The 125,518-nt window shown below is 35.2% G+C and overlaps 1 pseudogene; it reads left to right on the forward strand.

The window, feature by feature from the left end:
- The first annotated feature begins 11,337 nt into the window (after nucleotides 1-11,337).
- Nucleotides 11,338-109,231, forward strand: LOC125357879 (annotated as a pseudogene).
- The last annotated feature ends 16,287 nt before the right edge of the window (nucleotides 109,232-125,518 follow it).

Below are 125,518 nucleotides of genomic sequence, written 5' to 3' on the forward strand. Positions count from 1 at the left end.
ACAAGTCCTATCATTTTGAGACCATGATATCCTTTTATATATAGCAATATTTCACTTGCTATCATTTTGTTAAGAATTTATAAATCAATGTGCATGACATACTCAGCTTAACTTTCTATACTTCTCATAACTTTGGTATTGTTACTAGGTCTTGCTGGACTCATAAAATGAGTTAAGAGAATATCTCCTTTCTGTATTCCAAAAAAGTTCATGTGAGTGTTATTATTTTTACTTATTAATTTATTCATTATCTATTACTAGTTATTTTGTCAATTTATGCTTTATATATCTATCCAGTTTTTAAATTTATTTTTGTTTTAATTAAAATTTTAATTTATTTTATTTAATATTTTATTTTAGTGGTAGTGGGTTTGAATTCGAAGCCTTCACCACTGAGCCACGCTTCTAGTCCATTTCCGTGGGGGTTATTATCTTTTGTATATGCACCAATATCAGGGCTTGAACTCTCGATTGTAGCTCAGCTTTTTTGCTCATAGTGATTGCCCTACCACTTGAGCTATGCCTCTAGTCCAGCTTTTGTGCTTGTTAACTGGAGATTGCCTTAGAATCTTTGCCTGGGCTGGCTTTGAACCTCAATCTTTTATCTTGGGTAAAGGCAGGGAGCAGTGGTTGAGTACTTGTCTAGTCTGTGAAAGGCCCTTGGGTTCTAAACACTGTAATAGGAAGAGATGGAGAGAGAGACAGAAGAAAGAAGGGGAAAGGAAGAGCAATGGGAGACAAGGGAGGAGATAGTTTCTTAATCAAATGTTTTCTCTACTAGCTTGATAATATCTTACTTTATTATTAAATATTACCCTTAATACTATAAGATGAATTCCTGTTTAATATTTTCAGAATTTCCAGACAATGTTAAAACTCTAGTTACTATTTTGTTTACTGTCTTTCACCTTCTGTGTTATGCTCACAAGAGGTTTCTCTTTTCTTTTATGCACTGTCTCGTGTGTGTGTATGTGTGTTTTGTGCATTGTTCTTTATTTCTTCCTTAACTTCCATGTTTCTTTTTGAAATTATTAACATTTTTATCATACAATTTCCATTGGTGTTTTTGTGTCACTTCTACTCTGATAATTTTCTTGGCATTTGCTTAATTAGAAAATTACCTTTGGTTTTGAAGAATGTTTTTAGTAAGGACAGAATTTTAGGTTGGTAAATTGGTAGTAATTTCCTCCTAGCAATTTAAAAGGTTCCATTGTCTCTCATGCACCATCACTTCTGTTAAGAAATCAGTAGAGAATCCTATTGTTGCTCTCTTGAAGTAAAAATGCTCTTTCCCCAACACTGAAGATTTACTCTTCATGTTTTAAATTATTGATTCAAATTATTGATTTCAAATTATTGATGTGTCTAGGCAAACTTTTCTTTATATTTACCCTAGATAGATCAGTGGCTCGATAACTTTTCTATCCATTTGGAAAGTGTTGAGTCATTATCAGTTTAAACATTACAATACTCTCTCTTTTCCTTTCATGGTTCTGCTTATATCTCTCATACTGTATGATGTTTACTATCTATCCTTTATTCATAATTTGACTTCAATATTTTGTACCTACCTATCAACATTCTATTTATCAATTTCCACTGATTTAATTTAGGCTTCTGTGCTTTTCAGTCTCAGATTATCCACATAGCATTTGTTTGTAAGCTATAATTCTTGAGTTCTTCAAAAATATTTTCATTCTAGTGTTATTTTAAAAAAAACATTATTTAGGAACTCTTAATATCTGATTCACTATGGGTCATCTTTTCTCCTTTTGGTTTTGCTTCATTTATTTTATTTTACCCTTGTATTAATTGTAAAAAATAACAGGTTTCATTATGACATTTTCACACATACATACAACATATATTGATCATATTCATCCCTATTCCTCTCTCTTATCTCCCTTTCTCCTTTCTTTCTCTTAGTACTCCTCTTTCTACTTTCCTATTTATCTCCTTGAAATTACACATAGCAGAAAACATGATATTTGCCTTTCTGAGTCTTTTTTAATGTGATGAACACCAGTTCCACCTACAAACGCATTGTGAATAGTGCTGTGATAAACATGGTATGCATATACTATATGTTGTCTTTGATTCCTTCGGTATATGCCCAAGATTGGTATTGCTAGATCATATAGTAGTTTTCTTTTTAATGCATATTTATGTATATTTGTGTGCATGTATGTGTATAGAAAATCTACTTATTTTTGTATGTTGATTTTGTATCCTGCTACTTTACTGAAATTAGGTTTTTAGATCTAATAGTCTTGTGATCTCTGGTGTCATTTAAAAGTCCATCTCACCTGCAAATAGGGATAATTTGACTTTGATCTTTCATATGTATATCCTTTTTGTTCCTTTTCCTTGTCTTATTACTCTAGTTAAGATTTCAAGATCTTATTTCTTGATATTCTTCGAAAGCTCTGAGAAAAGTGCTCCATTTACTGTGCATAAAATTATTTATGTGCTTTGAGGGAGTCGTTTTTAGGGAAAAAAATTACTCTATTACCCGAGAAGTAGGTGTAGAGAATATTGGCAGTTCACCTTAATCCAATAAAGAAGATAACTTGACTTGTAGATGTAGATTCTAGTCTCCATAAGCCTCAGATTCTATCTGACTCACCTTATCTCTTAGATCATATTCCTTTGACAGATACCTAACCTAACCTATAAAACAACTCTGAAATACCACCATCCAAAAGGAAATGGGTAGGTTTGACTTGGGGAAGTTGTATTTATTCCTAATGGTCAAAATTCCCTTTTCTAAGTTCTTATAAAAGTAACTTATAAAAGTAAAAAACAAGAGATTATAAACTAAAATTCAGTACTTAAAACAATTTTGGAATGATTCTTTCCTCTAGATTTTCAGTCTAGTCTGTATATTTTCTCCAAACACCAGAGATTCCAAAGCTTAATGCCGATGTAGTTTCTTAGACTTCCAAACAATAACCTTAGCTTTGAAAGTAATATATTTGAGACAAAAAAAAATGCCAATAATTAGTTGTTTTCTTTTAATCTGCATGCCTTATCTTGGGCTATTACAATCCCCATTACCCAATGCTAATTTTATTCTTTCCTCTTAATGAAGAAAAGAATTATTTATAGAATAATTCATTCTTTTGCTCTCTCCCTCTCTAAACAGAAGATCAAATCCCTTAACAAAACACTGAAATCCAAAAGCAAGTCTGTCCCTTTCACTTTCTTCTAGAAGCTTCTTCCACAATCAGGTCCTTACATGTCTCTCCTTATATCTTTATTTGTGATCATTTATTGCTTAAATTTAATCAAAGGTATGTCTATGAAATCACACTGCTGTTCTTTATATTTTCCTCTTGCTTTTTCCTGACAATTTTCTTATTTTAGCCATCAATTACTTATTAAGTTCCTATGTAGCACAGTAAAAGGTTTTAAAGGCTGGTTTTCAACATAAGCAATAAGCCAATTTCAACCCAATGTGATATATGTTATGTATAATTTTTAGTTTTATTTTGGAAGGCATTTCATTTTTCCTGCATAATCTTCTTTCTCAAAGATTATGTTCATCCTTATATTTACTCTGTAGTTCAATGATTTTTAAATCTGTCTGTAAGAAATCTATAATGACACTGTCCAAATAACTTTCTGTAATAATGGAAATGTTTAATAGGGAACCTACTAGCTAGCACAATCAAGAAACTGAATCTTTAATTTTTAAAATTTAAATTCAAGAATTCATGTTTAGGTAGGCAACTATAGGACAAGTAGATATAGGACACATATCTTATTATATTCAATATTAACCATTCCTGGTTATTTTAGCTATTGGATCAAATGATTATTTTCTTTAAGGGTTATAATTTTTTTGCCTGGGTGATGGTGCAGGTTATAATCCATCTACAATGGAGCCAAAAATAAAAGGATCATGGTTTGAAGCCAGGCCATGCAAAAGTTGTGAGACTGGCTGATAAACAAGCTGCAGGCAGTAGATACCTCTTTAATCTCAGCTAAGCAGGAGTAGAAGTAGGAAGATCACCATCTTAGGCTGCCCTAGGCAAAAGCACCCTCTCTCAATAACAAAATAAAATAGCAGAAGAGCTGAGAGTGTAGCTCAACTGAAAGGTTTGCACTTAGCTAGCAGAAGTGCAACAAGCCAAGCGCAGTCCCTAGTAATGTAAAAAAAAAAAAAAAAAGTATAATATTTTTCTTGCTAAGAAATCATTTCATGTTGATCAGAATTAGGGTCAAATAGTTATTTATCCTTCCATCTACTCAGAACACTGATTATTAATAAGGCAAACAAAAATTCATCAAAAATTTTGCTCTTAGTGGAATGAGAATGAGCTCAAGTGTTTGAACAGTTCACTCCACATGATCATTACATCTTGTGTTTAAACTATTTTTTAGGTTCCACATCAAGAATGCTAGATATATACAGTTCTGTGTTGGTATCTGTGGGGCATTAGTCTAGGATTCCTTGCAGAGGCACATATTCTTTAGGGAACATGGCACAGCATTTGCATATAACCCATCCATGCATTCCAGAATATTTAAAACCATCTGTAGGTTCCATATAATATCTAATATAAGGCAAATGACATGTGAAAAATTGTCATATGGAACTGTATACAGAATGACAAGAAGAAATTCTACACATGTTCAATACACTCATATTTTTCATTTCTAATATTTTTTAACTCTTTTTTTTTTCTTTTTGCCAGTCCTGGGGTTTGAACTCAGGGCCTGAGCACTGTCCCTGGCTTCTTTTTGCTCAAGGCTAGCACTCTGCCAACTTGAGTCACAGCGCCATTTCTGGCCTTTTCTACATATGTGGTGCTGAGGAATCGAACCTAGGGCTTCCTGTATACGAAGCAAGCACTCTTGCCACTAGGCCAAATTCCCAGCCCTCATTTCTAATATTTTTGGATGCATGGTTGGCTAAATCTATTGATACAGAACCCACAGACACAAAAAGCCAATTAAGTTATTTATTTGGTCCTATTTTTTACTTGCTGGTAACTAGTATTTGAATTCAAGGCCTCAAGCTTGCTTTGCTTGCTTGGCTAGTGTTCTACCACTTGAGCCATACCACCAGCCCAGCCTTTTCTGGTTATTTTGGAGATTAATTCAGGGGCTTTTTTGCCTGGGCTGGTTTCAAACCCTGATCCTCCAGATCTTAGCCTCCTGAGTAGCAAGGATTACAGGTGTGAGCACAGGTAGCTGGTCTTTCAGTTACTGGGTCCCTATTTTTATGCATACTTAGATGTTTTCTTTCATGTTCACATTCAAATTCTCCCCTCACTGACATTATCACCACTGATGAATGCTATGTCTACAATCAGGAATTGAGGAGATTGCAACCAATGACTAATTTTGATATTAATATGACTTTTAACTAATTATGAAAATGCCCATATTGCCAGTAGGTGCATAAATAATGTTAAGAATTTTATTTTTGTATGAAGCATTAATAACTCTTTCCAGACATTAAGATAAAGGATCAAGAAACTCAAAGAATACATATAAGGATTAGAGTTTTATAAAGTAAAAGATGTCCTATATTAAGAACTACAGAGAAGAAGAGTTGAAAGTTTCCATTGGTCTTTGGAAAAAACATAGAAAATATTATTCAGAGAATCAGATTATCTTATTTGAAAATGAGTGGGAGGTAGCAGAGAACACCATATGACCTCTCAGATACATTCCAAATGTGAATACTGAATAATAGGTTAGTTCAGTTGTACAGATGAAATAATTGATAGTCAAGTGCCATATTTATCGATTGCCCGTATAAAGACAAAACAGTTCAAGTTTTGGATTAAAACAGATGGACACTCTATAACATATATCTCTATGGTGGTCCTTAGCCTCAAAAATAAGTTAGCAGCTTCTCTCTATTTTTTTTTCTTGGCAATATTCAAGTGATTATAGGTGTCAGTCAATATTATTTAAGAATGCCTGCATTTATTATTTCCTTCCTTCCTTCCTTCCTTCCTTCCTTCCTTCCTTCCTTCCTTCCTTCCTTCCTTCCTTCCTCCCTCCTTCCGTCCCTCCCTACCCCCTTCCCTTTCCTTCTTTCTTTGCCAGCCCTGGGACTTGAACTCATTGGCTTGAGTGCTATCCCTGGGCCTCTTTGTGTTCAATCTAGCACTCTACCATTTGAGCTCCAGCCCCACTTCTGGCCTTTTCTGAGTAGTTGATTGGAGATAAGAGTCTCATGGACTTTTCTGCCTGGGCTGGCTTCAAACTGTGATCCTCAGATCTCAGCCTCCTGAGTAGGTAGGATTACAGGCATGTCCAAGAATGCCTTACTTTAAAAACTTTAATTCTACAAAGTTGAAGGCTCAAAATACGTAATTGGGAAATTATTCATACTATAAAGGAATCCTTTGCTTTTATAGTTTTTACCAAGAATAGGCTCCTTTGTGCACTTAAAATAGTATTTTAATTAATTTTTTTCAGAAGCCTTTTATGATACATAACAAGATAAACCTGTTTTAGGGATCAAAATGCCACCACTATTCAAAGGGTCATAGATAAACTGTTTTAAACATTATTATAACTTAAAATTGTCTAAGACTTTATAATGTTTAAAGACTTTGCCATATACTATTTCTTTTTTAAAGAAAAGTATCATGAGAACATGAATTGATACTAAGTTGTTTTCATAAATATAAATAGTGGTATTTTTTAAAGGGAGAAAGAAGGCTTGCCTATCATTTTATAATTTTTTAAAAAGTATCTTTTTTTTTTGCTAATTAGAGCAGCACAGCAAAGCACAGGCTTTTGCAGCTAGTACTACTTATATTAGAATCTTAGTTTTATTTACTTCAAACAAGCGCTTAACCTGCCTAATTTTCCTCATCTAAGCATTAGAAAGTCAGATTAAGTAAAAATAATACATAAAGCAATGCCTAGGGGAATGTGGCTTAGTGGTAGAGCGCTTGCCTAGCATGCATGAAGCCCTGGGTTAGATTCCTCAGTACCTCATAAGCAGAAAAAGGTAGAAGTGGTGCTGTGTGGCTCAAGTGGTAGAGTGCTATCCTTGAGCAAAAGCAGCTCAGGGACTGTGCCCAGGCCCTGAGGTTCAAGCCCCACGACTGGCAAAACAACAAACAAACAAATAAATAAATAAATAGCAAGCAATGTCTATTAATAATGTTAATATTGTTAGCAATTGTCAGTTTTCTTCTCATTTTACTAAAAGTTAATTTATAAAATAGGTAATTATATATGAGACAATGACTGGTCCAATATTACAATCCAGTCAGGGAGAGAAAGAGGTATAGGTGAAAATCTGTTTCAGAAGCAAATGAGACAGTGCAACCAAGGGAAACAGTTTGCTAGGGAAACGTAGAATTATACCTGTATCAGTTTAAATTTACCATGTTTAAACAATGTAGACATTTATACTAAGTTATCATAGGAAATTTTGCATTAGGAAGAATAGAAATACATACGAGACATGAGTGTTACAAAAGAAATGTAAAATTATATCTATAAAATAAGTAAAGTTTCATGGGAAATTGGCAGGGTATAAGGCACAGGAGGATGGAATCATGTGATTACATATGCAAATTATCTAATTTAGATTGAGCATATACTTTATAGAAACACAGGTAATAGATTGACCTACACAGTTTTTCCATTTAAATAAATCTAAATTCTGTTTCTAAGAAAGATTCTCATGAGTTTCCTCACAAATATGTGTTGTTAGTTAACAAATATAAACTACTTGTTAAAGTAACCCATCACTATTATATAAAAAAATAAAATTGTGTGCTCGATTTGAATTAATGCCATGTTTGTATTGCTAACAAACACCCATTTTAATTTTGTCTTAGTGTTCTTCATTAGACATTTAAATGGAGAATTGTTATTTGTAGGCCAACTGTATGCCAAATGTTTATATAAACTGTATGATCTTTTATGCCAATTTTATAGATAAGAAAGGCAAGGTGATAAAGTAATAGTTAATTCATGGTAGAAATAACATATAAATCAAGAGTCTTAAACTCAAATAAATATTCTATCCCCACTCCCCTCATGTTTTTCCAAATGTATCTGGCATGGAAATGTTATTTATGCTGGCATTTTCCAATTCATCCTTCTTTCCTCCCCTAAGGGAGTTCATGATTTGTAAGGTTCCACCAAGTATATTGAAATCACAGAAAAATAACAGTAATTTGCTTGACAACATTCTAACAGCTGTGCAGAGCCTGCAATAAGTACTCAATAAACATGTGGCTTATTAGATTTAAAAAATGAATCATTAAATATTGAAAATAATTTCCTGGCATGGAAAACAAACCAGCCAACATTCAAAATTAAAGTATGAAGTAATAAAAATGAGAACAACACTAAGGTTTTGGTATTTTATCCCTATCTTTTATGATTCCCCCAGATGACCGAACAAAAAGGGAGCCATATTTGCTCACTGTAAATATATGTTTAGTCTAGAGATTTGAAGGCTGTTGTTGTACAGTGGGGTTTGTAGGAACATCTCTTTCACCCTGTCAATTTTCATCTTGGAAGGGGTGAGATTAGGAAAGAGTTATACTGTACTTCCAAAAGCAAGGGTCTGTTTTCCTGCTTGTCATTCTCTCAACCCCCCAGAATAAATTGCCACTTCGAAAAAGGAAAGTCAAACACTTATGAAATATACTGCTAGCTAGAAAAAAAAGAATTGTTTTGCAAATAGTAGCACTATTAAAAGAGAGGATAGAGAATAGCATCAGTCATTTTATATTACATATAAGCAGTTTATTAAAGAATTAAATATTTATGGACTATAAAGCAATGCAGGCGATGAGTTGCAAACAGCTTGCTGAGAAGTACATTATAAAACAATGAGTCTGTCAGTGATTGATAAAGAATGGAGGGTGCAAATGCTTTATAAAATTCCTAAGTTCGCTATGAATTTCCAGAGTAGCAAAATAGGACACAGTAGCCAACAATGTCACACCAATTCAAGCTAGTGTATATGCCAAAAGCATTTGGTGAACAAAAAGTACTCTTTGATCCTTTCCTCTCTAAAAATGAATTCCCAAGCACAGATGCTGCAAGGGTTTTTTATAGATGCTCACTTCCAGGCTAATGTGTGTGAATCTAAATACCTACACAGCTTGTTTCCTTTTCTTTTTAAGGCTATATAAGACAAAGAAATCTCTCTTTCTTACAGAAGTAACTGACAAGATTACCTAATCCAATTCTTTTCGTTTATAGAGAGTAGATAGAATCCCCTCAGTTTAGAGAAAGAATGGACTATTTAAAGATGCCAAGTGATTAATTCAAGTCCACACAGCTAGTTAATAACAGAATTAAGATTAAAATGTCGGTTGTTTGGCTTCTATATGAGGACTCATTCTATAGTATCAACTTCTTTTCCCTAGTCCCTTTTTAAAAACTAGAATTCTTAGCTCTATTTATAAAATCATACCTCACTTAGAAATTGTGTTTTTTCTTGAGTAAAATTATATTTCAATCATATTTGGATAATGGTTTTATGACCAAAAAATGGTTTAAACAGACATGACTTTAATCTATATATTTTCTGAAAGAAAGAAGAGATGTAACCTCTCTAAAGTTTTTTTCTAGAGTTTGAGATAATAGGATGCCCTTAATGAAATGTTGGATCTGTCTTGAAGAAACTAATGATATTGCTTTATTTCAGGCACTAACTAGCTGAGAAAATGAGTTACTTTCATTCTCTATGAGAATGACTGGTCAGGACCTGAAGGTGTTCATAAATTTAAATGCCAGAGGAAGCAATTTTTCTTTGACTTTGTGAAAGTTATAAGCTTGCTTGTGTCCTGGATATACTAATTTGGAATTTTATCCCTTTCTATTTCTTATTTTCAAATCTAAACAGTCATTTGATTTGTACATAATTAAGCTTGAAGTGCTACTCACAAATTGGACAGAGACACACTGAACTAAATAATTATTAATTAAATCTTTTTTTTATTTATGCAACAGCTAAAGCACCAAGTTGTCAAATTACTGTTGCTTCTGCCTATTACCTCATTATTTTTTGGTTTCTATCTAAATTTGTGTGAACTTATACCCAACACACCATATCTATGAAATTACAAGAGATGGTTTCCTTTTGTTACACTAATTTACAGAGGCATGATTAATAAGTGGATACAGTTAATGTGCACATCTCAGTGAAGATTTGACATATAATCACCATTACCATGGCCAAACCACATTTTCATCACCTCCCAAAGTTTCCTCCCATCACCTTTATTATGATCTTATTTTTGTGTGGCAGTCCTGAAGCTTGAACTCTGGGCTTGAGTGCTGTCCCTGGGCTTTTGTGTTCAAGGCTGGTACTCTACCACTTGAACCATAGTTCCACTTCCAGCTTTTGGGTAGTTAATTTGGAGATGAGAGTCTACTGGACTTTTCCTGCCTGAGTTGGCTTTGAATTAAGATCCTCAGATCTCAGCCTACTGAGTAGCTAGGATTACAGGCATGAGCCACTGACACTCAGCTATTATTCTTTTTTCTATGGTATGAGCACTCACTAACATAATATCTACTCTTTTAGTACATTCTAAGTAATACTATGTTGTTGGCTACAGGCACTATGTGGTATGATAGAGCACCAACACCTATTTACCTAACATCACTAAACTGTGCACTTTTAAGCATCACTTCCTCATTTCCTCCCTTCCCACTTGGCATCTACCATTCTATCCTTCACTTCTATGAGCTCAATATTTTTAGATTCCATATATAAATTAGACACCACAATATTTATCTTTCTGTGGCTGGCATTTCACTTAGCATAATAAACACCAGCTTTCCACACTGTTGTAAATGGTAGGGCTGTTCTCATTTTTTTAACATTGAATAATATTCTGTTGCATGAATATGCCACAATTTCTTTATCACTTGATCATGTTGTCTTGCTTACATTCTTTCTTTTCTCCTCTCTCCAGTATTGGGGATTGTACTCAAGACTTTGTGATTGCTAGGCAAACACTCTTAACACTGGAGCCATGCTTCTAGTCTTGGTCCTTTAATAACAACCACATTAAGAGATATAAGATATTATTTAAAAATTCTTAAACAGGGATTTTACTATCCTCCTTTGTTTTCCTTTGCTGTACTCTTCTACTTTAGAATATTTTCATAAAAATCATACAAAGGACTGTGAGGGAAGCTGTGGTACCTGACTTTGTTGATCTCAAGGCCCAGCACTGTACAACAGTCGTGTTTACAGATTATTACAGTGACTTGAATGGGTACCAAGGCTTCACCAAAGAGGTACTTTTTGTTGTTGTTGTTTAAAAATAATTATACCAATTTTAAGAACATTCCCCATCTGTCCCCTCACACAAACAAACCATGGTGGTGTTGCCTTCAGAGGAGAAGTTTTGTGTCATTGACACGATGGAAGAACTTTCTAAGAATTGTAACTGCCAAGTATACCATTTATATTTAGGAGACTGTTAACCTATGCTAGATTGTCACCCCCACCCCTTTTCCTACAAAGGTTTACTGGTAAAACATGTCCTGGCTCGTAGCTGTCCTTCTAACCATACTATGGAAATGCAAGCACCCAATGTGAAATGGAGCACTTGCTGGGCACCACTGACACCATTCATATTTTACTTGTAGTCAAGTAGTCAGCATACCTAGACTTACCTTCTTGCATTGCCTAGATCATGTGTATATAATGAATGCTATATAATATACCTGGCCGGTCTGTTTTAATTTAATTGAATAAAGATACAAATACTTTTAAAAAAGATATTATTTCAGTGGGCATTACTGGATGTCCACAATGATTATCACTGTTGAGCATTATTTCATATATCTGGTAATTATTTGTATGTCTTCTTTAAAGAAATGTCTAAGTACTTTTCCCACTTTAAAATTGGGTGTTGTTTTTTTTTGCTATCTGTCAAGTTCCTTATAATTATCAATACATCCTTATACTTTTTGTCTCATCAATGTACTAGAACCTTTTAGCTAGATTCCATAACTACAACAAAGTTATTCTTATATATGAGTGGTTATAAAGAGTGGCATGATCCACAGGGGATGAAAACTTGAACTTATTCTGCCATCCTGCTAATATTGTATGCCTTAGATACTTTATACAGATTTAAAGGTTTCTTCATGAGAAAGAGCAACCTAACTATTTTTGGTATGTGACATTTTCTTATTTCTTTGTCTTTCATTAATACTGAAAAATAGTTGTTTTTACTTCAAAATGGGTACTTCCAGTATAATAAACATGAATGATATTGAAGATAAAGTAAGCACTTCATATTTCACTTAAATATAACTAAAATGGGTTTGGAAAGTTGTTGTGAATTACTATTTTTTCAAATACAAAGTTATTCTTTTATTAAGGTAAAATCACTATATAAAACAATAAAATCCACTGTTCCTTGAGATTTTCTTTCTCAAAATTTGCCTAAGATGTGAGGTATTTGGCCCGACACAGTGGTACATGCCTGTAATACCACCTACCTAGAAGGCAGAAGTCAGAGGGTAACAGTCTATGGTCAGCTGGCTCAGGCACAGGCATGAGACCCTACTTGAAACAAATAACAATAGCAAAAAGGAAGGGGAGTTTTGACTCAAGCCAGCAGACTTCTTGCCTAACAAACACAAGCCCTGAGTTCTCTCCCCAACCCTAAAAGATAGAGGATATTAATGAAATTAGTTTGCCATTATTATGTGTAAATGCATGTATATATGGTCATGTTATTTTAAATGACATAATTCCCAAATTAGTCGAATTGGTTAGATTAAGTAAAAATGTTAAACTTCAAAGCAAACTTCTGTCAGAAACAAATCTACAGGCTAAGGAAGAAAGAGTGACTATAGAAACAAAACTGAGAAACACATTATCTAAATAGGGTGAGTCAACCTTTAGAGGATAAAAAAATACATGTTAATGAGTGTTTTTTTCTTTTTGTGTGGTTACTGCTTAGTGAAGAGCTTAGTTCAGTGTACCAAACCAGCTAAAATTCTAAGAAAAAAATCTTGCGCCAATGGACAGACATACCATATAACCATGAACTTTAGTAGGTTGATATTTTAAGTGAATATCTGGAAACTTAAAAACATTACATTAAATGTCATTAAAATAAAAAAGACCAGTTGAGGAGATAGATTTGGGATAATTAGTATATCTCATCTACATAGCTGAGAAAAATGGAGTCTCTCCACAGAATAAACCCGAGTTTACAACATTTTTAAATTAGGGCAGCTCTTAAAGCTTGAAAGTGGTAAACACAGGTCTTATAAAATAAAATAAAACAAGATTACTTGATAAAACAAAATTTTCAGAAATTGTTACTGTGAGAGTAAAAAAAAAGCCAGGTGTGGTAGCACATGCATATAATTATATTTACTCAAGAGGTGGTAAGCAGGAGGATCGAAGTTCAAGGCCATTGTGGAAAAAAGTTAGCAAGACAATAAAAAGCTGGACATGGTGGCATGTGTCTATCATCCCAGCTACATGAGAAGTGTAAATGGGAGGCCTGCGTGTGATCCGGCCGGAGCAGGCATAAATGAGGTTATTCTAAAAGTAAAAAAAAAAAAAGAAAATAGGGCTGGAGATATGGTTCAAGTGGTAGAGTGCCTTCCAAGGACAGAGCTCTGAGTTCTACTCCAAACATCCCCACTGCCAACAAAAAATCCTAGTAATATATACACAAGTTGAAAAATTTTAAGTAATCTTCCCATGAGTAATTAAGCCTTTAGATTATAAAAATAAACTTTGAAAGTATCTTAATAAATAAAAGGATGCTAGAATCATGTCACTAAAGGAAGAGAAAAATATTTTCTTGATTGGTAACACATTTACTGAAAGTCAACATAAGTTAGTATCAATATGGCAACTGTATATTGTTATGCTATTTGCAGTCTTCATTTTCAATGGAGAAAATAAGCATAATTAATTAAGCCCATTTTATCAATATAGGATTTAACGAGAAAAAAAGGCTAACATTTTTTAACTCCAGGCGAAAATTGGGAAGGAATGAATTGTTTGTGACTCATAAGGTCTCTACCAATAGTCTTGTTTAAAAACACTAACTGTAGAAAGTAATAGCGAAGATTTGTTGCTATTTGGTACTTAAAAAACTAAGATTTGGTTTCTAAGCCATAAGTATAACTCATATGGGATTTCTTTTGCTGTTTGAGATGGGTGGTCTGTATCACTCTTCTGGCCCTGCCGCTGGCAGGGACAGCTAGGTTTAGAGCCCTGTACTAGGCAATGCCTGCTTAGTGTCGTAGCTTCTCTGCCAAGGCTGCCTCTATAACAAACAAGCACATACAAAAACAAGGTAAAGTAAAAGAAAAAGAATTGAATGAAGTCTAGGACAAAAGAGGGTGTGTATGTGAGAAGAACTTTATTAAGAAGAGGAGTATCTTGCCAGAGGCTGCTACTGCTCTCTCTCTCCAGAGTAAGTTCTTATATCTTTGTTTAAGTGCCTCTGATTCTAGGGGGTTCTTATATTCTGGGCTGTGCTCTGATTGGGTGCCCTTTTTATATAAGTAGGTGCTCGGAAGGGTGACACTTTATTTCTCAGGATCACAACATGCTCTTTTGTTGTTAATTCCTAATCAGGCCTCTTTTGCAAATCCTTTCCTCAGGGTGATGGAAAAGGCTGTATTAATCAGAAAGCGCTAAGGAGTAGAGGCAGGATGTTTTGAGACAATATCTCTTTTGCATCTGGTTTTAGCTTGCTAGCCAAGTCCAAGGGGTCCTTGGTCTTAACTAATCTACCCATTCACAATGAAAATTCATCTATGTGAAGTTCTAGGAAATTAACCTAAACAAGTGACAGGACTGAACAAAAGCTGTTTTGCCATGTTGGCCCAGGGTATAAGACTCATTTTCAAAGGAGATGTGTTAATGAAGACTGGAAATAAGTAGGCTTGGGAACCCATTTCTTGAGTCTTCAGAGTTTTCAACTCAGTACACAGACTAACACTGTAATCGAGGAGCTGTTATTCTGAGCTCTCAAAGCCAACTGTTAACAACTGGATAAGACAAAAGTCCATAGATAACTGAACACCATAGATTTTTTTCTTTGTTTTCTCCATTTTCCCCTTTGAGAAAAAGGCTGTAGTTGTTTGTTTGTCCCTGGGAAAAATTAGTTATCAGGATAAAGCTATTGTTTCAAAAGAATGACCACTAGTATCAAGTTTTCTTCTGTGAACTGAATGAGAGGGAGCTGTCTCATTCCCATAGGGGCTCAGAGCTATTGCTTTAAGGCAGGTAAGTCCCATGGACACATGTTAAGAAGGGACTAGCTGTGCTTTAGAGAGTTAATTCTCAGAAAAAGACATAGATCCTCAGGCAATGATGGCAAACAATGAGCAATGGGTTTCATGGGGTGAGTGTATCATCCAAAATGGCAGATGTGTAAAGTGAGTAGCAGCGTGAGATTGACTGTTTGTGGATGATGGTCTCGTGAAACTTTGTGTGATCTTTTACTTTAAACTATATTAAGTCTGTAAAGTATTCATGAAAAAAGAAATAATGTTTAACATAGGAGATTTCAAAGACTAAATTAATCACAGATAATGTATTATGAAGAAAAGTCTAACTTAAGGAATTTAAAGATGAAACAAAAATACTGTAACTGACATAATAGTAGCTATTACTTATTAAGAGGAAAATAAGCCTGTTTATATTATTTTATTGCTATTGTCATAGTTTGCCTAGTAATAGCTTCCTATAAATTTGTTCATGTCAGTTCTTTAAAAATCTCCAGTGAGGTTTTATCTCACTCAGGATAAAAGGCAGATTCTATGGAATTCAACCATAACAGACTACCTATAGTTTCAATGATCTCACCTACTACTGCTTTTTCTTACATACTCAACTCCTGTATACTGGACTTCTCAAGCGTACTAGGGCACAGCCCTACCTCAGATTTTTGCATATAACATGACTCATTCTTTCAGCCTTCTACCATAGTTTATAAAGAAATGAAAGGTGAAAAATCTTTCAATCATGATGACTGCAAGAGAAAAAGTATGGTTTAGAGTTCTTATTCCTCTTCTGGACTAAGAGAAAAAATAAGTATGGGGGCTAAAGTTGGGGCTCAAGAGAGCACCTGCCTAGGGAGCATAAGACCCTGAGTTCAATTTCAAAAAAATATGGCAAAACAAACAAAAAACACAAGGCTTTGGTGGCTGTAATTATAGTGTTTAGGAAGCTGGGATCTGAGGATCATGTTTTCAAAGTCAGGTTGAACAGAAGGAGTGAGAGACTCCATCACAAATTAGCTAAAAACCCCTTGATTGGAGTTATGGCTCAAGAGGTAGAGTGTTAGCCATGAGCTAAAAGTAAGTTTAGCAAGAGCATGTGGCCCTGAGCTCAAGCCCCATTACTAAAAAAAATGATATTAATAATAAGCATGAAGGAGTAGAATACAGTGAGAAGAGTTTGCTTCAAAGTGAACTCAAATGAAAAATCTAAAAAGGTTTCCAGGGAAAGGTTTATTAGAGAGGGAAAATACACTTAATTCAGGCTTAATTTCAGCTTTCTCAGAGTAAGAAGAAAAAAACATGCTTTTCATAAATGAAGTACCCAAAATTGCATTTTTATCATCTGTCAAAAAGAATGTTGCTATAAAAAGCATACAGGAATAATCGTCTAATATTTAATTTTAAAATGAAATAGGTAATACATGTTACCCTTAATTCATGGGGAAACACACAAACACACACACACAAAAGCATACATTTCTTAGAAATGTGGAAAAATCTAAGACTGTGTGTATTGTTGGCACTGACTGAGATTTTTCCAGTTTTTTTGGGAAGCATAGACCATAGGAAAGGATAAAAGACATTTATTTCTTCTATTCTACAAGCTCTTCAAAGGTTTACCTCCATCATCAAGCCAGGCTATTACAAAAGACTGCATCAGGCAACCTGCAGAAGATCGCCCTCTAGTGTTGCTGTGCCCATGAAATAGTCTTCTATCCATTTTCTTTTTCACGAATCACTGCTTATACCAAACCTTAGGGATTTTCTTTCTTTCTTGTTTGCTTGTTTGTTTTCTGGGAGCAGAAAGACAAGTGATGCCTTTAGACAATTTTAGTTTTTAATTTTAAGTATAATGGTCATATATAAAAGAAGGTTTAAATTACCTTTATGAGATGAGTTACATCCACTTAGAAAGTAATATATCTTTTGTTTAAAAGCTAGTTTTTAAAGAAAACAATTTGCATAAAGTGTTGGGATATTTCACAGAAAAATAAGTTTGTTCTATAAGGAAAAATGTTGACTGAGGCAGGATTATCACAAATTTAGGCCAATTTCTCAATCTCTGGAAATTTAGCTATTTAGGTTGACATCTTTATTTCTGTTAGCATGGTAAGATATTCTGTTCATCTTTGACCAAAAATCAAAAGATGATAACAAGAAAAACACACTCCTGGATCTAAAGCATATATTTAAATTCCAGGAAGAAAAAAAGCATTAACTAACAAAAGGCAACATTAAACAACATTAACATATCCCTTTAAATGCTGCTGAAATGGAACAGAAAGAAATTTAATAACCCCACAAACTATTACTTTATCTCACATATAATTTTTCCCTTATTTTAAGAAGTAGGGAGTCTTGCTTATGTTGCTTATGCAGGCCTCAAGTCTTAGGTTTCAGTGATTCTCCTGCATCAGCCTCCCAAGTAGCTTAGACTACAGTAACCTGTCACCATGTCTCACACAGTCTTCTCTAAAACAGTCTTTACATAATGAATTACAGGTACAGATAGAGTGGAAAATACTGTTTTCAAGAAGAATTAATAATCAAAGGTTAACAATCAAAAAAATTAATAAATGTATGTGCAGGATGTATATGTATGAATGCATATTTGTATATTTCTAATAATTCTGTTTAATAATTAAAGTGAAGATAAAAAACTTGGCCCAAAACATTGATAAATATAAGATCCCTGAAACTGTCTTCTGGTAAGGAAACCCAGAACACTTGTTAGAGAAAGTCTTAGAATAAATATATATGTTAGATTTTTCAAAGTTTTGTTTTTCTGTTTAGTGATTGGTGGCAGAGAGTATGTTAGTCTATACTGTGTACATTAGATAAGTTAAACATATACAATAAAAAGTACTAACCCAAAATATAAGCATTACAAATAGAAGGTATATTCTTCGAGCTTGGGACAATATTTAGAAATAAAATATTTGTGAAAGATAGCTCTGATTATCTAAATAAAACTTTTAGATTGTATCTAAATAGAACACAAGCTCTAGAAAATCCAGTACAACAAAGAAATGGGTAGAAAAAGGCTACAACATTTGAAGTAGAAAAGCCTCTGGGTTCTTTTTCTGTCCCTGGCTCTCACCACTGACCTTGCTAAAGTCAGCGTCTCTACCAAATAAGGGTAATAACTCTTGCCAGAAATCATACAGGAGTGTTGATAAGAGGAGGATTAGTGATACTGTATAAAGCTTAGGCAATTTTACTGTGCTGTGAACACTTTTGGAAAAGAGAATGCTCTTTTGCTGTCCCACAAAAGCTTAAAGGTGATAATAATGGATGTATAAAACAAAGTCAAATTCCACTTAATTTCCTCATTTCTGTTTATCTTGTTTCTTCCATGTACTATTTTTATTATTTGTTAATATTTTTATGAATTTCTAGTTCATCTTTTGTCGCCTTATTTGCTTTATTTTTATTTTTCTACTTATATGAAATAAGAACTTATTTTTGTCTTGAGTTTTTCCCTTCCTTCATTCTATTTATATGTGTAAATATTCCAGTTTTCCTTCTAATATTTATCTCTATGCTGTTAACAATAATAAAAGCATTATTATAACTGTTATTTAACATATGTGAAAGTGATTTGTAAACAAACTATAATCTCATTCCATATATTTACTCAAGTTACTCTCAATTAGAAAATTATTGATAGTTTATGTATCTTACATCTGAAGCCCTAAACAGGTAAAACATTTCAATGGTAGGAAAATTTTTTATTGAAAGAAGAAATAACCACTGGGCATAATAAACTAACAAAAAACTTCATTATAGTTTATTCATAGCTGTCCTAGTAAATAAAAGTACAGATATTTCAGACAAATTTCCAAGTTACAAAATATATATGTCTCAATTTATAGGATGAGATGTATTTATATTTTATAGAACTTCAAGGTTAAAATGTTTCACATTTTTATTTTTAACTATTACTGAGTAATAGTATTCACTTAATATATAAAATAAGGAAAATACTATTTCACTGTGGTCTTAGAATGATTAATTATGCCTTTATATTAGAACAAAGGCGATGTAAACATATGGTATTATTATTTTAATACAGGTAATTCATTGTAGTATGAAACAGCCTTATATAGACCAAACAATAATCACTTAACTGCATGAGATAAAATAGACTCCCACTGAAGAATGAAGGAATGTCTCTTTGTACTTCTAATTTGTTTTTAATAAATGATACATAACAAATGGCAACATTCTAATTTATCACAGTTTTGGATAGTGGTTGAATGGGGGATGGGAATGTATGAAGTCTAGCAGCTGTTTGCATAGTTGGTGAAACCTTCTGTGTTAAAGAGCATTATTCTTCAGGTCTGTGAATGTGTACACTCTCCTAAGGTCCTTTCAGGTAGGCATGAGTAACTGGAAGCACTCCATCTGCAGCACAGGGTTCTTGGTCCACATCTTTATAAACATCCAATTCATTTATTATTGGTTTTACACACACACACACACACACACACACACACACACACACACACTTCTACTGAAATTAATACATAGAGGATAGCACAGCCTCTTTTTCCTAACAAATGTGAGAAATATGTTGAGATCATAATTTTTTTCCCTTAAGGGTAAAATAAGAGAAACAACAACAAAAGCAGTACTTGAAAAACTGTTAGGTGTAAGTGAACTGAACACTTCAGGGGGGGAAGGGGGAGGGGGGTATGAGGGACAAGGTAACAAAGAGTACAAGAAATGTATCCAATGCCTAACGTATGAAACTGTAACCTCTCTGTACATCAGTTTTATAATAAAAAAAGAAAAATAATAATTTTTTTCCCTTTCAAATCTGTTATTTGGCTGCCAGACATTAAATTCTAAAAACCCAGCTTATGTATTTCTTTCATGGTATATTTTAATAAGCAGAAGACATGATGGTGTTTAAATTTGTCTTTAGGAATCCAGTAGCAATTTACTGTCATACCTAGATTCTCCTTACATGTAGCATTGTGTTGTAATTTTTTTAAATATTTTTACTCAACTAGTAAAAATAAAGGGATATACTATTTTTACAAAAAAATTAGCAAATATCTAACAGTGGTATTCTGCTTACTGGAGGAGGAATATTTGTGTTCATTTTAATATATCTCTTCTATATTTGCTGAAGAAGGTAGGTTTTATCACTTGATATAATTTTTTTAAATGCTAGCATGTGTTTGTTAAATGCTGCTTGTATGAACCATATCTGTTACTGCCTGTATGCATGGCTTTTGGCTTGCAAAGACAGACTCTAATGCCTAGCATTATCCTGTAATAATAGAAGTTGGAAGAGAAACAATTGTATCCTTTAAAAAAAAAAGGTAGAAATATACAAAGGCTGCAACCAACTATTTCATATAACCACAGATAACTCATTGTAAAAATATTTAAGGTTTACTTTCTATACAAAAATCTCCCTTTCTATATTGGATTACCCATGAGTGTCTTTGTTGTCACACAACATGCTTTCTCTCTGCTGAACATGTGGGGCAAATCTCTATTATAACTTGTTAGATTTTAGGAGATTTCACTTACTAATAATCAGCACAAATTCACCTTTTTCTCTATGTTCTTTATGAAACTATGCACAGATAAATAGAGCCAAAATGGAGCCTTTCACACATTTCTACAAAGCTATAGAACTGTCTATCATATAGTGGATAAACAATTGAATACACATAAAAATGCAGGTGTATTTTACCATATAAAATTTTTACATTGTAAAAAAGTGTTCGAACGGCCTTCTGCCTCAATACTCCACAGTATTCTTCATGTGTTCACATGAATACACATGTACAGCTCTATTTCTATAAAGTCAAATTCATCCAATGTTGCATAGTCTGGTTAGTATTTCTCTATCTTTTCCTTCTTTAAATGTGACTAGCTATTTACACCCTAACAATTCTGGTACAGAGCTGATTTAGCATTTTTATTGGAATGTGAAAGCTCTTAAAAGAAGAAAAAAAAATCTAATCAGGCTGAAGAAATAGAAAACTTGCTGAATTTTCTTTCCCCCCATAAGACCCCCCTGAATCCTATCAAAAGCACATCTTCCATTCATTGCTTCCCAGTGTCATTATGACAAGCGGCTACAAATCAATAGCAGAGGGAAAGGCAGGACCAGCCCGTACTCACCAAGTGATAAAGATTCACTCTCAGCCCCGATTTGCTAATAGCCCATAATAGCAGCCATTGGCGCCCTGCATTAAATCATACATTTCACTCTGCGTTTATTATGGGATTTTTAAAACTCCTCACCAAATTGGATTTTCTCGATGGTCTCTAATTTCCACATTTATCATTTAAAATTAAACTCCTCTGTGGAGGGGGACGAGAAGGAGAAGGTAGAGAGAGGCCAGACTGTACTATATTTTTCCTTTTCACCCCTCCCCTTTATGAAAACCCATAAATAATACTAGGTATCATAGCCATAAGCAGCAGGGTTGTTGTTATTGTTGGTTTTAAATATAACAAAAAAAGTCCAGAAATCAGACTGAAATGGTATACATATCCTGATTTGTAAATAAAGTTGATAATTCCAGAGAACAAAACATGCATATAAAGCAGGTTTTAAATGAAAGAAAACTAGCAAGAAAAAGTTCTCTGTAATGTTGCAATAAAAGTGAATTATAAAAATAAGTACAAGTTTGTAACATTATTTAAGTGCTTCTGGGAGAGGGAAAGGGCACTGGGCAAGTAATGCATTCTGGTTTATAAAAGTGCAACTGATCTTATTCCAATGCTCAGTGACAGATGAAAAGTAAAATTCTCTTAATTGGTTCTAGTCCTGAAACAGCTTGCTTACCTAACCCTATACTTTACTCAAAAAATTATTGTGAAGTTTCAGAGTCCTGTGACTAAAAGCTACCTCTTGGTTGCTGTAGCCAAAATAAATAAATAAATAAAAATCTTGGGCTGGGGATATAGCCTAGTGGCAAGAGTGCCTGCCTCGGATACACGAGGCCCTAGGTTCGATTCCCCAGCACCACATATACAGAAAATGGCCAGAAGCGGCGCTGTGGCTCAAGTGGCAGAGTGCTAGCCTTGAGCGGGAAGAAGCCAGGGACAGTGCTCAGGCCCTGAGTCCAAGGCCCAGGACTGGCCAAAAAAAAAAAAAAAAAAAAAAATCTTACATACCTCACAGATACCTCTGAAGCAGTGGAATGGAATGATCCCACTCTACTTAAATTATGGAAAATGTAAGTAAATGTTCTATGTTTTTAGATAAAATTATGCTGCTAATCTTTGGGAATAAAAGTGAAAAAGTAAACTTCAGCATATAATAAAAGAGTCTCTGGTTTCTCAAGGTTGCACAACTGATACGATGTGTGGCCAAACTCTAAGTGCTGGATTCTTGTGTCACAGGCACCTGCCCACATTATGCCAGTTGCCCACAAGACCCATGGGCTCCAAGGACATTGGTACATACATAAGGATGCTTGGAAAAGCTAAGCTTTAATGAAATGTCAAGTAGTCCCTTCCTTTGGGGGACTTCTTCAATAATAAAACCCATACCGGTATCATTTTTCCCTAAAGAAACAGAGGAACGACTTTATAAAGTGGGCATTTAAAGTGGAGTTAGAAACTTGTCATTTTATAATATCTTTAATTTTTATCCTTATTGGCCTCCTTCTGTTTTGGAATTTCTGTTGACAATTCTATGACATGTTTTAGTGAGATCCTTCAAAAATGTACAGCATGAATTTTCATTTTACAAATGCTTTTGTAATCAGTCATCAGACCAAGAAACAAAACAATTTACCAGTACCCCTAGCGCCCCCTCACCCCGTTCCTTTTTCAATCACTTCCAACTGTCAAAGGTATTCCTCTATTTTGCTTGTAACTTCATAGATTAATTCTACCTATTTTGAAACTTCATAGAGATGTCATCTAGTATTACCTTGTGTCTTCTTTTACTCAAAATCATGTAAGATTAATACATGTTGATACAGGTAGCTATGGCTCATTCCTACTCTGCTGTGGCCAGAAGACCAAATCTGGCCTATTGCTTGCTTTCTTTTACAGCTTATGAGCTAAAGAATTTCTTTCCTTTTTTTTTTAAGTCCAGGCTGGAACTTGTGATCCTCCTGCCTCATTCCACTCATTGATTACCAGAATGAGCCAGCATTTTTTCACATTTTTAAATGTAAAAAAAAAATCTTCAAGAAAATAAGATGATATTTCAATACATGTGAAAATTGTATATAATTCATACTTCAGTGCTCATAAGTAAAAACTGTCAAACTCTTTTTAGTATTGTTAATGGCTGTGTTTCATGCCACAACAAAAGAAGTCGAGCATCTGGGGTAGAAATCCCTGTCACAAAAAGAACCTACCATATTTGCACTCTGTCCTTTTATAGAAAATGGATCTTGGTTGCAAAGTGTTCTACTGTGTGAATGTACTACCATTTATTTGCCCATCCTACTGTCTCAAGTATTGAGCTATTACTATTCTATACTATGAACCTTTTACATGATGTCTTTGGCAGACATATACAAATAGAGGAATGGAACTCCTAAGCACAGGCAAGATATGTGCTTTGCTTTGTCATATCTATGTCTTCTATAATATGAGATGTATAACTTATTTGCTTTTTAAGGGGGGAGAATTATTTTGATGAATGCGAGTTCTTAATTTTAATGTGGATCAATGTGTCCATTTTTGCCTATGTATTTTTTCTGGTATGTTTAAGAAATGTGGCCTATCCCAAAGATATGAAAATTATACATTCATTTAGATTTTTCATTTATACAAATAGGTCATTTATGAGTAATAATTTCTTTCCAACAGTGCTTTTGATTTTTCTTGTATTATGGCTAAGGATCTCTATTAAGCACAATGCTTAACAGAAGTGTTGATCAGGGACATCTTTATCTTGATTTGAAAAAAAGTCTTTGGCAAGATGAGCTAACCAATTCCTCCCTTTGCTGCTTCAAGGTAGGTTTATTCTCTTTCCACCCCCTCACTATTAACATGGGAAATTATATTGATTTGAAAATGTTAAACCATCTGTGCATTTCTGGATATACTGCAGCTGATCACAATTTGTAATAGTTCCGATAAACTGATGGGATCAATTTTATTTTATTTTTATTTAGAACTTTTATATGTAATGTTTGTGCCAAAGACTAGTTCATGATTTTCTTTTTTTTTTTTTTAACAATATCGTTGCTTGTTTTGATACCACATTATTTTTAAAGGTCTCTAATGAAATAGTAAGAACTGCTTATGGAAAACAGGAAGTTTTTAGTGGAAACTAAAGATGCTGTATTTTGAAAATAATGGAATGGGGAGATCTGATGCTTAAAAATGTTTTTTCTTATTATACTTAAAGTTCCCTACATGATTTGCTATGCCCTAGTTCTCACGACTTCTATACAACCCTTTTTTCCCTCCTTTAAAAAAGTAACCCTGAACTGGTTGTACAAAGAAGTTACAATTTAATATAATCTTTTGTGCTTTTTGTGTATCTTTCAACTTTTTGAAGATTCTTCTAAGTTTTCCTCCATTTCTCTGCATGGTGAATTCAATAGTCTATGGTAAAGGCTTCTGTCAATAATTATGTTACTACTCCCTGTAAAAATAGATATTGTAGAATATAATAAAGAAATAGAAGATATCTTCTCTGCTCTGGATAGATTTACAATCCAGTAAGCTAAATCAGTGCTTTTAAATTTTTTTAATTCAGCTATGGAGTCACTTTTAATTAAATTTCTTCACTCAAGTTCATGAAGCTTTCAAACATGTCTTTCTATTAGAAGGGGGAAACAAGTTAATGAAAGAAAAAAATGGGAATAAAGAAACGCAGAAATAAGGTACAAAATAACTCACAGCCACACAAACAAATACAACCATTATTAGCATTTAAATCTTGTTGTAGACAATCTTTGATACGGTTCATCATCATATTTTCTTTATAGTAGGTACCTCCATAATTGATGTTTCTAAACACCTTCATCTATGTGTGACTTTTAATTTTATATAGGCTTTTCCAAAACATTTTAAAAGATAAACTCAGAAAAGCTTCTATAGTTTATGTCTTTACAAAACTATGAAGTACAAGATCAAGGAAATTAAATTCCAGTCTTTCTCAATGACATGGCTTAACTTATGCCTTCCAATTTAGAGAGCTACCATTATATTTCCTGATATGCCCCATAATATGTTAAATCATTGTAAGCAGTCTTCATCTCTTATGCACAATACATTGAGATGAGCGGAAATACTTCTAAATTTACTGTATGTTATTGAAATACAGGGTTTCCATCTCAAAATTGAATTGAGTTTGAGACCTGCCACCACTACTCATAGAACATATAATCTTAGTCATTTATACTCTCTGTATCTTAGTCCTTTGTATTTGAAAGGAAACAATAGTAATGACCTCATATAGTTGTGAGGATTACATAAGCCGATAGAAGTAAAGTACTTGAGGAACACAGAAAGCACTCAGAAAATGCAGCTTTGTATAGACAAAGTTGTTTTAAATATATTCAGGGAGCAGTTATACTTTCAGTTTTTACTCAAAGTTCTTTTGAGTTTTTCCCTACCAAAACCCCTCTTCTCTTCAATCCTGAAAACTGTATCTTTTTAAGACTATTTAGTTTATATTCACTGTTTTTTTGTCCACTGTTATATGTTCTGTATCTTATTCTTGAAATAATGTGAAAGTTCTCTGCTTTTAAAATGTGCTTTTAAAAGCTGACTCCTATTATGAAGGCCTCTATCTAAGTTAACTCCATTAGCTATAAGTAGATAAAAGCTGGAATGGAAGTAATGAAGAAAGGGAGCATATTAAACAGGTAGCATTGTCAGGATTTTCCCAGTTCTCTCTTTTGTTTGGCTGAACTAAAATTCATAGAGTATAGCTTCTATTTGTTCAATTAAGGGGGTCAATTAAGGAGCTGGCACTCAATAAATGTTTATTACTCTCAGTGATGCAATATAATATGGATGATATTAAAATGAACGAAATAAATCAGGCCAGAAGCAAGAAAGAATTTTAATAAAAAATCAAAATACATGCTTGAACACCTGATTGTTGTAACTTTGTTCTTTGCCTTTATAAGCCCTGTGTAATCACAGCTCGAGGCTTCCTCCTTAACCTCTGCTGTGTCGGTGGGTAGGATGAGGCCCGAGTTGCAGCTTGCTTAAATAAAGCCTTGCCTTGCTTGCAAAAAATCAAAAATCAAAATACAAACCCCAAAGAGTTGTTTTTGAGGTTGCAAGATTTTATGTCATGACAGGAGACTTGAGAGTTTATAGAATGAAAGTTTAAAATCTTAAAATGCAATCTTAAAAGCCTGAAGTCTTGCATATAAGACTATAACACTGTTGTCATTACACTTTAAGTACTAGACAGTATTTCTTTACAAAGTTACATGATTATTTTGTAATACGGTAGTTTTGTAAAACATCCAGCTATGATCAAGGTGATAGACGCAGGAAAAAGAAAGAGTTACATTGAGCATGGGATGTTTTAATTATGAGCTGAGTCCTTGCAATTTTTGAGAACCAGTTTTATGCAATCACACTTTCTGTGGACTCTATGTAGTGTCCTCACATTTTTAAAAACTGTTTAAGAATCTGAAACATCCTGTGGTTTATTGATTTTGTAACCACACACCGTGCCACTCACGTTCATCACTTGTTTCTTGTGACTACTGCCTCTTGAAGAGCATGAAAGGTAGAAAATGTGACACAACTGTCTCAAATTGGATGACTCACTTTAAATACTGAACAGGAACAAAAGCATCTTAAATGACCACTACAAACATTTTCTTTCCAAATGGAACTGATCTTTGAAACCTAGTTCAATTCCGTCAACAGGCAAATAATTACTAAGATGAACACTTTCAGAATATATTATGGATGCCAGCAGATTAGTTTTCTCTAATATGATAAAAAAAATTCCATCTCTTTAGTTCTTAGTGATCCCTGATCTTATTCAAATTTAGTTTTATCCAGCACCAATCAAGTCTCGCCTAGCCACATAGATTTTAATCCTTCATTATTTAACCCAAGTATTCTTATAAGGGAGATTATAAGTGAGATGTTATAAGGGGGATGTTTGTGGACAGAAAAGGAGGATGCAGTGTGAAGACAGAAGCCAAGACAGGAGTGATACCATTACAAACAAACAACTCATATGTTCTTCACTGGGGAAATTCTTTAAAAATAATTCTGTTGCATTTACACCATGTAATATCAGTTATCAATACAACAGGAAGGCCTACTTATATACATGAAAACCAAGATGAATTCCACAGAGGATGAGAGTAAAAACTAATCAAATAAAAATCTCCAAAGATTACATACTCTATGGTACAAAATATTCTTGTCATAAACATAACAAAATTATACAAATGAATAGATTAATAACTCCAGGGGTGAGGATGGTAGGAAGAGGTGAGAAGTAGGTATGATTATAGTAGGTATGATTAATGGATCCTAGATGGAAAGATTCTGCATCTCCACTCCATCAGTGCTGACATCTGGGTTGTGAGATGTGCAACAGGCTTTTGCAAGATGTTACAAAAAGGGGGGCTGGGGATATGGCCTAGTGGCAAGAGTGCTTGCCTTGTATACATGAAGCCCTGGGTTTAATTCCCCAGCACCACATATACAGAAAGCGGCCAGAAGTGGCGCTGTGGCTCAAGTGGCAGAGTGCTAGCCTTGAGCAAAAAGAAGCCAGGGACAGTGCTCAGGCCCTGAGTCCAAGCCTCAGGACTAGCACCCCCCCCCCAAAAAAAAAATTATAAAAAGGGTACACAAGAGTCTCTACAGATTATTTCTTAACTCCCTGTGAACCTACAAGAATCTTCAAAAAATAATTTTAAGAAATGGTCATCTGGGGTCACTGAGAGTAGAAATTTAGAAATAAAAATCAAGGCAGAAAGTAACTCTATCAACTTAAATATACAAATGCATCATAAAATAAAATTCAGTCTTTTAAAAAGTGACTACTTCTCTTTTGACAAACTATGTTATACTATACTTAAAGGTCCAATATCTTTGAAATATGCTTTCCTCCCTTCTCCTTTGTACTCTACTTATCCGAAAAAGTGGTTTTTGTTGTTGTTTTGTTTTGCTAGAGCTAGAGCTTATTGTTTTGTTGGTTAATTGCAGATGGACTCGCACAGATTTTTCTGCCCAGGCTTACTTCAAACTTCCTTCTTCAGGTCTTGTCTCTTGAGTAGCTAGGACTGTAAGTGTGAGCCACCAGTATCCAGCTATGCAATATTAAAAACAAAGCCATGAGGCATGCTGGATATCCTCAGAAAAACCTTTCAAATTCACTTCTGGTGGTTATTTCAATTTTCCCTGAGGAATTCTGTTAACTTTTATTTTCATATTGAATTAGAAGATTCCTTTGCCACCTTTTATCTCTTCACTTCCCTCAAAATTTCAGCCTGTTTTAAATGCCATAACCCCATCCCCATTTAAAGGAGTTGATATTTATTCCTTTATTTGCCTTGTTCAATCAGGTGCCTAGCTCACTTTAAAATAAAATCGAGGCAGGGTTGTACATGTTATCTAGGCCACCTTTGGATTCATGATTCCCCTTAGCCATCTGAGTAGCAGGAATTATAACCATGCGCCACTAAGCCCAGCATGTGTGCCTGCAGTTGTGCACACGCACCCCATGTACACACACTCCCCACACCCATATATTTATATGAATGTGTTCATCTCATATTGTTACTCATTACTACTCAAGGGCAGTTAATTGCTCTTCATATGCTTAGAACACTGTTTTTCAAAAGGAGCACAGACTTTTATGACAATTTTTCATCCATGGTTTTGAGTCACAATGTAAATGAGCCTTGTGGATCACAGCTAACAAGAAAAAAAAAAAGTATGTATGGTCTAATTACTATACCTGAAATTCAAGACCTATCATATTCGTTTACCTAAATATGCTCATTGTTCATTATTTGCTTCACAGCTCCACTGTCCCTCTCAAGTTGATCGACATGCCCTACCTAACAGCGTTTGTTTTCCCAACCATGTCTTTTTTTGCAGACATGTACCAGAGATTTCAGGAAGTATAAAATGAGAGAGAAGGACAGCAGAGGAAGCTGAAAACAAGTCTTGTAATTTTGCTAGGCAAAGGGAATGCCTTCTATGTGAAATGTTCTTTTATCACCCCAACAGAGAAAGTATTGTTCCCTTATCTGAAATCTTACCATACTTGCTCTCATTTCTGTTCTTATGGTGATTATGTAATGCCTTTTATTATAATGATTTGTTATCCTATAGTCCTTATTTTAATCTAATACCTTAAAACATTAGTATTGTACCTTATATCTTTTTCTTAATAAAACATTTAATGCTTTAAAAAAAAGTTAAGATAAGTTCAACTAGCTCCCAGCTTAAGAAATAAAACATTAAAGATAAGACCAAACTATCCTGTCACAGGGTTTTCTATCCCAGTCCTTCCCCTAGAAGAGGTAACCGTTACTCTAAATTGAATACATGCTTTTATTCTTTTTATTGCATATGTCTATCTCTGCATCTTAAACCATTTTGAGGACATCTTACTTCACATATTATAATATTTTGTTACTGATTTACTTTGCTTTACACTGCTTTATATTTGCTCGTGGTGTTGCAAATTTCACTTTGTTTACTAACTGACATTTATAACATTCTTTCATAGTAATCCTCACAGGATATTTATCATTTCTCTTGTTGACAAATAGCTTGTTTCCATATACTCAGTCTTCACACAAAAGTAAAAATGCCCTTGAAGAAAAAATATATGTGGATTCGATCTATAGAGCATAAGCACTTCAGTCTTTAGTCCATGATACTGAAATAATTTCCTAGTCTATGATTGCATTTTCATTGCTAATGCTTTCTTCCAACGAACAAAAAAATTTAACTTCTGGAAAAGTGACAGCTATATTAATTTCTTACAAGTTACAGTTTCATTTGTGTTTTCTAACTATACAGTAGTTTGGAAAACCTATTTTTCTGGGACATTGTCAATTGCAGCTAAATTTCAAATTTATTGGCATAAAGTCATGACAATGTTCTTTGAACTCAACATATATGTATATATGCACACATATATATGTATATTATAGACTTAGGTAGCATAAATCCCTTTTGGTATACTACAGACACATCTGCATTGGCAATACCAGGTATTTTTCTTGAGCCACACCCAAGTTGTGTGGCTAATGTGATTCTTTAGTCATATTAGCTCCTTATGTAACCTCAGTAGGGGAAAGATCACAATGGGTGGGTGAATAAGTCACTGTTGTCTCTTGTGATATTTCTACAGACTTGTTCCACTCACTGTACTATCAGAAGTTTAAAGTTATGATTTCCTACCAGGTAACAATATTTTATTTATAGCAATCCAGGGCCATGTGATTTACCCACCAAGTGTCAACTCAGCAATGGTATATTTGATAAATACAATTCACTTTCTAAAAGATAACTGCTATTATTATTGGCAACTTCAAGAAGCAGAAGGAATAAGTTTGTGGGAGTAGAGCTAGATAAACTATATTCTCTAACATTTTTAAATAATTCACTCTTAGTACTCTTTACATTACTATTTATGACTTCTTTTTCTGACTAGTTTTCTTTGTACTTGTCTATTAGTTTCTCAAAGAATGATTGTTGATACTTCTGTCAGGTCTTGCTCTTTATTTCCTTTGACCTTAAAATTTTCTGATACAATAATGATTTTATATTCACAAGCAATAAAAAAATAGCAGAAGACAGCCATTTGAGAGCATGAAGCTAATTGCCACTCAATCAGAGTTAATAGACTTTGTGACAATTTTCAAACTTCAGAGTCTTTCTTAGTTATGACAACATTTCCCAGTGCAGTTTCACATACCTAAGATGATTATAGGTAATGGACTCAGTATTTCTATAACAAAATTTGGGATACATCTGTTTAAACAAAGTTGAACAATTGTCTTCATCAAAATTCTCCTATTCATTAGTTACTGGGCTTAAAAAGTATTTTATACTTTTTTTTTTTTTGCTTGTTTAGTTTTTTGCCAGTCCTGGGCCTTGAACTCAGGGTCTGAGCACTGTCCCTGGCTTCTTTTTGCTCAAGGCTAGCACTCTACCACTTGAGCCACAGCGCCACTTCTGGCTTTTTCTGTTCATGTGGTACTGAGGGATCAAACCCAGGGCTTCATGTATACGAGGCAAGCACTCTTGCCACTAGGTCATATTCCCAGCCGCGGTAATTCTTAATTATCTGGTGCTATTATATTTTGTTTCATTTTTGATAATTTACCAACAATGATATAAAGCTCCCATTTAGACTTCAATATTATTGTCTGTCTTTGAAGTCCCTGAGAAACCTGATACAATGTCAAGAACTCAGTGGACATTTGATAAATATTCATTTGTGACAATCATGATGATCTCACACAGTGCTTTTGAAAGTGATTTTCAGAAATCATCAGCTATTCTTTGACACAGATTAAGAAACCTTCTCTCAGAAATGATAGCCTTTCAGTCACAGAAGCATCAAAAATAAAGTAAAATCAAGTGAGATGAAATCTTTTCTTTTTTAAGATAAGACCAGGTTTCCTACAACAGTTTTTGAAAAGTAGCTTGTGTAGAAACTCCAGTTAGTGACAAAAATTATATGCTGTTTAAAGAATTCTTCATATTCTGTCATATGCTCTAAGAAATTCAGACCTTTGGCTTTAAATATAGTAGTATCTAAGCATTGGTACAGACTGTAATTATATCAATACACATTCAGTGAACATTAGTACCAAAGACACAGATCTCCCACAATATGCTGATTAGCATTGCTAATGTGCATGCTATACAGTCATATAACTAGAGTTTTTACTCATGATGATATTGAGGTTAGAGGGTTAGAACACTTTCCATTTCAAAAGAAGGACAAATCCAGGTTACCATTATGGGAAAAAAAGGCAAATCATCTAGTTTAAACTGGTGAAAATATCAGGGTTTACTTTAATACAAACAACTTTTACTTTTATTTATGAAAATTAAGATAGACAATGAGTTCATTCTTTCTCAAGTAAAAGAGATACTAGGAAAGAAAAAAATAGCATACCTTCAATAGGCATCAGAGCAAAAGAATCTCTGTCATGTAAAACTACATTAGTGCAACCAGATTTTTCACCTCATTGTTCCCTTATGAGAGAATGTAGCTTGATTAGAGAAAAAAAACATAAAAATTCTCTCTTTTCCTAGAAATAGATATATGCAGAGGGACATGGGGATGTGGGGGGAAAAAAGAAGAAGAAAGGCAGTTAGTAACAAACTCTTGGTTATAATGGTTCTAAGAATCCACTTCCTTTGTGCAATTCTGTAGTGTTTCTACTTTATATTCCTTTTCATCCAAAATAATCTACAAAACCTTCTTATGTTTGGTGATCAGTAATTAGATAAGCTGTATAGTTACCTTCATTTTCAATGAAGAATAATTTGTTAGTTGATCAGTTATATTTGCAGATGAGTCCACTGTGTGACAAATTAGGTGTAAATACAATCAAAATTTAGAGACAAGCTATTTTATTCTGATGAGATTCACAACTGGAATGTATCATCCTCATCATGATATTTTGTAGTGGATAAAGATCTGTTATCACACGGCTTTAAAATAAGAAACTAGATCATATTTTTTTAACTCTTGTGATTATATTTGAATCTTAGATACAAGCCCTGAAATGAAAAGGCATTCTCATAAATCCTTGCATTGTATGGGAAAGTGTCAATTGCAGCTTTAAATAACATTCTTAGAGACAAAGGAAGCCCAAGTATCTGCTTTTTAGACAGGCTAGAAGCTATCTCTCTCTCTCTCTCTCTCTCTCTCTCTCTCTCTCTTTTGCTCTCTCTCTTTCTTTCTCCCTCCCTCTCCTTCTTCTTACCTCTCTTTAGAGAGTTATTTCTATTCTCATAATATGGTTAAGTTAGGATTAGCCAAGGAAAAAATTTCAAAGGATTTATCATTTAACACTTCAATGGAGTTACTAATAGGAATTATATTGAAGTAGGTCATGCCAAATCCACCTTCAAATTACAAGAGATCCTATATAAGTCAGAAAACATTTCAAATACAATAGCCACAAAACCAGCACAATTACCAGTGTATATAATATCGTATACTGAGAATCAAAAGATTTGAATTGGAAATCCAGATTTCTAGTTAAAATCTTCTTAATAACTAAGCTAATCACCTACAAAATAAGGAGATAGTGCATCTTATACAGGTTAATACAACTATGTTAGGAGAAAAATAAAAATTGTCTCCTAGCTCAAACCACACATTCCTGCTATTTCAGCCACAAAACGAAGGCTACAAAACATAAATTTAAGCTAAAGACATTAAGCAAAGGGAATTTCTTTATTCAATGGAATGCAAGAATAATTTCCAGTCTGGAATTCATGGAATCGATGTCTTCTACCTTTGGAAAACACTTTCTAAATGATTTGTACAGAAGACACTGTAAAGTACTGATTGATTCTAATGATAAAATCAGGAAGATTACGATCAAGCCTTTCTCACTGATATGTACATACAGGTCCTAAGTTAATTTGTTCAGGAAAAAGATCCTAGAGGAGGAAAGAAAGGAAAAAAAGTAATGAAGCCATGTTCTAAAGAGATAAAATATGTGATGCTCTTTTGAAAACATCTATTATGAACCAAGTATAAGATGGCAAGGCCCTTTCTGGCATTCTAACTACCCATCAAATGTTCTAAGTCTATGGTTCTTAAAGTATGGGAACTGTACAAGTACTTTCTCTTGTCTCAAGAAGTCACTTACTCATTTTTGGCTGACAACATTTCTGCTTGATATGTATTTCCAAGGCTTAACTTATTTCAGATATTGCATATGACACTAGTCTGAAAACTATAGTCAAGATGATAGTCTGCCCATCAGTTTACTAACATGAAATTACTTAAATATGTTCAGCCATTTATGATTAAATGTGTGCAGAAAAGAACGAAGTAGATAGAAAAAATGAATTTTCAAGGTTGAAAGTTAAAAAAAAATATTTCTATTGTTGACTTAAATGAGCTAAGTTTTATGGTTAAGCCTAGCTCCAAACTTGTGTTTGCGTATTTTAGAAAAAGAAGTAAAAAACCTTGTGTATTTTTGTGTGTGTGTGTGTGTGTGTGTCATGAATTACATTAGTCTTGCTACTAAAGATATTGTATCACTGGGCGCTGGTGGCTCATACCTGTAATCCCAGCTACTCCGGAGACTCTGATTTGAGGATTGTGGTTTGAAGCCAGCCTGGACAGGAAAGTCTGTGAGATTCTTATCTCCAATAAAACTACTCAGAAAAAGCCAGAAGTTGCACTGTAACTCAAGTGGCCTTGAGCACAAAGAGGCTCAATGGCAGTGACCAGGCCCTGAGTTCAAGCCCCAGGACTGGTGAAAAAAAAAAAAAGCTCCATCTAACAGGCTTCTATGGAGGTATGTGGTTCCATAAGAAATGAGAAAAGTGAATTTTTTTTTTTTTTTTGCTGCCTGTTCAACGGTGATTTTTTTTGTTATTGTTGCTTAAGTGTTTTACTTTTCTACTGTGGTAATAAGGTCTATCACCCAAATGCAAAAACAAAGCAACTAAATGAAATATTCAAGATAGCCCTTTATACTTCTGCCAGCAGTACTGTAATTAAGATTCCCTCCATCCCATGTTGTAGTCTGACAAGTTTGATTCCATTCTCTTAAATAAATACAAGCTACTAAATTTCTTATTGTTCCATCAAATCCATGACTTGCTTTTAATTACTGGACCTGATGAGTCCTCCTATTGACTGAAACTACACATATTTTCATTCATCAAACAATTCTCAGCAATGTCAAGGAGAAAACCCAGCTGGATACTTTTCTGCATTTAAAAATTATATGAAAAAGAATATAATACTGTGATAGAATTATATGTGTGATATGAATACAGATTTATTTTTTGTTGGTCATGGGGCTTGAACTCAGGGCCTGGGTGCTGTCCCTGAACTTTTTTTTTTTCTCTACCACTCTGAACCATTGCTCCACTTTCTTCCAGTTTTCTAGTGGTGAATTGGAGAAAAAAAGTCTTATGGGCTTTCCTGCCCAGGCTGGCCTAGAACCACAAACCCTCAGATCTCAGCCTCCAGAGTAGCTAAGGGCACAAACATAAGCCACTAGTGCCTGGCTGAATACAGATATTTTGTTACATATATATATATTTTTTTTCAATGAGATTACAGCTAAGATTTGGTCAGTTTCCTTGATTACATATCTCTAATGCCTTTCCCTTCCCTTCCCTTCCTTCCCTTCCTTTCCCTTCCCTTCCCTTCCCTTCCCATCCCTTCCCTTCCCTTCCCTTCCCTTCCCTTCCCTTCCCTTCCCTTCCCTTCCCTTCCCTTCCCTTCCCTTCCCTTCCCTTCCCTCCCTTCCTCCCTTCCTTTCTTTCCTTCCCACCCCTTCTCTTTTCTATTTTTTTAGGTACTAGAAACTGAACTCAAGTATTACACAGGCTCTACCACTTGAACCTCACATCCAGTCCTTTTGGTTTTGGTTTGTTAATCAGATAGGAACTCACATTGGCTTTGTCCAGGCCAACCTTGGACAATAATCTTTCTATCTCTGCCTCCTGAGTAGCTGGGATTACACATGCAAAGCACCAAGTCCAGCTATTTGTTTCAAAAATAATTTTTAGTAATAACCATATCAACTAATTTTTAAGTAAGCAGAATTTTGCACTAGTATAAAATGGACTTCAGAGAAAACTCACTAGCTATTTACAAAGGGTTCAATGTAACTTACTTTGGTAATGATAGGAAAAGTCTTGATCAACTAATAATTACTAGATAATATACATGCAATATACTCTGTGTCTGTCTTGAGAAAATAAGTTGACTTGTCTGAATTAGGATACATAATTCCGGTTAAGGTCAAGAGATAAGTGCATTTTTTTTCTTTTTGTAGAAGATATTATGAAATCAACTTGAAAGGACTCCATGAGACCTCATATCAACATTCCTTCCGTTCATGTTACCCAATAAATTCAATTTATCCTGTTTTGTTATTGTTTTTTCTAACATCTATGAGTAACTATCTCCCCCACCCCTGTCATTATCTCTCCTACATTCTAATGGGCACCAACATTATAGAGAAGTTAAAAGGTATAAGAATATTTATATGAGCTTGGCATTAGTGGCTCACTCCTGTAATCCTAGCTACTGAGGAGGCTAAGATCTGAAGATCATGGTTGGAAGCCAGCCTGAACAGGGAAATCCATAAGATTCTTATCTCCAATTAACCACTGGAAAAACCAGAAAATTTTTATGCCCTACTTGAACTCTGGGCTAAGAAAACACATGGCCAGATATTAAATCAAGTACATCTAGGTTTTTGGAGAAGAGATAAGAAGGATTAGAAATACTGACCAGAGGGCTAGAGATATTAGAGTAGGGATCAAAAGAAATGTTTAATATTATTTCCCAACATAAAAATTTTCTTTCAAGGAGAAAGACTTAAGACAACCCTGATCATATCTCTCATACACATGGCCCACTTCTGATCCATGATAAACACTTAAGTAACTTTTGTTTCAACAGACATTAAGAATGCGGGTAACAAACAGTACAAGAAGTATACCCAAAGCCTAACGTATGAAACTGTAACCTCTCTGTACACCAATTTGACAATAAAAGGATATTCTCTTATAAAAATAAAATAAAATTTTTGTAGACTACAAAAGAAAAGAATGCAAGTAATTGAACACAACTGCTTCTTTGTTACTTCATTTCAAAGCAGCTTTCCGCATTTTTCAGGTATGAATCACATAAGCAGATCCTAAATGGCACAGGTAATCTATTTGGCTCTCTAGGTGATCTCTTTAAGGCCTCTATTTCTTGGGTGTAGATGAATGGTGAAGCACCAGACTCCTTCCCCTCAGAGGTATGACTGGACATCCAGCAAACTGACAACTCTCTTAAAAAGAAAACCCCAAAACCACTTTCCTTCACGTATAGTCGCCCACTCCTTTTATATCCTGGACATGGTTGGACAGTTTAAGAATTGTGTATCTGGTTTCCTTCCTTCAGCTCATGTAGGAACTAAAGATCTTTTCATATTTCATCTTAAAATATGAAGTTCTAATTTAAAATCTCTCAAAAATGGTTCTGAAAATGCACCTAATTCAGAAGGTGAAGGGGGATAATTATTTTTCATCAAACATATTTTTCATCAAACATAAAATTATGGTTGAAGTAAAATCATTAAAGAAACAATATTTACTGCTATGGTTTTATTTGTCAACCAATTGCTCATCTTCATAACATGTAAGTAAAAACGTTTTGGTGATTTTCAGAGATGAAAGCTCAAATCCTAAGAAAAGAAACATGCTTCTCTCTGCCACAAACCACTAAACTTAGTTACACATGGGAATTTCCATAGACAACCTAGAAGTAAACAATAGTCAGAAGAAAGAAAAATGTCTGTCATTTGATAGTACTATTAGAGGGAACTTAGAATATGTTTCAAAGTAATTAATATGAAGAGGTAAAATAAAGATTTTCCTATCAAAGAAGATATTGGCTCTAGGTAAGTTCCAAATTAATTTACTGTACTTTTTTAAAAATGGGGAGTCAATTTAATACTTTATAATATAAACAAATTATACGAAATCGACTCTGTTGAATTTAAAATTCTGAGGAACTTTCACTAGGTCTTGATGAGAATCAAGCTTTAGCTTCCTAAGCATTTCATCAGAAATCTTATTATTTTAACAAGATTCTTTTCCATTTGTATGAACATTGCAGAAATATTAGCTATATTACTATGGAATGTTTTACTTATGATTTGATATTTTAGTATCAAATGGGCCTTCACTGGGCCTTTTCAACTTTTACTTATTGCTTTACCATTATCGTTTTGCTCTTTCTTTCTATCTTTCTTTCTTTTTTTTTTTTTTTGAGTCAGGGTCTTACTATTTATGCCCCTAACTGTTCTTGAATATGCAATCTCCCTGACTCACTTTTTCAAATGCTGGGATTACAGGCATGCACTATCACATCTGGCCATTATCTTTAAAAATTCTAATAATAATTTAAACTATATTTTATACCTAATTGAAATCTAGAAGAACCACTTTGTTCCACTTTGGTACATAGTGAACATGTTAAAACTAACAGGTAGCCATTCACCTGAAATTTCTGATGGAATTCAAACCTTTAACAATCAAGTGAATGCATATTTTTTCCACGAAGGATTTTTATTTCTGCCAGTCCTACTTTCTAATATTACTTTGTTTCTAGATTCACTTTCACAGGCTAGCCTTTGAAAAAATAATGACAGGTCAATATTTATCAACCATGTATCTGTCATTAAGTAGGAACTAAGCAAGTGATCAGTAGGCACACTCTTACTACAAGCTTTTATTATCTCTTTGAAAGGTACTGGAACCTTTTATGACTATCAGACCAGATAATTTCTTACAACCAGTACCCAATGAAAAGATGAAAGAACCTAGCATTGCTTCCTTTCCTTCTTCACTTCTCTTGTCTGTGTGTGTATTTGTGTATGTGTGCCTGACTATAAATGATTTATTTTTGCAACTTTGTGCCTGAATGGTTGTCATTCCACTTCCTATAATTCAACATATCCCCTTCCAAAAATAGATGCTTTGGTTAAAATCATTGTCTCTTTAGAATCTACATGCAAGCAAGCTTAGTTAATAAATTTTTTTAATGCATCCCAATACAAACTCCCATCTCAAGACCCTTTTATATGGAATACTACCATCATATTGGTTTAAAGAGAAAAGGAAATAACAACAAGGTCAGGTAGGATGGAGATAGGGGTAAAACAGTAATAAAAACTAATTATATAAAAATGCTAAAGATATAGCATCTGTTTTTTCTTAGCCTACTGAACTTGACAGTTCCAGATTCATGCCATTGTTCGTGCTTAAACAGATACAAGAAAGAAAAAGGGGGGAAATGTTTATGTGAGTTTATTAAATAGTACAGGGAAAATAAGAATCTTTATTACACTGGTAAAGAAAAAAGAAACTCAGTGAAATTTCTTTCCACAGATTTGCCTTTGTGATCCGCAAGGTGCTGTTCCCTGCTTACATTCCGTTACCCTGGCAACGCACTCCTGTAAAATAAAGATTATTAAAGCGCATATGATTATTTTGCTGCTGAGTGAATAAGACAAGCTGCTTCTGAAATGCCTTATCAGAGAAATTCAATTTTAGACCAAATTGTGTTTTTGCCTCCTTCTAGCTTTTTCCTCCCTCCCCCTACTTCAAATAAAACCATCATCTCTACAGTTACTACACAATGTTTTGTTACTCATTCACACTCTTAGTATTTGAAGCTTTCTTTTAATTTCATGAAGACCTTTTTCCCATTTTCATTATAGCTCCAGTTCTATTTTCTAGCTATCTATCATCTGCTTACAAATCAAAATTAGAAGGCAGTGTGCCTCTGCTTTGATTTTATTATATAGTAGTAATAGATATATTGGGTTCTGTTCCAAACATAAATGTAAATGTTATACATTGAGCATGTAATATTTCACAAAAGGATTATGTACAAAGCTAATGTTAGTCATGTATTATTATTTTAAAAGCTATATACCCCATTGTGCCAGTTATCCCTACCTTTAAGTTTAGTGTCTTGTGCCTTCCCATTTGATACTCCCCTATGGTAATGATACAGAGATGGGCAATTTTATAGAAACTTTGACAGCCAGTCACACTTTTGTTATCCAGTATTTCTGTCTTTGCTATTTTGTTATTGAAGTTATTGAAGACAAAGGTTTTTTGAGAGATTAGGAATGATTTAATACTAATATTTGTAAGGTTCTAAAGACACAGTAATGACAACTTTGCTAGAATTACCCAGTGGTTTTACTAGAAACTATATTGCTTAGCCTGTTTAGGGGCCCAAGAAAAAAATCAGTTAAAATTCATAACAGTAAACTTGCATTTTTATGCTGACTGTGTGGAAAGGTACCATTTAATTTTTTTTTCAATTTAAGAGTTCATTAACTTTGAAGTATAGGTGAAAGTAATGCAATTTGTTCAGAAAAAAAGGCAAGGTTCCAAGTGAGGCTTTGTAGATTTCTTATGTGTTTGTTAAAACTTAGGAGTGACATGGGTAGACAAGAACAGCCCTTTAGAAACCTTCCTCCTACACTGCCTTCTGAGAGTAGATGGTTGAGATGGATGACATCGCTTTTCCTGAGACTCGTTTATGGGGCATCTCCCCATCACTATGAAGCATGTAACTTGACACGGTCATGACTCACATACACACCATAGTGTGCAGTGCTTATATTCTAATAACACACAACTGGTAATTTTTCCTCTGCTAACATTCATTTTAAAGCCTAACCCAGTACCATATGCTAACTCTAATTGAGCAAGTAGGCCCCGGGCTTTTTATTTGGCTAAGGACAAATATCTGTTCATGAGTAAGAAATGACATCAATATTTACTAACAAATACTAGAAACTCTCATCACAAGCACAATAAGGCATCTGTCCTCCGATGAAGCAAACCAAACTTGTTATTGTACAATACATCTTTGGTATAATAACACCACCATGGAACTTCACTCCCAGTACTGTCCAGAAGGTGTCACCACAGCCTTATTGGCTTGAATAACTTGTGGACAAGTGCGGAGTAGAAAGCAAAGGAAGAAAAACAGACACAAAGAGAAAAAAAATCATCATACAGACAAAGGAAAACAAGACAACTATCAGGCAATCATATTTCCAAATAGGGAACTCCAAACATTTACCCTCTACTAAAACTGTAAATTTACTGTAGGAGAGAGTAGGCCTGCATCTGTGAGTAAGAGTAAAAAGTGGGAGATTCAGGGAAGGTGCTATGGGATGGAGTCATTCTGTGGAAAGTAAACAGAAGGTGATAAACAGGAAATATCCACGTACTGATCCTGATCCAAGCTTCTCACTTAAACCGGTTTACATCATTATCCCTTAGGTATATAAGCTGCACTGCATAAAATGAAACATTTTAAAAGAACAGCTCAGTAGAGTCACTAGGAAGAATAAAAATACATAAAACTCAAAGTCTTTTTATTAAGAAATTGTACAAATGATCTCCAAATTACTGCTACAGACAAAAGGAGGCTTCAAGGGACAAAAGTTGTTGCTGTAGTCCATCTTGCTTTATTGTGGTATCTTCACTCATGTACTAGCGGCTAAAGGCCATTGTCTTTATAGCACTACATCTTTTAATATCCATTCTTCCCCCACCCCATAGTTTAATTAAAAGACAATGAACCTTTTAAAGTAGTCAAATGGAAAATATAAAACTGCACCATTCTATCAAAGCTTAAGATATTACCGTTTTCAGAGCATGAGAAGAATTCAAAATAACATACATGGCATTTTAGTATACTTTGGTCCCTCTGTGCCATTTCTTTAATAATGTTCTTGGTTGGAATAACTATTTGAAACCAGAAAGTCAAATTCAACCTCAGACTGATAAATAAGAATCAATTTTTAAAAAAATCAAGAAAGACCAATGACTGATAAGAGTAATAAACTTGATTTTTAAAAATCAAGTAACGCCAGTGATCTCTAGATCACTGAAAATTCCATTAAAATTTTAATTTTTAAAATAATATAATTCTGAATTGCTACTATATATAATTTCCATAGGTCTAAAATTAGTAGTTTTTCTTATTAAAGAATTATTACTGAATATATTGTCAATTTTAAGGCATATGAGCTATTATAAGAGAAATATAGTGAAGTGTTATTGAAGATAAAAGTAGGCCTGAATGCTTAGCTTTCCTCCAACTCCACAACCTAAATCTATTAATTTTGGCAAAGGGCACTAAGGCAAATCCATGCCATTTGAAATGTTCCATGGGAGTCTTTAAGAGTGAAGGTCTTGTCTACTCTTTATGGACATTAAAATGCTTCATCCCAAGGACCCCTTTATAGCAAATTGCAAGCTGTTCTGTTTTATCTGCTTTGACAGGATGAAGGGCTGAGCTGGCCCTAGAGGCAAGGGATAGGGAGTCTGAGTAGTTCAAACTTGAGATTTCCAATAAACCATCTCCTACAATTAGAAGAAAGGAATGGAAGAGAGTCATTTCAGCAGATAGTTTCAACCCATTAAGACTTATGGTATTCCCCTCTACTTAACTGCATCACTGAAAGTTTAACTAAACTTGTGTTTCTCCTATGCTCTACTTCAAACTAGCACTAAATCTCTAACAATCCGAATACTAGAGCACTGGCACACATATGCCCTTCTTAGTCACCTGATTCTAATACTTGCCATCTTTATTCTTGGTTTCTTATAAACTCAAATCCTTTTCAGCACTCTTGGAAATCATTATTATTCTTTATCCCTAAGTCCAATTTTCTATAGCTTTTTAAAAATCTTCTTGGTCTATTGGTTTCTATAAAAGAAATACTTGCAAATTTCAGTTAGTTAATAAGTGATAGCAGGGATCTTCATTTATAGATGCTTACTATAGGAATCTTGCTTTAAAGAAACTTTCCAAAGACAACACTCAATTCATTAAATGTCAACTCTCTTTTATTTATCCTTCTAGAGTTGTTTGTCTAATATTTCTTGAAGTAAAACTTCAAATAGAGCCTGTTTTCAAAACATGATGGATGAAAACAATACATATAAAAAGTAATATATATATATAATGAAAACAATATATATATAAGTGGTAACTAAAAGCAAAAGATATAAAGAGGCTCACATACTTCCATGGGTTAGAAAGAGAAATGTACAACAGTATATCAAACAGGGGCTATTGGAATGTTTGATTCTGTAAGGAAACAGTAGTACCAGGTTGAGAAGGACTAACTAAACAGGTTTCAAACAAATAGGAAAGTGATGCACAGATGTAATTTGATAGTGAGTGGGAGCTTCTCCTCACCTAAAAGATGTTTCCATAGCTGAACCTGTAGAACACTTAAAATCACTGTATGCTGAACATCAAAGTGTCATGATAAAATCTGTATCTAGAAGGAGCCTTGAACATCAAGACACAGGCAAGTGGAGGATCTTCACAGGGAGGAATGAGCAAAGTCAAACAAAAAGATTCATAAAATTCTCCACCCAAAATTGGTGTGTAAATGAAAATTCACAGAAATCTAATCATAATAAAGGTATCTGGCAGAATCAACGGTCAGAAAATAAATGAATTCCATACAAAATTAGTTTTATTAAAACAATCTGACAAAGACTTTGAGAATAATTTCTGACAAAACAATAATTATTGTAAAAGAACAGGCCAATTCAGCAAAATTTAAAGTCAAAATATAGTCATTTAAGTTAAAGACTCATTTAGATAATTTCTGGACTGGTGCTTCTATATACACAACACTAAGGAATCAATTTTTTTAAGTCTACTAAGTGAGTTCATGCATGTTTTAGAATATGCGACCAATATGTAAAAAATCAACGATTTCTTTATACACTACCAATCCATATACAATTAGAAAATAAAGTTAAGTGATTAATTCCATCTATAATAGCATCAACAAGAACAAAACACCCAGGAATAAATGTAGCAATGGAAGCAGACTTATATATTCAAAGACTGTATACTAAAGACAGTTGAACAAAATTCAAAAAAATTAAAATATCTGAGTAAATGGAAAGAGATCCAAAAGTTTTCCAACAGACTAGGAGATTTGATACTAAGATTATAATACTTCTCAAATTGATTTTCAGTCAATTATAAAGCACAGATGCATTTTTGCTGAAATAGACAATCTGAATGAATAGAATAATCCTAAGAAAGACGAATAAAGTTCACCTTTCAGGATAGGCAAAATTAAGTAACTAGATAAAAGATCTAAATGTAAAACCTAAACTACAAAACACTAAGAAGAGAAGCAGGAGTAAATATTCTTTACCCTGGTTTAGACAATGACTTCTTAGATATACCAAATGCATAACAAATCAAGAAAAGTTTGACAAACTGGACGTTATCAAAATTTAAAACTTCTGAGACTGACTTGAACTTGAGATCCTCCTGCCTCAGTCTCTCCAGTACAAAAATTACAGACCCCTATGCCCTGCTAAAATAATAAACTTGTTCTCCAAAGGATATCATTAAGAAAGATGAAAGATAACTAACAAAGAGGAAGGAAAGATTTTCAAATAATGTATCTGATAAGGAACTTATATTAAAAACGAGTAAAGGACATATACCACTCAGTAATGAAAAGACTAAAACCCAATTTTAAAACTAAGGAAAGGACTTGATAGAAATTACTTCAAAGGAGACACAGAAATGCCAAAAGCATGTGAAAAGATGCTCATTATTCACTAAGAAAAAAAGATGAAATACCGATAGATACTAATATAAATAAGTCTCAACATCATGGCAAATGAAAGCATTGTATGTATGAAAGTATTGTATAATACATATACACAAAGGCTCAGAATAGCCAGCTCTATCAAGATAGAACATAGATCCACTGCTATGGTAGGCTGAAAGGCACAAAAAGTAGAAGAGAAAAATGGAGAGTTGCCATGGTATACATGGGAAGGCTTATGATGAAATTAAATTTTTCTAAAATTAGATTTAGATAATAGTTGTAAAAGCCCACAAAACTCCACCCTAGTAAATTTTATCTCAAAAAAATCTTTTAAAAATAGCTAGTGACTAGCATAAAAACTGCTATAACACTCTGAAAAAGTAATTTGGCAACATGTAATTGTTAAGCATATATATATATACCCAGAAATTTCACTCTTAGGTAGACAATGAGGTAAAAACCTGGGTGAACCAATGCAACCGTGATACTTATAAGACAATATGTTGGAAATTTCCTGTACAACTTTGGGGTGGGGACTGGGGAGGAGGGAAGGTGGGTGGAAAATGAGGGAGGAGGTAACAAGTTTGACAAGAAATGTACTCACTATCTTACATATGTAACTGTAACCCCTTGGTATATCACCTTGACAATTAAATTAAATATAAAAAAACCTTACACATGAGCACGAGACAAGGACAAAAATGTTCACGGTAGCACTATTTCAAATAGTAAGAAAAGAGACATTACCTAAGTGATTATGAAAAAATTAATGGGAAAGCAAGTAAGCTGAAACCTAATGCCTAACGTATGAAACTGTAACCTCTCTGTACATCAGTTTGATAATAAAAATTTGGGGAAAAAAAATGAAATATCACGGCTGGGACTATGGCCTAGTGTTAGCTTGCTTCGCATACATGAAGCCCTGGGTTCAATTCCCCAGCACCACATATATAGAAAAAGCTGAAAGTGGCTTAAGTGGTAGAGTGCTAGCCTTGAGCAAAAAGAAGCCAAGGACAGTGCTCTAGCCCTGAGTCCAAGCCCCATGACGGGCAAAAACAAAACAAAACAAAAAATGAAACATCACGTAAAATACATCAGTAAAAAGAAACTTCGCCAGCCATGTAGGGTCACATCTATAACCCCCACTATCCCAGCTACACAGAGGCTTCAGGTAGGAGGATTGAAGTCTGAGAGCAAAGTGTGAGACTCTATCTGAAAAAAAAAGGGGATGAGGTTAGTGTGTGTTTGAGTATTTAAGTGCCTACCTAGCAAGAAAAAGAAGAAAGAAGAGGAGAAAGAGGAGGAGGAGGAGGAAGAAATTAAATAAAGAAAGTAAAAACCCTCATGAATACAAGATGCTTAGGGCTGGGATGTAGATCAATAGGACAGAATTTGCCTACTTGCAAAGTATTGGGTTCCATTCCCAGCACTGCATAAAACAAAAGAAAAAGACACACATAGTATGATACTTTGTATTATTCAAAATACCACTTTGGGATACAGAAAGATATAATAATGTATATAATAATATAGTAAAATTTTATTAGAAATAAATTGACTAGCTGGGTGGCAGTGGCTCACGCCAATAATCCTAGCTACTCAGGAGGGTGAGATCTGAGATCATGGTTTGAAGCCAGCCTAAGCAGAAAAGTCCCTGTGAGACTCTTATCTCCAATGACCCATTCAAAAACAGGAAGTGGAGCTATGGCTTAAAGTGGCGAAACACTAGTCTTGAGCCAAAGAGCTCAGGATCAGCGCCCAGGTCCTGAGTTCAATCCCCATAAGCAAAAAAAAAAAAAAAAAAAAAAGAAAGAAAGAAAGGAAGGACAGAAAGCAAACAGGCAGGCAGTCAGGAAGGGAGGGAGTCCACTAACTTTAATGTAGTATTTCTATGAAGAAAGGCAATGGACATGATATGACATGAATTTTATCCATAATGCTACCATTGTTATTTAAAAATTATATAGAAATCATGTTGGATTTGTAAATTATTAGCCTATGCAATGGATATAACAGTATTGCTTATATCAGTCTCCATATTTTGTTTAGTATGTTTGAAATATTTATTTTAATACTCACATAAATGGCATATCCAACAAATTTAAATTTTTTTTCTAGATAGCAATCCTCCAAAGATTTTTCTGTTTTTCAATCAATAACATATCAAGGGCAAATAGTACTCACTTGAGTCAGCATCAGATTGCTACTAAAAGTCAAAGGATTCACTTAGACAAAGTGCTAAAAAAAAATTATTTTAAAGGCAAAATTACTATGCATGAATTCAAACGTTTTAAAAATCAGATGCTCTCTGGCCTTCCCACTAGTGTTGCCTGACAAGGTCACTGTTTCAAGAATCTAAAAATTATTCAGGAACGAGGAAGAACATTCAGTGGGATATTTTCCCTATGTTTCCTCAGTACAAATCACAGAAATGACAACTGTAATTAAATCGTTTTAAAAAATTACCTGTGAGTTTTAAGTCAGGATGAAAATTACTTCTAACCTTATGAACTTTAACATTGCACTGCACTAGAAGAAATTCTGCCAGTTTTCCTTTCTATCGATAAAGGATATGACAGCTAAATAAATAGGAAGTCTTCACTTCTGACCTTTTATAGAAATTCAAAAGAAGCAATTCTGTTTGTGACAATTTCACTTACTAGAGCTACAAATGAAGAAACTTTAATATTTAATATTTAAAACCAAATCATATATTTTCCAAAAGAGATGAGAAAGTACTATTTAAGCCATAAGCCACAGAAGTCAGCATTTTTTTAGGCTGAAGTACAGAAAATTAACTATCTACAACTATCATTACTATATAAGGGCTTTACTTTTCCAAAACTTAAGACTTCATTTTTTGATGATTGTAACACACAGATATTACCCTTACTGACTCTTTACCAAAGAAATAAAATGCGATAAGACAGTAAGAAATTTTGTATCATCACTTACAATTACTAAACCTTCACATACATTCCTATTGGGAGTAACAATCAGGAATCATCTTATGAACTAATTCTGCTCCCCAGACACTGTCCAATGGTTATTAGAATCCTTAGCAGAAGAACAGAGTTGGAGTAATATCAATACCAAACTTCAAACTCAATTACAAAGCTGTAGTAATAAAAACAGCTTGGTACTGGCAAATAATAAGCCTAAGGACCAATGGAATAGAATAGAAGACACAGAAGCAAAACCACAGATCTATGGCTACCTAATATTTGATAAGAGAGCCAAAAACACATGGTGGAAGAAAGATAGCCTCTTCAACAAATGGTACTGGCAGAATTGACTATACATATGCAGAAAACTGAAGCTAGATCTATTTATATATCACCTGGCACCAGAATCACTTCCAAATGGATGAAAGACCTCAACATAAGGCCAGATACCATTAAAGTATTACAAGAAAAGATAGGGCTCCTAAGTACAGGAAGAAACTTCCTAAGTAAAGATCCAGAATTACAACAAATCAAAGAAAAACTGGATAAATGAGATTGGATAAATGAGATTGCATCCAACTGAAGAGTTTCTACATGACATCCTAGCAAGACAAATAGAAACCCACAGAATGGGAGATCTTTACTAGCTATGCATCAGACAAGTGCCACATATCTAAAATATACTTAGAGCTCAAAAAATTAAGCCCACCAAAACAAACAAAGAAACAACAACAGGGCTGGGGATATGGCCTAGTGGCAAGAGAGCTTGCCTGGTATACATGAGGCCCTGGGTTCAATTCCCCAGCACCACATATACAGAAAACGGCCATATTCCCAGCCCCTTTCACTGTTTTTGATTGCCGTACTTTTTGTCTTGTATGTAACGTTTTGGGGAGGGTAAGGAGGAGAACTGAAATGGTGGGACAAAGGGTGAACTAATGCAGTAGTGATACTTGACACTGCTGAAAATGAACTATACAATCTATGGGGGAGAGGGATCGGGAGGGAAAAAACTGGAAGAAAAGGAAGGAAGAGGTGACATTATTCAAAAAGAAATGTACTCATTATCTGACTTATCTAACTGTAACTTCTCTGTACATCACCTGTACAATAAAAATAAATAAATAAAATGGTTATTAGGAAATCTGGGTTTGCAGAAGGGTGGCAGACTGATTAAGGAAGAGGAATGATGGTATGTGAGCCAAATATTTGCCAAATACTTTAACTCTATAATGGAGACAAGAGAAACTAAGCACATTTATCCACAGATAGATTTTAGAATATGAGGCTATTCCTGCCTAAGTGATTTAAATCAAATTCAAATAACAACTAACATGTATCAATGAAAAAAAATACATGATGTGATTTTAAAAAGAACTTTCAGTAGACAAATAGATCAATAAAGGATATAGAATCCAGGAAGTTTTGCTTGTTAGACCAACAACTTACAGAAAAAACTGACTATACTCAATCTATAAATCCAGTTTAAAGAGCGTAAGAGAATTTAACTAATCAAGTTTTAAAATTTCCATTAAAATATTAATATATCATATTAATAAATAAAAAGATTATATAATCCACAATCAGACTAAATAACAACATAAGAAATACAGTATCATAAATCCTAAGAAAAAGCAAGACTAATAAATATGTTTTTACCTGGACAAAATAATATTATTTTACATTATTAAAAACATAAGGAAGTGGTGCTGTGGCTCAAGTGGTAAAGTGCTATCTTTTGAGCTGAGGAGCTCAGGGATAGCACCCAGGCCCAGAATTCAAGCTCACAACCGACAAAAACAACAACAAAACACACACACACACGCACACACACACACAATTTAAGAAAGGGCTTTTTCCAACTGGAAGTAATTTAAGGAATTACTTAAGAAAGGGCTTTTTCCAACATGTAGTAATTGGTACTAAGGTTGATGGAAAAACAGGGAAAAAAATAAATAACTCAAAATATTTCATTTTGCCTATTCTGAACAGTTCATATAAATGTAATCATATACTATGTGGTCTTTTGTGACAGGATTTACTCACATTGAGCAATGTACCATTACTTAATTCCTTTTCTGTTTTTCTTTTTTTTTGTGTGTGCCAGTCTTGGGGCTTGAACTGAGGGCTTGAAAATTGTCCCTGGGCTTGCTTTCTCAAGGCTAGCATTCTACCACTTGGTCCACAGCTCCATTTCTATTTTTGGTGCTTAACTGAAAATAAGAGTCTCAGGGACTTTCCTGTCTGGTCTGGCTTTGAACTGTGATCCTCAGATCTCAGCCACCTGAGTAGCTAGGATTACAGGTATGGGTGCCCAACTACTTCACTCCTTTTTGCAGCTAAATAATATTTATGTGGCTCTGATTTTTCTGTTCATCAGTTGGTGGCTACCTTTTGGTGATTTTTACTCCTTTTTTAAATAAGATGTTTTATTAGGTTAAGTAATATAACTCTCAAATATTTTACAAAGCATTTCAAAGCACAGAACAAGCTGTTCCCACAACATCTATGAAGCAGCATTACTATGTTTTTATAGTTGTTGGAAATGAAGGAGAAATTATCTGTCCTGGTATCCAGCAATAAAATTTTAAAATAAGCACATGTCTTTAATGTCTGCAGATTTTAAAGCCTTGCAGGTAATTTAATGGTTGCATTCTGGGGTGTAGTTTAATGGGAGGCCTGAAAAAAAGAATGCTCCTTTGTCATGTGTAGATCATAATATATTCTTTAATTTAGAAATTACGTTAAAAGGTAGAGATACTTTACTATAGCAAAAACAATTCTTAATTTTAAAACTTCTGAAGTTCTCATAAGTTTGTTCCTACATTTATTAGAAAGTATTCACAAATTCATATTTATTGGAAGTTTCTTTCCTCCCTTTTCTTCCTAACCTCCATTTAAAAAAAAAAAAAAGAAAATCAGAGAGCTGGGGGACAGTAGATTGTTAGTAACAGAGTACTAATCTAACATATATAAAATTCTGGGTTCTGCCTCCAGCACCATGAAAAAGTGTGTTTTTGCTAGAGAACTGAGCAGACACCAAATCTTGTTTACCTTTTGAACTGTTTAACATAATATTTAGATACTTGGTAATTTGCTTTACGTAACTGATAAAATGGTGATGGATATTAACATTAATTCAACCACATATTTATATTGTCTGGGAATGTGTGGTTATAGTTCTGTGGGAGAAATAATACTGTCAGTGTTCACAAGCTTGTAAAAATAGTACAAGAGCTTAAAAATCTAAATAGTAAAATGCAAAATAAAAGAATCCAGAATTACTGAGACTACATAGACTCACTAAATTACCTTTAACAACTGAAACTTGTTTCCCAGATATTTCATCTTTCAATAATCTTCTATTGCAGATATGTACGTATTTAATAATGTGTGTTGTTGTTATTTGGGATAGAACCCAAGACCTCACACACGCTAGGCAAGCAATCTACCACTGAGCTGTAGTTTGATTAAGACGATTTTAAAGGGTTCAAAATCCATTACAGTACAAAATCAGAGACAAATAGGATCTGGAAATGAAACATAAAAAGGGAAGAGACTTATCATCAGTAATATTATAAAAGGAAACTTTTCACGTACATTTATATCCCAGTTTTACTGGGTCTTACTATTGGCACAAACTAGGTTTCCTCAGAGGAACCGAATGCAACCCTCTCCTCTCAATATACTGCCCAAGTGCCTAGAATGTACCCAGAAATAATAGCTGATTATGCTAGTTTCTACAAGTCTTAACACATTCTCAATTCCGTGTATACCCGTTTCTTACTTCTGGCCTCCCAGCATAATTCTACTATTTAATGACAATGAAAAATGCTATTTTGAACACTAATGTGTAAGTTTATATGTGAATATACTTTCATCATTCTGTGACTGTTTCTACCAGCCTATAATTCATCCTACCCATTCTAAGTATTTTGTCAGATCAAAATTCCTAATACGTTATTTTTTTCTCAAAAGTTGATTGCTCTCAGTGTTGACAGATTAAAGATTTTATACAAAGAGATACTCTCTACATAGTGATTTGATTTTCTACATTTTGTTCATTCAAATACTCTGTACTTTAGTATGTATATGCATTATCTGATGTCACTAATGGATCACTTCCCTTTTTTTCTGGCATTATATCATTATGGAAGGAAGAAATCCTAACTCAGAACTCTCCATGATGATGAGAATGTTCTCTCTATGCTGTCCAAAAGGATAGCTATTAGCCACAGTAGCTATTAAATATTTAAAACAGGGCTAGTGGCTATATATTAGACACTGTGGTCTTGGAAATCAATAAATTAGTTTTTTGATCTATAATATATATGTACATATATATCTCAATAAATAGCTATGTTCCTGTTTAAATTCTATGTAACTATTATTTCATTTATACTTTCCTATTATTATCATTCTGGTTCTCAGAAAAGTAAACAGCAATGAAGCCTATCCACAGAATACTCTAGTGAGAATCTTAGAAATCATAACAAAGAACTTAGTAAAAACCAAAGCAATACTCTTAAGCTAGCTACTTGTTCACTTCCAGGTATCAAACAAAAAGTTATTTTACCTTCCGGTACCTGGCACATTACACTTAAAGCAATTGTAACAGAATCAACCAAAAATTTTATATGGCTTGATAGTCACCTAAAGTTGTTCATAATGTTTCTGTAATTTTGAGTATGAGTCAAAGCCATCAAAATAAAATATATATCCACATAATGGAATATGTAGAAATAACAAAGAATAAAAAGTACTGATTCACAGTTCTTGGATGCACCTCACAAACACTGTGCTAAGCATAGGAAGATAGTCATAAAGACAACATATTATTTATAATTCCATTTATATAAAATGTTACAAATAAACAACTCCACACAGACAGAGGTTGCCTGATATCACTTAATTGAGGAAAATAGAGACTGATTGCTATTGGTTGTGGAGGTTTTTTGATGTTGTTTGTTTTTACTGTTGTCATGAAAACTGATTGTGGTAATGTTTAGAAAACTATAGGAAAGGGCTGGGAATATGGCCTAGTGGTGGAGTGCTTGCCTAACATGCATGAAGCCCTGAGTTTGATTCCTCAGCACCACATATGCAGAAAAAGCCAGAAGTGGCACTGTGACTCAAGAGGTAGAGTGCTAGCCTTGAGAAAAAAGAAGCCAGGGACAGTGTTCAGGCCCTGAGTTCAAGCCACCGAACGCCAAGAGAAACAAATAAACAAATAAAACCTATAGGAAAGTAATTTAAAACCTTAAAGTGCATGTATATGAAGTCTATCTCAGTAACTTTTTAAAACAGTAATCAAGGCAGGCACTCATAGCCCACACCTGTGATCCTACTTACTAGGCTGAGGAATAGAAAGATTGCAGTGCAAGGATAGCTCAGGCAGAAAAAAAAGTTTGTAGGATCCCTTTTATACCTATAGCTGTGACTGTTGTAAATTATGTTGGAAATTGAGATTAAGAGGATTGTGGCTCCAGGCCAACCAGGGTAGAGAAATCCATTAAAAAACAACAACAACAAAAAACCAAAACCAAACAAACAAAAAAACCCTCCACCTCAATGAAGGGAAGCTGGATGTGGTTGGTGGTATGGTTCTGTAACCCCCACAATGGAAAGCTTAAAATAAGGTGGTTTGCAGTCCAGGAGCCTGACCCAGAAGTAAGAGCCTATCTACAAACTAACCAGTGGAAAGCAGGATGGAGGGATGATTTAGGGGTAGAGCATAAGGTAAAGTTCAAACCTAGTACCATCATCACCAATAATAAGTAATGAATCAGTTTGTGTTCATAAAGGATTTCAAGAGCTAAATGTAAATTATCAATCTTTAGAATACACCTTTACTTTTAGACATAATTTTGACAAATATATTTCTAATGTATTTAAGGTTAAAGTAGAATAAAACTGTAGTTTTCAAAAGAATGTTTTTACACCAAAGAAATCTTTCCTGGAAACCAATAAAGCAAAAAGAATCTGGAGGGCTGGGAACATGGCCTAGTGGCAAGAGTGCTTGCCTTCTACACATGAAGCCCTGGGTTCAATTCCCCAGCACCACATATACAGAAAATGGCCAGAAGTGGTGCTGTAGGTCAAGTGGCAGAGTGCTAGCCTTGGACTCAGGGCCTGAGCACTGTCCCTGGCTTCTTTTTGCTGAGTCCAAGCCCCTGGACTGGCAAAAAAAAAAAGAATCTGGAGCTACACTAGTTGAAGCACAAGGACAGAACTCCTACTTCTACTCATACCCTGCACTTTCCTGGTATTTGACATCTACAAAAACTCTATGGAGTATGGAAAAATGAACATCCTGGAAGTTACAGCAAGAAGCAACACAGTAATTAGAAACAAACAAAACTGTTCAAGTCGCAATGTTTGCCAGCAGGCAGGCTAGGGGGCTACTATGTAATAGCTCAGAATTTTTATGTTATTTTTTATAGGAAGGTTTGAGTTCTGCTTATGTAAATTTAAATTTTGTTTTTGTAACTGGATTTAACACATGTTATTTAAGCTCAGTTTTTATTAGCTACAAAAGATTTCCAATACTATCTAAGTGCTTCTATTACATACCTGATAAGCATCTACAGCACCTACATTTCCCCTCACATATTTCACATTTCACACATTGCTTCTCACATATTTCCAAGTAGGCTATTAAGCACTTTGAGAACAGCAGTTCCTTTCTTTTTATAGAGACAATGTAAGGCATAATTTTAGAACGACATATTAAAATGTGTGTACAAACACACTGAATTATTTTCTTCAAATTTTTATTATCAAACTGATGTACAGAGAGGTTACAGTTTCATACGTTAGGCATTGGATACATTTCTTGTACAGTTTGTTACCTTGTCCCTCATACCCTCCCCATCTCCCCCTTTCCTTTTCCCCCCATGAGGTGTTCAGTTCACTCACACAAAACAGTTTTGCAAGTATTGCTTTTGTAGTTGTTTGTCTTTTTTTACCCTGTGTCTCTCAATTTTGGTATTCCCTTTCAATTTCCTAGTTCTAATACCAGTATACATGGTTTCCAATATACTCAGATAAGATTACAGAGATAGTGTAGGTACAACCACAGGAAGGTGATACAAGAACATCATCAATAATAGAAGCTACAGATACACATGGGATGTTGAAAGTAGTTACAACTGTGATGTAACAATCCTTTACATAACATGGAGTTCGTTTCACTTAGCATCATCTTATGTGATCATAAGGGTATAGCTATTGGGCTCTTGAAACACACTGAATTTTATAGGTATATAAATATGTAAATTTCATACATATGCAAAATTAAACACATTAAATTTTAGATACAAAAGATAATATATACATTTGCATAATATATATCTTGTGTAAATCCTAGTATATATCTTAATTTTTTTTGGTTTGCTGTTTTTATTTGAAAGGATCGTCTTTTTAAAGTATTTTACATTCATTTTGCTCAGTTAGGGAGAGAATACAATTACAGACAAAATTTTAGCCTAGATAATTTAAACATACAATTGACATAATGTTTTAATGCTGGGATGAAGTGCATACTTTCTATTTTTTTTTAAATTCAGTTATATTGCTTTGCTAAAAGTAAATAGTACCTCCAGGACACCATCTGGTAAAAATCTCTCTGTGGATTAACCCAGAAAAGGAAGTAAATGAATTTTTATATATTGCATAGTTGTGGTTGCAAAACTACAATAAAAATATGTTTTCAATGCGCTGGTATAAGTAAGAACTCGGCGTTCAGCTACCTCACAGGATTTGATCCAAAAGGCTCGGAATATTTAACAGCATATCTCATCAACAGGGAAAAAGGAGGGGTGTTTTCTTTTCTAGCATTCCTAGGACTTGGAAGAAAACATAGTAATAATCCAGGAAATTGAAGTCCATGAGCTGGAAAATATGAATTTTAGAAAGTACTCATTATAAAAATAGGCAGTTCTCTAATGACAGGACACAGTATGTCAGAGAAGCCTAACAGACAATGTAAGACAGCAGGATAAGACCTGTCAATTTATGTGTGCATCTCTGCTGATACAAAATGGTCAAATTAATTTTAACATTTTTTAGTTTTGTTTTGCTAATAATGTTTTGTTCAAGCCTTGATCTAGTCCAATGACTAGAGCAATGAAACTTCCCCCACCCCTCTAGGGATTTCATTCCAGAGACTAATAGATTTCACTGTCAGAAAACATTTCCCGGATTCAGTCTTAAATTTCCGTTCCTTAATTTCATCCCATTACTTAACTATAAAGCCTCTTATCCTACCTTTGAAAATGACTTTGACTTCCATGATGTATACATCTTTCAAATACTTGTAAAATGTTATTGTAACTAGACTCAAGTCAAAAATGCACAAACAATATACACTTTAATCTTTTCCTGTAAGTTAAACTCTGGAGCCTTCCAGTTTGAACACTAATCGGGTTGCTTATTTGAGTCATGCACATGCCACAAACTAGTATTCTTATTATGATCTTTTATCTTCCAGCTACACAATGCAAAGCTTTTGCATATACAGAATAAAATCTCATTGACTGATTTTACTACCATATTGTATTACAAGATCATGTATAATTTGCCACTGCTATCATCTCAAACAAAGTCTCCTGGTATTACTACTTTCCAAGTATGGTATAAGCTATCCAATTGAATAGCTGTGCTTCTGATTATTTTTCCCCAGATGTATTAGCTACATTTTTCCAGGTTGAATCACATTTCATTTCCTGCCCATATTTCTAACCACTTTAGGTCCCTTTTATCTGCCCTCACTGGTTTTGTCAACACCATCCAATTTACCATCATCTGTAAATTTAATTAACATGATGTGTATCCTCTCTTATAAATCATTAATGAAGTCTTTCTACAATGATTTATTTTTGAAAAACTCAAATGCTACTCAATGTTGCCAGTCTTGCTATAGTTTAGGAACATACCATTTTTTTTGGCACTTAATGATTTCATTATTTTAGGAGTGGCTATGGTGAACTAACAACAGAATCGTGTTCAGGGCCACTGCTTTCCTTTTTTGAATATTAGTGTGAAATTACCTTTATGATTGCTACTGTGTATAATAGCCCAGCTTTTACTAACAATTTCCAGCCCTTCTCCAATTGTTACTTTTTTCTCTCCAGGAATGTGTTCTTATATTACAGAAGCCTCCCAATAATGTTCTATACCCATCATATAAACTTGTCAAAGATATTTTGTTCCAAATTCTGCTGTGCAGTGAGTTCTTTAAATTTAATTTAAAGAGGCAATAGTCTGTTATGACTAATGAGTAAAGACTGAAGTAAAATTTAGAATGTTTTTATTTCAGGTATTCTGAAATTTCTGTTTGGATCAAGGCTTATATGAGCCGAACAAAATCTATTTTGTTCTTTTGGATTTGTAATTGTAACTTCTTTATTTGTTATTTAAATTTTTCTGTCATACTAAAGTGTTTTTAAAAATTTTTAGTTATCTTTAAGTAACTGTACAAAGGAAGGTGCCATTTAACAAAGCAGCTTATGAATGCAATGATCTTGATCAGTGTGTCACTCCCTTCAGCACTCTCACACCTCCAACCTATGCCTTTTTTTTTTTACTTTCTTAATTTTATGGTATATACAATGAATTCTCGACTGCATGGATCCCCTCTTCCCCTTCATTTGTCTACCCCACGCTCGTCGACTCCACCTCCCTTCTTGCATGCACCTATTTCCTGGTGCTGATTTTGCTAGGCTTTGACCTAGTCTTTCTAAAAGCTTATACTAGCTGAGCTCTCCATAGAGTCTATTATAATTCGGTTATTTCATTTATAATCACATGCATACCACTAAACAGTGTTTACTTACAGATTTATGGGTACATTCTACCTGCCATTGTTTTCCTTGGTCTGGCCTAGTTCACTTAATAAAATTTTTCCCAAGTCTTTCTATTTCCTTATGAATGGTACAATATTATTCTAATAGATCAGTAAAATTCCACTGTGTACACATACCATGTTTTCTTGATCCAGGCCTGGGTTCAGCCCCAGGATCAGAACATGCACACAAAAATAGGATCCTCAACCAGCTTGTGTGTGTGTGTGTGTGTGTGTGTGTGTGTGTGTGAGAGAGAGAGAGAGAGAGAGAGAGAGAGAGAGACAGAGACAGAGACAGAGACAGAGACAGAGACAGAGACAGAGACAGACAGACAGATGGGGGGGGAAGGCAAGAGTGAGTACTGGTACACAGTCTTGAACTCAGGGCCAGGGAGCTGTCCCTTAGCTTTTTGCTCAAGGCTAGCACTCTGCCACTTGAGCTATAGCTCCAGATCTGGCTTTTTGGTGTATAAGAATCTCACAGACCCTGAGTTTAAGCCCCAGGACAGGCACAAAACAATTAAAACAAAACAAAACACACAGGGTAAAAAAAGACAAACAACTACAAAAGCAATACTTGCAAAACAGTTTGGTGTAAGTGAACTGAACACCTGGGGGAGGGAAAGGGAAAGGGGGAGGAAGGAGGGGGGTATGAGGGACAAGGTAACAAACAGTACAAGAAATGTATCCAATGCCTAACGTATGAAACTGTAACCTCTCTGTACATCAGTTTGATAATAAAAATTTGAAAAAAAACAACAAAACACAACAACCTTATTTGTGAAAACTCAAACTGCAAATATTTTAAGGTTAGGAAACCAAAGGACAAATTGAAGGATATTATAAATGTACATGCATAACAGAACAGATGCAAATTTATCAAAGTTTTTATTATTTTTTTTTATTTTTTTTATTTTTGGCCAGTCGTGGGCCTTGGACTCAGGGCCTGAGCACTGTCCCTGGCTTCTTCCCGCTCAAGGCTAGCACTCTGCCACTTGAGCCACAGCGCCGCTTCTGGCCGTTTTCTGTATATGTGGTGCTGGGGAATCGAACCTAGGGCCTCGTGTATCCGAGGCTGGCACTCTTGCCACTAGGCTATATCCCCAGCCCCAAAGTTTTTATTGATTGAACATATTAAGAGTAAGAGTAGAACTCTTTTGGTAGATATAACATTCTGTGAAAATGAAAAGTATATAGTTTTCTCAGTTATTAAACTTGATTTACTGTTAAAATTGATCCATAGTGATATTATCTATTTGCTTTTTGAAAATGTCTTTTCACATAGACAAGTATTACCAAATACTAATATCAGACAAGAGCATATGATATTCTTATATACTGTTCAACAACTAGAAGGCATTTTTACAATTATATGAATTTTTTGTGATAACTGTCATTTAGCACTTCATTACATTGTACATTAATCAGTTCCCATAGAAGGTTAGGGAGAAGCTCCTCAATAACATAGTTAATTGATTTTTAAACATAGTTATTTCCTTCGTATTGAATCAAGATCTAAAAACTTCCTAGCCCTATAGTTTAACATTGGAAACTAGTCATTCCAAATTTTGGGGGGAAATGGAGATCCTATTTCTTGTTTTGCACAGATATGTACAAAATACACTGGAGTTTATCATGTAATCAACATTGGTTATTATTAGATGAATGATTCTAGTCTATCACATATAAATGTGATTTGCTATGGAATTAAAAAGCATCATTAGGACTTCAGAAAAAGCTTATTTACAAAGTCATTTTCTCTTTGATATAGTGGGTGAGGGAATTTCTTCCCATTAACAAAATACTTGTATAACTGTAAACACCCCCTGCTCATCACCTTTTCAATAAAGAAAAAAAATTAAACAAAAAATAAACAAAGAACAGTGTCAATTTGGCTAATGTGTTCAAAATAATATAACTATTTTAAAACTGTAAAGCCACTGAAATGCTGTGTGTAAAAGGAGGTCAGAATATTTAGGCTCCACTTCTGGCCAAAATTCACAGAACTAATGTTTTAAGTCCCTGAGAGCCTTGAAGTTCAGTGTCCTGGCTCACAATAAATGATAGATGCAAATATTTTCTACGAACTACCTGTTGATAATTAATAGAATGAATAACTATGATCTCTATCTACAGCTTTTGTAAATTTAGCCAACAGACACTTTCTGCTTTATATTTATCTTGACCAGTATCAATTTTAATATATCTTAGCAGATTCCATTTGAAGTTGTGCTAAATTAATGTTTTGGTTGTTGTTTAGTTTAATATGTTGTCTGTGCTTATTTCAGAGAGACCAGTAAAAGGTCAAACGATTTATCTTTCTTTTTTTGTTTAGCTTTGTTTTATAACTACTGAAATTATTCTCAAAGTCCTTAACTTTGCTAAGTTTAAACCTCAGTCTGTCATATGGTTACACTGTAGTTAGGATATATAAACCTAGAAAAAGCATTGTTCCCAAATAAACACCAAAGAATGAAACAACATATACATTTTAATTCTGCCTTGCGATATTCAGACCTGAAGCTACAGTGAACTAACCTGAAATTTAAAGACAGATGACTATCTCTGGGATGGGAAGTGAGCACTGACTCACTTGGGACAGAACACCAAGAGAATCTAAAGAAATGATTTAAAAGATTCCAGTTTATGTTTTGAACTAAAGGCTAGATGTAGAACCAGGACTGTTGTTTCTTCCTTGCTACCTGCTGCAGGCTAGTAAGCATCAAAGATGTGTACTCCAGGAGTGAGGGACAGAAAGAAACAATGGTTATATGCAAGGATACAAGGAACAACTAGCAACTAAAGCCTAAAGAGTAGCAGTGATAAAAACCAAACAAAACCAGACAGTATGGCAAACTATACCTAATCCAGAAACACAAGATAATGGTAGAAAATTTAAGAAAGCCAAGAAATAACAAAATATTGTATAAATTCAAACAGCCTAGCAGAAAAGACTGGCCTCATTTCCACGCATAAATGTTTCTTTTGTTTCTATAATCCAACATACAGTGTTTACCCTTCAATCAAAATTAACTAAACACACACAGAGGCAAGAAGGAAGAAAAGCCATGCAAAGTGTCTAACAGTAGAGAAAGCCGAAGAAACTTATAACTTACTATTTTCTCTATGAACTAACAAGCAGCCATCAACTAATAAGAAATAGAAACAAAGAAAGGAAGTAGAAATTTAACTGAAATATTCTGGAGCAGTGGTTCTCAAAATTTAGTATACATCAGAATAGATGCCCACTAAACAAGAGTCTGTAGAACAGTCTGGAGGCTTGGAATAATCGTTATCCCATTTAAAAAATTGTATAGACTATATAAACACGGAAATGCAACCCACAAGAGGCACCTACTTGCTGGGCGCCAGTGGCTCATGCCTGTAATCCTAGCTGAGGAGGAGGCTGATATCTGAGGATTGAGGTTCGAAGCCATCCCAGGCAAAAAAGCCCATGAGACTCTTATCTTCAATTAACTACCAGAAAACTACAAGTGGCACGGTGGCTCAACATGGCTCAACATGGTAAGTACTACTCTGGAGCTGAAGAGCTCCACCCAGGCACACAGTTCAAGCCTCACGACCAACAAAAGAAAGAAAGAAAAAAAAAAAAAGGCACCTACTCACAATACTATTTAGAGCAAGTAGTTTCTTCTTATGTTTTTGTGTCAGTTCTGGGACTTGAACTTGGACTCACATTGTCACTCGGATCTTTCCTTCCTTCCTTCCTTCCTTCCTTCCTTCCTTCCTTCCTTCCTTCCTTCCTTCCTTCCTCTCTTTTTTTTTTTTTTTTTTTTTTTTGCTCATAGTGGATGTCCTGCCACTTGAGCCAAGCCTTCAGTCCAGCTTTTTTGCTGGTTAATTGGAGATTAACAGCTATTCTGTGTAGACTGGCTTCAAACCATGATCCTCAGATCTCAGCCTCCTAAAAGCATGAGTCACCAGCACCCATTTTAGCTTCTTTTTTTCTTTTTTCTTTTTCTTTTTTGCCAGTTCTGGTGCTTGGTCTCAGGGCCTGAGCACTGTCCCTGGCTTCTTTTTGCTCAAGGTTAGCACTCTGCCACTTGAGCCACAGTGCCACTTCTGGCTGTTTTCTATATATGTGGTGCTGAGGAATTGAACCCAGGGCTTCATGTGTAGGAGGCAAGCACTCTTGCCACTAGGCCATATCCCCAGCCTCCATTTTAGTTTCTTTTTTTTTTTTTTTTTTTTGGCCAGTCCTGGGGTTTGGACTCAGGGCCTGAGCACTGTCCCTGGCTTCTTTTTGCTCAAGGCTAGCACACTGCCACTTTCGCCACAGCGCCACTTCTGGCCATTTTCTGTATATGTGGTGCTGGGGAATTGAACCCAGGGCCTCATGTATATGAGGCAGGCACTCTTGCCACTAGGCCATATCCCCAGCCCCCCATTTTAGTTTCTTAATACCATTATTTTCTATAAGAACAAGACACAGCTGAGCAAAGTATGCCTTATCTAGTCAAGAGCAAAAGGACAAAAATAACCCCAACAAACCATTTTCCTGTATTAATTTTTAAAGTCCAATTAACACTGTCATCTATGACCCTATGATCTTTCTTCTGTTATGTTTACCAAATATAAACTGCTGATTGGAAAAGAGGAGGAAAACTGGCAGATAAGCTCTGCCAGTGATAAAAGCTTTGACTCTGAGGACTGGTTAACAATAGCTAGTCACATAGCACAATGTATACTGCAAAAAAAATGGCTCTATTCCAAGGGCTTCCTTTAATCTAAATGACCAAATATAGCCTGGTGTTAGCGCTTATTTCATTGTACAAACACAGGCACCACAACTTGAAATATATCAAACAACATAAAAATCAGAAAGATTACAAGTTTGGAGAAAATAGCTTTCACTAAAATTGTTACATCTTCTCAACTATTTATCAGTCTGCATGGGTTCATAATTTAATTTGCAAAATAAAATCTTTCTATATTTGTGCAGTCTCTCATGGTCAGGTAGTTAAAGAGGAGAGCAAGGTTCTATAACCATATGCATTTCCTACTACTTATCTTGCCTGTAAATAAGTATACTAGCCAGGACTCTTCTGGTTAGAAGTGACCAAAACAACGTAGAACGACTTAAAAAAAAGAGGAATCACTGAAATGGCATGTGAGTATTTCAGTGAGAAACACAAACAGAACTAGGTCTGGTTCTTTAATAAATTTTATCTGTTTCCATGGCCCAACTTAATCTTTTTCTCACATAATGAAGAAAACACAAAGCTACTTAGAGCTAGGGAGCTGTACATCTAAAGATTCTTTCAGCCCCAAATCCAAAATTAAATGTCTACTCCTGGACCAAGCAAAGTAAATCAGTGAGAGAAGAATTATATCCATTGATGAAGTACACACTTGTACCTGATCTTACACATGAAAAGATCAAAATTCTAGAAAATGTATATTAGACACACCATATTACAGATGTTCATTATCATTCAAATTTTATTCCATAAATTCATATGCTAAAGTTATCAATGTGTCTATGTACTTTTTCTGAATTAGAAATAGTGACTATATGGGAGATAGAACTGATCTTGATTTGTTTTAGCAGTTAAGCTTCTGTAGGTAATATTATCATTTTTTTTAATATTCTAAACTGTTCCAAAAGAATTTAAGATATGGAAGAATATATTGACACCAGAACACAAATTCAGGTAAAATGAAAGAGAAAAAAAAAACAACAAATAATAAATGTATCTACAATGCAAGTATCCAATTCACTATAATAAATTACAAAACTCAGCTTTCCAGTAACTTCATCAGTAGTTATACAACTGATGAAGGGTATTAGGTAGTAAGACACTTAAAGCATAAAATCACGTGTATAAATGTATTCATATACTTCATACATAGTCAGAGAGGGATTTTTTGCTGGAAATCCTCATTTAGCCTACATACGTTTTTAGCTTCTACATTTTTTGAAACTTCTCTTCATTTATTAATGAGAAAGACAGAGTGATTTTGCTTGCAAGGTGATAAGGGGAAGAGTGGCCACTTAAGCTGTACTTTGTGATGATTTTGACCTGAGAAAAAGATGATAACTTTGGGGCTATCTAGGAGAATGGTCCAGGCAAAGGAAACAATAAGAATAAAGGCTAGAAAATGAATGAAGCATGACTGACATGTGAAAGGAAAAGCAAAGTGTATCTGAGATAGAATGAGTGTGGCATAAGAGAGAAGAGCTCTGACCATACTAAGCCACAATGGAGTCTGGCTGCTATTCTAAGTGTGATGAGAAACTACCGGAGGGTTTTCAGCAGAAACTGACGTGATATGACTGGTTATAAAAGGACACCTCTATCTGGTATATGAAGATAGACTTTTCATAAGTACAAGAAGTGAGGAGATAGTCCAGATAAAATACCAGAATACCTTGGATGAAGAGGGAGTTCTGGAGGAAAGAAGTGGTCACATGTAGGATATACTGTATAGGCAAATCTGTTAGGGCTTGACGTCTGATTGAATATGAAGTGAGAGGAGAATGGCAGTTGGAAGGTAGTCCCCTAAGAATAAGAGTGGTAAGATCAGTTAGCATGTACTCAACAGCAAGAGATAAAAGATCCTTGGAAGTGGCGCTGCGGCTCAAGTGGCAGAGTGCTAGCGAAGGAGGAGGAGGAGGAAGGAGGAGGAAGAAGAAAGAAGAAGAAGAAGAAGAAGAAGAAGAAGAAGAAGAAGAAGAAGAAGAAGAAGAAGAAGAAGAAGAAGAAGAAGAAGATCCTAAACCATAAAATAGAGAAATAAACACTGTGAAACCTGAAAATTGTTCACTTTATGTCTTAAACTGCTCATGTACAAAAACAGAACTTTTAGTCGCTGCAGAAAATGTTTCAGAGTTTTAAAAATATCTTTCAGGTCTGTGGAATTCCTTGTCAAGCTCTGGTGTTGCCTCTTCTTCAGGAGGCCTAAAATGAAATGGAATAATGGACATGCCAAATCTTCATGGTTTGTAAAACTAGAGACTTTCTAAGTAGGTCACATCTCTGACACTGACTCAGAGAAAAAAGAGACAAGTAGTGATATCAAGTAGTTGAGAAGGATTCATGAAATTTGTGTTTCCAAACTGGCTAATGATTACAGTCATCTTACAATATACAAATAGAGCCTTTGACTTGAAGGAGAGCTAGGAGAAAAGAGGGGTAAAGAAAGCCATGTATAAAGTGGAAGAAAAAATAAGTGTCAGTTAATAACTGTAGTTTCATCAGGATATTTTCCTAGGAATTTCATATCTCAAACAAAAGCTTGGAGAATTTGATTGAGACCTGTACTTCAAGAAATGTTAAAGGAAGTTCTTCATCCTAAGGAAAAATGCAAAGTACAAACTCAAACCTATCCACAGAATGGAGTGCATTGGACATGAAAAATGTGTGGGTAAATATAAAACACATTTTCTTTCATCTCTTGACTTTTTGTACAGTGTAATTGTAACACTATACATGTTACAGTGTAACTAATAGAAAACTATGTGGTAAAATAAAGAATAGGATGGATGATGTGGCATCATATTGTTTTACAAATGCTCAAAGGGGGGGGGGAATATCACCCTTTTGTGAAGTTATCTGCACTTGTGCATTCCCTGAAGTATTATTCACAATAGCCATGACAAGAAAACAACTGAAGAGACTGTGAACAGATGAATGGATAAAGTGTGTATGTTATTCAGCCCTTCTTTAAGGTTGAATAAATTTTATTTTTTAAATTATTATTTGCCTATACCAACTATACAAAATAGTAGGTTTCATTGTAGGGATTTTGCCATTTATAATATCTGGATGAACCTCAGAGTACATCTAGCCAAGTGAAATAAAAAACAGAATGAAAAAAATACCATTAAGACTATAGGATCTCCTTGATATTTGGGATCTAAAAATACATACATACAAAACAATAGAACAGAAAGTAGAGCAGTATGGTTACCAGCAGGGAGGGAGTAAGTGGGAAGATAGAGATTAGTGGTACAAAGCTGGAGTTGCGTAGGTTGAGAAAGAAAAGCAAAGGGATTACTGGGGAGGGAGGGAGAAGAGAGAGAAGGGAGAAAGAAAGGGAGGGAGAGAGAGAAATGGAGAACCAAAACCAATAATCATTTTGTGACTTAACTATGGACAAAAGATTTCCCAAAAGAAAGTGAATAGATCATTCTCAAGGTCCAAGATCACTTCCAAATATAGTCAAAAGGAAAAACAGACAGTACCTATTATGTGCTTTAATAGGAAGAAAATCAAATCCAATGAGAAAGAGCAAACAAAGCAAAACGAGCAAAGATATTAATGTGGTAAGGAAATAAATGTAATCTCTGCCTATAAAATTAGCTAAAAAAAGAAGAATTTATGTGTTTAAAATTTGAGTGATGAGGCAATACATATACTAGTTAAGCAGTCTCTGAAATCAAACTGACTGGATTTGAAGGTGAACCAAAAGTGTCTTTTAAGCTAAAATTAAAATCAATAACTTGATGAAAGAATAATGACATCTAAGAACTTTTTGTCTTTTTTCAACTGTCAACTTTAATAGATTAACAACAGAAGAATAATGGTGGGATTGAGAAAAGACAACTCTTAAGTTTCAGGTAAGTTGAACTTTTCTTTAAAACCTTAAGAAAAAGATATTAAGAAAAACAGTCTTAAGCCAGATGCTGGTGGTTCACACCTGTAATCCTAGTTATTGAGGAGGCTGATACCTGAGGATAGGGTTTGAATCCAGCCCCAGAAGAAAAGGCTATGAGACTCTTATTTCCAATTAACTACCAAAAAGCTAAGAAGTGAAGCTGTGGCTCAAGTGGTAGAGCAACAAAGCCCAAGGACAGTGTCCAGGCCCAGTACAGGAAAAAAGGAATACAGCCTTCACAGTGTTTAAAAAGTTTCTCATGGATGCCCAGTTTGGATATCTAACTAGAGAGCAAATATGCAGTGACATCGCAAAACTATTTATTTCTCTTAAAGTCTTCCTCTCCAAAACTGCTATCATTTGTTTGGAGTATGGCCAAATATTATTAAAATTGGATTATATTTTTAGCTATGTAATTATTTAAATGTTAATGCATAGATAGGCCTTCAGTTCTCCTTCCAACAGACAATATACTTCAGGCAATTTTCAATGCACTGTTTCTGTCTAAAATCATCTCCTCTTTATTTTTTTCACAACCCTTATAATTGAGTATCTGGATGATGACGGTACTCATTTCTGTACTCTCTATGTAACTGGTTTAATTGCAAACACCCTAGGCTTTTCTTGGGTTTGAAGAGATCCTACCTAGTAGATTCGCTTTGGCAAGAAATACCTTACATCGTTCTCCACAGGATCTCTCTTTGTGATTCATTTCTATTTTATTGCCAATAACTATCATTGCTATGACTTTAAGTTACTTTATTTTACTTGTACTTTATTTTTCTTGAGTTTCTTGAGTTTCGAGGAAGGATTATTGGAGTCAGATTAAGAATTAACAGCAAGTATTCAGTCAGCAAGTATGCTCTGGGAATTCCCACGTGCCTAGGCCTACTCCAGGCAGATCATGCTTCCGTTCACAACCCTCATCACTTATCACCTCATTCTGAGACATACACCTCTTTTCAATGTTCTATAAGTCCACCTTTCCACAATCTCTCTGATCTCTCTATTTCTCTTCAATTCTGCTTACCCTGGCCTTGTTATCTTGCTCTAAGAGGACAAGCATAGTCTCACTGTAGAATGTATGTTTATTATTCCTCTGCCTTAAAATAGCTGGTTGACCTGGTCTCTTGCTCTTTTGCCACAGAAAATGGTATGATTCATTATTTCATCTGTGTTAGAAAATGAGTGGGGAAAGGAAACAAAGACAAGAAAAAGAAACCCAATCTGGCTATGGTCCTAGCTACATAGGAGGCTAAGGCAGGAAGAGCACTTGGGTCCAACAGTTCAAGATCAACCTGGGCAAAAAGATGGCCATCTAGGAAAAGGAAAGAGAGGGAGATGAGGAGAGAAGAAGAGAGAGGGGAAAGTGAACAAAGTAGGTAAAGGAGGAAAGATAGGGTGAAAGGAGGAAGAAAAAAAGAAAAAGACGAGAAGAAAAAAGGGAGACTTGAAGAACATATCCGAATATAAGCTATAAATGAAGCCACATCGATCCTGGATTATAAGATCCCTAGAGTGCACCCACAAATATACATGTGAAAATAGCAAACAAATGGAAAACTGCCAAAGTCTTTATTTTTCTTCACAGCACTTTAAATTAAAAGATTATGTCTTACAGCTTTGTTTATTGACTATCCACCTCCATACACACATGCACATCTACACACAAGTAAAAGCTTCAAGAAGCAAGCCTTCCTGTTATCATTCGCACTGAGAGTACTCAATAAAGATTAGTGGAACTCAAAAAGAAACATAACGGCCAGAATCTCTACACTGATGGAAGTTACAAGAAAACTAACAGGTTTATGAATAATTGCTTTTAGGCAGCTATGAATGCTACAAGCAGGAAGAGTTGTACAGGTGATTAAAAAGTTGCCATGAGTATTATGCAAGCTGTATCCTGAGTACAGTGCATGTGGGAGAAATTTATTCTAGGTAAAAAGAACAAAAAAATGCAAGAATATTGGGGCAAGAGCAAGCTTTCTGTTCAAGAAGGCAGAGCCTGGAGTAGTAGAAATGGGGGGAGAGATAACCATCTGATCCCCATGGGCCTTGGAGGACTTGGTATCATCTCTGGATTTTAATCCAATTCCAGTTACAAGGTTTTGGAGAGTTTTATGTAGGAAAATGTATTTGTTTATTTAGCTTGTTTGTCTGTTTGTGCTGGGGTTTGAACTCAAGGATTCCAGCCTGAGGAATTTTGGTTTTTAAGGACACTTTGTGCATTACATGGGTTGTGAGAGTAAGCAGATAAGGAAAGGGGCTGCTGAAGCATAAGCAAGTGAGGATGAGACCTGGGACAGAAGTATGACAGAGAAGGCAAAGTAACTTTGTGGTATCTTTTGAAAATAAAGCAAATGGAAGCTGCTGATTGAACAGATGTGTTACACAAGAGAAGCAAAGATAGCCAGAGACTGAAGAGACTGGAGTGGAGGATGGCCACTTAGTTTCTGCCTGAACAACTTACCAAATGGTAGTTTCATTAATTGAGTTGAAGATGAGCAGTTATGGGGGAAGAGATATCATGAGTTTCATTCCGTACACTTATTGATCAGACCACTGTACTACACAGAAGTCACAAGTATCTGTTCTGAAGCACACTTAAGCCTTTGTCAGTTGCTAAATAGAATCAATAGTTTCACTGCTATCTGGATACTACTAGAGTCAACTTAGATGGAAACACAATAGTCTAAAGCACATGCTATTAGTTGTCTTCTCAATAGCCATTATCTCTCCTCCTTATTAAAATAATCCTGGTTTGCTTAGTTTGGTTAAGACAACTTGGCAACTAACTAAAGATACTTATACCTGCCTTTTGTTTAAAAAAAGTGCAGATAAAAATTCATATTTGAGTTACTTTCTATATATTTAAAAAAATCTCTAGAGCCCGGTGCTGGTAGCTAATGCTTTTAATCTTAGCTACTTGGAGGTTGAGAGAAGGATAGTAGTTTGAGGCAAGCCTAGATAAATGTATATACAGAGCTCCCCTGTAACCCAGCAACCCTGCTTTTTGGCACATACCCAAAGGATTACAAGCAAGACCACACTGAAGCTATCAGTACAACTATGTTCATCGCAGCACAATTTACTACTGCTAAAAAATCATACTAAGTGAAGTGAACCAGATCCAAAGAAACATATACTCTATGTTTTCCCTCATTGGTAATAATTAGTACATGTCAAGGATAGATCTAGCAGAAGATCACTAGCTCAATAGCTATGTACATATGAACACATAAGATGATTCTAAGTGAAATGCACTCCAAGTTATGGAAACAAGTGGTTTGTCATTATTGTTGTTATTTTCAACGTAACATGTGAAATTATGTCTTTTTCTTTTGTCTTTCTTCCCCATGGTTTTACCCCGATGTCACTGTAACTGATTTTGGTATCCTGGGTATTGTATATACATTTATCAGAGAGACAAGGGAAAGGGGGAGGACGGAGGGGGGTATGAGGGACGAGGTAACAAACAGTACAAGTAATGTATCCAATGCCTAACGTATGAAACTGTAACCTCTCTGTACATCAGTTTGATAATAAAATTTTGAAAAAAAAAAAAAAGGCAAACCAACCCAACAGCAAACAGCAATACTTACAAAAGAATATGCTTTAAGCCAACTGTACAACTGGGGGGGGGGGAGATGAGAGAAAAATGAGGGAGGAGATAACAAATTTGATAAGAAATGTACTTACTGCCTTACATATGAAACTGTAACCCTTCTATACATCACTTTGACAATAATTAATTTAAAAAAAGAATTCCAGTTTTGTCACCTCCATGACAAAATATACAAGGAAGTCACATCTTCCTAGTTATTTTTGTTTGACTCTCCCTAGTGTTTAAGTAATTCCCTGGGAAATAAGTGACAAGAGGACATAGGAAGGTGCATGAATTCTCTCAGGCCACTTGGGAATTACTAGGTGCAGAACTATTGGAAAGCACTAAACATGCCTCTATAGGCATGGCTTATTCTCTCAGAGTCGCTCTAGCACTAGAAAACATTCCATTGTTTAACATTATCTGCTGGATGTCGCTGTTTTTTAAAAAACTCGGACAAGGTAGAGAGTTTTAGGAGATGACACTCAAATGAGTATGTCCATCAAAGGAGCTACTATGTCTCTGAAAATAATAGAGAGCAGAAAGGCAATCAAAATTGTATCACCCTGATCATCTATAATCTTCTGAGACCATTTTTTAAACTGATAATGGCACTGCTTAAAAACTTAAAGAGTATGAATGAATGAGACATAGTATATAGAGGAGAAATAGAATAAGTAAATATTTCAGGAAGCATTGACTACATGTACCAACATGATGAGAAGACACGGGGTGAAAGATAAACATCCATCTTAAAATTTCAGCGCTTTGGTAGTTAAAATTGCAAGAGAAAAACAACATTGTTTTGCACTTTGAAACCTGTTTCTAATCAACTGAGCTACTCCTATGGGGTCAAATAAAAATGATTAGCTTATTAAAAGCATAGCTTTGCTATTTAATAAGCAAAAATGATTGAAAATTCTGCTCCAGATACTGATAATTTTAGTGTTTCTAGTTAAGCCTGTAAAATTGCATTCATTATTAGTGTCTAGATTCATTAACAATTCAATTTATAGATATTAATGCTTATAATGCATGCTTCGCTTGCCAAAACTTGAAGAGAAATTGTTTCAATTAGCTTTCATGGATCATGAATCCTACCGGCTGGGTATTTTTAGACAAAAGATACAAACACATCCCCAAGCAATGCTAATGCACAGCTGGGACTTGTGTGTAAGGTCACTTGAGCTAACAGTTTAAAAGGAAAATTAGTAAATGAGTTTTACTCAGATGAGCAAGACAGGACCAATCTTCTGTTTCCAACCAAATATTTGAAAGGCACATATGCACTTAAGAAAAATACAACAGAATATTTGCTTTTGAGATTTCTAAAAGACAAGACCATTAGATGGAAATTGGCAAGCCAAACTCAAGGAGCAATATTCAGCATGTAAGACTGTAGGAAATCTCAGTGAGAGACCTTAAACTATCCCTTTATAGAAAAGGGTATTTCTTACAAGTCAAGCTTAGTAAAAATAAATTCTGTCACTTGCATAAGGCCTGTGTCCCAGTAGTAGAACGCTAAAAATTAGATCAATGTCCCAAAAGATCCAAATGTCAATCAGATTTATAGACAACAACACACAACTCAAAGTTGATACTTATTTTTAGTAACAATGATCATTGCTTGGTAAAGAAGTTGTTTCTTTGGGGCATATAAATCTCATATAAATTTTGATGTAAACTGAGGACAGTGACTAACCTTTGCAAATTCATATTATATGATATTGTACTGTATCATATCTCTACCTCCATGTGGTCTCTGGCTGTTTGTACCTGGGCATTTACTAGAATATCAAAGAGAATGTAGTGGTTTCTCACATTATAACTAAGAGATATTTCATTTCTCTTCTCTGAAATGTTGATCAATATTACATACTGCAGAACAGTTTAATAACAGTCTTTGATTGTCCCAATAATTACAACTATGCTTCCTCTATGAAAGAACCTGAGAAGTGTTATGAAATCAGGCAAGGTTTAAGCAGACTGAAAGATTATGGAAAGCTAATACAACATTACTATAAATCTGAGCACATAAATATCATAAAAATACAATAGGGAGATGAAGAAGATGAAAAGCATAGAAACTCTTCAGAACTATTTAGGATAAAAAAGAACATGTAAAACATCCCTTCTAAAACTAAATTCAACTTTGAATTGAATCATATATTAGCCTGGAAGAAACATAAATATATGCCTACAAAAACATTCATTATTGTATTATTTTGCCTTAATAGTGGTGTAACATTTCCCAAACACAGCTGGGAGTTTATTATAAATCATCAATTGCTACACAGGCATTAAACAGACTAAAAATATTACAATTAAAATATAGGTTTCTGAAAAAGAAAAAAGAAACCTAGTTGCCTGAAAAGGTAATAAGCTAATCCATGTTATAAGAAACACAAAAATACAAGTGTTGGGGAAAAAAGTGAAAAATTCTGATTTTGATATACTAATCTGAAAAAAGTTCTAAAAAGACTGATTTTAAAAAAGAACCAGGCTAACAGCAATAAGTAAGTGGGACTCACCATAAAAATTCAGTCAGCCCATTTATTGAAATATCTGTATGCAAATGTATATATAAAACATTTCTCATAATGTCAAATTCATGATAAATTTTCTTTTAAAAACTACACCGTATTTTTAAACTAGTTATTTGATGTATTAGTGTACACACACACACACACACACACACACACACACACACACACACACAAAGGCAGGCACACAGCACACCTCAAGAGGAATAACAAGGACCCTGGCCACTGATGAAATCATTAGCAGGACCACATTACTATTCAAGTCCATAATTCATCCTTTAGCATTAGAGTCCATAGGGGCCTGGTTTGCTTTGCCACACTGAAAATAGGGAACAGCAGGGATCCCTGTTACAAGCAGCTCACTTCCCCATGCTATTATAAGATTTGTCCAATTTCTAAGTGCTCTGATTATTCTTTTGTTTCTCTGTGCCTAACCTATCACTTAAGGTCTTCTTCCCACTCAGCTCCTTCCATACCTCTACAATGGATGCAAAGGTCAGGAACACTCTCAGGAATAGCAGCATAGTCAGCAAAGGGTATGGTAAGGTAGCTGTGGTACTACTTTTGTGGTTTACAGAAGTCTCAGGCTACATTCTCAAAATGTAATCCAAAGATCTCAGATCTCTCAATGCTGAAAATTGTATTTTCATGTAATCTATATTACTTACAGAGCCCATTAAGTTTAAGTTATGAATCAACAGAAGATGTGTGGAGCCTGACAATATAGGACAATAAATACAACAAATACATGGGTGATCAGAAGTGCAAACTGACACATATTATTACAGAGCAATGTTGCAGATGGAAAAATGTAGAGATCTAGGGTTAACTAGATTTCATAATTTTGAGAAAGCACGTCTGAGATGGGGATAGAAAGTATTATTTCACTCATATGAGAAAATATTGCAAGTGCTTTCCCTACAAGGATTTCTAAGGAACAAAAATATGAATACTGATGTAGTGTTACACAGAGCAAATTATGTGAATATTACAACTTTATAAAGGCAGAGATAACATCTAACTAACTCACCAAGTATCCCCAGGACTGTTCTAAAATAATGTCTGATTTATAATATCCACTGAAATGTTTGTTGAATGATTAGATCAATTATTCCTCACAATAAGACCTAAGTTTCTCCCTATGGGAAACAATGGTTGTCTGTCATGATTAAGAGAAACCACGCAGTTATATACAACAATAAAAACAGTGGAAACTGAAACCAGGTAAGTGGATTATGTAAGGTATGTGGAGAAGAGTGAGGCTTTCCTGTAAATGCAAACTTCTTACAAAGTAAAGTTCATTCTTGGAATAAATTAAGTAAAGGGCTTAAATTGACATTTGATACATGCTAGTGAGATCAACCAGTATCTTCTGACTCTTTCTCAACAGCAACCACATGCTCAGAGAAACCAATAGTTTGTTTAGTGAAGGTGTAACCTGCTAATCAACAAATAGAGACTCCCAGGCCTTATCTATTTATTACTTGGAGCATGCATGAAACCTATGATGGGGATTCTAAAGCACTCAATCAGACACACTGTGGGGTGTAAGCGGTGTTACTCACCACGGAGTTAATTGAGAGACATGGACTATAGCATAGGTTTTCACACTTGTGTATTTTTTACAGAAGAGAAACAAAATAATCCAAACACAATTTTCATGATTTTGTGCAGTACTTAAGAAATACAGCTTTTTTAACCCACAAAAATCAATGTAACTGATGACCACTATGCTTCTTTTGGTTTCTTGGTGGATTCTGGCCATCTTTGCAGTTGCTATTGTTTCTGGTGGCAAAATGTTTATCCAACACATTTTTCTTCCCTTCACTCGGGTCACTGTTGCTCTTTGTGTATCACTGGCAACCCAAGCAATTTTCTCTCACATTCTTCCTTAAAGATCCCTTGTCCCCACCTTCAACCTCTCTTCTCCTCATTTATCCCATTACCATACATTTCCTCCATACACTCATCACAATCTGGAATTGTGTTGTTCAGTGGTTTGTACTCACCACCAGCCTCTCTCTACCTTTATTTTCCCCACAATAATTCTAGAGTCTAGGATATTTGGTACAAATATATTGTATTAGTCAGGGTATTTGGAATTTTTTTAAACTGTTTTTTGTCTTTTCTTTTTTGGTACTGGGGATCGAGCCCAGGATGTTGCACTTGCTAGACAAGCACTTTGCCAGTGAACTACATACCAGCCCTACTTAGACTATTTGAGAGATAAGTAACAGATAGCCATCCCAGGTAACTTAGCAGACAGGCTACCTAGTCAGAAACTGGAAGAAATAAAGGAAGCAATACAGAATCATCTGCTAAGGTAACCAATGTCTTTGGCTCCGGCTGTTTTTACAGCTTAACACTACCAAACTGAGGTCTTAGTGACAGAAATGCTCATGTCTCCAGAAAGCAGACATCGACACTCACTAAGGGAATAAAAAAGTCCTTCACATCACCAGAACACATTCACACTTGATCTGTTTGGCAGAGTTTAGGCCATATATCCCCTCAAAGAAGTTAGGGGGACAAGTATCATGCATTTTTTACTTTCTGCAGTGAGACATGAAGTTAGCCTTACATATGAGGGTTCTCATACAGAAGAGAAGGTTCAGCTGACAGGTGACCACAATAAAGGATTAATGGCTGTGTTCATATAGGCTCTTATAAAAAATATCTCCTGAATGAATAAATCTTAAAATATATATTTTAAAATACTATTAGAACAAGTTTTACATAAGTGCACGTATAGAAAATTTTTGAATATTTAGGTGCTTATCAATTACTACATATTCTAATTTTAGTTTCTTCCTTCCAGATTTGAATTTTAAAAAATCCATGCTGCCAAGCAGCTTGAACTTCTTTAGCCTTGCATGATGTGGGAGACAATGTGAAGAACTTTCCAGATTCCCTTTTAATGAGAGACTTTCTGTCCAGTTGCTAGGAGAGTGTTCTGTGTATAACTAACAATCTTTCTGCAATGGCTTCAGGCCCTTTCCCTGGATATCCTCCCTCCAACTACTTATTGGCATGGGAATTTAAAAATTTTACCCCCTTCTCCAACTCACATATCTCTATAGAGTCTATTAAGTTCTAGATTTCCCCAGAGGCTGGTGCATACTGGTATTTGGCCTGTACACAGCTTTGCTTCTATCCTTGCACACTCTTGTAGTCTTCTCCTGCTTTCCAAAAGTATTGACCACAACAACAGCTTTAATAAAAACAAAAACAAAAAAAACAAAAACAAACAACTGCAAGCTGGTTTCCATGAGTCAGTCTGGGAAAGTGTGTACCAACAAAGATTCAAGAAAGTAAGTATTTGGACAGGATTTGAACTAACTGTATCTGATGTGCTAGTATCTTGGAATGAAGAAGATACTTCACAAGGTATTCTGATTTTGTATATGTAATTGACATAAAAGTTCCAGGCATGGTGATTCATACCTAAACTCCTAGCGATTGGGAGATGGAGATTGAGAAGATCATGGTTTAAGGCCAGCCCAGGCAAGATGTTGCTGAAATTTCATCTCAATCAACAAACTGGATGTGGTGGTACACACCTATGATCCCAGTTACGTGGGAGGCACAGTTAAGAAGATCATGGACCAACGCTGGCCTATCCAAAATATAAGACCCTGTCTAAAAACTAAGACACTGAAAGGGCTGCAAGTGTGGCTCAACTGGTAGTATGCCTCCCTAGCAAGCACAAGGCCCTCAGATTAAGTCCCAGTACTGCCCGAGGTAAAAATGAAAACATTAAAGGCATGAACTCTTCTGAAACCACTTAGTGTTTAGTGCTTTTTAAATTTTACTTTGTATTTCCAGTAAACCCAGAGTGGGCAATTAAATTTGCAGAGTAACATGTAATGAAGTCATACAATTATGCAGAGGTAAGGACCTTTTTCTCTGTGAAAGGACATTTGGCTAACATCATGTGAGAGCCATACAAAATTATTAGTGTAGGCAGAGGAACATGGATACCTGATAAGAAGCATTTGTGTCTGTTCCAGCATGTACTAAATGATTTTGAGGGCCTTGTGTGGCTCTGTGAAAGGGTTATAATTTGAATTATTTCTCCCATTTACTTAAGAAACAGAAGAAACTCATGAGTGAGCCAGACCAAAAGAGGTATAGACTCTATGGTTTTCCTCATTGGTAATAATTAGTACTTGACTAGGATAGTCCTATCACAATAGCTATTCACATATGAACACATAAGATGATGCTAAGCAAAATAAACTCTAAGTTTTGGAAATAGTGGTTTATTATTGTTGTTATTTTTAACATACCATATGAAATCATGCCTTTTCCTTTTGTCTTTCTTCCCCATGGTTTTACCCCTGATGTCACTGTAACTGATTTTGGTACCCTGGGTATTTTATGTATGTTTATTGAAACTAGGGAAGGGAACACCAAAATGGAGAGATCAAGGGTAAAAGGCAACCCAATGCAACAGCAATACTTACAAGGCAGTATGCTGTAAACCAATTGTACAACTCAGGGGAGGGTGGGGAGGGAACTAGGGAGGAGGGAAGGTGGGAGAAATATGAGGGAGAAGATAACAAGTTTGATAAGAAATGTACTCACTGCCTTACATATGAAAGTGTAACCCCTCTGTACATTACTTTGACAATAAGTTAATTAAAAAAGAAACTCATGAAATATTGAATAAACAAAAAAGAGAAGTATCACCTAAAACTTCTAGATCTAATTACGTTCTACTCTTTCTATGACATTCTTTGTGCCCAAATCCTCAATTTCAAGAAAGTTGGAAATAAATTGAGGATATCTCATAACTACCATATTTATTATTATCATTTTCAGAGTACAGGAAAAAAGTGGCATTGAAAAATAGCTTATCTTGTTTAAATAGAAAAACTCTGGATTGACAAAAGCAGAAATTCTACACTCTACCTTCCTATTAACAGTTTCTCAATTATAGCCTTCAGAAAGACAAGCACCTAAACATCTTGTGCTGAAAAATTAGAGCTCATTATAGGTTAAAATCCCTCTATGAAGAAGCAGGTTTCATGTTGAGACCTGAAGATAGTAATAGGAAGCTATCCCATTATTAAGACATGCCCAACTATAGAAATAATATGGAGCTCCAAAAATAGTAATAGTTCTATTAAATCAATTCGTTTTGCGCCATTACTCAATTTTGTTGATCATTACACAAAATAAAGTTATTCCTGGCAATCCCAAAGCTAACACTGTAACTTTTATATTTTTGGAAGTTATAGGAAAGACCTTTTTTTTTTTACTAAAGAAAAAAGGTCCTGCTTATTTCTAATTCATATGCTCTATGTTTTACTGACTCAAAAAACTTTGATCCAAAGCCACCAACACTGAACTCATGGTTTCAAAGCTAGAGACTTGGGCCTGGGGCTTGAACTCAGGGCCTGGGCGTTGTCCCTGAGCTATTTTGCTCAAGGCTAGCACTCTACTACTTTCAGTCACAGCTCCACTATCAGTGTTCAGGAGCTTAATTGGAGATAAGAGTCTCAAGGCCTTTCTCGCCCTGGCTAGCTTTGAAGCCCAATCCTCAGATCGCAGCCTCCTGAGTACCTAGGATTACAGACAAGCCACCAGCACCAGCTAGAGACAACTTACTTTTTTTTTTTTTTTTTTTGCTAACCAGACAGCCTACCTGTCTGTAGGCACATTATCTTTGGTCTATAACCATGGCAACACTTAAAATACTAGAACAGGAACAACAAGAAGACCACAAAGTCCTCAATATCATTGTACTTGGGGGATTATTTAGGCACAAACAGTAATTTCCTGCACAATCCTATCTTTATGAACATGACAATGAAGAGCTTGTCATACTAGATAACAAAAAAGATAACGTCAGGTGCTCTCTACATGAAACACTTTGAAATAAGTGAGAAACAAAATGATGGAAAAAGTTATTTCATTCACACAGCAACCATAAAAAGCTGGAGTATATTAATATCAGACAAAAAAAGACTTTGAAACAAAAAGTATTTTTAAAGATGAAAAAAATAGGGGCTGGGAATGTGGCAGAGTACTTGCCTAGCATGCGTGAAGCCCTGAGTTCGATTTCTTAGCACCACATAAACAGAAAAAAAAAAGTCGAAAGTGGTGCTGTGGCTCAAGTGGTAGAGTGCTAGCCTTAAGCAAAGAGGCTAGGGTCAGTACTCAGGCCCTGAGTCAAATCTCCAGGTCTGGCAAAAAAAGAAAAAAAAAAAGATGAAAAAAACAATAATAGTTTTTTTTTTAAAAAAGCAAATTATCAGGATGATTTAACAATCATAAACCTATATGCTCCTAACTAAAAAACATAAAATGCAGGAAGTAAAACTGGAAAAAATAGAAAAAAGCAGGGAGTCAGTGACTCATGTCTGAAATCCTAGCTACTCAGGAGGCTGAGATCCGTAGACTGTGGTTCAAAGCCAGTCTGGGCAGGGAAGTCCATCAGACCTTTATCTCTAACTACCAAAAAGCCAGAAATATTGCCGTGGTTCAAAATAGTACAGCACTAGACTTGAGCACAAAAGCATAGGAATAGTGTTTAGGCCCTTGAATTCAAGTAGCAGTGCATGCACGCATGCACGCACGCACGCACACGCACACACACACACACATAAATAAAAGGGAAGAAAAGAAAAACTGAAAAATAATAGATCTTCAGTAGGTCACTTTTAGGAGTGAGACTTTTTAGGAGTGAGAAACTTTTAGGGAGAAAACTAACAAAGAAATAGAAGACTGAACAAAGGCATCAATGAGCCCTACCCAGCCAGCAACAGCAGGCTATACATTCCTTTCAACTACAAATGAAGTAGTTTTCTAGAAGGGGCTCTAATATATGTCATAATATATATAAGTCACTATAAATTTTAAATGACTGAAATCACATAGAGCATATTGAACTTAGAAACCAATAACAGAAGAAAGTTTAATAAGTCCATAAGTATTTGAAAAATAACATGCTTTAAAATAGCCAATTAATCAAAGATGAAATAACAGGAAATTAGAAAATCCTTTTAGATGAATGGAAATGAAAATAGAACACAGTAAAATTTATAGAATACAACAAAAGTAGTGCTTATATGAAAATTTATGGCTATGGTATCTATATTAAACAAGAAGAAAGAAATCAAATCAATAAGGCAAACTTACACAATAATTCAGTAGAAAAAAATTAAATCTAAAGCAAGCAGAAAAAATAAGGTTGGAGTAGAAATTAATAAAACTAATAGAAATAGATAGAGAACTGAAAAAACCAAGTTTCTTCTTTGAAAAGATAAACAAAATGGGCAAAGTTCTGGCTACAATGACGAAGGAGAGAAAATTTAAATTACTGAAAGCAGGAATAAAAGAGGACATATTACTATTGACCTTAAAGAAGGATTAGAAGAAAGTACTAAGAACAGTTTAGACCAACAAATTAAATAATCTGGAGAAAATGAAGAAATCCCTAAAAAGACTACTTCTAAGAGATAGAGGCAAATAGTGATAAATATGATAAAACCCAAAGAGATAACAAATTAAAAAAAAAACACAGACCAATATCTCTTACTAAAATAGATGCAGAAAATTAGCGACGAAATGGTAGAAAGACATAAACTACTTGTTTTCTTCTTTCCTCTGCTTCTTTTGACAGGACTGGGATTTGAACTCAGAGATTCACATTTGCTAGACAAGAAGTCTACCTTTTGAGCCATGTTCCCAATCCTTTATGCTTTTATTCTTCAGATAGGGTATAGTACTTTTTTTCCCAAGCCAGCCTTGAACCATCAACCTCTTACCCTAGGTAAGATTATAGCCATATGCTTCCATATCAGGGTTTTTTGTCATTGAGATAGGGTCTTTCTAACATTATTTATTTATTTATTTATTTACTTACTTACTTACTTATTTTTTGGCCAGTCCTGGGCCTTGGACTCAGGGCCTGAGTACTGTCCCTGGCTTCCTTTTTGCTAAAGGCTAGCACTCCGCCACTTGAGCCACAGCGCCACTTCTGGCCTTTTTCTGTATATGTGGTGCTGGGGAATCGAACCCAGGGCCTCATGTATACGAGGCAAGCTCTCTCGCCACTAGGCCATATCCCCAGCACCTCTAACATTTTTTAAACTTTAGTTTTTAAGTAGTTATACGACAAGTTTCAGTTGAAAAAGTCAGATTATGAATTCAATGCATCTTGATCAATGTCACCCTTCCCATTGTTCTCCCCTATTTTCTCCAATCCCATCTCTAATAGTTTTTTTAAACTTGGGCTGGCCTTGAACAACTGGGATTAAAGGTCTGAGCCATTGCGCCCAGCTTGTGTATGTGTGTGTTTGTTGCTTTTATTATTTACTTATGTTCAGGTTTTTTTCTTATTGTTGTTTTTCATATTGGTGAAGCAAGAGATAAAGCCATCTCCTTAAATGTTACTATGGCAATAGTAAACAAGAAGCCGTATAATTATGCCCATAGTTTGCCATAAGTTTTGAGAGAATGGAAGAAGAACACAAAGAAAAGCTTCCATACAATATTAGGGGTGTGACTGAGGTTAAAATCCAAAAATCGAAGCCAAGTAGCAGTTTTCCAGATTATGTGACTTTTCTCTCCAGCCACAGGGGCTAAAGGAAGAGAAGTTAAGTAAATGGAGGCAGGGAAGAAGTGAATGAGTTGTGTGTGTGCAAAAATTCATTGCACTTCAGCATATGAGAGGCCAAGTTCATCCCTAGTAAAACACACACACACACACACACACACCAGCAACAAATTTATTATGCCCTACTTCAGATATTTTACTTACCTGTTTATAAATTTTGTATTAATAGAAATGTTAATTTAAAATATTAAATATCTGATTTCTTTTTTTTGGCCGGTCCTGGGCCTTGGACTCAGGGCCTGAGCACTGTCCCTGGCTTCTTTTTGCTCAAGGCTAGCACTCTATCACTTGAGCCACAGCACTACTTCTGGCTTTTTCTGTATATGTGGTACTGAAGAATCGAACCCAGGGCTTCATGTATAGGACACAAGCACTCTTGCCACTAGGCTATATTCCCAGCCCCTAAATATCTGATTTCAAGCACTCAATCTCCTACCCCAAAATCAAAAGCAAAGAAAAAAAAATCCCCATCTCTGGAACACTTTCTATTTAAGTCACTAAATGATTGAAAATGAAAGCATATGAATAAAGCCTGAGAGAAGACATTTTCTTCTCGAAAATGTATATTCTTAATAGAGTAAATTACAGATCACCAAGTATAGTCTGATTTGGATAACAAGCACCAGTTCCCATATGAAAATTCTTATCGTTGGCTTTTGGGGTTTAATCTAAAAAGGACACAATTCTGTGCATGTTTGAGTAACCCTTTCCAACAAATTGATCCCACAGCAGCAGGGCTACAGGGAGTAGCTTTCAAGATTGAAGGAAAGCATAATGGGGGGGGGGGGGAATCTCAGTAAATATATCTTTTTGCTACATAGAACCTAGAATAGATTCCTTTAAAAAAAAAAAAACTTTGCCCTTTTCTCTTTACTTTTCCAAAAGTAATCTAAAAGTGCACTAGAGAACATCTGTAATTTACATAGAAGAGAGCAATACCAAAGGAATGTAGGTTCCACAGCTGTTAACCCAAGGGACATCTCAAAGCAGGAAAATATCTAAATAAAGTCTGAAAGGCAGAGGCTAGAGGGCAGCTATCTTCCAAGGCCAGGATATGGGGTAAGCACTGGAATTCAAATGTTTGACTTTCTACAAAGCATTCTTTTTTCTTTTCATATGGACTGATCAGAATAATTATTAATTCTTTCGCCAATTAAGATATGCCCAAAGAAGACTGACCTTTTGCCTGGCTACCACTTCCCATATAAACACTGGAAGGGTTTTCCTTGTTACTTTAACATTTGTCTTCTTTGCCTATACACGATTACATGTTAGTTAACAATGTTCAGAGTAGAGGCTTCCAAATAGGAATGATGCTATACAACTGTAATCCAGACCACAAGAGGGTGACACAATTAGCTTGTGAGTTCAAGATCAGCTTGGGCTATACAAAAAGACTCATTTTAAAATGGAACAAAATAAAACAAACTCTGCCCAAAACATCAACAATAAATTAACCCTCACAAACTCAAAGAACAAAATACAGAACCAGATTCCTTGATTTTTAAATCCTGCCTTGAGTAAGTAATGTAACATTAATAAGCTTCAGCTTTCTCATCTGTAAAATGGAGATACTATCTACTCTTAGAGTTGTTAAAATTAGACCATCAGTACATACCGGCATTGAGAAAGTATTTTAGATTCATTATTCAATATCATAAATCTTAGGTAATATTAAGTTCTTATCTTGGCAATTTTCAGCAAGCTCACCTGTACAGTACATAAAGTTTGCAGTGGTACCTAGTGTTAAATGGTGTGGTTACAACCTGTTAATATTTGATAGCTGGAAAAAGATCTCAAAATGTAGGCATGTCAAATTTGGAGGCCTATTAACAACACAGATAGAAAATGGTAATGACTCCATTGTAAAAACAGATAAATTCTGACATTATATGAAGGTTAGAGCTCAAGACACCGACTCCATTTTCCTTGACTAGCAGTCCTTTTACATAATGTATGTGTTTACTATGCTGACTGACTTAACTGTCTTTTGCAGAAAACATCAACATTCTGAAGACACAGCATCTGGAAGGATTAAGCACAACACCAGGGAATTAACACATACAATGAAGTAAAAATTCAGAAGGGAATAGAAAGATTATGCTCAAAATTTCTAAAACTAAAAAAAAAGTTGTAGTGAGTTTTCAGACTCTACTTCCTTTTTTTGTTAGACTAATATTCAACAGTCTCTTTGACTATCAAATGCTTTCCCATCCACCAACTAATCTTTTTCCACAGAGATTTTAAAAGTTATAAATAAAATACCCCAAATATTTTATTTTTCCCACAGATGAGAACATTAGAACACTGACATTTTAATCTGTTCTGTACAAGAGTGAGTTGTGTCAACATAGGGCTCCCAGCTATAACACTGAACAAACAAGTTTAATTAAAGACAGAGAAGAAACCACATGTGGAGTTAAGCCATTGAGATAAATGAAGAGTTGTCATTGTCTGAGTGAGTTCTCTGTAAAGAAATCTCTTTGGCAGTGTTAGTAGAAGAAAAAAAAGGCAAAACAAAGTAAAAGTGTGATGTTCTAAAGTAAAAGCATGGTGTTATAAAATGTCAATGTTCCCACTCACAACTAAGAAATAGTGTTTACGTAGTACTTGCCTCCAGAATTCAAACATCATAAAACAACTTTGGACATAAATAGATGCCTGCTAACCACATATAAGTGGTAGAAGATACAAGTGAACCACAAAATTGTAAAGAGCTAGAGTCATAGGTAAGAGTTTAGCAATAATGAATATTGCTTTTATTGATTTGTTCCCCCCCCCAAGAGTATTGGTTATATGATTTCCTCAGACTCTAACTTGAAGGCCAAATTAGCATTATCAGAATGCTATTTTCCAAGACTAAGCACAAATCTAATAATATTCTTTTAGTATCTTCTTTGCCTATCTCTACCTTTGTACTAGGAGTCTTTTCTACCAGAGAGATAGTAGTTTGGACACAATGAAAAGCAAGGATACAAATTACCACATTTCAACCTCAGCTATCAATTTTCTAGCTTAATAACTCTTGGGGAGGTCAGTTACATCATTGGAATTATTTCCCCCTCAATTGCAAAATAGAGAGAATTTTTTAAAAGTGCTATAGCTTGAATCAGATAATATAAAGTACCTAGTTCATGTATTTGTCCACATAACCAATGTCCCATAAATAGTATTAACTGTTTTAACATGGCATTTTGCTATGTTGCCTCAAACTCATGATATTTCTTCCTCAGCCTAAGTAGTGAGATTACAGGTGCACAAAGCCACACCCATGTTCTTAGGAACTTGTGCTTGCTAAGCAGGTACCCTTCCATCTGAGCCATGCTGCCAGCCCACAGGTCCTTAACTTTTGATGTTTAAAATACTACTTACTGTGCTTTATCATACTGTCTATAGTCAATATTACTTATGACAACTCATTTTACTCCTGTATAGTAATCTGTGTCATCTTAAAGAGAATGTTTAGACTTAGTATCCTTAGTACCTACTGGTCTGTTCATTCGTGTATATTTATATAACACCTTTGTTTCCCATACTAGGGACTGAACATAGGATTTGCACATGATTCATAAGCATGCAAATTACAAGGCCATAACTTCTTTTTTACAGCACAGAACAGAATGGCTTTCAGCATGAGTTCACATGTCAGAACTGCCTTCATTAATTGATTACATTTCATTCGTATCATTGATACTTAATAGCTGTGCAGCTTTTGGCATAACTTGTATCTTTGGAAAATGGAGATACAACATACTAAGCTCTTCTGAAGAGTAAATACATTAAATATGTGTACAGATATTATCATAATGCCCGGTCCAAATATGCCCCCCCAAACACTTGCTATTACCTAATAATATGTCTGCCAATGAGTATTATAAGCAATAAGTATGTCTGAATATATGATATAGATACAGAGAGAGAGGAAGCAGGGTAAATAATTGGTAAAGTTATAAATATGACAGCAATAACAGGAAAATGTATAAAGGAAAAAACCTGACAATATAAAAGTTACTGAGTTAGAATTAACATAAAGAATCCCATATGTATAGTTTTGACATAGGAGGGTAGGTAGGTAGATAGGAAAGAAGAAAGGGAGGGAGGGAGGACGGAAGGAAGGAAGGAAGGAAGGAAGGAAGGAAGGAAGGAAGGAAGGAAGGAAGGAAGGAAGGAAGGAAGGACAGACAAATGCACTCAAGCAAGCTGGCTACTAAAATACCCTAGGGTGCCAGACAGATATAATTTCCGAAGAACCCAGTATCATAGTAAGTTGAGGTTAAATAATATGGCTGTAATACAGAATGCAATGGGACAAAGGCAAATAAAACGAATTAAGAGATGATATAAAGTGAAACAGTCTGCGCCTAGTTGCAGGGGAAAGACAACTGGCAAAAAGAGCAGCAGCTCAAAATTGCTGTACTAGGTTAAACATGAAAACTAGCACATCAAAAGCAGGATAGTAACAAGAGGGATGAATTCCAAACAAACTGTCAAAGAATAACCATTTAGAACTGAGATTCGTTCACGCCAATATACACATATTGCCTATTATGTGTCAGACATTTGCCAGGTATCAGACATTTTAAAAATTGGAGAAAAATAAAGCAATCCCAATCATTAGGAATGTTTCTTTAAATTACAGAAATGGAATTCCAGGTTTTCCTTAATGTAATCTGTTTCACACTAGCTTTCAGAAGGAAGAAAATATTAAAGATGTTACCTAATAAACCATAAGCTGAAAACAGTTCTAACTTACCTGTTAAAGATCAGAAGAATAAGCCCTTTGGTGAGAAGTCTCAATATAGCAGCCAGAGGCTTATGAAGCCAATTTTGTGAAACAGTCTCTAAACACAAGTTGCATCAATAGTTCTTAATATATTTATATCTGAACAAGGGTTAGAATGCATGCTGTCAGCAAATGACATTTTTAGACTTAAGAAATAATAATGGATATCATTTATTGGATGTTCGCTTGATGTCAAACACTGTGCCTCACATGTTATCTCTAAAACAATCCTGAATGGATAATTATTAGTCTCTTTTTATTTTCATGAAAACCAAGGGTTCGAATATTAAACTACTTATCTTAGGATATCCATCCAGAATTCAAACTTAAGTCCATCAAGTGCTTACTTCCATGTTCTTATTAAATGTGTTTCAACAGATATAACACATTCAATGAAAGGCTTTCAGGAGGCCATCTGAATCAGGAAAAGAAGAGCCACTGAGACAAACATAGGCCAAGCCCATTCACACACTGTTCTTCCCAAGACACCTCTTCTACTCAGGATGAAATCTATGCCCTACTTTTCAACTGCTGAAATGCAAACTACCACAAACTTTAGTGATATAAAATAACACAAATGTATCACCATACAGTTTTTGAGGTCAAAGTCTGAAATGAGATCAAGGATCAGTAGAGTTTTCTTTAAAAAAAAAAAATCTAAAGCAGAATTTATCTCCTTTTTCTAGCCTCTAGAGGCCTTAACTATTGGTTTCTTCCTATGTCAATTTACTGGCAATGGTCATTTGGGTTTTATCTGTAGTTTAATCTTTGTGTAGTTCTCCAATTATGAGGAGCCAAGTGATTAAGTCCACTTGGATAATTCATCACAATCTCACCACTCAAGGCCTCTCAATCATATCTACAGCTCCTTCTGCTATGGGAGGTAATAGATTCTGGGGATGAGGACACAGACATGGGAAAGGGGATATTATTCTGCCTATCACAGTCTAAAAGATAGATGTTGGAACCATAAAATTAGCCTCCTTGTTCTGATTTTACGTATACAATGCTATGTCTGAAAATATTTTGGCTTGTCCTACAGCTTACTTACAGGGAGAGAATATGCTGTTTAGAGGATAGTGTCTAATCCTCTGGGCCAATATGTTTTAGATTACATTGAATAATATGTTTTCTGAGCTATACATTAGTATCTTATGAGTGCTGTCAGAATGAGTCAGAATTTCTTAATCCAAAAACTCCAAGACTCAGACAAAATCAATACTGAATCTAAGTTCAGGATCAGAGTCAGAGGTAAGGGAGGGGGCAGATTTAACAGGTCTATACCTATGATTAAAAAACACTAACCCACCCTTTGAGAATCATATTTAAGAAGTTATAAATAATGAGATATACCTAAGAATACAATTATTTCACTTTCTTTGATTTACAAGACTTGTGTTAACAAAAGGAACAGTGTTTTCTTATTATACTTGTGTAATCAATAAAAAAAATCTTGGGGCTGGGGATATGGCCTAGTGGCAAGAGTGCCTGCCTCATATACATGAGGCCCTGGGTTCGATTCCCCAGCACCACATATACAGAAAATGGCCAGAAGTGGCGCTGTGGCTCAAGTGGCAGAGTGCTAGCCTTGAGCAAAAAGAAGCCAGGGACAGTGCTCAGGCCCTGATTCCAAGGCCCAGGACTGGCAAAAAATAAAATAAAATAAATAAAATAAAAAAAATCTTGAAGTAGAAGGTCCTTGGAACGTAACAAGGAATTTCAAATCCACAACTTTAAAATTTGGGTCATACAGATTAAGATTAGTATTTGGCTAGGCCTGGGGCATTTAGTAGAGAAAAAAAATACAGAATGTATGCTAATGGATATGGAATTTCTTTGTGTGGTAATAAAAATATTCCAAAATAGACTGAACAGATTATGTGCACTGCATTGTATATTTTAAATGTGTAAATCTGTAAATGTGTAAATTATATCAACAAAGCCATTTAAAATGGGTCATGTAAGAATTGTAAAAGATCACACACCATCTTCAAAATAGAAAATCTGGGGTTGCAGGACTAATCTTTGTGCTTACAATGAATTCACCACTAAACCACAAGTCTACAATATTTGGTTTTATGTTTTATGAAATACTTACTCTTCTATACCTATATATGTAGAAAGAGCATGATGGCCCAAAAGACAACATCAATAAACATCAATAATCCACACTGTAAAGTACATAATTTCTTTGCTCTTAACTATGAATATACAAGTGGACTTATAGAACAAACATAACAAATTCAGTTCCTGATGCAAAATTATCTTTGCCAAGAAGTTTACATTACTGTTTTTCAGTATTCTGCAAAAAAAAAACAAACCTAGAAAATAATAATTCTGGCAGTTAAAACTGGAAATCCCTTGAATATTCACTTACAGAAGAGTTTAGAAAGCAATTTATAACATATTTGTAAGTTTGTCAAGATTTTGTTACTGCTGTTATTGTTGTCTTAATATACACAGAAATCCAAGTCTATATTCTGAGGATCTTTTCAGACAATTGAAAAGTGAATTTTCCAAGCAGGCAGCTATAACTCATTAGATCTGTCATGGACCATGAAAGCTACTTGCCAATACTGTCTAAAGACTATTACTCATTTCAATCTCACCAAAGAGGACAGACCTCTCTGTGACAAAACATTAGTGAAAAATACTGAGTTGGGGCTGTAAGAGGAACAGCTCAGCACACATGAATGGAAACTCAATAGAGAGACTAAAGCCAAGTGGAAGTGGCAGATTGATGTTCTAGCTTTCAGACTTCTACCCAGATTCCAAGGAGAGAGAGAGAGACAGAGACAGAGACAGAGAGACAGAGACAGAAAGACAGAGACAGAGAGAGAGACAGAGAGAGAGACAGAGAGAGAGACTGTTCAAGCAAAGTAGTTATTCAGAAAAATCCAGGTTAATTAGTTTAAGTCCTTAATTTGAAATCACACAGACAACTAAGGAAAATAAGCATTTAAAATTTTGTATAATTAAATTGAATATTAGTTAAGCAATAACAGTATATTAAAGATGAAAAATAATATAACTATCTAGTATAATTTGCACACGTATTAAGTAGTCTTGCTTTTTAGATACGATTTAAATCTAGGTAACTATAATAATGTTAGTGATCAGTTTAGATATAAGCACCAAGTTGCTAGGTATGTTGTTTCTTATCAAAATAGGTGCTAGCTACATAAGTATCTTTTAAGTTATGAAGATTTATAATACATTTAATACATATATAATACATATAATACATTTATAATATGTGAGTCTTTGTGACTACAGAAGCTTTGGGGTCAAGGAAATATGTCTTCTACACAACTGTCCTATGAATTTAATGTCTGAGAAAAGCAATAATATAAAATTCCTATTTGATGAAGATCATCCTATCTTCATAGTTTCTTCTCAACTTACCAAGCTAGATTCTTCAAGCTTAGTCTCAAGTTAGACACATACAGCAATAAAACAGATTTAATTATATTGGGTATATTATCTCATAGTATAATTTATAATAATGAAAATTATTTCTGTTCTAATGACTCAGAATAGTATGTAAAGTAATCCTGACAATCATGTTTTGTTCCAAAGAGATCAACCAAACCATAAGTCATATATATATATATATTTATATTACTTTTTAGTTGACACAAAGTAGTTTGTGAAAAATATGTAGAGTTGAGTATAATGACTCAGTAATACAGAACACTAAAAATATCTGATATGGATAACAGAGGTGGAACATGAGTTATACCAAGACACTTCCCAGAAGTATGTAAGAAAGACTGTGATAGAAGAAAAAGGAATGAAACCAGACATGAATTTCCAAATTTTTAACAGTGTTAAAAGTGTGTGTGTGTGTGTGTGTGTGTGTGTAATGCTGAGATCATTGTTACAAGTTTTTTAATAAACAGAAGTTTTAAAGCTATACTTAGTGAAAATTCTGTGATAACTTTTCATTTCTATAAAGAAGAGCTATTGCTTTAAGTTGAACTAATCAGCATTAGGAAGGGATTTTTTTCCTTTTATAGGTTAAGTGTTAGACCATGAGGCAAGAGACAAAACAAAACAAAGAAAAGGAAAAGATCTTTTAATACTGATTGTTCACTTGTGCTGTTTTATACATACCATGAAAATCTCAGTTACAATCATTAGCATAGGAGACTGAGACAAGTCTAAAGCTAAGTTTTGTGAAAAAGAAAGAAAGAAGGCAGACCCAATAATTCATGCCTGTAATTGTGGAAACTTGGGAGTCTAATTGGGAAGGTCACTGTTAAAGGCGGAAAAGTCCACAAGACTCAATCTCAGCAGAAGATGCTGTTTTCTGGCTATTCCCACAGTCCAGGTAAACAATCAGACAGGAAATGAGAACATGTCTCAAAAATAACTAGAAGTGTAGATGTGGCTCAGCAGTAGAGCACCTGCCTAGGAGCTTAAGACCTTGAGTTCAAATCCTAGTACTTCCAAAAAAAAAAAAAAGAGAGAGAGAGAGGGGAAAAAGGACAAACCTAAGAAAAACTTTTCATAGTTACTCCTTAAGTTTTTATTAGGTACCTAAATTATTCGAAGAGCAAACCCCAACTCTAACTGAACATCCAAAAAGCACAGAAAGTTATTCTGTTGGTCAATATTTGTTTCTGTTAGTACAACAATTTTAAATCTAATTCCCTAAACAGATCTTTCTTCAAATTATAATCCAAGAAAGTGTAAAATTAACTAAAAATCTGGAGAAAGAAAATAGGTTTGAGTATAAGATAAATCATGTAAAACTTCTATTTCTATAGGTCCAAACTCTGTTAAATTTGGCAATGTCATATGACCCTAATCTAAATAGTTTTTAGACAGTTGTCCATCTATGTGCTAGAAACGAGCAAACATAAAAATAAAAGCTTAAATGATACAAAAATACAAGTAAAAATTGTTCCAAAGGTAAGGACTAAATGCTCAAGTATAAAAAAGAATAAAGATAGTAGTAAGCTTTATAAAAAGGGGCAAAAGTCAGGCAGTTCCACAGGTTCCTGAAATCCTGGTTGGGATCGATAAATTGACTTTTGCTTCACCTTTTATGAAGAGGCTGTACTTAGCAAATCACTGTGTAAGCTGCCTCAATAACAGCATTCCTGCTATCAAGTTTACTTGCAATGATTCCAACAAAGAAATTAATTTCTTAGATGACAAGGAAAGGTTATCTAAAATGGGGAAAACACAGGAGACTGAGCTTTCTGCTAACAAAACAGACAAATATCAGCACAGGCACTAAATTCAGAGCTGCTTACAAGCAAGATTGGAATTTCCTCCAGCCTAAGTGTTACCAGTATTTTATACATACATACACATATACATATATATAACACATATGTATATATGTGTACAACCCACATGCATAGATCTTTCAAGAATTTCCTTATTTTAGTATTGAAAGTTCCCTAAAACTTAAATCTAGGCAAACTGGGATAATCAACCCTAATCTCCAGTACTGATCTATATTCATACATATCATCAACACTGCCCCCTCCCGCCCCCATACCATACAACAAATCCATCCGTATCCTGAGTACAAAGAAGGCTTATTTCCTTTTTTTTGCCAGTCCGGAGGCTTAAACTCTGGGTCTGGGCACAGACCTGAGCTTCTTTTGCACAAGGCAATAAGAGTTTCATAGATTTTCCTGCTCAGGCTGCTTAGAACCATGATCCTTAGATCTCAGCCTCCTGAGTAGCTAGGATTACAGGTGTGAGCCATCAGTGCCCAGCTCAAAGAATGTTTTTATAAGATATACATAATGAATTTATTAATTCTTCAGACAATTAATGTTACTATAAACTTGCCTAATAGTTATCCTAGTTTTATGACTAAATCAATAGAATATGTAACGGGCAGTTATCAAATCTGAAAATGTAGAAACTCATTTGTCACACATCATCAGGCCCACTTCTCCCTAAAAACACTCATGATTAAATCAAATTCATATCAGTAAGTTTCCTTATGGGAAATCTCTTTAAATTATTCCATTTTGCAAATATGAGAAAAATCTCTGAAATTTTCTGTAAGTTTGAATTTCAGCCTCACCAGTGCAAAACGATGTAATGCAACACTGGGAGAAACCTCAAATACTATCAACAACTATAAAAAAAAAAAAGTGTAAGTCAGAAGGTGAATTCAAGGCTTACAAGTCTGAAATAAAGCTAAAATTATAGCAACAATACATAAATAAATCTATAAAAGACCAGCAAAGTGTAAAAGAAATCTTCAGCATTGGCACACTATCTAGTATAATATGGTTTTCATAGACTTCTAATAAAAATATAATAAAAGGAAAAAAACAGTAGAAAGCCACATCTAACATATACCATTTAAGAGAACCAATTCCCAAGTGATTAGAAAAGATCTATCTCTGAATTTGGTAGGAAGGTATGATTCCAAAGTCCAAGGGGAAATTAAATCACAAAGTTTAAACAAAACAGCATGAACAAAATCAATATCTCACAAAATAAGAAGGAATAATTTACTTTTCAGCGTTCTCGTTACAAAAAGTTCTATTTTTAGATCAGATACTATACTTAAGATGCTACCATGTCTTTAAGTTCCATTTGATAAGGAAATACCTGTTTGGGTCTATGACTTCTAAGGTAAATAGGAGGGTTTTTGTTTAAGTTATAGTGCAGAATACAGCAGAGTAATCTCATGCCAAAATGGCATATTTCTGAGGGATGCAAAGGTATTCAATAAAAAGCTTTTAAAGGCATATTTTTAAACCTGCAGCAGGAAAGCTTTTCTGTGTCAAGACAGTAATTCTTTTAACAGCATTGATCAAAATGTCATTCTTTTATGAGTGTACAATACCTTTTAATGGCATACAACAAGCCATTAGGGTTATACACCTCTGTATAGCAGACAGCTTACTGGAAAAAAGGGAACACTGGCCAAGATACAGTCAGTAGGTTTTATGTTTCTAATCAGGACTCCCCTACTACCCCCCTACCATATGCTTCGTTCTGAAACTATCCAAAAATTAAGTGTAAGCTCTCCACATTTCTGTAACCTAGAAGTGCTTTCATGGAGACCTAGACTGTAAGGTTTAAAATTTATTAAATGTGTTATTACAGATATCATAGGATGGCCTTGCTATACCCTTGCATCTAGAACAAGAAATTATTTGTGAAGATTAGAAAAGAATGATGCTTTTATTCCCTTTCTGGGGAAAGAAGTGAATTTAAAAAGTGTTGTAAGATAACTTTTCATACTTATTTACGAAAAATATAAAGGTACGTTAAAGTCATACATTATTCTAACATAAAATATCTTTGTCACCTAATATTTATTATGTAATCTTTCATAAAAGAAAAATTCTAAAAATCATTTTTTAAAAAGTCTTGGTCTGTGACACATTCATATTTTAAGGAGAATAAATTCTGAGATTTAGAAAAACTTACAGAAACTCCTAACAAATTTCTAACAGTTCATCAAATTTCTAGTCATTCAGGAAATATGAAACTAAGGAGAAGAATAAAAGCAGAAGTGGAACTTTTACTGCTTTTCATGTTGTGCCTTTACTTATATTTACTTTTACTAAATAAAATTTAGGCACAAGTAAATTCCTAAAAGTGCAGAAATACCCCAGATAAGCTAATAGTCTAAGTCTCTTTGTTCTAAAAACTATTTAAGAGCTATAGTCTAAAAAAATTATATCAATTACAATACTGAACCAAAAGCAAAGCTCACTTGACAGACAATACTTTGAAAGGAGAGTTTTAAAAGCAGAGAAGTCTGTCTTCTTTTAAAGGTAAGACTCAGTGAATATGGCAGAAATTGGTGAATGTAAAAGAAAAACTCTGAGTGTTCATCCAAATTTTATAGTCAAACAGAAAGTTCAGTTTCCAAATACATATGAGGCCAGAGTATCTACAACAACTCCATCACTGAGATCAATTAAAAGTATAAGGTAAAATGCAAAAACATCTTGAAAGCACCCAAGAATTGATAGGAATAGTAAGAAATTACCAATCTAAAATCTTAAGTGAAAGTGCAATCTCAAATATAAATGCAATGCTAGCTCTGTTTTTGTCCTGAAAGATACATGGAGAGCCATCTTGACGAAAACTTTAGATTTAAGATCTTGTTTAGTATGAAGGACAGAAAGAAAAAAATCAAAACAAATATGCCCTGAAAAAAATCTAATAGATACTCTCTTCCATGAAGCTGGGACCTCAAAGGGTTATTACACTTTAACATGAAGGTGAGCCAAAAGCTTTGGCTAGAGGACTGTAAGGAAAGTTGCTGTGGCAATAAGCAAAATAAGAGAAAACGTAACACCAAGTTTTCTAACCACAACAGACAGACCACATCACCTACAAGGGTCAAAAAATAAATAGAAAGGCACGGTGTCTCAAGTCTGCAATCTTAGCTACTTGGGAAACAGAGGCAACAAGCCTGGACAAAAAGAAGTTCCAAGATGCCATAGCACAATGGCATGCACCTGTTATCCCAGCAAACGGGAAAACAGAAGAGCTGGGTACAGCAGTGCAATTCCTGTTATTCCCAGAAATGTGTGGAAGCACAAGTAGGAAGACTGTATACCAACTGGGCATGGGCATAAAGTAATCTTACTTCAGAAATAAACAAGGCAAAATAGGCCATAGGCATAGTTCAATTGCTTGAGTGCCCATGTAACAAATATAAGGTCCTAAGCTCAAACCCCACTACCATCAAAAGTAAATTACAAATAAAATAAATAAATATGAAATAAAATAAATAAATGCTCAGGCATCTCTTGTCTCTAATCTTAGCTATTCAGAGGGCTGAGATCTTAAGAATTACAGTTGGAGGCAAGCTTGGGTAGAAAACTTCTCAAGATTCTATTTCTAAAATAACAACACAAAACTACACTAAAGAAGTAGGTAACAAGGCCACCTCCAAGCAAAGCTGCTGCAGAGTCTTCCAGAGCAGATCACCCCTAAAGGAAGATAATGCGCTACATGACCATAAGGCTGCATCCTGGGGCAGGAGTCATCATTTCCTGGGAACCAGACTATTCCCCTCAAGTGATGACAGCACTGATAGATAACTTCTCTGGAACCTCTACTGAATCAGAGCTGAGATCATGATCAGCCAGACCACATTTTGCCTGGGACTGCTGAACTATGGTGTACTTGTCTCTCTGCTCCACTGTTTCTCCTATTTAACCCTAAAGCTCATATCTGTACCCCAAAGATGAGTGGGACTGCTAATTACCTGGTGTCTTCCCACCATATGCCCAAACCATGGAATAAATCCTTTTCTGTCCTTCACACAAAAACAGAAGTAGCTCAAATGGAAGAGCACCAACCGAGCAATCAAGCCAAGGAAGCTTGAGGCCCACAGTACTGAAAAGAAGATAACAAAACAATAACAACCATAGTGTTAGCAAACTGGTAGAGTTCCCAGGGACTAGAATATCCTGTTTTCTATACTGAAGATCAAACCCAAGGGTGGAGAGAATTTACTTCACTTATACAACTGGAGGCTGGGAAGTTGAACACAAAATGGAGCATATAGCATGGTAAAACAAAGCAAGTATGCTAACTCAAGTGTCTTTCTCTTCTTATAAAGCCACTAATACCTTGTAGAGGCCCCATCTTCACGAACATATTAATCCTAATTAGTTCCTAAAAATACCTTCAAGGATTATTAACATATGACTCTGAGGATTAGATTTCTAACATACAAAGTTTTTGTGGATACATTCAAATGATAGCAATATGTGAAACAGTTGTATGATGGGAACAGTTGTATGAAAGTAGCCAATACTGAAGAGACCAAGATTTCGAACAAAAGAAAAGTCCAGAGAGGTAACTTAACTGACATCATGGGTTTCTCTTAAGAATTTCCAGTTAGAAGGCAGAGAAGCTAAGTAGAGCTATTAGCAGTAACACAAAATAGAAATAAAAGGAAAGTTTGGGAAATAGCAGCAATAAAACCAGAGATATAAGAGTGAACCCGAGCTGTTTATCAGTCTGGATTAATTAATTGTTTCTACTCTACCTACCTGCCAAAAGAAAAGTAAATGTCATTGGCAAAAGCTAATAACATCTAGATCCTCAAAGTATAACATCCAAATGTCTGACTTCATCTGACCATTATAAGGCAAAACAGGAGGCAAAATTATACTAAGAGAAAGCAAACAAAAGAAACAACCACAAGAAACATAGGTATTAAAGTTATCACATCTACACTTCCTAAGATTTTGACTAATATGTTTAAGAAAATAATGACAAATACCTAAATTCAAATGTGTACTTTAATTGGATAAAAATAACTTTCATGATACACATTAACAGAACAATTAAGAGAAAACATTATACACTTCAAATACTTGTAATTAGTAAAATGAACACTAAGATCCATCAGGCATTCTTGGATTCTATGTCAAAAAAAAAAATAAACTAAAGAGGAAAAAGAAAACAGGGAAAGGTGAAATGCAGATTGATAAGCAACAGCAGTGGGGTTAAGTCCAAAACCTGCTACCTCAGAGCACTAGTTACTGTAGGATAAAAAGCAAGAAACTTGCAATTGTAAGATATGGAAGTGATCGTCTTGGGAGACTATTGTCATTCCAGGCAAGAGGACCGTGACTTAGAGAGATACCACTGATATGCTTGGTGGTAAAGAAAAGAAAATAAGAAATAAAAGTGAAAATAAAAAGTAAAGATAAAAGCAATACAGAAATAAAAGACAGTCACAAAATCAGGCACCAAACTAAGTTAAGATGATCAAACTCCACCACACATCATGGAAATGCTAATGAAACCACTACAATAATCTCCAAAAAGTAGGCAAAAAAGTTAAAAGACTGATCTACTGTTTGATTTCTGGGAGTTTAAACTTGAAAACTGTGTGGTATCATCCATGATAAAATAAACAATTCTTGCAAAAGCTTTGTCTTAGCAATTTCATTTCTGTCAAAAAGTCACATTGACAGTCTTCCTAGACATTTTTATATTTAGATAGTATTTCTCTCTCCCCTCTCTCCCTTTCCGTGTGTGTGTGTGTGTGTGTGTGTGTGTGTGTGTGTGTGTGTGTGTGTGAAGTCCTGAGGCCTGAACTCAGGGCCTCTGGCTCTCATCTGGTGCTCCCCATCTCTTAACTACAGGTATGTTGAGCCTACCAGGAATCAGAGGCAGGGATGCTTTTCCACAAGATAATCCATCCAACTCAAAGAAATTCACACTAAGACATATTAATCAAGATTTTATCAGTGGGTATAAAAGTGTGCCCCTGATTTTTGCTAAAATAATGTTAATTGGTTTTTATCAATGTTATGTTTTTGAAATTAGTATTAAAAGCCAACGGTACACTCCATCATCACAGTCCTTTTTGGTTTCCTTTTATTCTTGTTCTCAAAATTTCAGTTCTCTCAGTATTATTTTTTCTTTTAAAGCCTTCTAAATATAGTTACTGTCAGCCAACATATACAATACATACATGAAACATTTTGTTTGCCTACTGCTTGTTGTAGAGATATAAATTTATTTAATATACACTCTGTACCAAACATTAGATGGTTATTTTTTTTCTAAAAGCAGGATTTCATAAAACATTTATCCTTTGGAAAAGTTGACTGGCTTACCAACTTCTAGGAAGTAACCACTTAGTAATGTAGTTACTTGAATAAGGGCAAAAATAACACCAGATGAAACTATTTCAGATATTAATCTGACACTTATTCCCCAAGTCAGATCACAAGAAAAAGATTATATAAACATAAGAGACTTAACTACAACTATGAAACACATTTTAGACCTCATGTCCATGTAACTCAATCAGATAAACAGAACAAAATAGGTAGTAAGTTAAAATGATTAACCATACTTAGCTTTTGTTTAAAACTCACAGGTAATAAAAGTCAAACATATTTAAAAGCTCTCCCAAATATTTTCAGATTAGATACTTATTTAAAATGATCACAACACTGAGTAAAATGCCACAGATTCAAATGCATTTACTCTTTTCATTTGCTCCACTGTATAATTAAATTCAATAAAATAAAAGTATAATGAAATGTCTCCACAATGCAAGCAGGTCAAGCTCAAACAGCTTGACCTATATGCAGCTTGTCCGGCCAAGTCAAACTACCATTCACAAATCAATCCTCTTCTCTTCCCAAAACACTCTATACAAACCACTAAAGAGAAAAATAAAAATCTACTAATAATCAAAAGCCCCTGTTGCTCAAGAGACTCAAATGAGAAGATGGTCATTATTATTATATTGTGTATAGAACATTATGGAAGAAAATAAACATTTCTTTTAGTTATTCTATCAAAAGATATTCCTGAGTAAAAAGTTTCAGGTGGGATAGCATTATTATTAAATTTAAAAGTTTAAAAGTTAAAAATCATTATAGATCATACACTAATGAAATCTAACCACTTATTCACAGAGCCAGCATCTACCAAATTATAAGCTGGCATGATATGTTTGTATAGGAACTGAGATCTGTTGTTTCACAGAAAAGGACTATCTTCTACATCTCAGAGTATTAAGAATTGCATGACATTGCTTATAGAAAGAATACTGGACATGACTAAAATATTAGTGTAAAAACCTCTAAAATACTTATCCTCCATAAAAGCAATGAGAACACAGAAAAAAACAACTGTTAGAATTAACCTACTCATTAGTAAAAATTTAACCAAAACTTTTGCAATTTAAAATTTTTTTGAGTTGTTGTTTTGAACTTTGAATTCAAACTTCTGAACCGGGTTGTTTTATTCAACAACAACAACAAAAAAGGTGAATCTCTCTAAGAACAGTGAAAAAGTTCAAATTCTTTCAAAGTTCCAATCCAAGAGAAAAATCATTATTAAACTGGAAGACTCCACATGGACGGCTATCTTAACTGAACCAATACAAAGCTCACCAGTACAAAAAACATTTTATCTGAGATGATCTGTCAAAACATACTGGACAATAGTTGAATATAATTTTAAAACATAACTCTCAAAAGTCAACAATAGCATTAGAAACCCAATTAAAAGACAGGTAAAACATCTCAACAGATTCATCAAATAAGATAGATACACAGATGATAAGTAAAAGCATTAGAAGATGCTCAACATCCTTTATCACTAGAGAATTACAAATTAAAACTACAATGAGGTACTAGTACAAAGGCTGTCATTATACAAACAGTTTTGTGCACTGGTATTTACCCAATGAATTAAAAAAATTATTATCCACATAAAAACCAACACACAGATGCTTATAGCAGCTTTTGTAATTGCCAAAACTCAGAGGAAAGCAAGATGTCTTTCAGTTGGGCGAATGAATAAACTGTGATACATCACAATAATGGAATATTATTCAGTACTAATAAGAAATTAGTACCGTAACCCCTCTCTACATTACTTTGACAATAAAAAATGCAATGAAAAATTTTTAAAAAAGAAATTAGTTGTCCAAGCTAGATGAGAGACAGTAGCTACAAAATACTTGTACCTTCATAATATATAATTAAAGTGCCTACAATTAGTCTCCTACTACCCAGCAAGCATATTAAGTTCAGAATCTTACACAGTCCTTGTCAAACTATTTAATGCCTGAACTTCTATTTTCCTTACTTTCTTGGGATAGGGCGAATTGTTTTTTGAAGTATTGATTTTTTTAAAACTTTTGGTAACTCTATGATTTTATGGTATAGTTACAAAAATTGTACCCTTTAAGGACAGATATTACATCTTTATAATCCTTGATATAATAATGAGACCTGATACCAATAAATGTTTTTATTAGCTAGAAACTATTCATGTCTTGTTTTATTTCAGCTACATAATCTATTTTTCATTGTAACTGTCTTTAAACGGAGCTCCTATATCATATAAGAAAGATCTTACAGCTTTCCTCATACTCCACATCCTTATGTTTCCTCCCACTGAGGCCATTTGAGACTATTCAAAAATCTCCTAGAAGGCATTGATTTGACTTCTGAGAGGAGTACCACTTTGCAAATATGCATTAGTAAAATTGCTTCCAGGTCATTGTACTTTACATTTTTCCATGATATACTATTCTCAAGGGAAACCACAACTTTTAAAAAAGAAGTTGTATAGCCTGGTGCCTATGGCTCATACCTGTAATCCTAGCTTACTTAGGAGGCTGAGATATGAGGACTGCAGTTCAGGCAGGAAAGTCCACTGAACTCTTATTTCCAGTTAACTGGCAAAATAACAGAAGTGGAACTGTGGTTAACACAAAAATTCAGGGACAGTACCCAGGCCCTGAGTTTAAGCCTCAGGAACTGGTGCGCACCACATGCACGCGCGCGCACGCGCACACGCACACGCACACACAAACTAGTTTTATGATTTGTGTATGAAAATTAGTTCTTAATTGGTTTGTTTTCAATTCTACTTTTGTTACTGCTATTCCTTTGTAAGTGAAAGAATTAATCAAATATATTCAATTATTTACTACCATGTTTTTCATTTTGTATATATTCTACTTATTTTACTTCGTTTTATTTTTGTGCCAGACCTAGGGCTTGAGCACAAGGCCTGGGTGCTGTCCCTGAGCTTTTTCACTCAAGGCTAACACTCCATGGCTTGAGCTATAGTTCTACTTCCAGCATTTTGGTGGTTAATTGAAGATAAGAGTTTCATGGGCTTTTCTGCTTGGGCTGGCTTCAAACTGTGATCCTCATATCTCAGCCTCCTGAGTAGCTAGGATTCTAGGTGTGAGCCACTGGCACCCAGCTTGTATATATTCTCACATAAATTACTTAAAATATTCTTTAAGAAAAACTTTTGGGGGCTGGGGATGTGGCTTAGTGGTAGAGTGCTTGCCTAGCATGCACAAAACCCTGGATTCGATTCCTCAATACCACATAAACAGGAAAAGCCAGAAGAAGTGGGCACCGTGGCTCAAGTGGTAGAGTGCTAGCCTTGAGCAAAAAGAAGCCAGGGACAGTGCTCAGGCCCTGAGTCCCAAGCCCCAGGACTGGCAAAAAAAAATAAAAGAAAGAAAGAAAGAAAGTTTTGTATTATTGGCTTAAGAAATAAAGAAGTGAAAATAATAAAAAGTGAACTATTCAACTCATGGGTAGAGATGGGAGGAAGGGACTGGGAGTGAAGGAATGGAAGACTCTTTACAAAAGGAAATATACTCATTACCTGACTCATGTAATGTTAATCCCTCAGTACATCACCTTTATAATAACATAGTTTTAAAAAATAAAACAGTGTCAAGTGTAGTTGAAGTAATCTATGAATGTTCCTTAATATTCTTCTTCTCTTCCCCTTCCTCTCCTGGTCTTCTATAGGTACATGCAACTCCACAACTAATTACTAATGGAAACTGATGTTTATGGTTCCTACGTATTTTTACACTTTTACTAAATTATATAATGTTCTATATATTTTAAAACTTTAATTATGGATTTATGTTATAGATTCCTCTGCAACTTTTGGCTAAAACAATGTGAGATTCATCATGTTGATACATATGGCTTTACTTCATTATTTTAAAAGCTTCACTTTTTCATTTTCAGAATACACAACCTTTTATAATCATTCTTCAGAGAGACATTTATTTCCATGTTTTTGCAATTATGAACAATGTTTTTTAAGTACCCATTACTAGATTACAATTAGTGTTATTTTACTCTTTTATTAAAAAGCTTTATTGAAATAGAATTCATATATCAGAAATTTCATCCTTTCAAAGTGTATAATTCAGCAGCTTTTAGAGTATTTATAAAGGTTTGGAACCATCACAACTATCTAATTCCAGAGCATTTTCATTATCACAAAAAGAAATTTAATGCTTATTAGCAGTCACTTCTTATTCTCCACATCCCAATCCCTAATAACCATGAATCTACTTCTTTTCTTTATGGGATTTGTGCATTATGGGTATTTTACATAAATGGACTAACAGTCACTTTGTGACTGGTTTTTCACTTATTATAACATTTACAAAGTTCATCCATATTACAGTATGTACATTGATTTGTGGTAATAGTTTCATGAGTGTATACATATATTGAAACGAACCAAAGTATATACTTTAAATATATGCAATTTGGTGTAGGTCAATTGAACCTCAATAAGAGATTTTAATAAATATTTTACCAAAGATGTAAAAATAGCAAACAGATGTTGGTAGTAGGAGAGCAGTTTATGTTCTTAGATATTCAATCTTACATTACAGCTATTGTAATTCATGACACTACATATGTCCAGGGATGGAAAAAGGAGAAAGGCTAGAAAACAAAACAGAGGGAGATATTTGAAAACTAGATGGGAAAACATCAATTCAAAATGTCCTAGAACAGTGGTTGGCAGAACTGCTTCTGTAAAGGCCCAATGGGTAGTATTTGGGGGTTTGAAGCTTGTATAGTGTTACAAGGAATCAAGTCTGACACTGTAGCACAATAGCTGCCATGAGTAGGTAAGTAAGTAGATATGGCTGTATTCCATTTGAATTGCAATTATAAAAGCTGTAGACCAAATTTGGCCAAAGGATCGATCTCTCTTCTCTCTCTCTCTCTCTCTCTCTCTCTCTCTCTCTCTCTCTCTCTCTCTCTCTCTCTCTCTCTCTCTCTCTCTCTCTCTCATTGTTTTGCCAGTCCTGGGCCTTGGACTCAGGGCCTGAGCACTGTCCCTGCCTTCTTTTTTGCTCAAGGGTAGCACTCTGCCACTTGAGCCACAGCGCCACTTCTGGTTGTTTTCTATATACATGGTGCTGCGGAATTGAACCCAGGGCTTCATGTTGATGAGGCAATCACTCTTGCCACTAAGCCATATTCCCAGCCCAGGACATCATTCTTTAAATGAAAACAGAACAATGAAAAAAAATACTGAAAACCACTTCTCACATAATAAAAGCGTCAGCCATGTTTTCAAGGTAAAACAGTTGGTTTTAATTTTTAATTATTTCTACTTAAAATGACCAAGGAATATCCATATCTTAAAGTTGAGACTAAAACCTCTGAAACACACAAAATTTTGTCCACATGGTCATACTCTGGGGAAAATCTTCAAGGTCTTTTTCTAGTTCTTAAACAGGACTGTGATCTCCACCTACAAACTGAAGAAATTTAAGGAACTCTATTCTAAAAGCTGAAGATAAAGAGGCTCATATTGAATGTGAGAAAAGGTCTCTTGGATCTAAGTCCTTTCAATCTTTTGAGACATTTTTTTCTGAAAAGTTCCTGCTTTGGCTAGGTGGCTGGCTCCTGGTTGTTTGGATTTTAGTTACACCCTGTTCCTGTTATTAATTAAGCCCTGTCAGTACTAAAAAAAATTTTTTACCCTCTTCAAACTAGCCAGTCAAGAACATTGTAAATCTGAGCTCCTTCTATCTGAGCAGAGGGGTGGGGCCTGCTGCATTAGGGACAAAAAGAGAGTAGTTGGCCTCCTCCAATGCTGTGTGTTTTCACTGGTGGTTCACCCTTCTGTAGAAGTAAATTTTGCCTTGCCAAATTCCTTTCAAGTTGATGTTCTTAGTCCTACCCGACTCCTCAATATCCAGAGGCATATCTTAACACTGAATTATCAAATAAGAAAGGAAATAAGAGGATTTTCATAGTCACAGAGGGGTGTAAGGAAAGCTACCTATTTATACTGTAAATTTCCTTTGAAGTTCCAAATTATAATGGATATTAAATGTCCTAGCGTGTCTATGTCTAACATAATAGACGTAAAAGCTAAAGATTTGGCGAAGAGGGGTTTCAATCAGTGTTTATACTTGGAACAATTGCCACAGATATTGATTGAACAGATATTGATTTTAGCCTTTTCAAAGTCTGAACAATATTCATAATATCAATGTGAGATATATGCACCAACAAGGTCTAGGAGTAAAATAATGTTTTCAGTAGAAATCCATCAATAACTTACATTTTTGTAGCACTGCACAAGGCCCTTTGCACTTGCTTTCCGTGTGGCCTTCACTAGTTCACATGACTTTTACTACTTCCCTCTCGGGAGGAGAAGGACAAATAGCAGCATCCTTCCTTGATAAGGAACATTCTGGATTCAAGTCATGGGGTTGTTGGGAGCCATTTTTCCACACTGTAAAATGCACGTAGAAAGTTTCGGATACGTTGGTGACAGAATGTGGACATCGTTATTGAAATGGTCAGTGGGGAGTACAACGTATTTTGGACAAAGTGTGGCCTCTGAGGAGAGGAAAGTGAGGCAGCTTTAGGCTGGGCTTTTACTTCCGGGTCGGAAAGAGGTCGGGCCTAGCACCTACCAGGCGCCAGGAAAACATACCTGACACGAAAGCCAAGAAGCTGCGAGGAAAGGGCCGGCCAGGGACCTGAGGCATTCCGCCGCCTTGTCTCGGGTTCTAGCCGCGCTTTTCGTCCTTCTCCCCCTCACAGTCGCTCACCTGGAGTTCGCAAGCTCCAGCCCCAAGTCCAACTCCACTCGGCGACTCACAGACTGCTTAGCGCCTCAAATTCAAACGCGGGCGCCCGGTCTACGCGGGTCTTCCAGAGTGAAGGACAACCTGACCAATCAAAACTCGGCAATCCGGTACACAGGTGAGGGCGTGGCTATTGGGAAGGGTGGGGCGGGTACCGCGTTGCCCAGACAACGGCCTCCAGGCAGGCCGACTTCCGGCAGGAGTGGGAGACTGGGCGGGAAAAGCTTCCAGGTTTAAGAGAACTGTGAAGATTCAGGCTACCCAGGTTACCTTAGCCGGAGCCAAGGGGCCGAGGGAGGGCCTGGCTGCCAGGCCTCCTTTCATTTAGTGTCTTCCCTCACCTAAAGGTTTACCGGCCCACTTATAATGTGTAGGTTGTTTCCCCAAGGTAAGTGTGTGGCATTCTCTCTTACTTGATGGCCGACTTTGACACGCCCTGTACCGGTCTATAAAGGTCGAAATGAGTTTTGGAACTGTAGTGTGTAAGTATGTTTTGTAGCTTTTGGACATTGGACACGACAACTTGGGTTAAGAAATGATGGGGTGTTTTCTTTTTCGTTTTGTTGGTCTCACTAGCCCAAATTGGCCTTGAACTCCCAATTCTCCTGCCTCAGCTTCCCCTTCGTGCTAGGATTAACAGCAGGCACCCTCATACCTATCCTATCCAGTGTCAAACTATTACTTATCTGGCAGGAAGGGAAAAGGCCTAAATTTTATAAGGACTTAGGAGACTAATTTAGAAGTATGAATAGCAATTTTAGAGAGTAGAAAGCAGAGAAGAAAGACGAACATTTCAGTGTGCTTTTTTGCCCCAGCCTAGTGCTCTATCACTTGAGCCACACCCCCACTTCTGGCTTCTTAGTGATTAATTGGAGATCAGAGTCCTTTACTACCCTGGCTGGCTTTGACCTGTGATCCTCTGATCTCTGTATCTTAAGTAGCTAGAGTTACAGGTGTGAGCCACCAGTGTGCAACAGTGGCAGTTGTTTTCATATGTTTATATCGCCTCTAAATACACTCTAAAGTACACAAGAATACCTTGAGTTTTGTATAGTCTAATCTAGTGTGGTCCAAAAGTACTCGGTGTTATCTAAGACTCATATGGAGGAACTTTTACAAAATAAACTTTTCTCAACTATAGCCCTGAACATCCTAATTTAGTAGGCTTAGAGAGGTGGTAATCTATTTTAAAAAGGTTTCCCACACTTAATAATTGTGATCATCAACCCCATTTGGAACCGGATGCCCTAGAGCACCTAGTATATAGTATGCTCTCAATAAATTCTTGTCACATTAAATGAGCAGAACTGTGATTTAGTAAGATTAATAAGACCCTCATGTGTAGAATGAATTAGAGTTGGAAATATCCTAGAGGCAGGAAAATCCTATTACAACCGTTAAGAGATGAGGCAGCCCTAAAATAGAATAGAGACAATAGGGAAAGAAATGGATGCAAAACACTTCATGGGTAGGATAGAGAGAATTCGATGAAACTGCTTTAGTTAGTCCAGGGTGAAGCATATTAATTTGCATTTTAAAATAACAATTTTTCATTATTTAATTTTGGTTATTAATCCATTCCATTCCCATTTAAGGAACTAAATACTGATCTTTTTTTTTTTGGCCAGTCCTAGGCTGTGAACTCAGGGCCTGAGCACTGTCCCTGGCTTCTTTTTTGCTCAAGGCTAGCACTCTGCCACTTGAGCCACAGCGCCACTTCTGGCCATTTTCTGTATATGTGGTGCTGAGGATCGAACCCAGGGCCTCATATATACGAGGCAAGCACTCTTGCCACTAGGCCATATTCCCAGCCCCCTAAATACTGATCTCTTGCCCAGGGTGAGTGGGGAAGAGCAGAGATTGAAAAATAATTCTACAGATTAAATCTTGAGTGACAAAGATGATAAGCCATTTAATAAACAGTAAGATTTGGTTTAGAGAAGAATAAAGTTCATTCATGAGGCATTCAGCAAGTAAGAAATATCACTTAAGAGCCCAGGAAAGAAATGGAAGAAAAGTTGTGGTTTATTACATAAAGATTTCTAAGACAAGAGATGAAAGGAAAAAGAAGAAATACTACAGAAAGTGGAGGGACTATTTCTCCTTTAGAAATCGTAAAAAATAAGAATGCAGCACATGAACAGGTCAGAAAGCATACCTGGAAAAAAACAAAAAAGCAAACACCACTCTCACATAAAGATTTACCTTGTCTAATATAAGAGAAATATGGGGATTGTGGGATGGGCATAGAGAACAACCTTTCTCTGGTACTTCAGAATAGAAGAGTAAACTTTGGGAATTCCTGTGAGTTGAAAAATAGTTGATTTAAAGCTGGGACTGATTAGGCATAACTTGCAATATGGCAAGTAAAAGAAAGATATCATTTTATTTAAGAGATAACCTCCAGGGGGCTGGGGATATAGCCTAGTGGCAAGAGTGCCTGCCTCGGATACACGAGGCCCTAGGTTCGATTCCCCAGTACCACATATACAGAAAACGGCCAGAAGTGGCGCTGTGGCTCAAGTGGCAGAGTGCTAGCCTTGAGCGGGAAGAAGCCAGGGACAGTGCTCAGGCCCTGAGTCCAAGGCCCAGGACTGGCCAAAAAAAAAAAAAAAGAAGAAGAGATAACCTCCAAAGTTACCTTTAATTCTTTTAAGATTTCCACTTCTGGTAAACATTAGAAAATAAAATTTAAGGGCAAGATCTGAAGAAATAGAGTAACATAAAAAAGACAATAATCATATTGATAGCAAGCATTCATCTTTAGCCAAACCTAAATTTTTCTGAAGTCTTTTGTGAGTCAATAGGATAAATGAATGTGTAATCCACATTGAAAGTCACCTCTTTAAGAAGCAAAAGAATAAAGATGATTTCTGAAGTCCAGAGTTTGTTTTGTTTTGTTTTAAATAAGCATTGCAGAAGAAAAAATTTTAAAGTGTGTTTACTCCCAGAATGATAGCTTCCAGAATTAGCAACAAAAGAATCTTAGAAACATTGTGTTATATAACAATCTTAAAGCTATCCATATGTAGAAAACTGCTATGGTAGTAAATTTATGTCTTTTGCTTTCTTTCTATTTATTTATTTACTTATCTATTGTTGGTTGTGAGGCTGAACTCTGGGCCTGGGTGCTGTCCCTGAGCCTCTTTATACTCAAGGCTAGCACTCTACCACTTGAGCCATGGTGCCACTTCCAGTTTTTGAGTGATTAATTGGAGATAAGAGTCTCATGGAGGCTTTTCTGCCTGGACTGGCTTTGAACTATGATTCTCATATCTCGGCCTCCTGAGTAACTAGGATTACAGATGTGAGCCACCAGTGCCCACCTTAGGTCTTTTTTTTTTTTTTTTTTTTTTGCCAGTCCTGGGCCTTGGACTCAGGGCCTGAGCACTGTCCCTGGCTTCTTCCCGCTCAAGGCTAGCACTCTGCCACTTGAGCCACAGCGCCGCTTCTGGCCATTTTCTGTATATGTGGTGCTGGGGAATCGAACCTAGGGCCTCGTGTATCCAAGGCAGGCACTCTTGCCGCTAGGCTATATCCCCATCCCCTTAGGTCTTCTTTTTAATAGTTGTGCATAAGGCACATATCTGAGACGCATATCAAATAAAAATGCTAATCACTTTAGAGTATTAAATGGCATGATATAAAGTTATATATGTGCCTGAAATAAGCATTCAGTAAATTCTTAACTGGATTTTACTGAGTAGATGATCTTTGTGTAATTCAACTACTCTAAAATTTCAAGTCTTCTCCTTGTAATGTTATTAAGATTAAGTTATGGAAAAGTTATGATCACTATAAAATTTTGTAACATGAATAGCATTAAAAATTTCAAAATGGCAAATGTTATTGTTATTTCAAAATTTAAGATAATGCAACTTATGTCAATATTCTTGTGATTTTCAGTATGTTCTTTAATTTTTTAAAAAAGATACTATAATGCTCCTTTTTACAAATGAGAATCAGAAAGCTTGCATCATTTAGGGCCAAACGAAGAAACAAAACTATGTCTGTTCCAGGGTTTTTTTTTTTTTTCTTGAATAATGAATCTACCCCCAAATCATTTTTTTAACTTTTTATTTTGCAATTATGACAAGAAATTGACATCTGCTTACCTTAGTTATTTCACAAATTTAACTTGCACCAATATGTATGTGTTTGTGTGTGCGCACATGTGCACAAATGTGCACTAATGTGCATGTGCATGTGCATGCACATTAGTTTGGTTCAATTGTGTGTAGATTTATATAATCTCCATTGCATCAAATTACACAGAGCTGTTCAATCATCACAGAATTCTTTACATAACAGTTTGATTGCCAGAGCCCTTCTACCTACACAACAATTACTAATCACTATATTGTTCTGTCAAAATTTTTATTAGTTTGATATTGTTTTATAAATGGATTGGCAATTGTACTCTTAAGCATATTTTAAATAAAATTTACATTTGGGTTGGGGTGTAACTTGCTCAGTGGTAGAATACTTGTCTCGCGTGTGTAAGATCCTGGAATTGATACCAGCACCATAAAAAATTACATCCTTTCTTCTTACTGCTGTTATGGTCATAGTGGGATGGAATCAGATGAAGTCATTGAGTGTGAATCGCTGTTTGACCAGGATTAGTTTCCCTGCTATCCCAGACATTCCATGTGGCATGAGCAAGAAATAAACTACAGGCACTAACTAGGGCAGAGGCGGGCTCGTGGCGCTGTGGCAAGGGAAAGTGACGAGCTGCCTTTCGTTGCCAGCCGGGGACGAGGACACGGCGCCGCTCCCACCCAGCCGCCCACGATCGCTAGGCGGCCAAGATGTCAGCCGCCGGCCGCCGGCGCCCAAGGCCTGCGGGCCACCTACCACCCGGGTCCTCGATAAAGTGGAGCTGATGCTGCCAGAGAAACTGAGGCCTTTGTACAACCACCCGGCAGGTCCCCGGACAGTTTTTTTTCTGGGCTCCAATTATGAAATGGGGGTTGGTGTTGGCTGGATTGGCTGACATGGCTAGACCTGCAGATAAACTCAGCACAGCTCAGTCCAGTGTTTTGATGGCTACAGGATTTATTTGGTCAAGATATTCACTTGTAATTATACCTAAAAATTGGAGTCTGTTTGCCGTTAATTGCTTCGTGGGGACAGCAGGAGCCTCTCAGCTCTTTAGAATTTGGAGATATAACCAAGAACTGAAATCCAAAGGAATCAATTAAAAGAGTTTCTGATCACCTACAACCTAGATATGGACATAACCACTGGGACCTAGCTTATTACTGATAAGGTGATATTAACTGTGCTAACATTTGGAAGGCACTAGAGAAAAAATAATTAACTGTAACTATGGACTAGTGCTTAATTCCACAGAAAAATAAAGCAAACATTTAATAACAGTCTCTCTTTACATATAACTTTAAAGGAACCTATCTGTGGATATCATGGTTATCAGTTAAAAAATTTTTCTACCATTTGTCCTTAATAAATCATACTTGATCATTCAAAAAAAAAAGAAAAAAATAAACTACAGTTGGGTTAAGCCATTAAAAAAATAAAATTAGAGCTAGGCACCAGTGGCTCCATTCCTATGATCCTAGCTTCTCAGAATGCTAAGATTTAGAGGACCTATAAGATTTCTACACGTAGAAGAGGAAAACAGATGAATACAGAAAAATCAAGGAAACAATGAACCTAACTAAAGGACTAAAATAGCAAGAGAAGAATAGATAAGTAAACACAAAAACACCAAAATGACAGGATATGATATGTCTTTCAATATTAACATTAAATGTTAATGGTCTCAGCTCTCTGAAAAGTACCTAGAATGGAAAGTTCTGTTAAAATAAATTTTTTTTTTTTTTGGCCAGTCCTGGGCCTTGGACTCAGGGCCTGAGCACCATCCCTGGCTTCTTCCCACTCAAGCCTAGCACTCTGCCACCTGAGCCACAGCGCCCCTTCTGGCCGTTTTCCATATATGTGGTGCTGGGGAATCGAACTGAGAGCTTCATGTGTAGGAGGCAAGCACTCTTGCCACTAGGCCATATTCCCAGCCCTAAAATAATTTTTTTAAATAATCTGAGTGCTGGTAGCTCACACCTATAATCCTAGCCACTCAGGAGGCTGAGATCTGAGGATCACATTTTGAGGTCAGCCTGGACAGATAAGTCTGTGAGACTGTTATCTTCAGTTAACCAGCAAAATGCCGAAAGTAAAGCTGTGGCTCAAGTGGTGGAGCGCTAGCTAGCCTTAGGCTGAAAAAAGAAAAAAACCTAAGGACACTGCCCAGGCCTCAGATTCAACTCACAGTACCAGTAATAAACAAAAAAAAATTAATATGATAAAATGTAACATCCAGAATATATACAGAATTGCTACAACTCAAAAAATGGGCAAATCATTTGGGTTTTTTTTGTTGTTGTTGTTGTTTATTTGAGTTCTGTCCCTATGCTTCTTTGCATTCAAGGCTAGCATTCTACCACTTGAGCCTGGCTTTTTTCTGCATAGATTATTGGAGATAAAGAGTCTCACAGACTTTCCTGCCTGGGCTGGCTTTGAACCTCCATCCTCAGATCTCATCCTTTTGAGTAGCTAAGCTTACAGCTGTGAATTTCCAGTGCCCAGAAGCAAATGCTTTGAATAGACATTTCTTGAGAGACAAATGTTTGATAAGCACATGAGAAGATAATTAAGTCCCTTTGTCTTTAAGGAAAGCAAACCCAAATCTGATATTTCAGATTATACCAAACCCCGTGTATGCTGCTTTCCTTATACATACATACCTATGACATTCACAGATATTAGTAATGATAATAAAATCAAACAGTTAAAACAGTATTCTGTAATATAAATTATCTTCATGTGAATGTCAAAGTATCTTGTTCTATTCTTACCCTTCTGGTGATGAAGCAGTGGGGAATGGTGCCTCCAAGAGGAGAAGGGAGGAGGGCAGGCATTGTGATGTAACCTTAGGCTACTATTGAAGGACTACTTGGACACAAGCACAGCCTTATTTGGCAGTAAGATAACCAAAAGAGCTAACATGTGACTAACAGGCAATAGCGTATCGTGTGGATACACTGAGGACAAGTGGGATGATTCACTTTCTGTGCAGGATGATATGAGATTTCATATTACTTCACAATAATGTACAAAGTAAAACCTGATTTTTTTTTTATTTCTTGAATTTTCTACTTAACATTTTTGGACCCTGTTTGACATGGCTGACTAAAACCTCAGAAAGCAAAATCTCAGATACAGAAGAACTGTATACTATACACTAGACATGCTACAATGTGAATTTGATAGTATGCTGATTGAAATGTCATAAACAAAAATATAAATATATGACTCATAAAGGCTACAAGCAGATTTCCAAGTGAGGGAGAATGGTGAGGGGAATGCTGTTAGGATAGAGAAAAAAATCTGGAAATGGTAGTGATGGTTCTTTAACATTGTGAATGTACTTAATGCCATTGAATTGTACACTTAAAATGGTTATATTGAATCTATATGTGTATATATGAGTAATAACTCAGTGTATCTGAGAATCTGCTTTAACACATCAGTTAATAAAAAGAAAAAAAAGTGGTTACTTTTGGTTTGAATTCCTCATCTTTTTTTTTTTTTTTGGCCAGTCCTGGGCCTTGGACTCAGGGCCTGAGCACTGTCCCTGGCTTCTTCCCGCTCAAGGCTAGCACTCTGCCACTTGAGCCACAGCGCCACTTCTAGCCATTTTCTGTATATGTGGTGCTGGGGAATCGAACCTAGGGCCTCGTGTATCCGAGGCAGGCACTCTTGCCACTAGGCTATATCCCCAGCCCTGAATTCCTCATCTTATAATTAGACTTTCCAGATAATTTTTCCTTTGAGAATGAAACATGTTGGGCAGGCACTGGGAATATTTTAGTTTTCTGTTATTAATCTTATAAGTTAATGACATGTTTCTCAAACACAAGTCATCTTTATCAGGATTTGGTGGTGATGGTGTAGCTTTTCTGGATTTGATTAGATTTGACTAATAGTGTAGAACATAGCCAAATCTGGAATACCAATTGAAACATAGTATTGGGTTCCTCTTTTGCTTAAATAAGGAGATGTACATTACCTATCTATTAAAATAATGGTTCAACAGATAATTTTAATTGTCAGAATAAGTTGTGCTGCTGTGGTCTCCCCTTCTTACAGATGGGACCAAATAAAGCAGTCACTGCTTTAGGTTAAGGTCCCAGACCTTAACCACCTTGAAGATTGGGTGATGTCACTTTGGTCTAATGGGGACATTGGCTCAGTTGCAAATTTCAAGTATTTTTTCAGGGTATGATGCTTTAAATCAGTTTAGAATTCCTAAAGATTTGCTTCAAGCATATTTCAGGTACAATAAAGAAATGATTTTCTTTTAACAAATGAGGCACTTTTGGAGATTTTTGTATTGCACAGCGTTAACAAACTTTAGTAGATTTTCCCTACTAGCAAGAACTTTTTTCAATTCAATTCAAATGTGTGGGTTACTAGTGTGTACTTGAACAGTTTATTTAACTCGGTTTCAGCACCTGGAATGGAGATAAGGCAGCTAGTACATGGTAGTCTTTTTAGGATAAAATAAGAACAAGTGCCTGACACCTTCTAAGTTATCCTTAATGAAGTTACTACTATTACTTGTTTTCCTTTAAACAGTTTGGTCGACATCAGATCAGGTAGCAGATTTAAAATTGCAAAGTGGTATGCAAGATATATACCTGCTGTTTATACATCTCCTCCCTTTTTCTGAAGTCCTTATTTTTACTATGATTCCATTAAATGCTTATTGATAGACCTCCTTGTGATTTTTTTAGCTCATTGTTTTGCCAGTGTTGCTCACTTCCTCCATGCCAGTTTATGTGCACTGCTTGTGACTAGCTGACACTCCATAGCTCATATTTCTTTTGGGTTTCCTATACCTAGTCAAATACTCAGTAACATTTGTTTACTTTTAGTAATTGGTGATTTCTAAGCAAGCCCATAAGCATATTGTAATTGCAATTAAAATTAAGTCACTGTGAATATATTGCTGCTACACTGCTGAGAATTTAGAGTAGTCAAAGGTGACCTTCCTGAATATCTGAACAGATGCTGACCTGACAAAGTGGCTAGTACCTCTCTAATGTCACACAGATATTTGCAGTGTTCTTGGTGTCTAAACCTCTCTAAATCTAAAGCTACTGAAGTAAGTAATGCATATGACTTAGGATATTGATCCATCCTAAATACAAAACACTAAGAAGCCTAATTATTGAGTTGGCATAATATTTGTTCTCATGTACAATCATCAGGTGCATAGTTTGAGTTCCATTTACATGCGTGGTTTGGCTGGTCATTATCTCAGTTCCCCAATTCTGGAGAAGTTATCTTACTGTTATCCCTTGTGAGCAAGCTGGCTCCTATGAGATGATTTCTCCAGCTCCAGGGTACATATAGCCAGATCATTACAGGTAATTATCCTCCATTTGGGGGTGATCTGTCCTGCAAGGTTCTGCTGTTCCTTAGGGGTAGTTTTAATCCTTTATCAGAAAGATTATCGATCATTCCTGGTTTCCCTATAACCCATGGTGATTGCAAAGTAACTATGGAGAGAATGGTTTAGAACAATGACAAATACAAACCAGAGACAGAGATGTCAGGCTTTTCTGCTTTTAGTTAATTCATGGTGACAAAAAGTCTAAATGTCTGTTAAAAATACACTTTTAATAGACTGAAAATGGATTTTCTCTATGATGAGAACAACAATAAGCCTTACTTATTGAGATTGCCTATGAGAAATTCCTATCCTTTTGGTCCAGTCTACAGGGCTGAGGTCATCTATCAGAAGCCTTTAATTACAATATTTTTCTCTTATAGAGCTCATGATCTCATCTTGTTTCCTTTGTATTTCCTCATCACTCATGGCTACCTGCTACCTACCAGAAACTGTTGACAGAAAATTGACCAAAATCATATTTTTATATTAAAAAAGAAAAAAATTTAACAAGATTCTGGATAATATGGCAATACTCCTTCTTCAGGAAATATAACCTAAGGACTTCCTAAGCTATACTTAGGGCCATGGGAACTTTCTTTCAATGACCAGAACAGGCTTGTGTTGTTGTTTGTTTTTTGTTTTTTCCACTCTTCACCCTTACCACAAAGAATCTTGTTTAAGGCATATTTCCTCTAATATCCTTCTTGTTAATCCAAGGAAATACAAATACCAAAACCAGATGGCATCTCTGTATCCTTATTTTTGTTATTTATTGTCATAGTGATGTACAGAGAGGTTACAGTTTCATACATTAGGCATTGTCTGTATCCTTATATATGGAAACTATATTTAAATCCATGATTCATACTTAAAAAGAGGTAAGAAGTTTTTCCTTCAGAGAACCACTTTTTAGTCCCTTTGGTAGAAATTTAATAACCACCACTGAGAATGTCTTAGAGTATGGGAAAGGAAAAAAGTCTAATTTATACTGAGGAAACCACCTTAACCAAGTCATCCAAGTTAATAGTATCAGTAATAGTCATATTAGTCCAATATTTACAGTAGGACACAATGAGAAGGCCTTTGTTATGTTATCATATCCCTTATTTGGGAGACATTTTACAGAATAGCTGACTAGCACCCTTTACACCTGTCAAGGTAGTTTTAATCCTTGGTATTCCCATGTGGTTGTGATGCCATATGGGAATACCATATACTTGATGGCTCATTAACAACAAGTATTTATGCCTTCCATTTCTAGAGATTGAGAAGTTCCAGGAGGAGACACCAACAAATTCAGCATCTGGTAATGACCAGTTTTCTGGTTTAGGCCCCTGTCTTCTTGCCTTAATAGTCTGAGAAATGTAACTTTTTTAAGATAGCATTTGAAAATGAAAAAAAATACATTAGATGTCATTTTTCTTAAATTTAGTGAAGCATTTGATACAATGTCTTGTGACATTGGTACACAATTAATTCAAATTATCCTGGATATAAGCAGAATCACATGGATTCAAAACTGGCTAGAGAGCCATAAAAACTATTGATAAACAATAAATGGCCATGTATCAAGTTGGGTTATTCATCCAGGTGCTGCAAGAATCATTGTTACATCCTGTCTTATACAGCTGCTGCAATAATGATGTAGAAAAACAGAGTAAAAAGCAAGTTAATGAAATTCACAGATGCCATTAAATTAAGAGGTGATGCAAGTAGCAAAGGGCAACGAAGCAATATAAAAGCACCCAGAGAGATTAGAGATATGAAGAGAGAGTAACAAAATGAGATTCTGCTTCTCCAAAATAGAAACTACTGCATTAGGAGAAAAACAATAAAATAGATATTCAAGGGGAGCCAGATCTGAAAGCCATCAAATGGTCAAAAAGACCTAGGGTGAAAATGAATACTAAAAGGAATGAATTTATGACAGAGTAGCTTTCAAGACTGTGGTACATATACTGTATGTCATAGAAAGAATAGTCTGTTCCTTATACCTCTAGTTAAAAGGACATCTGGAAGACAGAACTCATTTTATGTCAAGTTAGTACCTAACCACTCTCGACAAAATAGAAGTAGTAATAAAAATGATTAAGCTTCAGAACACAGCAGACAAGTATATTCATCTTCAGTAAATTATACTGAGCTGTTTTACAAGTCTTTCCATTCATAACTGCTGATACTACTTCACATTCTATGTAGGTGACCCTGCCTTCTGCAGGCATAAAATTATACTGAAGCCTCAGAGTGCTTTACTTGCTTTACCCTTCTTCTCCCTTGCCTCTCAAATTAAGCTTCCAAACTAATTCTTTCTTAATATTCTCATTTACATTTATATGAAATGACTTGATTGATTGCTGAGACTATCTTAGGGCAATCTTTATTTGCAAATCAGGCAAATATCCCTATGAGCATAAATAAGAGTAACATTTGAGAAAGGTGTGGAAATTGAGACCTAGATGAGTAACAACCAAAAGAAATAAACTCCAGATCCGAGTTTCTGTAACAATGCAGTTTTCCAGTAACCACAGTATAAATCAAGTAACCTTGAGGTCATATCACCCATTGTCAAGAATTCATGCAGATTAATAAATTTCTTTTGTATATAACTACACTTATCAAATCTCTTGTAAGTGACTATATTTATTCAATTTTATGTAATAAATACTTTTTTTTTTTAGCAGTACTATGGTCTTGATGCTTGCTAATCAGTCACTATCACTCGAGCCACACTTCTAGGTACTTCTGTTATGGCTGGTTTTTTTGTTTTGTTTTGTTTTGTTTTGGCCAGTCCTGGGGCTTGGACTCAGGGCCTGAGCACTGTCCCTGGCTTCTTCTTGCTCAAAGCTAGCACTCTGCCACTTGAGCCACAGCGCCACTTCTGGCAAGTTTCTGTATATGTGGTGCTGGGGAATCGAACCCAGGGCCTCATGTATACGAGGCAAGCACCCTTGCCACTAGGCTATATCTCCACCCTGGCTGGTTGGTTGTGTTTTTTTTTTTTTTTTTTTAAGCACCTTGCTTTTAGCTAGGGCTTGCTTGCACCTGTCTCCTATTTATACTTCACACTGTAGCTAGGATGACAGGTGCTCACCATTGTGCCCAGGTATTGGTTGACATGGATCTCACATATTCTTTTTTTGGGGGGGGGCGGTGGGGGATGGTGGTGCTGAAATGGCGGCAACCACAATCATCACAGTTTTTACTTCTGAGTAGCTAGGATTACAGGTGTGAGCTTCTGGCATCCAGCACGCTAGACACTTTTCTAAAAAGTTGTTTTGACATGAAAAAGTCCATATGAATCTTCCATTTTTGTTGTTGTTATTGTTGTTTTGCTGATCCTGAGGCTTGAACTCAGCCTGGGCATCGTCTCTGAGCTCCTTTTGCTCAAGGCTAGCACTCTACCACTTAAGCCATAGGGCCACTTCTGGCTTTTTCTGTAACTAATTGGAGACAAGAGTCTCACAGACTTTGCTGACCAGGCTGGCTTCAAACCTGGATCCTCAGATCTCAGCCTTTTGAGTAGCTAGGATTACAAGCGAGAGCCACCTACACCAGCTAATCTTTACTTCTCATTGTTTAAAGATGTATCTTTTTTAAACTTTAAAAAATTTAAACCTGAGGCTCTGGGTAATGTCAAGGCTCACTGTGTTCCAAAAAGCAACAAATAACATGAGAATCAGTGAGCTGAGAGGAACAGTGGGATGTTTCACTCTCTTCCACCTATGCATAAGATCATGGAATGCAGCGTGATGAAGAAACAACTCCAGATATTAGAAAGAAAGGCATTGATAAAAGACATTTTGATCTTGAGAAACAGAATGCTACATTTCATGGAAAATTGGACCGAGTAATTTCTTAGGCCTCTTTCTATGCCTTAAGGATTTTTTGTATCAGTCATTTGGCTACTTAAATGTCTGTACAATCAAAGACAATTTGACTGTCTCAAAATCTTTACAAGAGGAGACAGAATATCAGCCATCAACTTCTTTAAATTATATAGTTCTTCTATATAAATCATAACGAATTATGCATACTATATGATAAATGCAACTTGAAGTGCGCAATCACTTTTTATTTTTTATATTTTTATTTTTTATTATATATATATTTTTTATTATCAAACTGAATTACAGAAAGGTTCAATCACTTTCTTCTCTAGTTGTGTAGGTGGTATGCTTAGTTATTAAATTACTCATTCCTAGACTACCTAGTCTCCACCACAGAGAATGTAGAACGCCAAGTGTCAGAAGGATAGAGAGGCTACAAGGCATCAGCATGTTTACCATAAATTCTTTGAAAAACTTTAGGGGCTGGGGATATAGCCTAGTGGCAAGAGTGCCTGCCTTGGATACACGAGGCCCTAGGTTCGATTCCCCAGCACCACATATACAGAAAATGGCCAGAAGGGGCGCTGTGGCTCAAGTGGCAGAGTGCTAGCCTTGAACGGGAAGAAGCCAGGGACAGTGCTCAGGCCCTGAGTCCAAGGCCAGGACTGGCAAAAAAAAAAAAAACAAAAAAAACTTTAGCTATGAATCCAGCTTAATTTTACTCTTAAATTTTTCAGTGTTATACCCAGATATTAGGATTCATTTTGAGTATTTGTATCTTAGAAGGGCTTCTGACCCTAGGGATGTAACTTATCTTTCCTTTATCATTTTCTAGTTATTCTTCATAAAGATGACACCCACGAATTCTGGCCCTTATTAATTTCCTATATTTTCACCAAATGACTTTTGTAAGACATCTAAAAACAAAATATTTGTTAAGGGCTAGGAATATGGCCTAGTGGTAAAGTGCTTGCCTCGTATACATGAAGTCCTGGGTTCGATTCCTTAGCACTATATATATAGAAAAGGCCAGAAGTGGCGCTGTGGCTCAAGTTGGCAGAGTGCTAGCCTTGAGCAAAAAGAAGCCAGGGACAGTGCTCAGGTCCTGAGCCCAAACCCCAGGACTGGCAAAAAAAAAAAAAAAAGTTAAAATGTAAACTTGAGGGCTGGGAATGTGGCTTAGTGATAGAGTGCACACCTAGTATGCATGAAGCCCTGGGTTCAATTCCTCAGTACCACATAAACAGAAAAAGCCAGAAGTGGCTCTGTGGCTCAAGAGGTAGAGTGCTAGCCTTGAGCAAAAAGAAGTCAGGGACAGTGCTCAGGCCCTGAGCCCCAATCATCAGGACTGGCAAACTTGAGGCCTGAGATTTTATCTCAGTTGTACAGTTTTTACCAGACATATGTAATGGCCAGGATTCTATCCCCAGCATTATCAAAATTTTACTAGTCAATTTACTTCATTCTGCAAAAATTCTGACCTGGACTTTCCTTTAATGTTCTTATCATGGGAGGTGGTAGCTTTCTTACATTGGTTCCACCACTTGAAAACCATATCTTTCAATAGAAGTGTCATATGAAATAACTCTGAAATTTCATTCTAAGTCCCAATGCTTTTACTGTATTTCCTAATTCTTCTCTATTATGAAACAATTGACATCTAAGAAAGTTCCAGATTTCTCTTCATTTCATTCTTTTTTTTTTTTTTTGCTTTACTCTAGTTGTTATCACTTGAGAAACATTGGTTTTTATAAGGCATGGATTTAAAAAATGCCATGTAACTCTAAGACCATAAAATAAATTCTGCGTTGTATAAACGGTTTGGTTTGGATTAAGTGTAATATATGTTTTTTCCCATAAGAGCTATGGATTGTTTATAACGTTCCCAAGAAGGAGAAAGATTTCCTTTTGTTAATATAGTAATTCTAAAGATGGTGAACATGGTTGTCAAGTTTTCTTCCTAATCAGTGAGATACATTACACACATTCTCGTGTGTGTGTGAGAGAGAGAGAGGGAGAGAGAGAGAGAGAGAGAGAGAGAGAGAGAGAGAGAGAGCCAGCGAGAGAGAGTTAGAAGTTAAGGCCTGGGAAAAAGTTGGCATGATTTATTTCAAGAAAACTGATGGTATACCTGGATATTGGGAGCGGGGGAACTCTGACATTTATTTTTTACTGTAGATTTTGATACTCTTAATTATGAATAAAACATAATCATAACAATAGTCTGTGATATTAAATTCCAGAAGACTTACTATACTTCATCCTGTTATTCAATCAGCTCATATTTAACTTTCAAAAGTAATACTACAGTATACTTTGTGGAAAAGAGTGGTTGTCAGCCATGCTCTAAATCTCAAAAAATTACAGATTAGGGGGCTGGGGTGATAGTTCTATGGTGGTAGATTTACTTAGTATGTACAAGTATGTGGGTTTAAAAAGTTACGACATTTTAATATCTCTTGTAACTCTTGAGTCTGACAGTATGAGTGAATTTTTTCTTACCAGGTTTACTTATGACCACTTTGGAGAGTGATGAATGACATAGGCTTATCAGAAACCATAGTTATTACTTAAATTTACATCATTCTACTATGTGAACATGCCCTGGATTCTGAAAAGTATTACTAGGGACTACTTAGAAGATAACAGGGACTATATTCTTGCTATTCCTGTGAAAGTTAAGGTTGGAATTACTGATTGCCTCATTTTGCTTAGTTATTGCAGAAATTTATCATATGAAAAAATATTACTATTTTATTTTAATGAGTGGGCATTTTTTTCCTATTCTGGCTCCTGTATTGTCTTTCTCTTAAAATTTTTCACTTGTGCTATCTTTTTGGAGAGTTCACTAAGAAGTTTTTCCTAATTCATATTATTTCCCCTTATTTTCATACTTTGACTTTAACAAAATATTAAATTAATTAGGAAATTATCTTAACTGTGCCATTAGCACTTCATGTTTTTCTGTTTCATTATTGTTATTTACATACCCTATTCATAGAATGAGAACTTCATATTTGTTTTTTTATATTGAAATTCATTTTCTCAACTATGTTGAGGAAAACAAGTATGATAAAGATATAAAACCATCTAGACCATTTGGAAAACTTCATCTAGTATTTATCCTTTAATCTTTTCATGATGATATGAATTAGCTGAGTTATTGTCACCTTCCTTTACAGTGAGGTTGACATTTGCAGAGTATGGTATTCATAATAGAATCTTTACTATCTTTTAAATCAGTGTTCCCATATGGATATCCAAAGCATCCTTGAATACCGAAGATATCTCCAAATGCCAAGCTAAAATGTTCTCTCTTTTTTTCCTTTTCAATTCATTTCCTCCTATAGCTTCTCTCTCTTTCCACAGAAATTGGATAAGAAATTTGAAAAAGAGTCACATCTCTTCCTCAGGCATAAAATCTGGATGTATTCCATTAATTTAAAATACATATCCTTGCTTACTTTAGATATTGATAAAAAGGAAATTGTGTGGGATATAACTTGATTTCTTATTTTCTATTATCATTCATTTCACTATAGATCATTATTCTTGGCTCATTAATCAAATACTAACATATAGTGTGATGAGCTTTAAGTTCATTCTTTTGTCCCGAATTCATTGCAACTGCATGTTATCAGATAATGTGTGACCAAAATAAAATAATAGGTCCCTAATGCCAGTTTTACAGACTCTGGTATGTGAAAAACATACACCCTACTAATTTCATTTTCTTGGATTCTATTCAGTGTCACAAAAGGTTGGTGATACCCAAATATCCTTGCTCTCTTTCCCTTTAACTTGTCATTATTAATTTAACCTTAAATTTAGTGAGAAGTCTACAGAGCTTTATGTGATATGAATTTAGTAAAATTTAAAAATTGCTCATAATCAATCCATTATTTTTCTTAATAGTTCATATATGAATTAACAGTGACTTTATAGTTTTTATGAAGCCATTGCCTGGTTCTCTGCACCAACTTTCAAATTATATTGAGGGCTTAGATGTAGATTCTTTGTTTTGTTGTCACTCCTCTTTGATACTGGGTTAGGTTTAGACTCCCAAGATAAATTGTGGATATTTTACAGTTTTTTAAGCGGTATTAAAATTATTTCATATCATCTTATAGACATAAATACATTTACATGGTTTTGTCTTTTCAATCCCTGTTAACTGTTGTGATTTGTAGGATTTATTCTTCTTTCAAGTGTTGGCTTTACTTACTGGCTTTTATGTAATGTTCTTGATTACCTTAGGTAATTTCTAGCCTTTTTACAGCAGCTAAGCAGAAAAGCTAGTTTTCTCATTGGTTGTATTTATACTGGTGCTTCTCAGCTCTTTCTTTGGCAATTAACAGACTGCATTCTATCACTCTCTCCTTTTCTCTCTTTTACACATAGTAGTGAAAGAGGATTGCATCTACCAGAAGTAATTGTTTTCCTTCTTGCTTGTTTGAGATGGAATTGTTTGCCTCTTTAAAATTATGCTTTAAAACATTCTGTTCTTTTACCATTTCCTATGTTCTTTAGTTAACTGTTTACGTTTTCAACAATAGGTAATATTCTACCCTGACTAGTTGTAACTCCAGAGCCTTCCTTTGATCCATTTGTGACTACAAGCTCTCAAGACTTCTTTCCACTGTTTTTTCTACCAGAAACACATGGCTGACACACTACCACTCGGAGCCATACCTCTGCTTCTAGCTCCCTGAAGGTTACTTGGAGGTTGAGAGTCTTCATGGCTTTGAACTGTGATTCAGATCTCAACCTCCTAGGTAGCTAGGATTCCAGGCCTCGACCACTGTTGCCTGGCTTTTCTCACTTTTCAATATGCCTTCATCTCTCTTTATCAGTTAAAAACACAGATAAAATACAAGCTATGTACAACTGATAAAAGGAAATGTATGCTAATTGGGGAGGGGCAGAAATTGGCATATTATTGGGGGTACATGGGGGAGGTACTTAAAAGACTTGGTTAAACTACACAAATATTTATTAGCTCAGTTAGACTGGTACCTACCTTCTAGTCCCTTTTATTATAACTTCTGCTCTTAAAACTGGTGCTTTGGCGTGGAGATTCCTTGGGTGTTTCTACATCAGCTCTTAAAGATTGCTTAAAAGAAGGAAGAGATGGAAGAATGCTGGCCATCAGTCGGTTCAGCTCTGAAAGATACGCATAATTCAAAATGCTTCAGTACCCTTCTAAAGCAGGACTGCAATCTCATTAGATGTGGTTTTACTGAAGCAGAAACACAGGTTTGCATCTCTTCACTGTTTCAGGTTAGCTCTGTAAACTTGATAACACATTATCCATGTTTTGTCCTTGAACCAAAACAGATTCTACTCCAGAGTCACCTAGCAAAACCATGTGTCCAGCATCTTAGCTTCTTCAGACATCCTCTTAGCCTACAATTTGCTGTAGATGAGCAGTATCACTTAACAATTCTTGCTTGTTCTTACTTACCCTATAGATTCACATTGAAGCCTATGACTTTTAAAATACAAGTTTCCATTAACAAAAATATTTACCCAGATATTTTTTAATCCATATTGATACTTGGGGTTTTATTTTTCCAAAGACCAAATATTCTAGAATGAAATTCAAGACAGAATGAAAACTGAGATTCTACAATGCTATTTTGTAAAGTTCCCTCTCATAGACAAAAAGTGGGAGATGGAGGAGGGAGAAAATGGAATATAAATATCTTTTGAAAGAATGATAGAGTATCAAGTCTGAAAAAAAGACAAATAAAAACAGTAACTTCCATCAGGGTTAATCTAAAATCTTACACATAATACCAAGGATATTTGTTGATTGGACAAGTAAGAATGAAATATTTTACCTTAGCATCAATTCAGTTGGAAGGTACCTAGGGCTTATAGAAATTATAAATGAAGTAGAGTGAGAAAACTTAGAGAAAACAGTAAATTATCGTTCAGCTGTTTAAATTACTTCTGCAGTTCCCCCTACAGTAGGGGGGGGAGGGAAGCTACAGAACAAATCATAAGAATTTTTGTGTCTAGCTGTCCACCAGTCACTAAAGAAAAGGAGACACAATAAAAGAAGCATTCCTGTCCCATTCATCACTCTGTCAGCCTTGATGCAGATATTGTTTAGAACTGCTGCAAAGGTAAAATTTGGTGCAAATTAACATAGACTCCCTGATTTCAGATCAGACTTCTTTCTATCATTTGAAAATAAATCACCCTGTTTTCCTCTTTTCTAAGGAAAATGTCATCCTATTCATTTTATTTTAGATGGTTTTTCAAAGTATAGGGGTGACTTTGTTCTTGTACCAGAGCTAATTCTGAATTTATAGTATAGTTTTCCAAAAAGAAATAACTATTCTTCTCTATCTCATTGTTTTTCTAGTTTCTAAAGTATTAGGATGTCTTGCATGTTTTCTTTAAACTCCCTTTCTTAGTCTGTTTTTTTAAGCTAGGTGGAAAACAAATTTGTAAAATGGCAGAATTTGAAATTGTAAGAAACAGAGAGTAAGAGTATCAGGGAGAGGGGTTTATATATGTGCGTGTTTTAGACTGGAGTCAGAATTCATCAGATGAGTCCAAGTACCAAAAATGAATAAAAGTCCCACCTAAGTAACAGGGTGCAGCTCAGTAGTAGTCAGGTTTACCTCACGTTCACAGGACATTACTTTAATCTCCAGCACCACAAAACAATTGTAAAACCAAAATCCCATAACAAACTAGCAGAGCTACTGAATCTTGGTTCAAGTTCTTTGGGATAATAAAAGGGCAACAAGAAAAACACCTGTGTACCGTCTTCCCTTGCAATTTAAGTAATCTTGCTCTTGTACTTAGAAAGTTAAACTCTAAAGTAACATTTTTGTTTGAGTGGATCATTTTCTGTGACTACTAGGAAATGTGTGAGCTAGAATTTTATTTGAGAAAGAGATCAAAAGAATGAATGCCTTTGATATAGTCTGTACTTACCATATGGACAAAGCAATGATAATTTGACTTCAGACTTTCTCTCTCCCTCTCTTCCTCTCTCCCTCTCTTCCTCTCTCCCTCTCTCCCTCTCTCCCTCCTTCTCCCCCCTCACTCCCCCTCACTCCCCCCCCACCCTTCCTCTCTTCTTTCTCCTCTCTTCTCTTTTCCCTCTTTCTTGGTTTTTGGCAATAGGGGATTTGAACTCCGGACCTTGTACTTACAATACAGGTTCTCTACACTTAAGCCACACCCTACAGCCACAGTTACTTTATTAAGTATGTTACTTAAAGTAACTTACTTTATTAAGAGGTACTTTAAGTGAGTTATTTTATTAAGAAGTGATTTATGGAAGTAGAGGTAGAATGATCGCCCTGAGTAAAACAGCTGAATGATAGCGAAAGGGCTTACATAAATTTAAAATAAGATTCAAAAGGGTAGCTCATGCCTGTAATCCTAGCTACTCAGGTCGCTGAGATCTGAGAATCATGGTTCAAAGCCAGCCTGGGTAGGAAAGTCTCTAATTAACCCCCAGAAAACCAGAAGTGGAACTGTGGCTCAAAGTGGTAGAGTGTTAGCCTTGAGCAAAAAAAAAAAAAAAAAAAAAAAACAAAAAAAAAAAAAACAAACCAGGGACAGCACCTAGGACCTGAGTTCAAGGCCCATGCCCAACAACAAAAAGAAAATAGATTCAAAATCTATTTTCAAGTACAGAGTCAGAAATTTTCCAAGAGGCAAGAAATATTTTGGTTGAACTGACCAGCAAGACCGTGCATTTGCCTTGTTCAAGCCATGTGCCGTTTTAACAGTGACTTCTAGATCTTAACATGTGACTCTTGTAACCTCTGAGTTACAACTGATGGAGTTTTAGCAAATCCCAAGCCAGCCTGCCGTGTGTTAGTTACACTGAATAGCCTCTTGAAAATAAACCTCATAACACTGGTGTTGATCCTGTTAGATTAAGACAAATTAAAAATCTAATACATAGTTTTGCTGTCAGATCCCTCAGGTCAAAGGTCAATATAGTATATTGCAATAAGGCTATAGGTTACTCATGCCACAATATTTTATCATAATAAACCAAATGGGGATGAAACACCCAGCACTAACCCATAAATCTATTAGCAGTGAACTGTCAATGTCCCATATACCAGAGTAATTTGTTAATTCGGAGCTGAGTCTCTTTTTTCACTAGACCTTGTAAACTCCTTTCTGAAACATCAATAAACCATCTGCTTTGACTTGTTAATCAAATGACTTTATTCAGTCCAAAGCAATTTTTTACTAATAAAAACAGAGTATTTATCTCCATGGCTATAAAAGAGGAGTGTTTTCAACTGTTCACTTATAGTTAAGAA

This window comes from Perognathus longimembris, chromosome 10 (assembly GCF_023159225.1).
Source record: "Perognathus longimembris pacificus isolate PPM17 chromosome 10, ASM2315922v1, whole genome shotgun sequence".
In the NCBI taxonomy this organism is placed as follows: Eukaryota; Metazoa; Chordata; class Mammalia; order Rodentia; family Heteromyidae; genus Perognathus; species Perognathus longimembris.